This window comes from Pinus tabuliformis, chromosome J (genome assembly GCF_031772625.1).
Source record: "Pinus tabuliformis cultivar Carrire ecotype Pingquan chromosome J, CPIR1, whole genome shotgun sequence".
Lineage (NCBI taxonomy): Eukaryota > Viridiplantae > Streptophyta > Pinopsida > Pinales > Pinaceae > Pinus > Pinus tabuliformis.
The window spans coordinates 82,917,725-83,061,903 of record NC_142295.1 but is presented as its reverse complement, the minus strand read 5'-3'; the positions used below and the strand labels follow the sequence as shown (position 1 = coordinate 83,061,903).

The 144,179-nt window shown below is 38.9% G+C and overlaps 2 protein-coding genes and 2 long non-coding RNA genes across 4 annotated transcripts; 3 read left to right on the top strand and 1 right to left on the bottom strand.

Moving 5' to 3' along the window:
• Positions 1 to 34,669: 34,669 nt before the first annotated feature.
• LOC149225621 (uncharacterized) lies at positions 34,670 to 35,031 on the top strand. Its single transcript, XR_016247682.1, has 2 exons — positions 34,670 to 34,690; positions 34,813 to 35,031. It is a non-coding gene; the product is annotated as an uncharacterized LOC149225621 (long non-coding RNA).
• LOC149225618 (phytoene synthase 2, chloroplastic-like) lies at positions 34,893 to 133,917 on the top strand. The gene is made up of 6 exons (XM_089377206.1): positions 34,893 to 35,595; positions 85,197 to 85,247; positions 132,004 to 132,176; positions 132,482 to 132,717; positions 133,027 to 133,219; positions 133,309 to 133,917. The coding sequence occupies exons 1-6, from the start codon at positions 35,130 to 35,132 to the stop codon at positions 133,495 to 133,497; spliced, it is 1,308 nt and encodes a 435-aa protein (XP_089233332.1). The 5' UTR covers positions 34,893 to 35,129; the 3' UTR covers positions 133,498 to 133,917.
• LOC149225620 (uncharacterized) lies at positions 116,982 to 123,515 on the top strand. The gene is made up of 4 exons (XM_089376836.1): positions 116,982 to 117,045; positions 117,226 to 117,367; positions 117,463 to 117,700; positions 123,381 to 123,515. Exons 1-4 carry the CDS (start codon positions 116,982 to 116,984, stop codon positions 123,513 to 123,515), a joined length of 579 nt encoding a protein of 192 aa, XP_089232962.1.
• LOC149225619 (uncharacterized) lies at positions 128,156 to 130,288 on the bottom strand. Its single transcript, XR_016246977.1, has 2 exons — positions 129,665 to 130,288; positions 128,156 to 129,571 (listed from the first exon to the last, which is right to left on the bottom strand). It is a non-coding gene; the product is annotated as an uncharacterized LOC149225619 (long non-coding RNA).
• Positions 133,918 to 144,179: the final 10,262 nt, after the last annotated feature.

Sequence of the window (144,179 nt, the reverse complement as noted above, 5' to 3'; positions counted from 1 at the left end):
GCCCTTCCCTCAAAAAATGGGTGGGAAGGATGGTAGAACAACCAAAGAAGCCTTACTGAACAGGGAAGGGCTCTGCAAAACTAAATGGATCATCTGAAGGAGATATGCATGCTATGAATGCTACAAGCGGCAAGAACCGAACCCATCAAATCTACGGAACTGCATACGAGGCTGTAGTATAATAGGAAGGCATTTGGGCATGTGGGGGGCTACCTAAAGGGCCACACCCTCATGAGGTCTGAAACATCTCACACACACCTGGGAATCACTGGTACAATCTGTTGCATCACTAGACCATCAAGTGTATGAATCACAAGCATGAAACAATCAAGTCAAAGGGAAATGGTGATTCCCTTTGCTTGATCTAAGGCATCGAACGAGAATGGAAGCTGGAACCAAGATACATCGCACTCTAGGCTGTTATTTTGGAATAGATGTGTTGATGTCGACAGAATAGGGCCCGCCATGGGTGAGGCAATGAGGATCCAACTAAGGCTTGAGGGAAAATAGTAATGTGATTGATGGACTGACACCAGTGAAAATGGATAAAATGGGATTGAGGGACAAACAAATGAATTCCCTTGTAAGAGCATAAAGTGCATGGTTGACCTGGCAGTGACTAAGTCGACTCCAAAGGGGATGGTGAACAGTATTACTGAAGGAAAAAATGGGCAACACGGGATGATGAATGGTATGAAAATATGGATGGAATACTGTGACAAGATATAATGGGACACGAAACAGATTCCATGGATGCAAAGGCGACTCATCATGGATGCTCTGAATAAGGGTGGCTCGATGACACTGCCACATAGAATAGGCCCGGTGGCGACCATGAAAACATGAGAAAATGATGGTTGCTCACGACGAAAATTAACATGTGTGATGACAAGTGCCAAGGGAAGGTGGACTTCAAAGTACGAGTGTCTCTTATGAAGAAATTCGATTTTGAGAGGCGACGAAGTGACCCTTCTTGGAAAAATGACTTCCGGGTGAAGAGTCAAATCATCAAAAACAAAGAAAGACTCGTTATAATACTCAATGAGAGCTTTCCAATGGTTTTGATGGTTTGTCAAACTGAGCTACGGTTTGGTTGCAATGGGCGACAAAAAATTGTGGGTTTTTCTTTAAAAGGGTGTTTTTCCTCTAATTTGAGAGGAGGAGAAGGCCCTAAATCTTGTGGAGATCATAGTGGAGAAACCGACCATCAGAATCTGGATCTACGAATTTCAGGAAAGTGGCCTTAATGCTTCTTGGAACAGTGGTTCTTGGTGAAGAATTAAGGGAAGAGGAAAATGAGAATGAACTACAAGAGGAGGTCTAGAATCATCCTCACCCACTAAGTCAAACATGGGGACTAGGTGGTCTGACATAGAGAAGAATATTTGAAGATATGGTATTAAACATCTACTATATGTGATGTGAATATGGCTCGTCGGAGAGGCCGGTAGGACAAACTATCCAAGGAATGGGAGGATAATCGACCATACCTAGATTCGGTGGGATCTAGAGCAAGACTTATGTTAATCAATTGAGAAGAATGCCATGGGAAAACCATCATGCCCCCAAGCATGGGATACTTCTTGCAAGCCTATGTGATGGAGAGGGATGATATGGTATGCAAAGGTGGGTACGTTGCCCCGTATCAGGAAGGGTAGTCATGGCTTCCATGATGTCCTCATCATAATGGAAAATGGGTGGAAGAGAGGAAGATTGACTACATGATGTGTTGGCAGTACCTGGTGCATCATCCTGAGAAAGAAGGTTCACATACACATCTTCTGAGGTGGTAGACGATGAGTTAGTAGACGGAAGATATACCGAAGTTGAGACTTGGGTTTTCGACGAAGGAGGTTTGAACAGAAGTGCACACGTGAACCTCAGAGAGGTTTTTCTGTGAGGATCTCAAGTCTGACGACAGGTAAAGGATATGGACCATTGATTCCGTCATCTTGACATCAGGGGGATGGATCACGATGGTGGGACCAGAGTCCCCCTGTTCTGGTGTACTAGTGGTACCAAAATCCACAAGTAGAGGAGTAGGTGATCCACTGTGAGTGGCCTTGAACTTGCAAATTGCTTGAAGGCAATCACGAAATTCATCGAGACGAGGGAAACAATGGGAATAGTGACCATAATGATCGCACAAGGCACAAGGGTGATTTGTGCGCAACGTTTTAAGTTTCTTGGCTGGTCCCGGTAAGGTAATTTAGACCTCAAGGAATGTTTCATGAACTAAAGTTTTGAGATGAGGAAGCTCGGGACAATTATTGGTGGCATGCCCAACAACCTCACACACAATGCACAGAGGTGGCAGATTTGGAGCTTTTGGAGCTGGAGGTGCTTGGGGAGCCTTGTCCTTAGGTTCCTTCTTCTTGGCTTTGCCCCCCTGTCCAGATGCTTTCGCAACAGGAGTGGGTTCCTGTTGAGGTGGCAATGGAACTAGAGTAGTGACAAGGCTCGTAGGGACCGGTTGAACCGGGTTCAAAGCATGATATGGCCTTAGCTGACCAGGCGTAGTGTTCGCAGGGGGATTAATGTACTACATTGAGATCCCCAAAGTCATGTAAGGGAGGACCAATGAAGCCATGACAGGGACAGAAAATATTCAAGGAGGAGGAAACAAGAAAGGTATCTAGCCTACAGGGTAATGTCCCGGCGGAACAGCTCCTGGATGGTTGAGACCTGGAGGAATAGTTCCTGGTGGGAATAAAGGGGAGGCACCCACAAAAGGAGGAGGTCCTGGGGGGTGGATCTAGATGGCTTGGCTAAGATGGTAACCGCGGGGTGTTGAGGAGCTGGTTGTGGATAAGATGTACCAGACTGCTTGTGAGCATCTCGTGACGCTTGTAACATGCAAACACTCAAATATCTAGGCTTAGAGATAGGAGGGGGAGGACCGGGGAAAGCACCTAATAACGAGGAATATTTGTAGACTCTGGGTGAAACATCAGTGAGATGGGTAGAAAACTTCTTGTTAGACATCGACGATATAATGGACTCAGGGGAGGTCAAGGATGACAACTTGTAGTATGTCAACTGATCGATGGTGACGATCTTCCCTTCATGGGGGAAGAACATCTTGCAGAAAACCACAAACGCGATGACTGACATGGCATAAGTGTAACTACGACCCAAGAGAATGTTGTAATCTAGAGGGGCATCAATAACTTCAATGTCGGCATGAACATTCTTGCTCGCAAGAGTCATTGGACAATTGCGATACATGTCAAGAGGCTAGGAGGAGTGACCGTCCCAAGCATGCAAAGTGATGGTGGATGGGGACAGCTCAGATGACTTGATTTGCTTCCAAACAACAACGGACATCACACAGGTGGATGCGCCTTTGTCAATAATGCATCAGGAGATAATGGCATTACGAACTCAGACTAATATCTGGAAAGCAACAGATGGAGGTAATGGAGGATATTCTGATGTATTGACGGGGAAGACAATCAAACGATAGTATGAAGGATCTACTGCACCCAAAGCAGTTAGTAGAGCTTTCTTTTGAGATGGGCACGACTGGAGGACTTCCAGCGTCGACATGGAAATAGGTGATTATGCCAAGTCGTCTACTATATTGTATGTATGGTCAACTCGGTTAGAATCCACGTTACGACGTAATGATCCCTTGGGGATCTTGGGAATTGACTCAACTTTAGGTTGAGGGATTTGTAGTGGACCATTTGGTGTCTTAAGAGGCCCAGTAGATGCTTTGGTTTTTTACTCAGTGGCGGACGAAGTCGATCGCTTGTAATATTGACGTGATTGAGTTTGCAAGTTGACATCAGAGTTATTAACCTTGTCAAATTTCATTGTGAGGATCTAGTAGTCACCAGGACCAAAAGGTTGGGGAAGTTAAGCTGCTTGACCTGACTGAGGTTGAGCAACAACAAATCCTTACTGAGGGAAAGGATTTGTGAGCACGACCGGTTGAGATGGTGCAGAATTCTAAGGCGGTTGTTGTATGGGCGATTGACCTCTAGAAGTTGCTTGGGCTTCCCACATTTGGCACATCTGGGGTAACAGGGTACACTCACGAGTATAATGGCCATGTACACCACAACATGCACAAGTCTTGTTCGTTTGAATAACCTTGTTCTGCTTGGGCTGGTCGTCCTGTTGTTGGTTGTTGGTGTTAGGCTAGTTCCCTTGGGGTTCATTAGGTTGATTACCTTGGTTACCCTTGTTACCTTTCCCTTTATTCTTTTTCTTCAAATTTTGGGGATTGGTCGCACTCTACTATAAAAACACTTGAACCTGAGGGGGCAATGGCTACTGGGGCTAAGGATGCATGGGAGCCTGCAACGCTAATGCCTGAGGGGATGGAGTGCTCGGTGGTGCATAGGTATAAGATGGTGAAGGGGAAACGGTCTGGTAGATAGGTTGAGCACTAGCTGGCCCTGACATCTGCTGATGTGGATGGGTAAATGCATAAGAGGTGCTTTTTCTTGAATACACGTTGTTGGAAGGAGGGGCATAAGTGTTGGAGGAAATGGTGCCCCCTTGCGGATAGCCATAACTCTGCTGATTATATGGTGAAGGATGTGAAATAGCTCCAATGATACCATTGGCGGCATGAGATGCCCTCAATGCATTGGCACCACAAGGATGAGGGAGGTATGGTATAGCGGTGTAGACATAACCGGATTGAGCATAAATCAAGTCATATCTCAGAGCAGTCTAGAGAGCCTCTTCCTCTATCTGAGCAAAATGGGACGCAAAATCTTTGGTAATAGGTGATAAAAGAGTCCTAAGAAACCAATCAAGGTAGACACAGTCTTCAAAGGCCAAAGCACGACACATGATCCTTCTTCTACGTCATTCTTGGACATGATTGGAAAGATGGGTGGTAGAGGACTGACGAAATGTGGTCAAGAGCTCCGTATCAGTGTCGTATCAAAGAGGTAACTGAAAATATGAGATGAACACTTTAGCAAGCGTCGCAAAAGTGGAATGAGAGGCGGCGGGCTGGTCAACATACCACTTCGCAGCATCTCCAGTGAGTGTGCATTGGAACAACTGAAGACGAATGGAATCATCGGTGATGGAATTGGATGAACACCACATATGGAAGGAGCGGACATGATTGGTAGGGTCCTCTCCAGAATTACCCTCAAACTTGGGAATGTCGAAGGAAAGCTTAGTTGGCATAGCTAGCCAACCAGCATTGTGGTGTATAGCATCATTGATCAACTGGCTAAAATCTGGGAGGCTTAACCCAACCATGAAAGGTAGCATGGGAGTTGTCAGAATGGTTCCTGAGGCGGTTACACTAGATGTGACCATCGGAGTAGAGCCGGAGCCAACAACAGGTTGGGTTCCTTCACCTGCAGTGGGTCTTGACATGATGACGGTATGTAGTGAAGGAGGCTCAGAATCAGATGAGGAATAAGATGAACCAGAAGAGGAGTCGATATGGGGACACGGGGGACTACGAACTCGAATCTCGCGGGGAGGAGTAATATGCCCAAGCGGAAACTTGGAATGAAGGCCTAAGAGTCTCCGCGACAAACTCCTTGGTGGTGCAATGGTTGTAAGACATAAGTGACACGGAAATGGTGAAGGGAGATCAACAAGATGTTTTTTTCTTTGAGTGGGGAGATAAATTAATCAAGTTAAGTCTTGGCTTAGAGGTGTAAACCAAGCACCCTTCGCTTAAGGTGTGCTTGTGTGTTTATTAAGTAAGCCCAGAGCATGTTTGAAAAAAGAAAAATATTGTTGAAATAAATTGAAATTAAAAACATAAAATGAACAGCAAATCAACTTTCTAAACCCCACCCAAACTAGGTTTGCAAACATTGTGCTAGTTGGTGGTGAAATCAACTGAAAACACATGAAAAAGGCCAAGAGATCTAAGCATTGGTGTGACTAGGATCAAATGACACTATGCTGCTAGAAAGTGGTGAAGCAACAAACAAAAACCAGGGGGGGAAATTGTTGCAAAAAGATAGGGAGATGGGTGTGAAACCTAGGGCAACCAATGGGACCCTAAGGCAAATGACCAAACAAGGTTTGAGATGAAACTTTGGATGGAAAAAACCTATCTTTGAAGATCTGAAACAGAAAGATGCAGATTTGGAAAATATGGCTGAAAGCTCTGCAAAAACTCAAACTTCTTACTCAGCTAAACTCTTCCTATAAAGGCGGAAGCGTATTAGAAGCCTAAAGAGGCTAAATTCCACTTTGACGAGCAAAACAGAGTAGATCAAGGCCTAAGCGGGGTAAGACAGTGGTCAACCAACCCAGCACACAGCTCTCGACAAAACCCAGAAACCCTAAAAATCGAAGGCACTGACCTGATTCCTGGGATATCGTACTTTTTGGGCCAGAAAGTGCACTTTGGACCTCCAGATCACACTTTTTGGGCAAAAAAGTGTGATTTATGCTCCTTGATTCTTGGTTGGCAAGTCTCAGAAATATTTACCGTCTTTGTCGCAGTTGGTTCTTGTGACCTATGGAAAAGACCAGAAAACTTGCAGGAGTTAGAAATTTGATTGATCTAGGGTTAAAAAGATAGTAAACACCATTAAGAGACTGAAAAAGAAAAATCCTAAGCTGAAAATTGAAGGTCACCCAAGTTTTCGGATCAGAATTAAAAAAAAAAAAGAATTTGAGTTGCCAATTTGTTGGCGATAATAAAAAATTCCCTAGTTGAGTCGCCAATTCGTTATTATGTTTTCTTCTCGATTGTGTACGAAAAGAAACCACTTTAGGTTGTGGATGACAAACAAACCTAACAATGAAAATGACTGCTAAACATTGTAGATCTGCAACAAATGATAGAAACAAAACTCACCAAAGCCCTGATCTATGCCACAATCATAGTTAAACAAAAAAATGGAATAGTAAAATAAGCGCAAGTAACTCCAATAATCCAATGGAAACCAGATATATAAAGAATATATTTTATTAAACAATACCTGTGAAGGGAACACATAATGTTACCAGTCCCCCTCTATGGGATGGGTTCTTGGCTATCCTCAAATGTCTTCAGCTTTTGTAGAGTCTCTCTCCTCTATAATGTGTAAACCTAGCAAACAAAATTTTTGAGCTCAATGAGAACTCAAATGGAAAAGAAGATGGTGTGTGATAATGATAATAATCAGAGCTGCAACAGTGAGTGCAACTATGGAAATAATCGAAAGTGAAGAATGAATTGAAAACGTTTCTATTTATGAAATTTGAAAATTTCCAGACGAGAGGGAAGTTCTGGGGGGCGAGCGGAACGAGGGTTTTGAACAGGGAGCGACGGGTGTGAGTTGGTAACCATGGAGGGGCAAGGAGGAGGGAGTGAACTCCCTCCTACAGTTATGTAGTTGCGAACAGAGGCAAGGAGGTTGGTTCAAATCGATTCAAGAAACCAATGGAGGCAGAAACGGAGAAGATAAGCACAAAAAAGCTAGAAAGCATCAAATCTCATGAACAAGAAGAGAATCACGAGGAAGTCAGAAGAGAGAAGAGAACAGGAGACAACAGTCAGAGAACTGAGCACAAGACTGTGACAAGACTCTGTAAACCCAGATCAACCATTAAACCCCGGGTTGTTTTAAATGATCCAACGCTACAGGTGCACAGGGATCACATGGCGGCATACGTGGTTATATGCAACTTTATGGGAATATGGACAATGGAGAAGGCTTTGCACACATGGATAAGAAACCACTGGAAAGCAAAGGGAGATATAAAACTTCATCTTGGGTCCAAGGGATTCTTCACAGTGGTGTTCACAAACCTAGAGGATAAAGACAGAGTGTTCGCATATTTCTATGATGCTGCAGGCCTCTACATTCGACCATGGGTGATGAATTTTGTCCTGGAACGAGAAACATTCACATCGGTACCGGTATGGATAAGACTCTACTCCCTACCTTTAGATTATTGGCTGCCATAATCCTTAAAAGCCATATGCAATAAATTAGGTCATTTTTTAAAAATATCAGATGTGACTATACGAGGTAAATATACCTCCTTCACCCAAATATGTGTAGAAATGGACCTATCGGGAGCACTTCCGGACAAAATCATTCTAGAAGTATATGATGAAGAATGGGTGCAGGCGATGGACTATGAACATGTCCCATTCAGATGCCGTAAATGTCATGAACACGGGCACCTCTTCAAAGACTGCCCACTAAACAAACTGGAGGACAATATGAAAACAACATAGGAAAAGATCTTGAAGGCTTTACCAAGGTGGGAGGCAAAGGGAAAGGAGGAAAAAAGTACCAAAAGAAAACTAACGAGGATAAGCAACCAAGTCATAACAGTTTCAAGATTTTAGAAGAAGAAGGTGGGAACAATGAAACGAACCAGGCACTGAAGGATAATCCTGCAGAGAAGGAAAAAGATGCTAGCATGGAGGACACCTGTGAGAATAAAAAACTAAAGGAGGATCTGCCAATCACTATGGAACTTGGCAGGGACCATGAGATGACCCCAAGTGAAGTTGGTATGGAAGACCATGAACTACAGGAGATTCTTGAGAGGGAGAATCTCGATCTAGAAAAGTTCCTGGAGCAGGGAACCACCAAAGGTGTTGATTCTCTACCACAAGAGGAGTTTGACAGAGTGCAACAGCTCTTCCTCTGGAGATCTCAAGCAAAGGGTTCTGGAGTCAAAAGGAACCATGATAGCCAGGAAAATAGAGTGGTAAAACGATGGATGTAACATCAGGACACTCTTCCAAGAACCCAGGCCAGAAAAGAGGAAGGAAGAGATAGAATGAGCTGGTGACAGAGTGTGGGAAACTCATGATTAACTCAAGCAAGATGAAAGATCTTACTAGTTACTCATTTACAAACCTTTCATAATGAAGCTCACAACCTGGAATATTAGGGGTCTAGGAAGTAAAAGAAAACAAAGAAATCTCAGCAATAGAATAAAAGAATAAAAAATAGATATGGTGTTTATACAGGAAACAAAATGTTCAATAGACAAAATTAGAGAGATACGTAGCAAATGGCTCATTAAGTATGAGTATCTAGAAGTTAAAGAAAACAACACAACGGGAGGGATTCTCACTCTTTCGAATCCCAAGAAACTTGGAATCCTAGATGCTGAAGCATCCAGGAACTACCTTTCAATGGTTGTCCAACCTTTGGGTGACAAGGAACTCTATATGATCACAAATGTCTATGGTCCTCAAAAACTTGAAGACAAACTCAGGCTTCTCACCTCACTGGAGGAGCTGAGAGAGAGACATCCTGTTATGCCCTGGATTCTGGGAGGGGACTTTAATATGATTAGATCTCTTACAAAAAAAAAAAAAAAAAAAAAAAAAAAAAAAAAAAAATGCAGGACCGGAATACTAGGCAAAGACTCCATTTCCTTCCAGAACTTCCTAAACGACATGAAGTTGGTGGATACAGAAACAATAAATGGCACCTTCACCTGGAACAATAAGAGGGGAGGGGCTTCTCAAGTTGCCTCTAAACTAGACAGATTCATAATCTCAGAGGACCTCCTTCTCACTGGCCTTGACTTGACTGCTTTAATCCTTCCTTTCGGAGGCTCGGATCATTGGCCTATCCAACTTGAAGCTTCTTTTATAGGCACTCCGAGGAACAAACCTTTCAGGTTTGAAAATGTCTAGCTCACTCACCCTGACTTCATCACTAATATTGGAAAATGGTGGGTGGAAGACATGCCCGTTCAAGGCACGAAGATGTTCCTATTGCAACAGAGACTGAAACACATCAAACTCAGGCTTAAAGAATGGAACAAAAATGAGTTTGGCAATATTTTCAAAGCCAAAAGAGAAGTTGAACAGAAACTACAAGGAATTAACCAGATCCTCATCATAGATGGCTTTACCGAGGAAAGGAAAATGCAAGCTGACTCTCTTCAACAAGAATGGGAAAATAGATGCTAGCAAGAGGAGATCTTCTAGAGACAGAAATCGAGAGTGCAATGGATTAAAGAAGGGGAAAGAAATACAAATGTTTTTCACAAGTCAACCATGGATCACAGGGCACATAACAGGATTTCAAAACTTAGAGATACTCAAGGGAAAGAGCTAAGTACCCACAAAGAAATGGAATCTTCTATGGTACAACATTTCCAAAGCATAGCAGAGGAGCCTCTCTTAGACAGATCACAATTTATCAATAGCTTCACAAAGTACATTCCAAATCTTGTAACCTGGGAAGACAATTACAATCTTAACAGGCCAGTGACTGAAGAGGAGGTCAATGAAGTCATCAAAGAGATGCAAAATTGGAAAGCTCCAGGCTCGGATGGGTTCAATGTAGACTTCTTCAAAACATGTTGGGAAATAATCAAACAAGATATCCTTGATGTTGTGGAGGACTCGAGAAAATCTAAAACAATTTTGAGGGCGCTCAATGTATCTTTCATAGCCTTAATTCCAAAGCAGGAAAAAGCTATGACACCAGATAGATTCAGACCCATAGCTTTATGCAATGTGGTGTACAAAATTATTTCTAAAGTAATTGCAAACAAACTCAAGCCCCTTCTTCAAACTCTTGTGTCTGAGGAGCAAACTGGATATAGGGAAGGAAGAAAAATTCTAAATAACATCATTCAAGCTCACGAGGTGGTTCATTCTCTCAAGAGAAATAAGAAAGCGGGTATTATCATACAACTTGACCTAGTGAAAGCTTATGATAAGCTAAGTTGGTCGTACATGAGGGAAGTACTAAAAGCGTATGGCTTCGATCACAACTGGATAAGATTGGTAATGGCCCTTGTCACCACAGCTAGTTTTTCAATCCTACTTAATGGCTCTCCATCCAGAACATTTAGGCCTTCGAGAGGCCTCAGACAAGGAGATCCACTCTCCCCCTTCCTCTTTATTCTCATGATGGAAGGATTAGGCAAAGAGATCAAATCAGCCAATGCGGAAGGAAGAATCCAGGGACTTAAACTAACCCTGAATGGGGATACCTTGACTCATCAACAATTTGTGGATGACACTATGTTGCAGGGTACACCCACGGTCAAGGAAGCTAAAGCTTTCAAACAAATCCTGAACCATTTTGCTATGGCCGCTAGTACAAAGGTAAGCCTCACAAAATCAAAAATTTTCTTTTTTAACACTGACATTGCTATTCAGAAAAATCTCTCCAGAATTCTCGGCTTTCAAAGAGACAAACTACCCTCCAAATATTTGGGTATACCTCTCACTGAAAAACCTCTGAGTAAGGAAGTTTGGGAGCCAGTGACTAATAAACTGCAGGACAAAATCAGGAAATGGACAAGCAGATCTTTGAATTTAGCAGGACGGCTAGTGCTTACAAAGGCTGTCCTGCAAACCATCCCCATCTTCATGTTTTCATCTCTTCCTGCTCCGAAAGGAGTTTTACAACACATCAGGAACATCCAAAGATATTTTCTTTGGGGCAAAGGGGAAGAGAAAACGAAATGGGCTCTGGTAGCTTGGGAAAAGCTTTGCAAACCCAAGACCCATGGAGGTTTGGGACTTCATGACCCAGAAACCCTAAGAAAAGTTTTGGGGGCAAAACTTTGGTGGAGATGGCTAAAGGAAACGAGAACCCCTTGGGCCAAGCTCTGGAAACAGAAGTATGCAAATAACTGGCAAGAAACGGATCATATTCAAATGACAGGGCTCATCAAGGGCTCCCACATTTGGAACAATGCTTGGGAGAACAGAGCATTGTTCAGAAGCATAGTTTTTGGGAGATCAGAGATGGAAACCTAGCTTGGTTTTGGGAGGATAACTGGCAGCAAGAGCCTAACCTATGTAGAGAAGAACTAGCCATTCTCAAGAATGACACTGACAATAAAGGGCTACTTAGGGTAAGTGATTTTTGGGATTAGACAAGGGACGAGGGCAAATGGAGAACATGGAAGGACCTAGTATACAGTGAAGAGACCCCTTTGAAGGCCCAGGCAGAAGCTCTTGCAGTGATCCTGGAACAGAGAAAGATTTTGACTTCAACATCGTCTGACCAACTAAGATGGGGAAGAAACAGCGAAGGCAACTTCAACCTCAAAGAAGCCAAAAGAATTGCCACTGGGCTTGACTTTCCAAACCCTGATAAGATATGGAAGGACCTATGGCAGAACCCACACTAGATGAAAATCAAACTATTCATGTGGTTGGTGCAACATAAAAAAATTCTGACTTGGGAAAATCTTAGAAAAAGAGGTTTAGCTGGTCCATCTAGATGCCAGTTATGTGGTCTACAAGAAGAAACGATGGATCACCTACTCAACCTCTGCCCATTCACCTCTACCTTGTGGAATTGGGTAGCCTCAATCTTCAGGCAAACTGACAGGGACGAATTCAGCATCACTGGCACTTTGAAGAACTAGAGGAAAGACTTCTCAGAAAATGAAATAATCAACAAAGCTTGGACTCTGGTACCAGGTTTTTTGATCTGGGATGTATGGAAAGAACGCAACAATAATATTTTCAAGAATAGAATTGGCTCAACCCAGAGCATCATATCTCAAATTATAAGGCAACTCAAAGAAACTGTGAGCACCCTTCTAAAGCAACCCCCCAAGAACCCTCCTCTAAACCAGGATGCTCATATACTTTCGCATTTGGGTCTCCAGTTGCCTGTTGCCCAGGGCATAAGCAAGATCGTAAGACATACAATAACAGGGAAGGACTTCTTGCAACTGCCTCCTCATGGCTTTTTTGAAATTTAATATAAATGGAGCCTCTAAGGGAAACCCTGGGGTTGCTGGTTATGGAGGAGTCATAAGAGATGAGCAGGGAAACATAAAAGTCAACATTCACAGTCATCTGGGGGATGCCACTAATAATATGGCGAAACTCATGGCCTTAGAGCAATGCCTAGAAATCTTGATTAAATCCAATCTACACAATGCCATCATAGAAGCAGACTCTGAATTGACAATTAATTCGATAAAAAAGATAGGCAACGACACAGCACCAGAAAATGTATCAAATCACTGGCGGTTATTGCAGGTCTATCAACGTATACAATCCCACCTGAGAACCATAAGAACACTTAGATTTGTTCACGTGTGCAGAACAACCAACAGGTCAGCGGATTATCTGGCGAATGAAGGAGTGCTCTGTATAAGAGATAACAGAAGCTATGCTTGGGAGTCGACACCCTCAGGGAATTTGCGCGAGGACTGTCACAGATAGGCGATCGCAGACAAAGAGTATTTTCAATTTATTAAAGATAAGCAGTAAATAGACCAATGGAAACAGTCGAAAGTGAACCAATAATAGGGAAGAAACAAGGGGTTAACAGCGAGCAGTTTGACATGCAGCCGACCAAAGATAGTAGTGAACTCCAGCATCCTACGGATTTCGGGTGGATAGCTGCACGAAGGATATCCAGATCACTGGCCTATCTAGGGAAGAAGCACGGGATAAACAGTGGGCAGGTTGAAAGGTAGCCAACCAAAGATGGCAATGAACTCCAGCATCCTACGGATTTCGGGCGGATAGTTGCACGAAGGATATCCCATAAAACGGACCCGAAAAACTATAGAGCAACTATTTAGGCCACTCATAGGGTCCAAATGGAAAAATATAGAGTGGGCATGTTGCCGACCCGAAATCAACTCTGGACTATTGGATTGACGAGGGCCGGATCACACGGTAGTCGGGTCATAAAGCTAATCGAGGGCTAATCCACAAAATAGACCCGAAAAACTATAGAAAGATGGTTTTGGTTTCTCATCGGGTCCGAAAGGCAAATTAAGGAGAGGGTAAGTTGTTGACCCGAAATCAGTTAAAGACCGTCAAATCTTCGAGGGCTGGATCGCTCGGCCATTGGATTGACAAGTCAACGACATGTTAAGGCTTGTTTTATAATATGTGGGTCGTAGGATATGTGGACTGTAGGTTATGTGGGCCGTAAGATATTGTGGGCCGTAGGATATGTGGGCCCTTGTCATCAAATTTATCTTTCGGGTTAGGATGGAAGGCAAGTTTTCCAGAGTGTAGCTTTGAGGATGAGCAGTTCATTGGTGATTAAAGCATCAATCCTTTTGTAGTTTTGTTTGAGTCAGGTACAGGGTTGTGTCAACCCAGCTGTCTATTGAGTGTTCACAGAGATGGTGTTAAAAAAGTGTACATTATGTATCGATTAATGGAAGGCTCCACTCTTGCTGGATCCAAAAAAGAAAACCCTTCTATTTATAACAAAATATTAGGTTATCCTCGAATAATGAACAATAATAAAATATTATTAACCCCATTATAGAATTAACCATTTGGAATATTTTATTGTATTTGGTTAGAGGGAAAAAATATTTAAACTTTTATTTATAAATAATAAATAAATAAATGATTTATTTATCATCTCAAGAAATATGGTTAAGGAATAATAAACAAATAATAATTTATTTAATTATTCCTAAGGGATTTGGTTGAATTTGACAAGGAATAATAACTAATTATTGATTAATTAATTATTCCTATATAAAAATAAGATAATTAATGATTTGTCTATTTCTTTCTCATAATTGGATCAAATGTGACAAGGAATATTAATTAAACAATGGTTTAATTAATTATTCCTAGAAGATAATTAAATAAATAATGATTTATTTAATTACTCTTCATGGTTTTAATTATACATGACTTAACAAATGTGGCTTATTAAGTAATTTCTCACAATGAAAGCAATTTTACTATGGTAAAATTGGCCTTACATGGTGTACTTCAATCCACCTAGTAAATTATGGCTAGATGATCAATTTTTTGTGACAACAGTTTGCAACTGTCTATGTGGAACCTCTAAAGTATCTCGTTGGCATAGTTTCCCTGAGAGACAAACAGTTCCCCATCACCTTGCCATACTTCCAATCTAAGGAAGTAGTGCATGAGACCCATGTCCTTCATTTCAAACTCTCTTGCAAGGTCCTTCTTGCAAGATTTGATCAACTACTCATCACCAGTTAAAATCAAGTCATCAACATATAAGACAATAATCAATAATTTACCTTCTACCAAGATATGATAAAGGTTTGTATCTGCTTCACTTTTGGTGAAGCCCAAACCGGTGAGATAGTTATCGATCTTGGTGTACCAAGCACGAGGTGCTTGCTTGAGACCGTACATTGCTCGCTTGAGTTTTCACGAATGAAACTCCCGATCAAAAGTCTCGAAGCCTTCTGTTGCTCGATATACACCTCCTCCTCAATAACTCCATTGAGGAATGTTGTTTTCACATCCATCTGGTGGATCCTCCACCTCATCTGTGTAGCTAGAGCAAGAATTAGTATGATGGATGAGTACATTGTTATACGAGTAAAGGTCTCCACAAATATGGCCTTGTGCTTTTCTATGCTTTCGTCTGATGCATGCTTTACCTTGAAGATCCATCTCAAACCCATAACTAATTTATCTGTTGCTATTGGGACCACTTCCCAAACACTGTTTTGTACAATGGATTCATATTCCTCCACCATTGCATTAACTCATATAGGTTGCTCTACTGCTTCCTCAAAATAGGATGGCTCAGTCTCTACAAGCTCAGTCATTAGAGCCATGTAGCCAGTCTACCGATCCTGTGACCTTCTCTGCCTGCGCTGATTTGAAGGAGCATCCACATTCTCCCTCGTATCCTGCACAAGTCTCTTAGCTTCCCTGACCCTTTTCTTGCCTTCTCTGGATGGTTCTGTTTGAGTGGCTATCTCCACTCTTTGCTCCTCAATTTTTGGTTGATCCATAACTTGTTGAGGTTCCCCCTTTGGAGCTAAAATCTCCTCTTCTGGTGGGATCTAAAGCTCCCTCTCAAGAGAGAACTGCATCGCTTTGTCTTCATCAAATTTTATATCCCTTCACACAACTGTCATTTTGAGGGATGGAAAGTACACACGGTAGTTGTGGGGAGTTTTTGTGTAACCCACAAATACCCCCAATTCTATTGTCGACTCTAGTTTCTTCCTTGATTCTTTGGAGACATGGCAGTAAATAGAGGCTCCAAAAATCCTGAAGTGCGACACATCCGACTTTCTCCCCAAGAAAGCCTCCTCCGGTGTAATCATGCCAAGAATCTGAAGAGGACTCCAATTTTGAAAATAGACTGTTGTGTTGCATGCCTTGACCAACAGATACAAAGGTAGGCCTTAATAATGCAACATTGCCCTCGCTACTTCCACAATTCTACAATTATTTCTCTCAACCACCCCATTTTGTTGTGGGTTGTGGGGTGTTTTCAACTCTCGTTGAACGACTTCTTTTGCACAAAAAAAAATAAAAAAATCATTCGACACGTACTCACCTCCATTACCGCTCCTGAAAGCTTTGACCTTATTTTCCGTTTCTTTCTCAACCAGTGCCTTGAATTCTATGAACTTGGAGAATGTCTCATTCTTCTTCCACATGAAGAAGATCCAACACTTCTGTGAAAAGTCATCAATAAAAATGACAAAATATTTGTGCCTAGCAGTGGAGGTTGTCGAGAAAGGTCCACATACATCATAGTGGATCCTTTCAAGGAATGCATGTGCTTTGTTGTCCCGATCATGGAATGTGGATTTTGTGTACTTCCCCAAAGTACATCCTTTGCATACATCGTGGTGCTCAAGTTCTCCTTTAGTGAGGCCCGTGGTTATTTGTCGCATGATCTTCAAAGTGCCATGATGCAAATGACCAAGTCTTCTATGCCAAAGTTCACCGACGTCGTGGCTCTTCACCTTCTCCACCTTTGTGCTCAATGTAGCACAACCCTTCACATCTAGCTTGTACAGGTTCTTCACATGACCCTAATTTGCTTCACCTGTCCCGTGGCTATGTGTCTCAGGAATTCCTTTCCTTTGCTGAAGATCACATCATAACCACGATCTCCCAAAATTGCAACAGAGACGAGATTTTTCTTTGGGCCCGGAACAAACATGACATCCATGAGCCTGAGGGGGCAGCCAAACTCCCTCTGAAAGGCGACTATACCAATCCCAGTCGTGCTATACCTTCTGTCATCCCCCATCTCAATGTGCATCTACAAATATTTATCCCCCAGGTCACTGAAAAAATCTTTATTTCTCATCATGTGGAACAATGCACTTGAGTCCAAGTACCACACACTCCCCATCACTGTGCTGCCCATAAATGCAATGAGGTTAAAGTCAAGCTTGAATTGTGAAGCCAAAGCTTCACTTGCAACTCCACCTAAGGTATTCTTGCTTCCCTTCTTGTGTGGAAACTTCATGGCATAATGTCTGAATTCATGACAATGGAAGCATTTAATTTTTGACAAATCTTTCTTCTTTCCCCCTTGACTGGATTCTAGTTTGGATTGGGATTTATTCTGTTTTCCCTTCTTTGCCTTTCCAGCCAATGCAAAGTTTTCTTCATCCTCGCCCTTGGATGAAGTCCCATCTTTGGTATTCTACCTTATTTCCTCCTGTACAAAATCAGACCATAAGTTCTCCTAACTCAGTAGTTTCTCCCTCCCATTCAATGAATCTTGATAGCTATGCCATTCCTTGGGAAGGCCCAGAAGGGTTAGGGTTACCAACTCTTCTTCAGTGACATTAACACTGACCCTGCTAAGTTCATCATGACACTATGTAAACTTGCTAAGATATTATGGAATTGTGTCATTCTTCTGCATCTTAATACTTTGAAGTTTATCCTTGAGCGTCAAATTCTTGTGGTCACTACTATTTTCCAACAATTATGTTAGTGCTTTCCACATTGCGAACAAATTTTCTTTTCCGAGGATATTCAAGACAATATGATTCTGTACTTCCTTCAAGATTATTCTACTCGCCTTGGCTACATCTTTCTTCCACTGAGCAAGGTTCTGGGCATCAAATGCTTGAGGTTTTGCAACATAGCCTTGATGTATTCCAGCAATCCATTTTCATCCAAAACAACCTCCATGCGATCCTTCCATGCAACAAAATTAGAGGTGCCTTCCAAGGCAGACTCTAGCCTTAGTCCATTGAAGGCCATATTCTCAGCCTTGAAGAAATCCTGCTACACTCATCTTCAAATTCGAACCTCTGAGAGACAACTTCGAATTTCCTGCTCTAATGTGAATCCAGCTCTGATACCATGTAGAAATTAGGCTGTAGATTGCAACTGCTCATGAAGTTTTAATCAAAATCATAAGACACAAACCTACTCTACTGCTCTATGGCATTAATTCAAAATTTAGAACAAAAAACTTAGACATGCAAGAAGAAATAACACACATGCAACAAGTATTTTTATCTAGGGAAGGTAATCTTCTAAAAACCCCAATACCTGCTTGCATTAATCAAATGAATAGAGATGTATTACAATTGCTTTACTCAATTGATCACACCTTTCAAGTGCATAACCTATCTCTTTGTTCATTAAAGGCCTCTAACCCAGACTTAGTCAAATTTTGCCTCAGCTTCAGATCCTATTTACTTCATCTGTTCCTTGAGGAATTAACCTCTATTATTTTGGAAATTCCCTCAACTGAATTGCACAATTCCTTTTGGTTGATCATCTGACTACATGTAACACCTGTACACTCCAGACTAGTCTACAAATGATGTTACACGACATTGGAATCTCCACCTCAATTGGGTAACTTGAATTCCCTGCATGCACTAGCTATTTTGGGTTGATTGATCAATTCACTGGATGATCACTGAGTTTGACTAAAGTCCCATTGCTTAACCGACCTTCCACTAGTTCCTCCAAAAGTTGGAATTAGTTTAACTGAAAACAACATGATGTATACTAACCTTGATAGCTACAAATTAGCAATCACACATGCAGAACTGAACTCTAACTCCTCCAACTCAAATTTACAGAGTAAACTGGGTGACACAAGCCATGTCACACAAGTTAACATCATCCAAGTTGTCTGTTGATGTGGAAATTCAAAATTTCTCAATTTAATCAAGACAAAATCAAATTGAGAAACTTCTTGCTTCATTTTTCAACAATTAAAGAGGGGCCCATATATGGGGAAAACGAAGGTTGAGAACATAGAGGGGGTGAGAGGTTAAAATAAGATAATAAGTTAAGAAAATAGGAGAATGAGTAATTGGGGGAGTCCTCGAAGAATGGATAACAAGGATAATTGGTTAACGTAGAAAGGAGAGGTAGAGTCGCCTTAGGCTTAAATAAGATAGGTAGAAGATGATGTGTGTAGTAAAGGAAGAGATAAACAAACATAGTACTCACAGGGGGGACATTAAAAACAACCCTCATATAATTATCAACCTAAGGAAGGGGATGAAAAACCAAAAAACAATAAGCCCAAGTCTTGAGCCCAGTACTAAAAACAAGAAATTTAGAAGCGAGACACAATTCCAGATAGAGATAAAAATTATACCAAATCTGAGTTTCCTTAATAAGGCTCACAACAAACCAATGGCGACATTCCTTCCACTGGTTAATTTCCAATTGATGACCATTACTAACACCACATCCTTTGGAAGCTCCATTGCAGATCAAATATCAAGCTACTTTCATTTTTCCCATATGCTCTCCTAGAATAGCAACCCCAGAAAATCCCCGATAGGCCATAGAGAGTGATTGTTCATAATGCAAAAGGCAACAAAAAAGTTTTATATGACTTTCTCCCCCCATCATGTGTCATAATATGCAAGCAATTTTCTATTGACTCCCATGATAACCTTCGATATGCTGCTACAAGTTGGATACATGACAAATTATCCTTTGCCAAAACTCCCATGCGACCAAAACCATCACATCAACAACCTCCCACGAGTTGGCCAACATTCCGTTTTGATTACCTTCTACCTTGTCGCATGCAAGTGGCCATTTGGAGGGCGACTTGCCACCCTAATTTATTTGCTTGGCTCTCATATCGATCCTCGAAAGACGCTCCCCATGCAAGTTCCCATCGCGGGGATGACTAATAAATGCTTTATTCCAAATTTTGTAATGATTTAAAATCAACATTTATTTAATAATATATTTAAATTATTAAAGTTGATTAATTTACAATTTATTTTTTTAATTATTAACAATATTTGCAAGTCAAGTTTAATTTATCATCTAAATTTTCTTTTCAAATATGAAAAATGATTTAAAATAATATTTTTAAAATTAAAATTACTAAATAAATTACATATAAATTTAAATTGTCAATTGGGGTTATTTAAAGTGGTTGGGTGGAATGGTCGTTATCTTCCCCACCTAGGCACAAATCCTATAGTTTGTTTTTTAAATTATTAACAATATTTGGCTTGGTTGGGTGGAATGGTCATTATCTTCCCCACCTAGGCACAAATCCTATAATTTATTTGTTAAATTATTAACAATATTTGCAAGTCAAGTTTAATTTGTCATCTAATTTTCTTTTCAAATATGAAAAATGATTTAATATAATATTCTTAAAATCAAAAATTAGTAAACAAACTATACGTAAATTTATATTGTCAATTGGGGTCATCTGAGGTAGTTGGGTGGAATGGTCGTTATCTTCCCCACCTAGGCACAAATCCTTCATAGTGATATGGTGAATATTTTTTAGACTTATAATAATGTATTATAATACGAAATGTAAGGAGAATTATGAATAAAGAAATGTATTGGGGAAAGATATATATATATATATATATATATATATATATATATATATAATAATAAAAAACATATACTATTAGAGAATATTATTTAAATAATACAAAGAACCATATTTAACAAAAAAAGGAGGGAGGAAGAAGAAGACGAGAACCTAAGATATTCAAGAAGAAAGAGAAGGAATACAACTTCTGCTTAATTTCCAACCTCGTCCATGTTGAGATTATTTGCCTGCTTCTAAATTTCAATGGCCTCCCTTAACTTCCTATGGTGGAATTGATCAATCCTTGCAATGGCTCGAGAATCTTCAATGTAGACATGATGTTTAGTTTTCTCAGCATGCTCGCCTATGGCTAAGGAGTGGGATCGATTGTGTTTGATGCCTGTTGTGTGCTCTTGAATCCCCTAATTAATGGATCAGCTCGTCTCCCCAATGTAGGGGATCCCATAGTTGCAAGGGATTGAGTAAAGTCTTTTCATGTCTCTAGGGTTTACTAGGATTTTAACAAATCTAAGGGAGTTCGTTCTATGTGGTTAATCCAAAAGTTTGCCTTGAAGATCTAAGGGAGCTTCAAATGGTATTAAGGGGCTTGAAGGTGTCAAAGACTTTATTCTTCTTCTGAATACAAGCAATCTAAGGGAACATTTTTAATCTTAGTCCCTTTACTAGCTCTTCAAAAAGCACTGAGACTTTGATGTTTGCTATAGCCATTATTTTCAAAAAAATCCGAGATGGGATTTCTCATCTTCCAAGTGATCATCATCAGAAATCCTTAGAGCACGGGTAGCCAATGTGTTAAGAACTTTGAATTTTTGCGCTGGAAAATGATGAGAACTGGCATGAAGATATTATTATGTGTGAGTTTTTTTACTTAACACCTGATGCGACAAGGGACCATCTTCTATTCTATATAGGAGAACATCAAGGAAAGGAAGGCTACCATCTACTTCAACTTCCATCGTGAATTTGATGGAGTCAGGTTGAGAATTAAGATGTTGAAGGAACAAATTTAACTTCTCACGACCATGGGGCCAAATGACACATGTATCATCTACAAACTTCTTCCAAATCTTAGGGCGGGATTGAGCAGAAGCTAAAGCCTTTGTCTCAAATTCTTCTATGAACAAGTTGGCAACTCCAGGGGAGAGCAGAGAACCCATGACCACTCTACAAGTTTGTTCATAAAATTCACCGTGGAAGCTAAAAAAGGTAGAGGTTAGGAATATACCAACTAATTTGGTAGTGTCAAGATTAGTTATGTGATTGATAACATTTATAGCCTCATTAATAGGGATATTTGTATAAAGAGAGACAACGTCAAAACTTACTAAAATATCCCCAAGATGTAGCCTCAAATCATTTTACTCATTAACAAAGGTTTTAAAGTCCTTAATGAAGGACTCAATGCAACCAATGATAGACTTGAATTTCTAGGCTTAGAATTTAACTAGAAGATAGGTGGGTCCGCTTATTGTGTTGACAATGGGTCTTAAGGGGGCATCCTTATAAAATTTAGGAAGCCCATAGATTTTGGGGGTGATAGGGTTACTCTTAAAAAACTTTGAGCCTTATGAACTTGTAAAAAAGTATACTTGTGGGTTGTTTTAATAATCAATCAAAAAATATAGCTTGAAAAATAAAAAAATAAAAATTAAACTTAATATTCAATTAAAAAATATAACATGAAAAAATAAAAATAAAAATTAATAACTAAGCATATGTGAACTATCCATGCAAATGTATATTACTAATTCATTAATAAAGTGAGCGCCTCATATTTTTCTTTGTACATTGAGACAAATAGTGTGTACCTCATATTTTATCTTTCATTTGTATTTGCTTATAATATTTGTTGGAAATAATACTGAGAGGGGTGGGGGGGGGGGGGAACCGGGGAGGGGGGTGAATCAGTATTAGAAAATCAATAATTTTTTCATTTCCATAATCAGATTCATATATGCTACTTCAGTTAAGGGAACCCGTGTGTACACGCAACTGTGTCTAATGCAACTAGCGTATATCCAACAAACTTATGATTCAGTTAATTCATCATATGTCGATCTTTAATCAGTGCATCAGAACTTCATTAACCATATAAATAGTAACTAGGTGCAATAAAAACAGAACAGATCATCACACATAAGAAACACACATGAACACCATGATATAAGGTGGAAACCCAATGCGGGACAAAAACCACCTGCTGCTGTTTTCTTTAATATAAGAAAAACCTATTTACAATCTTGTACTGGTGCAGACTCATCCTAGTACGCAGGCATCCACCTACAAAAGGCTAAAACCTTCTCTCGTTCTCCAGCTTCTACTGGAAGGGAGCTACAACCCCCTAGCTCTTGTACTAGCCGATATATTTACTAGTACGTAGGCGCCGACCTACAGAAGGCTACGACCTTCTCTTTTCTTCTAGGGACCACATTTCATAAATTTTTAGACTGGATCCATCAATAACATCAAAGCAAAAAATCAATCACAACTGCAATACAACCATCAACTATATCCGCACATCAATCTTTGAATCACCCAACACTGAATCACTGAAACCTTGTTATCAAAGCACAGTCACCAGAACACAGAGTAGAACCCAGAACTCTGCAACAACCATTTGAACCAACAACAACCTCAAATATCAAATCTCATAATGTATACGCTACTTGGTTGTGTCAAAACACGCTCTTTCACCGAAGGGAACCAGCGTACAGATCTAAAAATAATTACTTATACCTTCGCTGCAATTTACTACTTCAGATATACCTAGATCATTAGATATAAAGGATAAGAAATGCATCAGTATTCAATCTGGACTAATCATGATCATACCATATAATGATAATGCATTTGAGTCTTCATGATCCCAGTCCATCAACCTTCATTCGCCACATAGGTGCATCCTTAGCAAAGCATCACATACCCATAAATTGCATACTAGATCTCACACTTCATCAGATATTCATCACTTGCACGCCTTGGCCTAATGATCTTCTCCTCCTTTTATAGTCTTAGGCCTTACTCAATACCATGGACCAATACCATGGATCAAATACTTCGGACCAAAATCTTAGTTTTCCAAGGTATATGCACTTTTCCTCTTGTGAAAGTGCGTGTGTACGTATATGCGACTTTGTATATAGTGAACCTGCGTGTATACGCGACTTGGTTAATGGTGAACCTGCGTATACTTTGTTCGTATACGTGACTTTGTATATAGTGAACCAACGTGTATATGCAGCTTGGTCAATGGTGAACCTGCGTGTATACGCGGCTTGGTCAATGGTGAACCTGCATATAACTTTCTTTTTTCATTCTTTGCTGTTTAATTGCTATACTGTGATCTTTCATCTGAGAGAGTTGCCATCAAGGACAACACCTGTGTCATAATGCCAATAATATTTTTATATAACCTCTCATGTAATGTAAGCATGTGTTGATGAGTGAGAGAAGTTTGGTAATTTTATTTTAATTTTATGCTGTATATTTTTATAATGTAAATATATCATAAACATTTTATTATAATAAATAATTTTTTTTGGTTAGTTTGTTTTTGATGTGTGAGATTATTTTGTGGTTGAGAAATTACAATCTATGTTTTTAAAATTATTTGGAGAAATCACAATTGAGGAGTATTTAAGTTTTCAAAATTATCCAAGGATTACACCTAGCCTCAGTTACACCAATCTTGACATAGTTGTATTCTTTAAAGGCATAGTCTAACTTGTAGACGAAATAACTTTTCTCACGATATTTTTACTGGTTAGTTTTAATCAAAATCCTAGAGAGATTTCTAAAAAGTTGAGTTTAAATTGTTTAATTTGCATAATTCCAATACCCCATGGGGTTTTCAAGGTGACATTCAAAAATGTATTTTGAACAATAAAAAATCTTGAAATTATATTGCCGAATTTTGATGAATACTGTGAAAAAGACTATTTTGACCTAACATAAATAATACCTTAACATAACACTCTATCACAAATTATTTTACATCTCATAAATTAATAAATAATATTAATTAATTACTAAAAATTTAATATCAACTTTATATTGAGAAAAAATATTTTTATAAAAAATGAATCTCTCTTTATATATATAGTATTCAATGAGTTCAAAATTAATGTCCATGGGTTTTTCAAGGTGACATTCAAAAATGTATTTTGAACAACAAAAAATCTTGAAATTATATTGTGGAATTTTGATGAATGCTGTGAAAAAGACTATTTTGACCTAACATAAATAATACCTTAACATAACACTCTTATCACCAATTATTTTACATCTCATAAATTAATAAATAATATTAATTAATTACTAAAAATTTAATATCAATTTAATATCGAGAAAAAATGTTTTTATAAAAAATAATTAATATATATATATATATATATATATATACTCTTTCAATATTTAGTATTCAATAAGGTCGTGGAGGCGGCGTAGTGGTAAAGTCGACCTTGTCATGATGGACCGGTCTTGTTTTCGATCCCGAGCAAGGTCGTAGCTCGTCGTGCGAGTAGTAACCGAACCAGGCCAAGCTCACTACATTTTGAAGGTCGTGGAGGTGGCGAAGTGGTAAAGTCGACCTCGCCATGACGGACTGGTCTTGTGTTCGATCCCGAGCAAGGTCGTAGCTTGTCGTGCGAGTAGTAACCTAACCGGGCCAATCCCACTACCTTTTGAAGGTTGTGGAGGCGGCATAGTGGTAAAGTCGACCTTGTCATGACTGACCGGTCTTGTGTTCGATCCCAAGCAAGGTCATAGCTCGTCGTGTGAGTAGTAACCGAAGCGGGCCAAGCCCACTATCTTTTACAATCACATCTCTTGGAGTGATCAAGACTCCGTAGGAGAGGTTATTCAACAATGGAGGAAAAATTACCCTTGGAAACAAAGAAAACACAACACAGTAAAAAGGGTCTAGGACGCCCTACCCCTCACTATTTTATGGTCTATCTGGCTCGCTAGAAACCGTAAAGTTTTTAAGGACAAGGACACAATCACTAGGAATCTATGCAACAAAGCAAGGAGTCTTGCTTTGGAAACTATTTCAGTCAAAAACTCCAGAAGCATAGACATCACCAATCTTAATGTGGAAGAGCGAATTTTCATTGGCTATATACTGAACATAAATAATAGTAATAAGGTTGAGGCTACCACCAGCAGCAGGCAAAGTAAAATGTATTACAGTTGGAAAATCCGTCTTAAGGAGGAAGAATTTGCTAAAACTACAACACTTATTATCTCTTTTTTGACGGTGCCTCGAAATCGAATCCTAGGATTGCTGGAGCAGGTGGAGTGATTTGCAATGCCAATGGAGATTGTATGGTCTCATATGAATGGGGGCTCGGGCACCTTTCTAACAACAGGGCTGAAGCTTTAGCCCTGTATCAAGGCCTCATTCAGCTTAGCAAGCTCGGTATAGACACAACTCACATCTTTGGAGATTTAGCAGTTGTTATTGGCCTCATGGCCCAAAACAAAGATTCGCCCAAAGTCCTTCTCCATCAGTCCATCAGCAGGTGCAAAAATTTGAGCCAGTCCTTCATCACTCTGACCTTCCATCACATCCTTCGTTCATTCAACAAGGATGTCGACCTTCTTGCCAACAGGGCATGCAATAGAGCACTGGGCAGCCTATGTTGCAATATGAGGAATCTCATCAATATCTGCCATGACACCGAACCTCCTCTGTTCTTTCCAAGCCCCCAAATCAGAAATCCCTCACACTTGGAACTGGTTCAAGATTCTCATGATCCATGTCCAAGACTCTATCTGCTCGATGATCCGCCTTCTTTCATAAAATACATTCCCCTCTTTTGCAAACATGAAACCCGTCGACTTATCTCATTTCATTACTCCTGTTCTGCACTCGCTATCTCCCTCCCGTGACTCCTCCTCCCTGCTTAATCCTCTGTGCCTCCCATCTTATTTATTCGCACTCCTCTCTTCCCCTTCTCAGTTTGTCCTCAGGTCTTCCAGAGCTTTCCTCCCATTGGTTTTTTCTTCTGTCGATCTAAAGGAATAGCACCTTTGGTTTCTGCTGCTCCTTTTCCCCGAAGGAACAACAGAGAAAACAGAACAATAGAAAAGGAACAACAGAAAAAAAACGGAACAGTAGAAAAGGAACAACAGAAAAGGAACAGCAGAAAAGAAAAACGCAGCTTCAACAAGTTCGTCAAGCTTGAAGCAAGTCGGCGCCGACGACAAACCTTAAGAGTCCACTGCTTGACACATCAACCACAGTAATATAGATTGATATGCTTTGTAAATGTTGTTATTTATTACTGCAGTTTGTTAGGATTTACCTTTGGTCTTTGGTTTTTAGAAGCCCAAAAGGTAGGATTAAGGAGAAATTTTGTTTAAGTTGTAACTCCTTCTTCCCTAGCTCTTCTTGGCACCTCAGCATGTATTTCAGGAGCTCAGTCTCCCTCTTTTTTTTTAGATTTATAATAGCAACCGAATTTGTCAAAAGAAAAAATTTAGTATTCAATGAGTTCAAAATTAATGTTTATGGGTTTTTCAGGGTGACATTCAAAAATGTATTTTGAATAACAAAGAATCTTGAACTTATATTGCCGAATTTTGATGAATGCTGTGAAAAAGACTATTTTGACCTAATATAAATAATACTTTAACATAAACTCTATCATGAATTATTTTACATCTCATAAATTAATAAATAATATTAATTAATTACTAAAAATTTAATATCAATTTTATATTGAGAAAAAAATATTTTTATAAAAAATGAATATATATATATATACTCTTTCAATATTTAGTATTCAATGAGTTCAAAATTAATGTTTTTAGCGCGGTTTTTTGGAAGTTTTTGCCGTGGGTTTTCTGGTCTAATTTCTCTAAAATCCGCCAGGAATTTATTGAAATCACAAGCTTTATGAGTAACCCCTGCATAATCGAAGTGCCCTATGGGTTTTTAAGGTGTTGAATGTTAGACCAAACAATGCGCAGCGGAAATAAAAATAAACATACATACACAGCGCATACAAAATCACAAAACCAGAACACAAAGATTTTAACGTGGTTCACCCAACCAATCTGGGCTACGTCCACCAGAACAGAGGCATCGGCAATCTTATTATTCAACATGAGATTACAATAATTTTAATTCTTCACACATACTCTCAACTCACCCTATTTTCTCTACACTCACACAATCCTCTACGGGATTACATTTCTTATAGCTGGAGTATAAAACTGAATCATAAATTCCATCACAACAAATATAGGATGCATTAACTCCTCAAAAAATACTGGAGCTAATATAGCAACTAATCCTATTGTTGTCACATACATGAGATTTTTTCCAAAATTAATAAAACAAAAAATCTCAACAATCTCCACCTTGACAACAATTAGCCTGATACCCTGTTCATTTATTATTTTTATCTTTTCTGCAAGCCAAGAGAAGCCAGACACCAACGTAGCTTCTCTAACAAAACTGGTTTCGTGAACATGTCTGCACAGTTTTCCTTCGTATGCACTTTTCAAGAGAAACACCCCTTTCAGTGATAACCTGTCTTACAAAATGGTACTTGATAGGTATATGCTTAGATTTACTATGATAGGCCGGATTCTTAGCCAAATGAATTGCACTTTGACTATCACAAAATAACTTGATGTTGTCTTATAACCTACCAAACTCACCAATCAAACCTTTCAACCAAACCGCTTCTTTGCAAGCATGCGAAGCAGCTATGCATTCTGCTTCAGTTGTGGATAAAGCAACAATATTCTGTAGCTTTGACATCTAGCTAATAGCTCCACCTGCAAGAGTAAAGACATACCCTGAAGTTGACCTTCTCTTATCCAAATCACCTGCAAAATTGGAATCAACATATCCGCAAACAAATTCACTACTTCTGTTATAAGTGATACAATAATCACTTGTGCCTCTCAAATACCGAAGCACCCATTTCACTGCTGACCAGTGTTCTTTTCCTGGATTTTCCATATACTTGCTGACAACCCCAACTGCATGTGAAATATCTGGTTGAGTACAAACCATCGCATACATTAAACAACCTACTACATTGGCATATGGAATTCGAGACATATATTCCTTTTCTTCATTTGTATTAGGACATAAAATTGAAGAAAGCTTAAAATGGGAAGCTAAAGGGACTGAAACAGGGTTCACATTGTTCATACCAAACCTCAAGAGTATTTTCTCAATATACTTCTGTTGTGATAGCCACAGCTTACCATTGCTCCTGTCTCTGAAAATCTCCATGCCCAAAATTTGTCTTGCTGCTCCTAGATCTTTCATATCAAATGTCTTAGCCATCTAAGCCTTTAACCTGTTGATCTCTGTTATGCTTTTGCTTGCTAAAAGCATATCGTCAACATATAACACTAAGATAATGAACATGCCATTACTTAATTTCTTAAAGTAAACACAATGATCATATTCACTTCTTATATAATTTTGACTCAACATGAAAGAATCAAATTTCTTGTACCATTGTCGAGGCGACTGCTTTAGACCATACAATGACTTCTTGAGCCTGCAGACAAATTTCTTGTTGCGATTTTGAACAAACCCTTCCGGTTGTTCCATGTAAATCTCCTCATCTAAATCTCCATGTAAAAATGCAGTTTTAACATCTAGTTGCTATAATTCTAAATCAAGTAAGGCAACTAATGCTAATACAATTCGAATTGAAACAATTTTTACAATTGGTGAAAATATCTCATGAAAAGTAATGCCTGCTTTCTGAGAAAAACCTTTCGCGACCAGCCGTACCTATCCTTTGAACCATCAACACCCCTTTTCAATTTGTACACCCATTTACATCCCACAGTTTTTCTGTCTTTAGGAAGTTCTACCAGCTCCCATGTGTCATTCTTGTCTAATGCCATCATCTCGTCCTTCATAGCTTCTTTCCACTTTTCACTTTTAGAACCTTCTACAGCTTCTTGATAGCACAAAGGTTCATCATTGTTGGCGGTTAAAGCAACTGAAGTAACATAATCATCATACCTTCTAGGAGGACGTTTAATTCTCGTGGACCTCCTTAAAGATGTTTCTGGTACTTCCACAATTTGCTGATTATTATCTATAGGAACTTCTTCATGATCTGCATCTGAAACATGTTCATGATCTACATCTGAAACTTGTTCATGATCAGAATCTGAAACTTGTTCATGACTAGCATCTGAACCATGTTCATTTTGATCATCATCAATATTTGAATTGGTTTCAAACTGAATGTGTTGAAGCTTAGATACATTATCCTGTTCCAATTTATCATCTACATCTGAACTTTCAAGTGAGGATTCATTAAATTTAACATCTCTGTTAATGATGATCTTGTGAGTAGTAGGATCCCACAATCTGTATCCCTTAGTCCCATCACCATATCCAACAAAGATATATCTTTTTGATTTAGGATCTAATTTAGAACGCTGATGTTTTGGAACTAGAGCATATGCATCACAACAAAAAACTTTCAGTTTAGAATAATCACAAGGATGACCTTTCCATACCTCTTGAGGAATTTTGCATCCTATTGCAGTTGATGGTGATCGATTTATCAAATAGCAAGCTGTAGCAACCGCTTCTGTCCACAATTCCTTCTGCAAATTGGCGTTACTCAGCGTACTTCTTACTCTCTCTAAAAGAGTCATGTTCATGCGTTCAACAACTCCATTTTGCTGAGGAGTATACACAGTGGTTTTATGTCTTTCGATCCTAGCTTCCTTGCAATAATTATCAAATTCCTTTGAAGTAAACTCACCACCATTGTCAGTTCTTAAACATTTAATAGTTCTTCCAGTGATGTTTTCAACTAATGCTCTAAACTGTTTGAAAACTGTAAATACATCAGACTTCTTTTTTAACATGTAGACCCACACTTTTCTAGAGAAATCATCAATAAAAGATACAAAATATGACGAACCTCCATATGAGGTTGTAGGAGACGGACCCCAAACATTAGAATGGATATAATCAAGGATTCCCTTACTAGTATGTTTTCCAGTTTTAAACTTCTGCTTGCTTTGTTTCCCAAACAGACAATGTTTGTAGAAATCTAACTTATCAGACTTTAAACTAGGAAGTAACTTACGATCAGATAAAATCTTTAAACCTCTTTCGCTCATATGGCCCAACCTTTGATGCCATAAACAAATAGAATTACTGTCGTTTTCAGACACTGTAGAAACATGATCTGACTCTGTTCTTCCTTCTAACTGAAAAAGATTTCCAACCTTCTTTGCTTTCATTACTAGTAAAATTCCTTTATAAACTTTCATTACTCCACCTTGAATAAAGGTTTTATATCCATTAGTGTCTAGTACTCCTAATGAAATGAGGTTTTTCCTTAGTTCAAGTACATGTCTTACATCAGTTAAAATTTTATTTGTCCCATCAAACATTTTAAGCTGAATGGTTCCAATTCCCACAATGTTACATGTGACATCATTTCCCATGTAAACTACTCCATCATTGATTGGTTTATAAGTTTTAAACCATTCCCTATGAATACACATGTGATTTGATGCACCAAAATCTAACAGCCAATCTTGATCATGACTAGACAAATCAACTGATAACACTTCATCACTCATACCTGTCTTGGATGCCGAACCTGTATTTGTCGTGTTTGCTTCTTTCTTCTTTGTTGAAGAGTCTTCTCTAGATGCTTGCTGTCTCTTCCAACAGTCCTTCTTCAATGTCCTGATTTGCCACAAAACGAACACTTTACCTTACTCTTCTTCCCTTTCGATTTTGAATGCGAGTCGTTGTGCTTACCGAAGCGTCTTTCTCTAGAACGACCTCCAGCCATCATTGCTTCTGATGTAGAGGTTTCAGAATTTGAACTCTTCCTTGTCTCTTCGGACAACAAAGCTCCAACAACATCATCAAATTCAAGGGTTTCTGATATACTTGGACTTATAGAAGTAACAAAATGATCCCATGACTCGGGCAACGAGCATAATAAAGTTATAGCTTTATCTTCTGATTCAAATTTTACTTCTATACTTTCTAATTGCACCAGAAGAGTATTAAAGACATTCAAATGATCAGTAATAGCTGTACCTTCCTTCATGCGCAGACTGTACAATTGTCGCTTCAGAAGAATCCTATTGGTTAAGGATTTTGTCATGTACAGCTTCTCAAGCTTTGTCCACAAACCAACAGCAGTTTTCTCTAACACGATGTTAAATAAAACATCATCCACCAAACACAGTCGAATACCGCTCAGAGCTCTTCCATCCAATTCATTCCATTCATCATCTGTCATGGTGTAAGGCTGTTTGGATTTTCCCAACAGCGCCTTCGCCACGCCTTGTTGCACAAGTAGATCATGCATCTTCACTTTCCAGATTTCGAAGTTATTTTTGCCATTGAACTTCTCGATCTCAAAACGAGCACTTTGAGTTTTTGCCATGTTGTAACAAACAGAATCTCCAATTCCAAATTAAAAAATGCCTTTATACTATAAAACGCCTCTGTCGTACCGTGTAATTACAATTTGAAAACAGAACAAAAAATTGCAGGTTTACCAGAAGGAAAAACTGCCTGGCGCTCCTCGACAGCGGAAAACCCGCGCCTGAAACAAAATAAACTGCCTGGCGCTCCTCGACGGCGGAAGACCCGCGCCTGAAACAAAATCCGTGCAAGGCAGGAAATTGGCGCGATTAACCCTTTCGTTTCCGCGCCAATAGCCCTTTCTGGCGCGTTGGCGCGACTGTTCCTGGAACTTCCGCGCCAATTGGCGCGACTGTTACTGAATAAACCGTGCCAGCCCCTTCTTTAGCTCAAAATTGGCGCTGTTGTTCCAGCCAAAACCGCGCCAACCAAAAAAGCTTCACTTTCCGCATCTCTGTCACACGTACCAGCTCCACAACCAGAGACCTGTAGGTTATGGGCCCTCCACGCTTCCGCTGCGCCGCTCTGATACCAATTGTTAGACCAAACAATGCGCAGCAGAAATAAAAATAAACATACATACACAGCACATACAAAATCACAAAACCATAACACAAAGATTTTAACATGGTTCACCCAACTAATCTGGGCTACGTCCACCAGAACAGAGGCATCGGTAATCTTATTATTCAACAGGAGATTACAATAATTTTAATTCTTCACACATACTCTCAGCTCACCCTATTTTCTCTACACTCACACAATCCTCTACGGGATTACATTTCTTATAGCTGGAGTATAAAACTGAATCATAAATTCCCTCACAACAAATATAGGATGCATTAACTCCTCCTCAAAAAATACTAGAGCTAATATAGCAACTAATCCTATTGTTGTCACATACATGAGATTTTTTCCAAAATTAATAAAACAGAAAATCTCAACATTGAATCCATATGTGCAATAAAAAAATCAGTTTAAATAACACAAATGAAGATTTCACCTCAATTTTTCTGCGAGATTCCGACATCGGAAAGTCCAAAAGGTCGCACTAAAGACAACTGTTGGGATCACGATTGCCATTACACCAAAACCCGCAGGTGTTAGTAAACGGACGCATCGCCAGAGTTAACGGATCCTCGAGAGGCGGTTAGTCCATGTCACGAAACACACGGGGAGCACTGGATTATCCAATGCCCAACAATCTCCCCCCCAGCGCGAGCCAGGTGTGATTCGAACTTGAGACCTTTGGCTCTGATACCACTTGTTGGGATCACAATTGCCATTACACCAAAACCCTCAGGTGTTAGTAAACGGACGCATCGCCAGAGTTAACGGATCCTCGAGAGGCGGTTAGTCCATGTCACGAAACACACGGGGAGCGCTAGATTATCTAATGCCCAACAACAACTCCGTAATAAAATATAGAATAAATTTATAAATATAATGATATTGTTATTGTTTTTTTTTAACTAAAAATTTTATTTATATAAAAAGTTGTGATAGATGTACAAGACCAGTTATAAGTAGATAATCCTTAGAATACGAGGGAGTCATATTAACTTGGTATTCATAATTTACAGTGTCAAAATCACCTAAAATACTCTTTCACATTTACTAAACACCAAAATATTGGGACACGAATTACTCTTTAATTAAAAACAATAATTTTTTCCTGATCATATAGCCAAATTAGCCAAATTGACTTGGGAAGAGTAAACTAATTGCCAAATTAGCCAAATTGACTTGGGAAGAGTAAACTAATTGCTTTTTATGTCATGGTACGTGAAACCTTTCAATCGTACTAAAAAAACAATACTATCATGAATATTATGATGAGATATTACAATAATCTTTAAGATTATAAAATCATAGGTCAATTGATTCATAATAATTTGTAATGTATATTATAATTTATATATATATATATATATTTATTTATTTATTTTGGATTATGATTTAATATTTATCGAAAAGATGGATTCATAATAGTTGAGTATAGTTTGAGTGAGTTCCATGATTAAAAATGTGTATTTCTTAACATATTTAAATTAAATATTTTGTAGAGTTTGTATATTCTCAGACTTTTAGAATCAAATTTTTCCATAAAAATCTGCAACACCAATTTAATATTTAATTTCATCATTGATTTAAAATAAATTATTTAAATCAGGTTCTTGTGAATTTCACCAAGTGAAATTGACTATTAAACCACACATCACTCTATAATTTAATAGAGTTAGGTTTTTTTTTAACCACATTGTGAATCGGTCACTACCACTAGATCCTATGGTTTTAGCAAAGCGAGACTCTAGAGTACATCCAACTACCTGCAAGTCGATATACGCGGTTTTAGCATACTAAGATCCTATGATTTTAGCAAAGCGAGACTCTCGTGCCTTGGCGTGGTTTTAGCAAAGGGAATCTGCTTCTCGAACATCCACCACAGCAGGCCAGTGTACTCAATAAGATTTGAACTACAGTGTCCCAAGCTTCGCCCAAATAAACTTACCATCAAACCACACATCACTATACAATTAAATAGAATTAAATAGAATTAGTTATTATTATTAAATTGATACGCGATTATTATTTATAAAAGTCAGTTATGAAGAATATTGTTTTTATAAATCGAAGTACTCCACTTAACATTCAGTTTATTCTGTCGGATATGCAAAATTATTCATGGTGACAATTCCCAAAATAGAAAAGTCCTTTTCTCAAGGAGAAACGGAACGTGGGTGCCTAACAAAAAAAATTGAGAAGGATCGTGCTCAACAAATTAATTGACTAAACAAATTAACTGAAACAATGCATGAAGGTGAGAATAGTAGTATGACGTTTTGGATTGTGATAAACAATGTGAAATCTGATTAAACAATTTGATTGCCTGTAGAAGATATTTGGATAAAAAGTGATCTCCTCATTCAGTGGTTGAAACAGGTCGAGACTCTGTTTTTGGAAGGTAGCGAGGCCGCTCAAATGGTGGGGAACTCTCCGCGCGGTGGGAAACCAAGTCTGCATTCACTGTGCATGCGGAAAAAGTATACAGAGTGTGCCACCCACAGGCAATTAGAGGAAGAATGGGAGGCTTCACATCATTCTACTGTTTTTGAATTCATGTTCGCTGTGTCAGAGTCTAAGTATTTAGATGCGGGCTGAGGCAAATTTTATGTGGATCAATACTTAACTCTGCATAATTGCAAAGCAACATTGTGTTTGCTGTGTTTTATAGAAATTTCCAGTTCAAGTCTTGAAAAATGCCAGTTGCATTGGCCTGGTTGAGTGTCAGTGCGAAGGACTTGAGCTCCTGTGAGCTTCATAACCATGGTGGGCACTTGGCATCCAGACTTGCAGGAAGAAACATAAACAGAAAATTCAGTTTAGCAAGGAAACCCATTGAGAGATTTTGTGCTAAAGCTGCCTTGGAGGTATCAAGTTCAAAACCCACATCGGAGAAAGTCAGCGGGCTTAATGGTTTTCAAGAACTGTGTAGTGTAAGAACAGATGGGGATTCAGAGAAACCAATGTTATCATCAGAGCGGAAGGTCTATGAGGTTGTGCTGAAGCAGGCTGCCATGGTGAACAGAGAAGCAAAGGTTGGTGATAATGGGTTGTTAGATGTGAAATCAGATTTGGTTCCTCCTGGGACTTTGCAAGTGCTTGAGGATGCCTATGAACGTTGTGGTGAAGTCTGTGCAGAATATGCAAAAACTTTTTACTTGGGTACTTTTTTCGTGCCCTTCTATATGATAGGATTTGCTTATTTTGAACGAAGGAATTTATTGTAAAAGACTTTTGCCATGCCTAGAAGCTTCAGGGATGCCCATGTTGGCCACTGTTCGGGATTGCATATTTCGAAGTTCTAGTATTGGATACATTGGCCGTTTGTGCCACCTTATGATATGCATCCGCGAGCTTGGCAACTTGTACATATTGATTTCTGATTAGTATAACAAACATTTTTCAAAAAATGCCTGGAGATGCCTGTCATACCCGGGTTGAGAAGGATTTGGATTAGGGTCCATATTTAATGCACTGTTACATGAAGAGTTGATGGATGACCCCTGCACTGATCCCCACCCCAATCCCCAACTATACCTGAAGAAGCAAATGAGGGATCCTTTCTTCATGAGCAAGCATAGGATGATTTTGATTTTTAGCTGTCATTGCTTACGGGTCAAATGTAACTCTGAGATTATTAATCACTCATGTTCTCACCATGGTTTGGGGGGTTTGCACGGACTAGTCAGGAATTTTCAATTGTCATTATTCACCCACTCACTATTTTTCTCATAGCTTTTTGGGTTACCCATGTTTATGGCCACTGTCCAAGTTACCTTCTCTTTTACATGCCTTATCTCTTGAAGAAAATGCAAGACTTAAATGGGCGTGGACTCATCTTGTCTAGGATAATGTTGCACCAGTTTGCAATCATTCTTTAGGTGGTTGCAACCGAACATTGACAGCTATAACCATGTTGGACCGTGTTATTCTATAAGTACATGAGGGATCCTTTCTTCCTGAGATAGGCATAATGGACTATTGCATTAAATTCAAGAGAACCGACTTGGCTCCTTGCTATGCTTATTCATTCACGGTCAAGATCTTGGAATGGGGAACCTATTTGCAAATTCAAGATCTATCAAGTCTTGTTTCTTCTTTCCCATCGACATGCTTCCTGTTCTTTGATTATATAGACCAAAATATACGAAGCGCATGAACACTATCATTCTCTTTGTTGAAGCTTGTTGCTTTGCATCTTCTTTCTTGCAATTACTAGTGTTATGATCAATAAGCTCGGTCCCAATGATATGGTCAATATGTCTTGTCCCAAGTTATATGATCCTAAAATTAATTTCCAAGTTTGGTATAGGGCATGCTTGAGCAACTCAGCATTGCTGGATGGAGTATGCATTTTTTGAATTGTTAAATGGATGGTATAGCAGAGTCTTGTTTTAGTTTTTCAGGTTGTTGAAATTCAGGGCTGAATCATAACTCCTTGCTTATTAGACACTCACATTTTTGCTATGGCTTGGGAGATTCACATGAGTAGCTTATTCTCACTGTGGTAAGAAGGTGTATCAGTCGCTTAGTAAAACATTGTCTTAAAACCCCCTTGGACGAAGCTTTTGAGGCTGAGAACTAAACCGTCAGGATAAATTCAGTTACTTTTGAGCCTTTAGGGAATAGAGCCTTGTTCTGTGGCATGGAAATTGCCACCACCTATCACTAGACCAAGCCCAATTGGAAGGACATAGCTTCCTATAGCCACTGGCCTCAAGATGGACTTCTACTTTGATCGTTCCTTAAAGTTGAGGAGCAACCTCATTGTTCATCCCAACTACCTTCTGCAACATTGGTCACATGACCTCCGAATTCCCCCTAGTCAATGAGGGCTGGCTTTTGCTAACTGTGTTTTGAGTTGGACTTATCATTGACCGAGCCCAATTGGAAGGACATAGCTTCCTATAACCATTGGCCCAAGAAGGGATTTTTTTTTGAGAATTTCTAACAATTGATTGACAACCTCATCTTCATCTTGTCTACCTTTTGTGGCATTGGTCACATGGCCTCCAGATTCCTCTTAGTTGAGGGTTTGTTCACTTCTTGACTTTGATTTTGTGCTAGCAAACCTTATGGTTCAAATTTAACTTTGAGTTAGGCATCCATTTTCTTACAGTGCCTTGGGAGGTTTGCATCAACTACTTACAATTTTTCAATTATCGTTATTCACCTGCTCTCAATTTTTCTCGTAGTTTTTTGGGTCACCATGGCCGAGGGCATTGTTCAAATCACCTTTTTCCCAAGGGGAATTAACAATAAATGCCCACTGGTTTGTCTCTACATGCCTTTTCTCTTGAAGAAAATGCAAGACTTACCTAAATGGGTGCTGAGTCGCTGACTCATCTTGGCTAGGATAATGTTGTAATAATTTAGAATAATACTTTAAGTGATTGGCACTAAACCTCAACAACTATACCTATGTGGGATCTTGTTACTCTCTAAGTATCGAGGGATCCTTTCTTCCTAAGGTAGGCATAGTAGATATTATTTCATAAAGTTCGAGACAATTGACTTGGCTCCTATCTATGCTTAAGCTTTCATGGTCAAAATTCAAATTCAAGATTTATCAAGTCTTTTTCCTTCTTTTTCATCAACATCCTTCCTATTCTTGGATTGTAGACGAAGATATACAAAACACACAAACAATATCATTCTCTTCTTTTAATCTTGTTGCTTTGCATATTCTCTCTTTTATTTGTCAACGATGTGATCAAGAAGCTTGGTCCCAATGATATGATCGAGATGCTTTGTCCCAAGCAACATGATCCAAAATTCATTTTTTGAGTTTGGTATAGGACATGTTTGAACATCCTACATTGTTGGATGGAGTGTGTACTTGTTTTTAAGTGTTTCCAAATGCATGTTATAATAGGGTTTTGTTCTAGTTTTTTGAGCTATTAAAACTAGGGGCTCAAACATAACTCCTTGCTTACTAGGCACTCATATTCTCAATGTGCCTTGGGAGGTTCACACGGCCTGCTTAATATCCTGCCATGGCTTGGAAGGTCCACGTTGACCTTTTAGTAAAACATTTTTTTTTGTAAAAACCCCTGAAGGGAGTTATCGAGGTTGAGAGCTAACCCATCAGATTAAACTTGGTTACTTTCGAGCAATAGGAAGTAGAACCTTGGTCTTTGTCATGGAAATCACTCCAACTTATCACTAGTTTGAGCCCAATTGGAAGGACATAGATTTCTATAGCCATTAGCCCCAAGATGGACTTTTACTCCAAGTGTTTATTGTAGTTGAAGGGAAGCCTCACTGGTTTTCTTGACTACTTTTTGTACCATTGGTCACATGGCCTATAGATTTTGCGTAGCCAGTTAAGTGTTTGTTGTCACTAGTTGCATGTTTAGTTTGATCACTACATCTTGTCGACGGGCATGATATGTCAACTATATCCTTTCTAGGAGCTCAAAATAGAGGCACACTTAATTTTTTCAATGTCTCATATTGTATGAGATTTGGTTAGACGTTTACATAGATATTTAGGAGGTTCACTTGCTACATTTTTTCGTTTCATAGACCAAAGTGTTAGAGTTGGTTTTTTCAAACGCTTTTTTTCCTCGATGCGCTGGTTATAGTGAGTTGTAAGCTCACATAGGGAATTGTATTTGCCTAGTTATCATAGTTATCTTTAACCAACACTAGGCCTCCTCCATTGTTATATAATGAAGGTCTTCTATGTACTTTTATAGTTGTGATTAATACCCTGATTAATTGATGCTCGTACATGGTATCAAAGCGGGTATTTCTTGCCTTGTTGAATCTCTTTTTAAAATCTGAATGAGGTTTCCATTTTAGTTGTGAATTTGCAGGGTCTCTCACCTTCATGTTGCAGTCTCTCTTGTAGATGGATCTCCTTTTTTGATTTTGCAGTAGTCTTTTATTAGTTGGCAAGGTATTGTTTTAATATTTTCATCGGATTAAAGAGAATTTTGTAAACCCCTTCTCATTTTTCATGAGAGATACTTGGAAGTTGTGTGATATTCTTAGATTAAAGTGGATCCAGGTGTTGTTTGTTTTGATCATGGCACTATTTTCTACCTACCATGTATTCCCTACACCACAGGGAGGGATAATCGGTGATTAGTGCTCAATGTTAAGCCGCCCCACCTCAAATGTAAAATATCTCATGATCCAACACAACATGTACCTTGGGTAGCCCCAAGGGTTAGCTCAGTTGGTCGAGTTCCCATTGCTAAGTACCTCGCCAGTTGGGAGGTCACGGGGTCAAATCTCCTTGATGCCGTTGGGGTTACATGCTTGTTTGGCCAACGGGTAGATCCCTTCGGATTGATCTGCCTGGATTTTTCTCGTGGATGTAGCGGCCACCCAGTGTCCGTGAACCACCCTTATAAAAAACATGTACCTTGGGTTTCGAGTAAGGTAATTGTGGCACCCTCATTTCAACTGTCATCATGCTTATGGTCATGACCATGGTGTATTTTCCTTTAAGCTAGCCACAATCAATTTGTAAAAAAAGGCATGGATGCTCATAAAATGCTGCTCAAAATAACAGTCATTCTTGTGAAAATTCCTTGAATGCAATTAACTGGAAATTATTCTCCTAATTGAAAGCAGTTTATTTGTCTTCTATTAATTATTAACAAAAAATAGTGAATAATTCACAATTGCATTCTTCACCATAAAAACGTTGCTGAAATAAAAATACAGAACTGAGAAATAGATGCCCACACACAATAAAATAAACACGGTTATTTTTGGACAATAGTCCTTGGAAAAACCCCAAAGGGAAAGCCCCAAAGGGAAAACCAGTGCAGCAGATGAGGGTTTTATTATTATGCAATGGTTTGAGAGAATTATTACAATTGGTTGCCTAACTGGCAAACCTCCGAAAATCTACTGATCTCAATTGGAAAAATATACTGGAGAATTCTTCTCCTTCTACAAATCGATTTGCCTCTCACCCAACAACTTGCACTCCTTGGCAATTCGCACTGCTAGACCGAGAATGTGCATTGTTGCTTGCGTGGAATTCGTACAATCCCGGAAATGACCTCCTTCAAGTCATACTGCCTCTAGAGATCACTCGCTCTGCCTTTCGGAAATAGATCCAGCCTCTAACAATTGAACTGTGACTCTTTCGACAACTTGCACTGGGGTTTCTGTCTAACTTGCACTAGCTGTAGCGACCCTCTTTGTAAATAATTGAGTCTCCCTTTTCCTATCTCTCTAACCCTGGAAAATCACTGGGAATCTCTCTGAAATCCTGCTACTCCCAAACATTTGTTGCTCCCTCTCTTTGATGCTTCCCCTAGCTTCAACTGCGCCCTTGTTGAACGCTGCAAACTGGGTATGACGAATTGTTGTGCTCACAACTGATGCCTCTCTCCAAGCCCTCAACTTGCTCTTATAATCTTCTATTGGGCAACCAACGATCAAGATCTAATCCTGATCAATGGCTTAGATCACTCTGACTCCATCAACAGAAGTCTCTTGTTAGGAAACCAACTCACAAAAAGATAGAAAAGATAGATCAACGCCTTAGAATTCAGCGTCTTCGAGGGGGCAACCTCCTTTACATTACACAAATGAACAATTCTTGGATGATACAAATGATTAAACCTCCCTTCTATATATAGGAGTATAAGGGGTCACAATATAATCAAGCCGACATAACAGTAATAACATAAGGGCGCAAAAATAACAATAGTGGGTTTCTATGGGGCATACTAATAACAATATGGGGACAATGGGGGCACATTAATAATAATAAGAGATACAATGACAATAGTAATGGGGGAATCACTGGTATTATAGGGGCCTAACATGCCTCTCTCCTTCCGAAAAGCATTATCCTCAACGCTTGAGTAGTTCTGGATGTTTCTGTATAAAATTCTCATCCTCCCATGTGGAATCTTCAGCGGATAAGTTCTTCCACTTAATGAGATACTCTGAAATTGATCGATTTCGTAGCTGTTGAGTTTTTGTTTTTGTGACTGCTTCCGGTTCCAATATGATTTTTCCTTCTTCGTCAAGTTCTGGCAATATTGTTTGAACTGCGAGCTTGTCACCTATAACCTTCTTTAAACATGAAACATGGAAAACTGGGTGCACTCGGGAAGCTGCAGGAAGCTCCAATTTGTATGCCATAGTACCAATCTTTTGCAACACCTTGTACGGACCATAATACTTTGGTGATAATTTATTATCCTTCTTAGCTTGCTTGAGGGACATTTTTTTATATGGTTGTAGCCATAAGAATACGCAGTCACCTACATCAAAACTTCTTTCGCCGCGATGTTGATCTGCCTGTTGTTTCATTCTATTCTGCGCCAATGTGAGATTATCCTTTAAGAGTTGGAGCACTTGTTGTTGATGCTCGATGTGATGTTCCACTGCTTGAATCCTAGAATTTTCTCTTAAATATGATGTGATGGATGGTGGATGATATCCATAAAGTGCCATAAATGGGGTCATTTTTGCTGCAGTATGGAAGGAAGTGTTATACCACCATTCAGCCAAACCATTTGACCCATTGTGTCTGTTTATCAGATACAAAGCAACGAAGATATCCTTCCAAACATTTGTTTACTATCTCAGTTTGCCCATTAGATTGAGGATGATAAGATGAGCTATGAGCTAATTGAGTTTCGAGACAAGAAAATAATTCTGTCCAAAAATTTCCAGTGAAAATGGGATCTCTGTCGCTTACAATAATCTTTGGGTTTCCATGTATCTTTTGAATTGTTTCCATAAATGCAGTAGAAATTGTACTGGCTTTAAATGTATGTGATAATGCACAAAAGTGTGCATACTTGGTAAGTCTGTCAACTACCACCATGATGACAGTCTTTCCTTCGGACTTGGGTAAACCTGTGATAAAATCCATTGAAACCTCCTCCCAATGTTTCCTTGGAATGGATAAAGGTTGTAATAGACCTGGGGTCTTAATTGTTTCAACTTTATTTTGTTGGCAAACCAAACATTCCGCCACAAACTTTTGAATATTCGATTTAAGGTCATCCCAAAAAAAATTCTTCTTAACCCTGTGGTAAGTTTTTAAAAATCCTGAGTGCCCTCCTAAGCGAGAAGTGTGCAATTCCATAAGAATATTTTGTTTGAGTTGGGAATTCTTACATATGTATAAATGATCTTTGTACCACAACGAATCATTTTTCCAACTAAATGTATAAGATGTACTGGGATCTTGTTGTATCTTTCGAATGAGTGCCCACACTTCTTCGTCATTCTTCCATTCCTCCCCTGCTTCGTTTATCCAATCTGGTTGGATAATAGAAATGGCGCACAACAATGCTTCCACATCCTCATCCTTTCTTGAGAGTGCATCTGCCACAACATTTTGCTTCCCTTTTTTGTAGATGATTTCAAAATCATAACCCAACATCTTTGTGACCCATTTTTGTTGCTCTTCAGAGGATAATCTTTGTTCTAAAAAGTATTTAAGACTATCATGATCCGTTTTTACCTTGAAGTGTCTTCCCATTAGGTAGGGTTGCCAGTTCTTAAGTGCATGTAGTATTGCCATCATTTCCTTCTCATAAATAGCTTTGTGTAAATACTTTCCCTTGATTGGATGACTTTCGAAAGCAATGGGTCTTTCATCTTGCATTAAAACAACACCAATTCCATTTCCTGAAGCATCACATTCCACAATAAAGGTTTTCGTGAAGTCCGGCGTAGCTAAGACCGGTGCTTGGCACATTGCCTGTTTAAGATGTTCGAAGGCCTTTGTTGTTTATGGAGTCCATGAAAATGCATCTTTCTTCAATAATGTTGTTAGAGGTGCTGCTATACTCCCATAATTCTTAACAAACTTGCGATAATACCCTGTCAACCCGAGAAATCCTCACAGATGCTTTATGGATGTGGGGATTTTCCATTCCTTAATGGCTTTAATTTTGTTAGGGTCTACCTTAACACCTTCATGAGATACAATATGACCCAAATATTCCACCTCTTGTACTCCAAAGAAACATTTGGAGCTTTTTGCATATAATTGTTTCTCCTCCAATAGTTTGAGCACCCTGTCAACATGTTCAACATGATATTTCCAAGACTTGCTGTAGATTAGTATATCATCAAAAAATAGTAACACAAATTTTCTAAGGAAGGGTTTGAAAATGGAATTCATCAAACCTTGAAATGTAGAAGGTGCATTGGTAAGGCCAAAAGACATGACCAAAAATTCATAATGACCCTCATGAGTTCTAAATGTTGTTTTCGGAATGTCTTCAGTTTTCATTTTGCTTTGATGATATCCTGAACGAAGATCCAACTTGGTGAAGTAAATTGATCCATGCAATTCATCCAATAATTCATCAATGACGGGAATGAGAAATTTATCTTTAATAGTGAGCTTGTTGAGCTCCCTATAATCCGGACACATGCGCCATGATCCATCCTTCTTGTGCACCAATACTACTAGAGCAGAGAAAGAACTTTGACTAGGTTGAATTATACCAACCTCTAGCATTTCTGCAACCATATGTTCAATTTCACTCTTTTGGGCATAGGGATATCTGTATGGCCTGATGTTTGGAGGAACACTTCTTGGAATCAAATGAATAGCAAGATCATGATCACGAATAGGTGGGAGACCTTTGGGAGTCTCAAATACCTTGGAATGATTGTCGAAGACTTTTTGGAGATCTGAAGAAATAGATGAGTTCGACGTGGGAACCTCTAGCGAACATAATTGTGCAATTACACCTCGTTGTTCCTTCTTTAGAAGCTTTGTCATACCGTTAGAGCTGACTATCTTTCTCGGTTTCCCTGCAATACCCCTTAATTCAACTTCCTTACCTTCCGCACAAAATTTCATGAAAAGTTCTTGAAAGTTAAAAGTTATTGTACCCAAGGATTGTAGGCATTGGACTCCTAGTACAACATCAGCACCACCCATTGGAATGGAAATCATTGGGCTATTCAATACATATTCTCCATGGATAGCTTGATATTATGGCACTTTCATGAGCAATTTATGGTTCCTCCACTTGCAACCATCACTTGACACTCTGGTGCTGGATATAGGAAGCAATTCAATTCCTTTGCTATCTTACAATGAATAAAACTATGGGTACTTCCCGAATCAATCAACACTATTATCTTTTTCTTTTTGATATGTCTTTCTATCTTGATAGTTTGAGGAGTGGTAATTCCAGCCAATGCATTACAAGATATGGTCGGATTCATTTCTTCTTTATCTAGGGTTTGTTCTTGGAGTATATCCTCTTCTTTTGACATTTCTTGTGCCTTTTCTTCCTCCTCTTCACAATTCATGTAGAATAATTTCTTCTCAGCACACTTATGACCTTTAGTGTATTTGCTATCACAACTGTAACAAAGCCCTTTTGCTCTTTTTTCTTCCAATTGTTGTGGTGTCAACCTTGTAGGTTGTGGAAGGCTAGGGGCAACAACACTTCCATCTTTATAGTTGTGAGTGGTAGTCTTCCTGGTTGCCATAATTTTGCTTTCCATTTTTCTTGCTAACCTGAATGCCTTCTCCAATGAATCAGGTTCCCAAAGGCGAACCTCATGTTGGATATTATCCTTTAAAATCCCTATGAACACATCAATCCTATGCTCCTCTGGAATATCTTTTACCCTTATGTTCAATTTTTGGAAGTCCTCAATGTGCTCCATCATTGAACCCTTTTGTTTGAGATTTATCAATTGGCTAAAAAAGGTGTTGCTTTTTGTATCCTCATAATGTGCTATCATTTCTTCCGTAAAAATTGCCCAAGTGACAATTTGTTTACGAGAGCAAAGCCATCGATACCATACAAACTGATTTGGTTCCAAATATAAAGTTGCAATACGTACCTTTTGTGTGTTTTGCACATTATGGAGATCGAAAAATTGCTCCATCTGTAGTATCCATGTTCCGGGATCCTTGCCATCAAACTTCCTCATATTGATTTTTGGAACATGGTGGGTCTTCAATCCAACATTAGAGTCTATGAAATCATGATTAACATTTCTTTTGTTCTCATCATGAGTTTCCTTTACTACCCTTTCACCATTAGTGACCATTTCTTGTAGCAACTTATTCAAATTTATCTTCAATTATTCCATCTTATTGTCCATGCCATTCATCTTAGCTTCCACACCATCCATCTTAACTTGCATGCCATTTATATTAGCTTTCACGCCATTCATCTTGGCTTCATTTACCTTTAGTGAGTGGAATTTGTGGTACTTGGTCTTGTAATTTTGATAGATCATGTTGCATTTCTTCTTCTTCTTCATGAGTCATGCTAGAGCTTTCAGGTTGCTTACTAGGTGTTTCCATTTTCTTTCTTCGGGGCATTAATTAATGCTAATAATTCTTCACTATTCCCTTTGAATTCCTTCAAATTAATTTTTCAAACCAATCTTATGCAAAATTTAAAAAAAAAACTACACACCTTTTTTTCACTTTGTAAGAGCTCGATATTGAATCTGTTGTATCTCTGTAACTGCGGATCTCGAATATCTGAAATTGCGTCCTGCGGTAGCCCTTTGAGTCCTCTTTCTAACCCCGCAAGTCTGATCAAGATTGGATTCTCCAAGGAAGAGTTATGCCAAATCTCCCACAGTGACCTGATTATAGACTAGTTTAGTAGAGCGAAATTGTACGACGTGCCACGTGTCATTGTTTTGACCTTAGTACCTGAAACTGATACACAAAAAACTATAGGCCATCCTCTTTCTGAAACTTCTTACAAAATTTCAATCTGATGCTCAAAACAAAAGTTATGACGATTTTCCCCAGGTCACTTGTTTGGAATGTAATTCAGGAGTCTGCAAAAACCCTAACTTCCTCAGATCATATCTCTGCAAATATAGCGAGACAAGCTCTGAAATTTGGACCCGAAGTTCAGAACAATTTCGGCTCAAATGGGTTTTTTTTTGTAGCTTCTGAAACGTCGCAGAAAAAAAGTTATAGCGAAAATGCCACGATGACCTGTTTGGAGCAGCGAAACCCTAGAATCCAAAGCTCTGATACCAAATGTTAGGAAACCAGCTCACAAAAAGATAGAAAAGATAGATCAACGCCTTAGAATTCAGCCTCTTTGAGGGGGCAACCTCCTTTACATTACACAAATGAACAATTCTTGGATGATGCAAATGACTAAACCTCCCTTCTATATATAGAAGTCTAAGGGGTCACAATCAAGCCGACATAACAGTAATAACATAAGGGCACAAAAATAACAATAGTGGGTTTGTATGGGGCATACTAATAACAATATGGGGACAATGGGGGCACAATAATAAAAATAAGGGATACAATGACAATAGTAATGGGGGAATCACTAGTATTATAGGGGCCTAACATCTCTAGAGAAAAACCGAATTACCTTAATTAATTAACTTTAATTTACCACTTTTCCTAAGTTAGACTTATGAAATATTTTAATTATGACAAATTAATTTAATTTAGGTGTCTCCCAAGCTTATCTCACAAAAAATTTGTTGGGTTTTGGAGATCTCATGTTCCGTAGCCTCTTAGCATCATCTGAGACTAGAACACCTGTCCGCTGCTACCAAATCCATCAAAAACCAACAATTTTGTCTGATTGCAGATTTTTATTCTAAGTGAAATAATCTGGAAGGTATGTAATGCGATTTAGAATAGAATTGTTAGTTTTTGAGTTTGGGGTAGTAGCGGACAAGTGTTCTAGTCTCTTTGATGTCTAAGAGGCTAAGGAACACGAGATTTCCAAAACCCAAAAAAGGTTTCACAAGAAAAGACTTGGAAACACCTTAATTAAATTAATTAGCCAATAATTAAAAAGTTCCTAAGTCTAACTTAGGAAAATTGGTTAGTTAAAGTGAATTAATTAGGGAAGTTCGATTTTGCTCTAGAGACTTCTATTGATGAAGTCAAATTGATCTTAGCCATTGGTTGATAAGTAATCGTGGCTGTTGAGACTCCAGCGAGAGATTATAAGAGCAGGTCGAAGGGCTTGGAGAAGGCATCGAATATTTTGTGAGCAGTTCGACTACCCAATTGTAGGTATTCAACAAGGGCATAGTTGAAGCTAGGGAAGCATCAAAGGTAAGGGTTTTAGTAGAGATTTGGGAGCAAGAGTCCAGAGTAAATTTCCTTAGTGTTTTCCAGTGTCTAGGAGACAAGAAGAGGAGGTCGAATTCATCTACAGAGGAGGCTGCTATAGCTAGTGCGAGTGGCCAGATTTCCCAGTGCGAGTTGTCGGAGGAGCCATGTTTCAGCTGCCAGTTGTCGGACCAGTATTCCGGAGGCAGAGCGAGTGCGTTTCAAAGGCAGAGGGAGGCAAGACGACTTGTAAGAAGGTGATTCCAGGGCTGTACGAATTTCTGGAAAGCAATAATGCGCATTTCCAACCAAGCAGTGCGAATAGCTAGGAAGTGCAAGTTGTTGGGAGAGGGCCAAATCGAGTAGTAGAAGGAGATAGTTCACCTCCAGATTATTTTGCCAGTTGAGATCAGTATTTGTCAGAGGTTTGCCTGTGAAAGGAAACCAGTTCATTGTACTCTCAAATTGCTGAAGATTAATAATAATAAAAGCCTCATCTACTACACTAGTTTTCCCTTCGAGGTTTTTCCAGGGGCAATTGTCCAAAAATAACTCTGTCAAATTTTTATGTGTGCACATATTTCTCAGTTTTGTATTTTATATTTCGTAGCATTTTATATGTGAAGATTGCAATTGTGAATTATTCGTTGTTTGTCGTAAAATTAATTTACAAATTACAAATAAACAACACAAGTTAGGAGAATAATATCCAGTAATTGTAATCATGGAAATTTGACATGGTATTAGAGTGAAGATCGGAGCAGGGAGGCTCTAGAAGTGAAGGAAGCGAGAGTTGTGCAGTTTAGAGGGAGATCTGAAGCACAAAGAACCATATCACCGCAGGGTAGCGAGGCAGTTGGAATTGCAGAGAGGCAACAGTTTGGTTTCCAGTCTAGTCTGGAGGAAAAGTCCGAATTGTCTCGGAGCAGTAGCAGCAGGTAGTGAGGTTGTCGGGAAGGGTTTTCAGTGAGCAGATCAGAAATTCGCAGAGCAGATCCAACACAGAGATTTGCAGCACAAGGTTTCGCAGTAGCAGATCAACGCAAGGCAAGGAAGAGAAAGCACATAGAGGGAATTTCCAGAAATTCACAGAAGGTTTCTAGCATCCCAGTGACAAGGAAGGAGGTTGAAATTTCCAGCAGAAGAAAGCCGTAATAGGAAAAGTGATTTGCTAGTGCGAGCTTGCCAGTCCGAGTGAGTGTTTCAAGGTTAGCAATGTGTATGCCAGTGTCAGAAGAGGTTCTGGAGGTAGAGTTACCCAGGAGTGAAGCATCAAGCAGTGTGAATTTCTAGGAAGAGATTCTGGACGCAAGTGCGAAATACCCACAGAGTAGATCTACGCAGTCCAGAGGGGAGTGTGAGTTGCCAGAAGGGAGGCCGAGTTAATTTGCCTGAAGGAGAAGGAATTTCCTCGTTTATTAATTCTCCAATTTTAGAGTTTCGCAGTTTTCAGAGAAGATGGCCGCAACAGGACTAAGAGATAAGGACAGGTTGGATGGAACCTCTAACTTTGGCATCTGGAAGGCCAAGATGTTGTTCCTATTGGATGAGCACGGTCTGAAGGAGTTTGTGACAATAGTTGTTGCTATACTAGCAGATCCTATCTTGTGACATGATTTTAGGAAGGACATGGCCAAGGCTAAGAGGTTCATCCTAAACAGAGTACGGGATCTGATCGTCCTGCATATTGCAGAGAAGGGAATTGCAAAGGAGATGTGGGATGCCATTGTCAAGTTGTACTAGGATCCTTCTGAGAGTCGGAAGATGATACTCAAGGAGAAGCTCAGGACAATCAAGATGCAAAAGGGCGAGAACGTAACACAGGATTCAAGGTGTCAGAGATGAACATGCAGCAGTTGGAGAGAAGCTAATAGAGGACAAACTGGTGCGTACATCTCTAAACGGGTTTACCAAGGAATGGTGAACGTTCATTTAGGTAATTACTGGACGAGACAAGCTACTAGATTAGGAATGCCCGTGGTGTGACTTCATTGAAGAGGAGCTGAGGCTCAGTCTTGTTGATGTTACTACCAACAACAGTGTCAAGGGACCGAAGGTAGAGAAGGAGGAGGAGAACGTCGCTCTTGTAGGTAAGGGAAAAGCAAAGAAGGGTCCTAGCTAGGGACAAGACTCTAAAGGAGAGAAGAAGGACTTACTGAAGCTCAAGTTCTTCAAATATGGTGAACGTGGTTACTACGTCAGCTAGTGCCCGAAAAGGAAGAAGGACAAGAAGGGGAAGTAGACAACAACTTCGACAGAGATTGAGGATTTGTCCATCAGGATGGAGGATGAATTCGCTATGTTTGCAGCATTATCCTTAGGAGGAGTATGACACTTCAGTATGCCAGATCGGGTAGGATCCGAGGGAGGGGCAACAAGGAGATCTAGATCTAGACAAGGAGGGTTTGATTAGTAGATTAGATCCAACGGCTGTGTGTTCCTCAGTTGGACCATTACCTTTGATACGAGAGCCCAATATTTAAAGTAGCAAGAGGATTAAAAAGGTCAACATTGCACAGTCAAATACTCAAGAGACAGTTGTATAGCTAGTTGTGGGGCACAATCAGATACTCGAGAGACAAATGCAGGGCTAGTTGCAGTGACATAGTAGATTTGAGAGATCGATTTTCCAGTTGTAAGTGCGAATTGTAGGAAATTTGTATGAATGGGGTGGCAATGTGAATTGGCCAGTTGCATAGTGTAGGGGTGGTTCCAGCTAGAGAGAGAATCCAGGAAGGGGTTTCTAGCTAGAGCAGGTTTCCAACATTCCAGTCAGGAAGGGAGACTGAGATTGCCAATAAAAGAGGCAAGGACGAGTTCTCCAGTGGCAATGCTATGCAATCCATTTAACTAGTGCATGTTGCAGGTAGGAGTGCGAGTAGTCGGGAGGTTCCGAAGATAGAACGAGTTTCTCATTAGTAGTACTACACAATCCAGTTAGGCGGGAGTGCAAGTAGCAGAGAGGAGGCCGAGTTGATTTGCTGGAAGAGATTTTCTAGTTCTTATTCAGAGGGAGATCGAGACTCACTATTGCAGTGATAGCAACAACATAGAGGTAGGAGGAAGGCAAGGTGAATTAACAAGTTGCAAAGAGCAAGGTACAATTCTAGCCAGAGAGACTCCAACGCAGAGGCATCAATAGTGTGAGATAAGAGTATGCGCAATAGCATGGTGGACAGTGATTGCTAGAGTGTTTTCTTCACAATGATTTCAAGTGATAGGGAGTCAGGTCAGCGAGAAGATGTGAAGAGAGGAGGTATCACAAATGTTAGACATCAACAACGTGGATCTATTCGGCTATAGCATATTCCCATAGATCGACAGTTAGCTGATATACTCACAAAGGACTTGGGGCGGGCAAAGTTTGTTTACTTGAGAGAGCAAATGGGTATAGTGGAGAACGCCTTCCTCGCTAAGAGGGAGTGTTAGTTTTTGAGTTTGGGGTGGTAGTGGATAGGTGTTCTAGTCTCTATGATGCAGGCCCAATTCAGACTTGTTTAAAATCCTGGTTTCCTCAACCCACAGTGTCCAAACCTCTATCAATTTGGCGCTTCCTTCATCCCTGTTTACAATCATCTTACAAGACAATAATCCCTTTTATAAACAAATCATAGTGGGAGGATATGCAAGGGTGATATAAAACCACTGAGTTCAAGAGTTGTTCAAATATAGCCCCCGAAGCCTAACATTGCTTACAAAAGTGTGGCCTAACTATATGCATTGCCCAACCAGTAATAGAACCACCATGGTCGATTCTTGTTAGACAACCATTATATAATCGACAGGAGGAGGGCTTACCAATAAGCGTTATCTTATGCTTTCAGAGCTTTTTAAATTTCCTCTGTAATACGACCAACTCTTGTAACCACAACCCCGCTCTCTTGTTTGTCTACTTGTACGCGTCAGCCCAAACCTTTACATTGATACACAATCCTTTCCACGTGAGCCCAGAGCCTCGTCAGACCGATCTTCCTTGACTTCGTGCTTAGGTGTTACTTCTGGGTTTTCCTTTTCAGGATGATGTAAACAATTGTGCAGGCCCTACTCCATAGCCTTTCTCTTATTGCTTCCCACTTGGCCCACACGCCATATTTGTCCGGTCCTCGTCCACCCGATATTCTCGTTAAGCACTCTCCTTATCCTTCTGGGATAAGGCCTTCGTCTCGGCGCTCGTCGGTTGTTGTTCCTGGTCCTTTATCAAATGCACATAAGCCTTATAAAGCCTCTGACATGAAGTCAACATTCCCTTGTGGTCCCACTTGCGCTCCACACAATCCTGACTTTTTCTGATTGGTTGGCTTCCTTTATATGTAAAAAAGCAAAGGATTGCTATCAATCCATTCCGTTACTCATTCGCTGTTTCAACCAACTTGATTGATTTTTACCGTCTATTCTTCTGTTTGTATAGATATTGATCTCCAATCAATGGACCTGCATCTGAATCTGCTTGGCCTACAACTGGCCCTGATTCTCTCTCATTGCCATAGTCCAACTCAACCGACGTCCACTCAGCTCGGTTGCTCCTTATGCCCTTCTCCTTTGTATTTTTGGGATGAAAACTCAGACCCGACTCTTGTCAAATGATGACTTTTTCCTGACAGAACTCAAGTTCTATTACCCGACATTGTTAATTAACAAACTGTTGATGGTGTTGGAAATCCGTCAACCAAGAGGGTCTCCCCGTTGTGAAGTCCCAATTAGACCTCACACTGTTTGGAGTAGGAGACCCATCCGGAGTATCGGCCCAACTGCCATGTATTCTTGTAGATTTGCCTTGGCTACAAAGTTCAACACAAGAGAGTAATACACAGGTATTTTCGAATCAACAAGTGAGTATGCCTTGTGAAATGTTTAGCTGCAGAAAGTGGGCCCTTTAAAGACAAGTAATAATACTAATCTAGAAAAGGCACAAGAGCATTACATATGAATGAATTGTTGATCAATCAGCGAAATAGTTCGCAAGGAAGCAACAATTGTTAAAGCAAATACAACACACCTTCAACAAGATAAGTCTTAAAGCCACCAAAATAGTTCAATTTCCTTAGTACAGATGAAAACAACATACATCTCAAACATTCAAAGAATAGTCTTATAATATTCATGACATATGCATGAAAGCGTGCTGGCTCAACGAGCTTCTGAATTAAGTAAAAGTTCAAAGATACATCAAGAGAGTGAACGCCACTAGCCCCAATAGTGGAGCATTAAAGCAGTGACTCGCTCCTCCAAAACAACTATCTTCCTCTCCATTGATTGGTAAGAGGAGCCAAGGTGAAAAGTGTCCTTTAAATGAGCAATGAGGGTGTATATATAAAAAATGGGGTGATCATTCACCTCCCTTGTGACTCTTAGACTACTTTGATGACTGTTCGACTTCTTAATGACTTTTCAACTTCCTACATGACTTTTCACATTACATGGATGACTCTTGGACTTCCACTTTACATTACATTTCTCCAATATTGAATTTACATAATCCACGAAATGATGTGGCACATGATGACTCATGACATGACATTAATGCCATGGCAATGTCAAGCCACTCTTTGTTGCCGCTTTCTTTTTTCCTTCTTGAAATATGGAACATGCTCTTCCTCTTCCTCCTCATGGCTGGAAGATAAGGAGTCTTCGGTGTGATCTTGATCTTCAGTATTCTGTTGTACTCTAGTGTTCTTTCGTCTTCTCGCCTGATGATCATCTTATCTCTTCAACTCCATAGGTGTCTTCTCGTATGATCTCCTTCTCCTTTTCCTCCATCATTATCCTGTCATGATAAGATGGAGTACTTGAAACTGAAAGCTACTCATGACAAGACGACATCAGTCCGAAAACTGTCAATCTAACATGTTTCATGAAATCACTTGTTAGGACTGGAACTGGTGACTGGTTGAGTGACTGACTCAGGGATTGCGCAGTTCCAGAGGCCAAGGTCCGAGATTGAGGCTTGAGACTGTGCAATGTGCAGTTCAAGATGTCCAAGGTCAAAAGATTGTGCAGTTGAGGGGGTTAAGAGCTCAAGGCTGGGGCTTGAGGCTTGAGACTGTGCAGTGCGCAGTTTTGAGGCCCTGGGCTAAGTGACTACACAGTTGAGAGACTCAGGAGGTCAAGCTTGAGGCTTGAAGTTGCCCAATGCGCAGTTTAGGCAGGAGAACAAGTTGGGGGATTATGCAGTTGAGGGGTTTAAGGGCTTAAGCTTGAGGCTTGAAGTTTCCCAATGCGCAATTCTAGAGGGACAAAGACCAAGTGATTGCGTAGTTCAAGAGCTCAAGGCTGAGGCTTGATGCTTGAGACTGTGCAGTGAGTAGAGAAGGCTGATTGGAGGCAAGAATTGCGCAGTTCTGGAGCTCAAGGACTGGGACTGGGCACTGAGACTGCGCAATGCATAGTTCCAAGAGGCGAGGTCAGGGCTTGATGGTTGAGACTGCGCAGTGCATAGTTCCAAGAGGCGAGGTTAGGGCTTGATGGTTGAGACTGCGCAGTGCGTAGTTCCAAGAGGCGAGGTCAGGGCTTGATGGTTGAGATTGCGCAGTGGGCAGTTCAAGAAGGCCGAGTAAGGTCAAGTTGCTCGGAAGTGAAATTTTTCGGATAAGGTTAAGTGTGGGATCAATGAATCTCAGGTGAACTAGATCATGATCACACACTCAAAACAGTCGATAATACAACATTGATCACTCAGAAGACAAGAACAACATGATGCCCTCAATGCAACGGTGATACAACATACCTCTCCAAGTGCGACACAAAAGATACACTTTGCGACGAAAGTGACGACACTTGTGCGACAGTGCATAAATCTTTGGGAATGAGTGTAAAACATGTCTATATGACTAGAAAGACTCATCAACACCAAAGTTACCCTTTAAAACAAGCCATAACTCCACTTTGCACGATAAGCGACACTTCCCATGCTAAAAGACGACACTTGCGATACGAAAAGAAAAGTGCGAATGACGCTTGCAATATGCGAACGCCGGTGAAAGCAACACATGCCAAAGGAAGGATAACATGAAAATGACACTCGTTAAAGTGAAAGCAAGTGAAAGGACAATAGTAAACGTGAAAAGGACACTTGCGATGATGAAAGTGCGCCAAAAACGATCGTTGGAGAAACTCCTCAAAATAGAAATACGATCACAAACAAAAGTGAGACACTGTCAATTGAAAGTGCGCACTGATTGTCGACATTGCTTGAACATTGCACAAGCACTGTCTTGATGGACTGTGCTGGGCTTGTTCAAGCTTGCTTAAAATAATGTGCTCATGAACTTGTTGTGGACTGAGCATGTGTGAGCAAGTGACTTCGACACTTACAATTCAAGAAGGGAGCCTAAAGACTTAACCAAGCATCAATCAACCAAGAAGTGACTACGGAATGACCGATCACAAGATCCACAGTAAGCTCCAAAATTCAAGTGTAGGCAAAATTTTGGAGGGTTTTTGTTGCAGCAACAACACGGACTGTCGATGAAGGTTTAATAAAACTAAGTTATTATCCTTCTCTGTTATACTCCAACTCAACTTCTCTTTATACTTGTATTTTGTGCTCGACCCTTCCTACTACAAGATTACACTCACACTCCTCCTCTAATCCTTCATCTTCTGGATTCCACAGTTTCTGCTGCACCGCTTTGATCTCTCTCTAAACAACTCTGTTACTGGTTATTATTTCTGCAATCTCTCTCTTTGCAATAGGCCTACTCTCCTCTTTGGTTCTTTATCTGCTTTGGATCATTGATCACTTTGTTGATCAATGATTACAGTCTTAATCGTCCTGACTGCAGAAAGAAATGTTTTCCCCCTATTTCAAAAAGGGTCCTGGTCTCTTCCGTATTATTTCTAGCATATGTTCTCAAACACTCTCCCTCCTAATCTTTAATAGATCCGTTCGCTATCTCTATTAATTTGCTACACATCACTGTACACGGTCTCTCCTGAGCTTAATCATGCCATCCTGCAATACTTAAGATATATTTTGTGCTCCTATCCTGCAATCATTCAAATGTAATCCCTCTTGGGTTTTTGTTACAATTCTATGTTATAACAGTATTCCAAACAATAGACAAAGACTCGAATTCAAGCATTCAACAAACCATTATTACTGTTGCAAACAAACATATATACATACAATTCAAAAAGGCCTCCTGTTGTGGCTAAATCTTGCACCTACAACACAAGTGCATCAGGAGACAAGGAAGCTCCCTAGAGACAACCTATGGGTTGATTGTAGACTAGTGCCTAGGACATCTTAAATAGAGCAGTGCTTGTAAGGTTATATGTGAGGGGGTTGCAACACTCCAATTGTCACGTAAAAAGTAATAGGAGGGGGCTTGGTTCAATTATCCTTCAAAGAGGTAGATTCAAGCCAACTCATGGATCCAAATGTTGGGGGTATATGGGGCAATCTCAAAGAGAAATGGTTTCTTCTTCTGGTGGCTGACACACAGAAATGAGACAGCTTAAAACTGAAGTCGTAGTGATGGTGGAGAGGAGGAAAGTAACGAGGGAAATAGATCCATAGGGCTGTAACAAATAGAGTCCTAGGCAACAATTTTCCAACAGAAAGTGGAATTCGATGGATAGGGCTGTAAGCAACACAGAATCCTAAACCATGGTTTTCCGATGAAATGATAGAAATAGAGGAGTGCAAAAGAAGGTTTCAGGCTAAACATGACATGGGTATCATTCTCTGCCAACAACTAAAGTAAATCTAAGCTACCCCAAGTACTGTTCTCTATTTAGCAGCCAAGATAAATCCACAAATCAGCAAGAAACCAACAACCTCATTACACTATTTCAGGAATGGGAAAACACAAATGAAGTGAGATTTACCAAGAGGAAACGCGCTGCACATTAATCATGCTTGGAATCAACAGGGAAACACCATTTAACTCAAAGGGTCCAATAACCAGTCCATACACTCAACAATGATATCAGTGAAACCCCCATGAACAAACAAATTAGAACCAAAATGGCATCACAGAGTTCAACCCTCGCGGGTCAGAAATTCCGGAACCTCTGTATAATATTGCTTCCCCCTATTTATAAGAGGAGGGGGAGCTAGAATTACAGTCTACAAAATATCTAAGCTCGAGCCCCAACTGTCATGCTAGACTAGCTGTCTCGGTCAATGTTAGGCTTTGTTGCCCCAAAAAGATTACAATCGGGATTGAATCCCTTTCTTGGAAATAAACAGAGATAAATGCATAAAGAAAGAAAACGGAAAGGGGAAGGAGGAGGTGTCCCCTTGCTGTTTCAGTGGAAGCCCCTGATTTAGCCACGTCCCTACTGTCATCATGCTTCTCACTGCTATTGAGGTGGTTCACTATTGCTTGGCTGGTTTCTGTCCATTCTGCCTTAACTGCCTGAGTGAGCTGTTCAGTGGAGAAGTGATGGAGTGTGAAAGTCGTGCGCCCAAATGGTCATTTTCTGCATGATGGAGTGGAGCACCATGCCGTGCCATTAAGACTTCCTGAATCCTCCCCATACCGATCTGCAGCCGCGCCATGCCTTATTTAATATCACGTTGCCGACCCATCCACCCGTTTAATCTTTGTCCTGTACAACTAGTGCCTTGACGTGGTAGGTGAGATGTATTCCATGGAAACAACACAGTCACGTAGGCGCAGGCTTTTTCCTTTAAAACAGGTGACAACAGGCATTTTCGATTTCCCCTTAGCCCACTTTATCATAGCCCCTCGTGTGGCTTTCCGTATATGACTGAGGGCAGGAATAGGGGCTGAGCCCTTAGGCGCTAAGGCCTTCTGTTAAATTATGGTATGTTCTATGCTTAGAGCAGTTTACTTATTTTTCTTCTTATTACCCACAGATTAGCAATCACATATACATTAAGTAAAATGCAGATAGAACATTAAATGATCAACGGAAAACAAGCCAAGACAAGAGACACAAGATGTGGCAGCTAGCCAGGGACAAACCCCAATGCAGGGAAACCCTTTGATCAAATCTTCTTTTATCTTCAATAGTTCAGTAGAGAGAAATAGTACAAAAACTGAATTCTGTAATTTTATATCAGCAGCAGCAAACCCTAGATCAGCTAAGTCAAACTTGGTCAATCTAGCTGAAATTGACCTCTAAAATACTTGGTCAATTTCCGGTCAACTTGTCCTCGAACAGCCTGAAGAAACAGCCCTAGAACAGCCCCAAAAGTTCAGTCAATTTGCATATTTCTGAAGTCAACTTGCAGCCCTAAACTAGGGCAGTCAATACCGGTCAAATCAGAGGTTAGATCACCTCGGTTTTTGTGCCAAAAATTGCGGCCTGCCTAGGAGAGGCAACCACACCCAATCCACACTTCTGGATGGTTAATGCTTGGTCAACGCTGGTAAAAGAGATGACCTGCTACCCTAGCGTCCTTCTTTCTGCATCTTCTTTGCCCTAGGACGTCTTCCTTTCAGCCACACATGTGAGAGAGAGAGAGGCTCCTTTTATGCATAGGAGAGAGAGAGAGAAGATGAGTGAATGAATTGTCCAAATGAGGAGAATGCTCCTTGTATTTATATGCAAACGTTGAGGATGAATAGACGTGATTGTTGGGCTTCTGAGCCTACATAAGTTCGCTGGCCGACCTTGTCAATTTGTTCATAATCAAAATAAATTCATATCTCCATAAATACTTATCGGAATCGGATGATCTTTAGATCAATCCTACACCTATCGATGAGAGGAATCTAGGAAAAATATCAGAAGCCATAAATAAGGTGATCCACATGGAGTTTGGCCCTAGTTGCCAGTTTTAACACTCCCTCTCAACTAGGGAGAACTTCATCTGTAATCTGTCAGACCGTTGCTGCTATCCATCCATCAAATGCACTGTCCTGTACAACTTGACCCCACTCTGCTCTGCTTTGCTCGAACTATGAAGAAGAAGAAATGATCGAGGATGTATCATACGGTATACCATCCTCCACTGACCCGAAATTAGTCTCAGAGTGTGAATCACTCTCACTGATCCTAGATCAATGGAGGTCATCATAGCATAGGGAGTACGATATATACAACGATGCGTCCATCGATAGTACTACTATGGTCCCTATCCTCATTTCCCTGATAAGATGAGAGGTACTTCCCATGAGTCCCAGAGTACATGGGTAGGATGCCTCGATAGGAGAACTAATCATCCTGTCCACAGGAGAACGAATCATCCTGTCCAGTAGATGCCATGGAGAACTAATCATCTTGGCCTACAGGAGAACTAATCATCCTGTTCCATAGTTGCCACGGAGAACGAATCATTCTGGCCCACCGGAGAACTAATCATCCTGTTCTACAGTCGCCACGGGTGTCACAGGGGAAGGTTGAACCTTTACCCTGTAAATAGTGCACCACTAGGGGATTTTGAGTCGCCCTGTGGTCACATGTCGCTCCAAGAAGTACCCCGCGCCCCCTGGAGCTCCTAGAGCTCAATACATTATATTCGACCCTCATAAGAGGGTCTCTGAATGACACCAAGTCGTTCTCGGAAAGTCAGAATTTGACCTTTCTTAGGGGCTTTGTCAAAATGTCGGCTACCTGTTCATCTGTACCGATATGTTGGAGCCTTATTGATCTTCGCTGCACCATATCTCGAATATAGTGGTACCTGATATCGATATGCTTGGAGCAATCATGAAATACGAGATTCTCTGATAAACGGATCCCGCTCTGGTTGTCACATAGGATCACGGTGGTATCCAATGTAAATCCAAATAGCGCATTGAAGAGCTTTCGCAACCAGACTGCCTCACAGGAGGCCATGCTAGCAGCAATGTACTCTGCCTCGGCGGTGCTTAAAGCCACCGGCTTTTGCTTCCTGCTCATTCAGGATATCGAGGCAGATCCCAAAGAGAAACAACACCCGAAAGTGCTCTTTCGGTCCACCACACTGCCTGCCCAATCAACATTAGTATACCCAAGTAGTCTCACATCTTCGGCAGTGTATCTCAACCCATGAGTGATTATGCCACGAAGATATCTCAACAGATTCTTGGCACCAATCCAATGTGAGTGGTGAGGCTCAACCATATGTTGACTCAATGTGTTGACTGCAAAGCATATATCTGGACGGGAGTTCACCAAGAACATTAATGCTTTGACGAGTTGACGATACTCGGTAGCATTTCGTAAAACAGGTTCGGCAACACTACCGCTTAACTTCTTGAAGTCAAGCTCCATCGGGGTAGTTACGGGCTTGCAGTCCACCATGCCGAATCTCTCCAATATCTTCACCACATATTTTCCTTGAGATAGGAAAATCTCCCCTGGTTTTTGCCAGACTTCCAGTCCTAGGAAATAGTGCATAAGTCCTAGGTCTTTCATCTCGAACTTAGAAGCCAACTCCCTCTTACATTCGTGAATGAGAGGGTCTGCACCTGTTAGAAAGAGGTCGTCAACATATAGCACCAGTATGAGAGGCTTGTCATCTATAACCTTAAAGTAAAGGTTAGGGTCGGCTTCACTCCTAGTGAATCCCAGCTTCATCAAGTAGCTATCGATCCTCTCATACCATGCTCAAGGTGCTTGCTTTAGCCCATAGAGGGCCTTCTTCAACCTGCACATGAGATTCTCGATCATAAATCTCAAATCCTTCGGGTTGCTCCACATAGACCTCCTCTTTGATTGAAACATGTAAGAACGCAGTCTTGACATCCATCTGATGTAGGTTCCATCATTGCGAAGCAGTAAGGGCTATGATCGAGCGGATAGTGATATATCGGGCAACAGGTGCAAATATCTCATCATAGTCTATACCTTCCTTCTGGGAGAAGCCACGAGCGACAAAACGAGCCTTATACTTTTCCGCACTTCCATCAACTGCATGCTTTATCTTGTAAAGCCATTTTGAAGTGACAACTGCTTTGTCCTGGGGTCTGGGGACCACATCCTAGACATCGTTTTTCATAATGGACTCATATTCCTTGGTCATATCATCCTTCCATACTTGATGCTTGACAGCATCTGTGAATGACGAAGGCTCATTTTGGATGATCGTGCTCATGATGGTCAGGTATCCCTGATACCTGTTCGGCTTCTTACTTTCACGGAAGGTTCCTCTGGGTGCAATGTGTCCTTCAGCATCATCAAGTGTCCCCCTAAGCCATGAAGGCCTCTTCCTAGAATAGGAAGGCTCTTGCAGAGGAGGATCAATAGGATCCATAGGTTCTTCCACATCGGGCATCGTCTCATCTTCCTTTTCCTTCGGTTCCCCGGTGTCAGCTTCTTTAGATCCCCTTAAAGTAGGAAGATTGTTTACTTTGCTAAGAGCCATATCTTCGTCAAAGGTGACATCATGACTAATTTCGACTTCCCTTTGACCAGCTACATAGATTCTATAGCCCTTAGTATTTTCGCTATAGCCCACGAAGATTCCTTTCTTTCCAGATGCACCCAATTTATTCCTTTTCTCTTTAGGCACATGAAAATATACAGGGCTTCCAAAAATTCTAAAATGAGATACGTCAGGTTTCTTACCGGTGAACATTTCTTCGGGAGTCTTGGAACCCAATGCTTGATGAGGGCATCGGTTTTGTACATATACGGTGGTATTTGCAGCTTCGGCCCATAGAAACTTCAGAAGTCTTTGATCATGGAGCATAGCATGGACAACTTCCACAATTGTACGATTCTTCTTTTCCTCCACACCATTCTGCTTAGGAGTATATGGTGTAGTAGTCTCCCTCTTAATGTTAGCCTCCTTGCAAAAGTCATGAAACTCATTGGATTCATATTTAGTCCCATTATCAGTCCTTAAGGTCTTGATCTTCTTTTCGGTTTGATTCTCGATCAAGGCTTTGAAGTGCCGAAACCAAGAGAACACTTCATCCTTCTTTTTCAAGAAGTATATCCAAGTCTTGCGAGAATAATCAGCTGTAAAAGTGAGGGAATATAAATATCCTCCCAAGGAGTTCACAAGCATCATACCGGGTATGTCTGAGTGAACCAACTGCAATATATCAGAGGTCTTGCTTTGGCTTGAGGGGAATGGTCCCCTTTTGAGCTTTCCTTCGGCACATCCTGGACATACACCTTCTTGCTCTAATTTGAACTCGAGCATCCTGGTCATCATTTTTCTTACATCGGGTAGAGCTTTATAATGAAGGTGAGCAAACCTTTGATGCCATAGTTCGGACTGAAGAGATGTGTCACAAGACATGACACCCAACAGACTTCCTCTGATATGATATAATGAATCAACTTGAAACCCAAGAGTAAAAGCGTCTTTAAAGTTCTTTTTCCATACACGTACCTTGCCATCGCTGAAGGCCACCTTGTAGCCTTTGTCTTCCATTGCCGAAATGGACACCAGGTTCTTTTTGAGATTAGGTACATATAATACATCTTGTAAGTGGATGGTATTACCCTGATTTAATTGAAGAGTGACATTTCCTACGCCTTTCACGGGATATTTTGAATTATTTCCAAGAACAATTTCCAGGTTGGTTTCCTTCTCTATCAGATTATAGAGAGCCTCTTTGTATTATAGAGAGCCTCTTTGTAACTAGTGAAGTGCCTAGAGGCACCACTATCAATAAGCCAATTTCCCAACGAGTTCGTGGGAGCAGTAGTAGATAGAGTTGTTGGTAGATAATGTTCATCTTGCTTATTATTAACAATGTTAGATTCATACCCAGAATTTCTTGCCTTCTTAAATGGTTGTCCTCTTCCTTGATTTCCGACACTTCTTTTACCTCTGCCATTTGACCTGCCATTCCTTTGATTGCCTTGAGAGGGATTTTGATCATCGTCCCGGTGTGAGTCCCTTTTATCAGGGCACTGCCTTGCATAGTGACCCGTTTTATTGCAATTGTAACACCGTCCTTATCTTCCACCCTTTGGTCCAACGTTTCCTTTGAATTTAGCCCCGGAATTGTTTCTTCTTTTAGTATGAGAAGAAAAGGTAGAGGGATGACCTTTAAGTATGGGCATTTCTTGCTCTTCCATCCTTGTTTCTTCTTGAATGCATCTAGCCATTAATTCCTCAAATCCAGGAATTACATTATTGTTGAGAAGAGTAGTCCTGAATATATACCTTTCAGATGGCAGTCCTCCAAGAGTTGTGAGTGTCATTTCCCTGTCAGTGATTACTTCCCTAGTAGATAGGAGATCGTTCTTGATCTCGGTGATCCTTAAGAAATATGCTTGCATACTCTCATCTTTGCCCTTCTTAATTTCCTTCAGCTTATTTCTAAGAAACAAGACTTGATTTGCATCATTAACTTTAAATAAACTCACCAGTCTATCGTAGATTTCCTTGGAGGTGTTCAGCGTGGAAACATAGGCCACCAAGCGCTTGTCGATGGAGTCTCGAATGATCTTCCTTGCTTTGACTTCTCCCTTGGTCCATTTTTTCCTAGCAACAACGGATGCATTTGATGGAGGCACAACAATCCCGCCTCTCACATGGTCCAACACTTCCTGCTCTTCTAATGTTAGATCGAGAGACATCTTCTATCCGTGATAGTCAGACTTCTCACGGAGTTTTTCTTCAACAGGGAAGTGTGTTGAGGACCCCATGATTTCTTTAAGATAGCCTTGCCAACCTTCTCTTCGGTGATTGCTATTGCTCTTGCTCTTGCTTGGGCTTTGTCTTTACCTCAGCTCTGATACCATGTTAAATTATGGTATGTTCTATGCTTCGAGCAGTTTACTTATTTTTCTTCTTATTACCCACAGATTGGCAATCACATAGACATGAAGTAAAATGCAGATAGAACATTAAATGATCAACAGAAAACAATGCAAGACAAGAGACACAAGATGTGGCGGCTAGCTAGGGACAAACCCCAATGCGGGGAAACCCTTTGATTAAATCTTCTTTTATCTTCAATAGTTCAGCGGAGAGAAATAGTACAAAATCTGAATTCTGTGATTTTATATCAGCAGTAGCAAACCCTAGATCAGCAAAGTCAAACTTGGTCAATCTAGCTGAAATTGACCTCTAAAATACTTGGGTCAATTTCCGGTCAACTTGTCCTCGAACAGCCTGAAGAAACAACCCTAGAACAGCCCCAAAAGTTCAGTCAATTTGTAGATTTCTAAAGTCAATTTGCAGCCCTAAACTAGGGCAATGAATACCGGTCAAATCAGAGGTTAGATCACCTCGGTTTTCGTGCCAAAAATTGCGGCCTGCCTAGGAGAGGCAACCACACCCAATCCACACTTCTGGATGGTCAAAGCTGGTCAAAGAGATGACATGCTACCCTAGTGTCCTTCTTTCTACGTCTTCTTTGCCCTAGGACGTCTTCCTTTCAGCCACACGTGTGTGAGAGAGAGAGAGGCTCCTTTTATGCATAGGAGAGAGAGAGAGAAGATGAGTGAATGAATTGTCCAAATGAGGAGAATACTCCTTGTATTTTTATGCAAACGTTGAGGATGAATAGACGTGACTGTTGGGCTTCTGAGCCTACATAAGTTTGCTGGCCGACCTTGTCAATTTTTCCATAATCAAAATAAATTCATATCTCCATAAATACTTATCGGAATTGGATGATCTTTAGATCAATCCTACACCTCTCGATGAGAGGAATCTAGGAAAAATATCAGAAGCCATAAATAAGGTGATCCACATGGAGTTTGGCCCTAGTTGCCAATTTTAACACCTTCGGACCCGTGTTTGGAGGCCTTTTCCTTTGTTATTGCAAATCCCGCATATCGGCGCTTCAACTTTTTTTTACCCCGCTCTATGTTTTTTCCTTGGCGCGGGTCAACAGTCCAGACGCGAGGTCCCTATAGACCTTGCCATAATATTTTATCGCATCCGGGGGGGGGGGGAATGCCTGCATATCGCAATTGCCTGCTAGAGGAGAATACTCTTTAACCTTTTCTTTGGAGCGAGCCAACAGTCTGGATGTGAGGTCCTTATAGAGCTTGCCATAATACTTTATCGCATCCGGCAGGGAAGTCCCGTATATCGCAATTGCTCTGCACCAATGTCTTTAGCTTTTTCCCCTTAACCGCTGTGATCGCCGGTTTGAGGGGTGACGTCATTACTGCCAGATGTCACCTTGTGAGTGGTGACACGTGGCACCCGGGAATGGCCCCACGTCACCCCTGAAAACACTGAAACTAGGTGACACGTGTCCTCTGCCACGTCACTGATGATGTTGACTGCCCTGTCAGCTCAGAGGACCAATCAGAGGCAGCAACGTGGTCCCCTGGAGGAGAGAGAAAGAGGCATTCCCGGCCTTGTTTTGTCAAGCATTTCTTTGTTAGCGAATTTTGGCCCTTCCCGGGACTTTCGCACTAAATTGAAATATCGGCCCCCGTGCATGGTCTTTCAAGTTTGGAAACCCGCTGATACTCCTATATTGCGGGATGCGGGTTCGCTGGGATGCGGGAACCCGCCATGTGGAGGAGAGAGAAGGGGGGTCGCCCACCCCTGTTTTGTAAGCCTTTCATGTGTTGAACTTTTCAGCCCTCCCCCCTGGCGATGTTACTTTATATAGCAGATCGCCCCCCCACCGATAACAGTATAGCTATGACCCCAAGGATCCTGTCGATGGCCAATTGCGCTATATGCTCTGGTCGGACCCATCGACAGCCGATCACCGATATGTTCTGTTCCCAGACCCGCTGACTGCTGATATGCGATATCGACGATCGACAGATCGTTGTTCTCGCACCCCGCTAGTATTCCTTGCCCGCTAGAAAGCCTGATTAGCGATTGCGATTTGTCCCCGGGTCCTGATTGCGATTTACCCTCCATACTTAGCCATTTTCTTGGTTTGCTGGGCTTTTCCAAGGTAGACCTTCCAAATGCTTTATCTTCTGCTCTAGGAGTCCATTTTTGGACTTCTATATACCACTGGAAAGCTCTTTCCGAGCACGATGCAATGGAGAGGGTATGATAGCTTATGTGGCCCAAAAATTAGCATCAAACTTCATTGCTATTGGGCATTTAGGGAAACTAGTGACTAAAAAGCAGTGAGTGACAACACTTCCTCTGGCCAAATTTACATCGAATGGCTCTATTGGCCCTGTGGCCCTAATTGGTTTTCAATGCCTCTCGATTCCTCTCTATCACACCCTTCTCTATCTGACCACTTTTTACATGTAATTTGTTACATTTATGCAAAATAGGATTCTGAACTAATTTAGGTTCAGATCCACAATTTCCTCAACAAAATCCTATCTCTAGCTTTGTTAGATCCACTAAATTTTGAGGGGATCTAACGAACCCTTAGATCTCTCTAACTCTCCCAAATAATCTTGAGATCTCTCTTTTAAATCAATTATATACAATTATTTTAGAAACTTAGGAAAATACATTAAATTAAACAACTCATCACAATTAGGGAACCAACTCCCTTCGTAAATGAAAAGACCCCTATTCTGGTCAAAATGAATTTCTACTTGGAAGTGGGATGTTCTTGCATCAGACTCCCAAGGTGAAAAAGATTCATGATCTCCTGACCATGTGCTTTTATATACTGATGAAGTCCTCCCAGGTCAAAAACTTTACTTTGTAGTTGATCTATTGCCCTTTCATGCTGCTGCTTTGATGTTAGTTCCTTCATTCTTCGAGGTTTCTAGACTTTGTGCTGTAGTTTTCCTCTTTCCATGCTGATGTAAACTTGCTCAGTCAGATGCAATCTGCTATTAACCTTCCTCCTTTTTGCAATATGCCTCTTCTAAGACATTTTATCATCAACTTCCTCATTTCCTCGATCTCTATGTCCAGTTGATCCTCTGGCTAGTACATATTTTGCAAATTTTTGCTATTCTCTTGCTAGTCATTGTTGCTAATATTCCTCACTAGCTGCTGCTGCACCTTCATTTCATCCTCCTTCAAACTGTCAGAACTTGTCATGTTTGCACTTTCTTCATTAATAGGCTTGGGATTGTCCAACCAATCTTCTAGAAATCTAAGCTCTGCTGCAAAATCACCAACATTTTCCATGCTAGTTTTCAATTCTGCCCTCTTTATCATAGGACTATTCTTCCTTACTCCATCTCCCATAGCTTTATCTTCTTGAAGAAATTATGTACCATCATCATTGTCCATGGAAGCTTCCATTAATTGTCCATCTTTGACATCTGCAAACACATACTTAAGCAAAAATTTCTTGATTTCAACCTTCTCCTCCAATAGCTTCATTTCTTCATCAACCTGTAAAAATATGTCATTTGAATGTTGTTCATTACCTGCATTCACACACAAATCATTAGTTTAAAAAACATAAGGCTCCTTAGCCTCATTTGATGCCTTTGTTAGCACATCCTCATGTTGGTCTGAACTAATCTAGTAGTTCATCAGACTGTCAATAAACCTCTTCTCCACATCTTTGGCTTCTTCTTCAACAATGTACAAGCCTTGTTCATAAACAACCAAATTATACTCAGCTACTCTGAGTTCTTCTCTCACTTTAACATACATTCTTTTCCTCAACTCTCTTTGTAATAAAGGCCATTTCACTTCCTTCTGCCTCATCATCCAACCATATCTCTGGTTTTCCTGTAACATTTGTTTATAGAAATTAAACTCTAATTTCAACTCAGCCATCTCTCTCTCGAATTCTTCACCATTCATCCTCTTTATATCAATTTCCCTGGTATTCCTTTCTCTTTTACTGCGACTCTTTCCTAAACCCATCATATGACCATCAATAGTCATTTTGCCTTTCTGCTTCTTCTTCTTGTGAACTCTCCTTGTTCACCTGTGAGCTGCAACAACCTTCTTCTCCTTGTAACAAGTCTGTTACTTGCTACAGTACCAAGTTCTCCTTCTTGGTATCCTTTCTCTTTCTCTCTCCCTCTAGGCAATTATTCCCACACTCATTGTGGAATTACCCTTTGGAAACTTCTACCCAACATCTGCTTGTTGGAAGTTGTCCTCTTTTGGTTCTCTGCAGTAGAACCTCTTCTCCTTCTCCAGAGCACATTTGCTCCTCAACTTTCAAGTTGTCAGGCTGCTGCAATTTCCTCTGCTCACTTCTCTCTTCTGAGCTCAGTGTTTTGGCATCTTCCTGGTTCTTTCCTTTGGAATCATTTGAGCACTCCTTGCTCTAGGTTGCTGCAAATCTTTTCACTATTATCATCCTTTTACCGTTGCAGACATTCTTTGTTCATAACATCCTTCTTTTTTGGCCACTTCTCTAACCAAATCTGTTCTACTTTCTCACAAAGTAGACATCCTCCATATTCTCCAAGGATTCTGTCTGCACAGGGCTTCACTCCACAATCATCAACCCTTTATTTAATATAAATCGAAAACAAAAAGATTTTACCTCAATCTAATTTAATCGTGCTGCGGACTCTGTTTTTCTCCAAAAGCTTATGTATCCTCCACTAAGAGCTTTCTAGCTCTGATACCAAATGATGTAGGCCCAATTCAGACCTTCTTAAAATCCTGGTTTCTTCAACCCACAGTGTCCAAACCTCTATCAATTTGGCGCTTCCTTCATCCTTGTTTACAATAATCTTACGGGATAATAATCCCTTTTATAAACAAATCATAGTGGGAGGACCAACAAGGGTGATACAAAAACACCAAGTTCAAGAGTTGTTCAAATATAGCCCTCGAAGCCTAACATTGCATACAAAAGTGCGGCCCAACTATATGCATTGCCCAACCAATAATAGAACCACTGTGGCCGATTCTTGTTAGACAACCAACAAGGCCTAGTTATATTATATAATCAACAAGAGGAGGGCTTACTAATAAGCATTAGCTTATGCTCTCGACGCTTTTTAAATTTCCTCTGCAATACGACCAACTCTTGTAACCATGGCCCCGCTCTCTTGTTTATCCACTTGTACACGTCAGCCCGAACCTTTACATTGATACACAGTCCTTTACCCACCTTTCCACGTGACCCTGGAGCGTCGTCAACCCAATCTTCCTTGACTTCGTGCTTAAGCATTACTTCCGGGTTTTCCTTTCCGAGATGATGTAAACAATTGTACGGGCCCTACTCCAACTGCCTTTCTCTTATTGCTGCTCACCTGGCCCATACGCCATGTTTGCCCCGGTCCTCGTCAGCCCAATATTCTCGTTAAGCGCACCCCTTATTCTTCTGAGATAAGGCCTTTGGCCCAACGCCCGTCGATTGTCGTTCCTGGTCCTTTATCAAATGCGCGCAAGCCTATAAAGCCTCCGGAATGAGGTCAACATTCCCTCGTGGTCCCACTTGTGCTCCATGCAATCCCGACTCTTTTTGATTTGTTGGCTTCTTTTATATGTAAGCCCGACGTCCACTCAACTCGGTTGCTCCTTATGTCCTTCTCCTTTGTATTTCTGGGATGAAAACTCTGGCTCGATTGTTGTCAAATTATGAAATTTTCCTGACAGAACTCAAGTTCTGTTATCTGTTGCTGTTAATTAATGGACTTTCGATGAAGGCTTAATAAAAATAAGTTATTATCCTTCTTTGCTATACTCCGACTCAACTTCTCTTTATACTTGTATTCATGTTCGACCCTTCCTACTACAAGCTTACACTCACGACACTCCTCTAATCCTCCATCTTCTGGATTCCATAGCTTCCGTTGCGCCACTCTGATCTCTTTCTAAACGACTATGTTATCGGTTATTATTTCTGCAATCTCTCTCTTTGCAATAGGCCTACTCTCCTCTTTTGTTCTTTATCTTCTCTGGATCATTGATCACTCTGTTGATCAATAATTACAGTGGTAATCGTCCTGACTGTAGAAAGAAATGGTTTGTCCCTATTTTAGAAAGGGTCCTGACCTTTTCCGTATTAATTCCAACATATGTTCTCAAACGTTCTCCCTCATGAGATTTAATAGATCCCTTTGCTATTTCTGTTAATCTGCTATAGGTCACTATGCACGGTCTCTCCTGCGCTTAATCATGACATCCTGCAATACTTAAGCTATAGTTCTGTGCTCCTATCCTACAACCATCCAAATGTAATCCATCTTGGGTTTCTGTTACAATTCCATGTTAGAATAGTACTTCCAAACAATAGACAAAGACTAAAACAAACCATTATTACTGTTGCAAACAGACATATATACATACAATTCAAAAAGGCCTCCTCTAGCCAGATTTACATCGAATGGCCCTCTTGGCCTTATGGCCCTCTTGGCCTTGTGGCCCTAATCGGTCTTCAATTCCTCTCGAATCCTCTCTATTTGGCCATTATTCACATGAAATTGGTTACATTTATACAAAATAGGATTTTGAACTAATTTAGGTTCAGATCCACAATTTCCTCAACAAAATCCTATCTCTAGCTTTCCTAGATTCGCTAAATTCTCAAGGGATCTAAGTAACCCTAAGTTACTATGATTTAGATACGGATATGGATTCGGATCCAGATCCTCTAGATTTTTGAAAATCCAGGATCCAGATACGGCAAGTACAAAAAATATAATAATACTTTTTAAATTAAAAAAATAGTTTTAGAGTTCAAAAATCAAATCCATTTATAAATCACAACATTTAGAACTGAAATCATTAGATATATTATAAATATGAAGATTGAAACACTGAAATGATACATGCTCTGTCATACAAAAAGGATAATATCATAAATGATAATAGTAAGTACAAAAATGAGTGTCTCATCCATGATCACTGTACTAATTGTTGGATCCTCCTCGGCGAATCGCTGTCTGTTGCTATCTGCAATGTCACATGATTTGGGTTTGATAACAAAAAAATCCAATTCAAGTTCGAAATTTTCCATGAGGTTCAAATAAGTTCGAAACCCTATATATAAAAATAGAAAATTATAATTTATTAAAATATATATATATATATATATATTTATATATTTATTTATTTATTAATTTATTAAATCTCTCTAACTCCCCCAAATACTCTTGAGATCGCTCTTTTAAATCAATTATATACAATTATTCTAGAAACTTAGGAAAATACATTAAATTAAACAACTCCTCACAATTAGGAAACCAACTCCCTTGGTAAATGAAAAGACCCCTATTCTAGTCAAAATGAATTTCGACTTGGAAGTGGGATGCAAAGTTTGTTTACTTCAGAGAGCAGATGGGTATAGTGGAGAACACCTTCCTCGTTTAGAGGGAGTGTTAGCTTTTGAGTTTGGGGTAGCAGTGGACAGGTGTTCTAGTCTCTATGATGTTTAAGAAGCTAAGGAACACGAGATCTCCAAAACCTAGAAAATGTTTCGCAAGAGAAGATTTGGAAACACCTTAATTAAATTAATTAGCCAATAATTAAAAAGTTCCTGAGTCTAACATCGAAAAATTGGTTAATTAAAGTGAATTAATTAAGGAAGTTCGATTTTGCTCTAGAGACTTCTATTGATGAAGTCAAATTGATCTTAGCCATCGGTTGAGATGTAATTGTGGCCGTTGAGACTCCAACGAGAGATTATAAGAGCAGGTCAAAGGGCTTGGAGAAGGCATCGAGTATTTTGTGAGTAGTTCGACTAGCCAGTTGCAGGTATTCAGCAAGGGCGTAGTTGAAGCTAGGGAAGCATTAGAGGCAAGGGTTTCAACAGATATTTGGGAGCAAGAGTCTGGAGGAAATTTCCTCAGTATTTTCTAGTGTCCTGGAGACAGGAAGAGGATTCCTAATTCATCTGTAGAGGAGGCTGCTACAACTAGTGACAGTAGCTAGATTTCCTAATGCGAGTTGCCGAAGGAGCCACATTTTAGTTTCCAGTTGCTGGAACATAATCCCGAAGGTCGAGTGAGTAGGTTTCAGAGGCAGAGGGAGGCATGACAACTTGCAGGAAGATGATTCCAGGGATGTACGGATTTCCGAAAAACAACAACGTGCATTTCCAGCTAGGCAGTGCGAATAGCCAGGAAGTGCGAATGGCTAGGAAGTGTGAGTTGCCTGAAGAGGGCTAGATCGAGTAGCAGAAGGAGACAATTCGTCTCCAAATTATTTTTCTAGTTGACATCAATATTTGCTGGAGGTTTGCCAATGAAAGGAAACCAATTCATTGTACTTTCAAATTGTTGAAGGTTAATAATAATAAAACCCTCTTCTGCTGCATTGGTTTTTCCTTTGGGGTTTTTCTAGGGACAATTGTCCAAAAATAATTGTGTCAAATTTTTATGTGTGTGTGCATATTTCATAGTTCCATATTTTATATTTCGTAACTTTTTATTTGTGAAGATTGTAATTGTGAATTATTCGCTGTTTGTCGTAAAATTAATTACAAAAGACAAATAAACTGCACAAATTAAGAGAATAATATCCAGTAATTGCAATCTTGGAAATTTCACAAGAATCACTTCTTGATATGTGGATTCAATTGAGTAGAGACCAAGCATAAGTGATCCGTAAATAAAAATAGAATCTTGTAGATGAGTTTCAGGAAAAGATCCACCTCCTGGATGATTTGAAGGAGGAAGTTTAGTCCTTGTCTAACTCAGAAAATGAATTTTTGAAGAAGCAAATTTGCAAGCTAGAGAAGCAAAATAATCGACGAGTTCTGGAGGTTTGCTATTTAAAAGCCTCAATGAAATTGCTTCGTGAAGAAGCAGACCCTCTTCAAGTAGAGAGCAATAAATTGTTGGATCAATATCAAACTCTGAAACAAGATTATGATGCCTTGTCACAACAATTGATTTAGAAGGATGAGGTCATTTAGGATTTGCAAGAGTGCAAGCAAGACTTTGAATTGGAAGCCAGTCACCTTTAGAATGCTTAGAAGGAGAATGTTGTTGTTGAGCTGTCAAGCTCACCTATTGATGTTGATAATGTTGCTTTTGTTTCACCTAGCTTTGAAAAATACACCATCAGTATTGAGTCTTGATTGCTAAGAAAAATGGGATATACCGAAGGAGGACTTGGTAAGAATGGATAGGGCATCGTTCTTCCTATTAACCCTGCAATGCAAACATCAAGAGCAAGTCTTGGATATGATCCCGCTGTTGCCTCATGACCTACATCTAGCTCTGCTGAGACTGTTGGACACCTAATCCTCTAAGGGTTGGTGTGGAACGTGAATAGTCACCAGAGTCCAAGAGACCACTTGGTATGTGAAGACCAAAGGTCACAAGGAAATGTATAAATGTACATTATTGTGAATAATAAATGCAATGAATGTTTATCCTATTTGACTGTCTATTCCATGTATGTGTTTAACATGGGACCAGAGCTAGCGAATTCTGGCCTTGCTACAATTTGAGCCACTGGTTCTGTGGGCAATTATGCTATTAGTCTTGCCTCCCTAGACTCTGTCCCTTTGAGACTGCCATTCTTTTTCACCTAGGTTTGCAAATCCTCTCTTAGCTAAATTCACGCTGTATTCTCTGGCAATCTGTTTGGTTCTGTCTACTGGGACCTGCTCCTCTGGTTTTTTTACTATCTTGAGCTGGTCAGGTGATAGGTCTGACTCTATGCACACTAGCCTGACATGCTTTCAGTGGTAATGCATGCATACCTGTGGTTTTTTTGGTGAATGAAAGATCTGTTTTCATAGAAATCGCCAGTCAAACGGGACCATTTGAATGTATCATATTGCATATTGAATTTCCTATTCTGTTGGTTAGGAATGATTGCTAGTACAGTAGATTTGTCAGCCATTCGCGCTCACTTCTGTACCACATAGAGTTATCTCATTTGCCCTATTGTAATCCATTACGTGTTTTGTCCTAGAGAGCAATCAAAAGGCCACGAGAAACATTGTCGCACCTTCGATTTTTATGATGTTTAACAACAAGGAGAAGTACAAGCCCTCTTTTTTTTAATCATGTGGTAACTCTTTGCGCTAGAATTTTGCACTAGTTCTTTGGCTTTCGATATATTGTTTGTAGTTATCTCTATTGCTCTACCCTACGTGATTGGCATAACTGTCAACGATTCTGGGTTTTCTTGGTTGATGGTGCTAGTGCCAACGTGGAAGATGAATTCAACGTTAATGATCAGGTGTCTCCGTGTGTCGGTTCGCTATCGAATCTGACTTTGAAGAATATTCAACAATAATTTCTGGCTACGTTGGTGGGGGCGTGAGGACCCTTCTCATGGGGCTCGACAGACTAAGGTTTTGTCTCTCCTTTCGAAACAACATCTGCATCATTTAAAAAATAAAAAAAATATGGTATAGTCAGTTAAAAAGAAGCTAAAGCTCCATGGCTGCTTGGGAAAGGAAAGAAATCCCATTTGCATGCTTGGTTGAGTGTGAGAGGAAAGTTGTGATGACTACGAAGGACAATAGCACTGTGAAGGGAATGCATAGCGACCTTTCAGTGTAGCGTGGCAGTCTGAAAAAGCCTATGCGACACATGGAAACATATGCGACACATTGTTTGTATGTTGTTGAAGACCATATATAAGTATTAAACGAACATATAAAACTCACCACAGACCAGTGAATGATGCAATTGAAGAATGCATTGAGCTCCATTCTTTTATCATAGTGTATTATGTGCTTTTATCATAGTATGCGTTGATTTCATTTCTTCAAGACTGTGCCCTTTCTTGAAGCTCGCGCTAAGTGGTGTAGGTGTGATATATGATATTCAAGGCACGTATATGGTGGAGAGATTTGGGACCTGTTGCGTGGGTCTCCATTGGTCATGAATGCGCATTAGAGTTACATGAAAGAGAGGAACATTGTGCATACTTAGTCGAAAGGTGTGATATATGATATTCATTGCCGTGAAACATATTCAATACATATGGTGTGTCGAATTATATGGCACATGTTGGTTCGTGCGAGCTGTTGCTTATAATTACGTGCAATGGTTCATATGTGAGACATGCGTTGGTCCATAATCTCTCATACTGCTCCCTACATTGAGTCAGTTGCGTCGGTATATGAGAGTCATATGCGTTGAATGTAATGCATTATAGCTTATGTGGTTTCCTTTTTACATGTACGTTGTTAGTTTGAATGTCCTTTTAAAGGTCGTCTATGGTGGATGACTATGTGTTGATTCCTTGTTATATCGACTGCGACGTAAGTGCTTATGGTTCATGAAAGCAGTGTTTAAATGAGCATAAAGTGAGTTTCTTATATAACGGTATATGTTGAAAGTTGGTGAGCGTTGAATTGAATATATATTGTATGTTTCTCTTCATTTATATGCACAATGGTCTTGATGGTTGTCATATAGAAGGCAGTGATTGTTTTGGAAATTAAAAGTAGTTTTTTGTGGAGGAGGGTTTAGCCTTTTGGATGCCTTAAGAACTATTGCACGTTGATTGTTGATTGTAACGGCTCTAATTGGTGAAGTATTAGAGTTCCTTAATACTCAATACTTTCATACATTCTGCTACTGATAACACCATCCAAATCAACAAAGACTCTCTCTCTGAAATTCAGACCTGCCTACAATATGCACAAGAAAACATTGACGTTTTGCAGCTTGAGTCATAACTTCAGCAAGATGAATTACAACAACATAAGCATCATTCTGAACTTGTTTTTGCTCAGAACAATCCTTTATTTCAGGTTGAAACAAACTCCCATCAATAGGAAGAAAGTGGTCAAATAGTAAAGTTAAGGTTGACTTACATTCAGAGCCGAGTGTAAGAGAAAATTTGCATGAAGATGTAGATGTTCAGTTTGTGCTTCCCAAGCCCATAATCAGACCTTGGGAAGAACTTGTCGACAACAAGCATAAAACAGGGCTTGGATATGAAAAGTAGGTGTCCTTTCATATTCCAGACTATTCCAAGCCCATTCAATTTCAAAGTGTTGAGTTTCTTCATGATGGTTCATCTTCACTTGTTCTTGCTCCTCCTCCACAACAACAAATTGTTAAATGCCAACATTGTGACAGAGTTGACCATGTGAAAGATCATTGTTTTGATCTTTATCCGTGCAAACATTGTGGTCAACACACTCATTCTTCAAACATATGCTTCGGAAAGAAGCCTCTTGCAAGAATGAAGATTCACCTTGGATGGATCGCTTCTTGGTAATAGGCTTCAACAACTAATAAGATATTTCGGTCATATGTCAGAATTTCTTCTAGAGTATTAAAAAGTCTTACAATTGAGTTTTTTTCATCTTCTCACCTTGCATCTGACAGGGGGGAATCGATGGTCATATACAAGCTTCAAAGCGACATCAAACAACCCTGAGCCACAACCTGAACTTGCTGCCTGAGCCTACAGCCAGAGACAACCATATTCAAATTCAGAGTTGTAGCCAGAGAAAAAGAAGCCCATAATGCATTTGGTTGGTGGCCTTCCTTAAACCACTGCAGGTTGAAGACTTCCCTTTTTCTAGGTTGAAGGTTTCCCTTTTCAAAGCATTAAGGAACAAGTGCAAAAGACTTCAGCTTCTTGCAAATTTGGAAGAGTTCCAGGAATCACACTAAGCGGTCCAGGTTGAGACCCAAAGGTCTCCCTTTTCACAAAAAATTGGGAGCACTTCCTCTAGTAGAAGACTTCAGCTTCTTGCCAGATTTGGAAGAGTTTTGGGAACTGCACTAAGCGTTCCAGTGTTGGTGGTCATCCTTAAACCATCGCCGGTTGAGACCTCGAGTTCTCCCACCTTATGCCATCATCTCAGAGAGCACATTCAACTTATTGTTGTCATGCATTGTTGTATTTTTGTATTAGAGCTCTCTTCTTGGACTCGTATATACCCCTTCAGATTAAGGGGGGGAATGTTGGACACCTAATCCGCTAAGGGTTGGTGTGGAATGTGAACAGTCACCAGAGTCCAAGAGACCACTTGGTATGTGAAGACCAAGGGTCACAAGGAAATGTATAAATGTACATTATTGTGAATAATAAATGCAATGACTGTTTATTCTATTTGACTCTCTATTCCATGTATGTGTTTAACAGAGACTAGAGAGGTGTCTTTTGTTATCGGAGGAATTCAGATTGAGGTGTTGGAAGAACATGCTCTTGCTAATTGTGATAAACAGATTGACGACATCGCTGCTAATGTCATTCCAGATGACAACGTTGTTGAAGCCAGGTTTGAGTCTGTATAACCAAAAATTGAGCCATATCAACATCCTCATAAGGATCAAAGGAAATCACCTCAACATTCTTGAACATATTATAGCCCTCCATTCATCTCATTGCAGAAGAGACGTGAAAGGATGAATTGTGGACCAATGTCGACCATCGGGATCAATTGTGGTTGGATTGATCGATGGTCATGGAGTCATTTGAAAAGATGTTTGTGGACTTCGTACAGTTGTAACTTGTGTTTCATTAGTTGTACAATCATACAAAGTTCTTGTTGTTAGCAGTTGATTGTCGCTACTCCCTCAGTTGTATTTCAAGGGGGAATTTGTTGATGTTGATTCTTGCTCCCCCCACCACTGTGTTTTAGGGAGGGGGGGTTTGATGATGACATATATTGTTGTTGTTGTTGCTGTGTTGACTATTCCTAGTATTTTCTTCTTTGTGTTGGTGATGGTGTTCATATATCTTCATGAGTTTTGTTGTACCGTATTTGAACTGAGTTTGCCATATTTACAAGTCTCATTGCTCATTTGTTGGTTGATGGTGTTGCTTCTGTTTGAAGCCTTTGTCTTGGTTCTTTACTAGTGTCTATTTTCTCTGAACCATTTCGAGGGAAGTTGACAGTGTTTTATGCTCTTATGCTTCTGCAACATTTTCTACTTCAAAGATCAACCAACCTCATTGAGGTTTTATGGATCTCATCTTCACAAATTTGGTATTTTAGCTTTTTGTACTTCCTGATTGGAGTGGGCCTCTATTCTTGCCATTCAATGGATTATTGTGGGTTCTACAGTTTCAACTCTATACTTATCTGAGCACTGGCATATTGTTAGGATATTCCGACACATAGGAAATAGTTAAGTATAACTTGTTCTAGTGTATAGTTAGGTAAAGTGTGTTTCTTTACTATGTACATTTGTAACTTACAATCCGACGGTCACGATATGTTCTAGACATAAAGTGATCCGACGGTTCATTCTCTCCTCGGTATTACTGACACTTGATCTGTGGCTTAACACCCAATTGGTCCATGATCTCTATTTAAAGAGCATGGAGGGTCATTTGTAGGGTGACCGTTCATGAGAGAAGCTTATGTACATTTTTTTTCTTTTATTAATAAATTGCCTGAAGTGGTCGTGTTGGCTCAGGCTATGGACTGTTTCCCTCTTTGAGGGTTTTAACCACATCAAAAAATACTAGTGTATTGATCTGTGATCTGTTTGTGAGCAGTGTCTTTTGGTGTTCTATCTGAGGAACTTACCCTGTAAATTCCTACATGGTATCAAAGCTATTTGAGGGTCACATCCATTGGTGATCCAAATCCGAAGTCGGTACAACTGCATCCGACTGTCGTTTCCTAGATCTATTGTTTTTCACTGTTTTCGGGCCGAGAGAACTGCTCTATTGTGTTAGGAGCATCTGTTCCAGTGAGGAACTCCTTTCGTTTCACACGAAAAGGTTTTTGGTAGCCCTAGCTACATCATTTTTAAGATCTTGAGGTATACAGTCTGTATTTGCGGTTTTAGTTATTCATCTCTCCGTTTTTTCAGTTTATTTAGCTCTCTATTTTTAATTACCGGATCTAACCTTTCATTTCTGCGTATGCCCTTTGCTCTTTGCCCCACGACTTGTGTGATTTGGGCAAATCAGAAACATAAAGGAAGGATTTTTCTCATGCGTATGCTCTTTTCCGCCGCGCCTTAGTGTGATCTTGGAAAATCAGAAACATTGAGGAAAATATTTAGTTTCCGGTGAAAGCTAACTTCAAGCCATAAGGTTTGGTTTTTTTTGCATGTCCGTGTTGGGTTGTGTGGTTTTTTGTTTTGTAGGCAAAAATAGCTTTTTCAAGTAAGCACGCACCCCAAAGCTTCAGTGACTAAAAAAAAAACCCTTCCTCTTTTCCAAAAATTACTAACCTTTTAAACTAGCTCACTTGGTCCAAAGTTACTTTATGAGAATAGAGGTCTTGGGTTCAAGTCTTTCTTTTTGTTGAGTTACTTTTTCAAAAAGCACATGTAACTTATGTTTTAAAGTTACTTTATGTAAAAGTGTTCTCACCCATTATAAAAAGTCACTTATAATTATAAAGTCTCTTTATCTTTTATTTAAGTTACAATTTAGTGAGTAGATCATAAATTACCATTGTAAAAGTGACTTTCACTTATTTATAAAAGTGGGTCACATAATTTTTTTTTTAAAGTGAGCTAATTAGATTAAGTTTGGAGGGGGGGGGGGATTTTTTTTTTAAATATAGCATTATCATTCACTTCCGCACATTCACGCACTTCGTCGTTATTTTCAACAACTTTTCTTCAAAAAGCCATAACTTTTTCATTCGAAAGCGTTTTTAGAGCCGTTTTTTTTGAATCGGCCTAATTTTTCGAGATCTTTCTATTGGAACACTTAGTTTCAGCATCTACAGCTTCAGTCTCTATTAAAATGGAAAGTCCATGCCAAGTTATTCTTGACAGCACCAACTACTTCCAATGGTGGTCCTACATTGTGGATTTACTTAGAAGTAAAAGTCTTTACAGAATAGCCTCAGGTCAAGAAACTAAACCTAAAGATGAAGATAAGGCAGCCAAATGGGAAAATAGGCAAGATCAAGCACGTGGGTTAATAGGGATGTCTATTTCTCCAGACCTTAGATTCCATATTGCAGAACTTGATACCCCTAATGAAGCAATGAAACAACTCACTAAAGTTTTTGAAATTAAAAATGAAATTAGAGCCCATCAACTCGAAAATGAGTTGCTTACGTTGGACCCCAATAATTTTTCTTCCATTGAAGATTTTTTGTCCAAGTTCAAGACCCTTAGACTTCTCTTGGAAGGTGTTAAGGTTAAGAAAGAAAATGGTAGCCTTATTTATTCCATTCTTACTAAGTTGGGACCAACCCACTCTGTGTTTGTTTCCACCTTCCATTCTACTAGAGAAGCTTTCATTTCTCAAGGACAAGACTATAAGTCCCCCTCTTTTGATGCCTTTTGTGATTCTTTAATAAGAGAACAAGAAAAACTCTTACATCTTGGTCTTCTTAATCTTGGAAACTCTTCTGAGAAAGACTTAGCAGCCCGACAACAACCAAATTCAAATAATCCTAAGAAGCAGTGTCCTAAAAAGAATGGTCCTAAACCAAACAAGGGTCCTAAGCAATTTCAGTCTCAAAATGAAAAATCAATTCAACAAAATGATAAGGCAAATAAAAACAAAGGGAAGAAGACTGATAGACATTGCAACTTTTGTAATCAAGATGGCCACTTAGAATCCAAATGCTTGAAGAAGACGGAAGCCTTGGAAGCAACAATGAAGAAGCATAACATCCATTTGGAGCATTCTTCAACTTCAACTTCATCTTCAGGAATAACACTTTCTGCATGTGGTTGTCAAGCATCTCGGTTTGGTTATGCACTAAATGTATCTTCTTCTTCTCATTCTCATGAGTGGCTCATTGATTCTGGAGCTTCTTATCACATGGCCAAAAACAAAGCCATGTTTTCTTCTTTAAATGATTGTAACACCAAAAATATATATGTTGGTGATGATAGATCTCTTAGTGTTGTAGGGAATGGAACTATTCATCTAGACAATTGTCAATTTAATGATGTATTATGTGTTCCAACCTTATCCTGCAACCTTCTACCTGTATATCAGATAACTCATTTAGGTGAAGGTAAAATCGTTGAATTTTCACCTCATGATGTTGTAATTAAGGACCTAAGATATCCCAGACAGATTTTAGCTACTGGCATCGCTGATGATTCTACAAGGTTGTATAAGTTTAACAACTTTGGGTCATCAACTCTTCCCTCCGTATTTGTTGCTCATAATGATGAAGTGAACAAACTTTGGCATGAACGATTTGGTCACTTAAACTATCGCTCCCTTCAAAATCTATGTAAAGAAAATATGGTGATAGGTCTTCCTATGGTATCTCGCAGAGATGGTGTTTGTTCCGGATGTGTACTCAGAAAACATCATCGTGATAGTTTTGAAAAACGTGCCTTTTGGCACGCCTCAACCCCTTTACAACTTGTGCATAGTGATTTATGTGGTCCACTTCCAGTTGTTTCCTTCTTTGGCTACAACTATTTCTTAACTTTCATTGATGATTTCTCCAGACACACTTGGGTATACTTCTTAAAACTCAAGAGTGAAGTATTAACATGTTTTTGGCCTTTAAGGCCTTTGTTGAGAAACAATCTGGACATCAAATTCTTAAGCTAAGATCTGATAATGGCAGAGAATATGTTAACAACAAATTCATCAACTTTTGCACTGAGCATGGAATTCAAATGCAATATATTGTTCCATATACTCCACAACAAAATGGTGTAGCTGAAAGGAAGAATTGCACCTTAAAGGAAATGGCTAATTGTATGCTTCAATCTAAAGGACTTAGTTTTAATTTTTGGGCAGAAGCAATTAACTGTGCAAATTAAATAGTAAATCGCACTCCTACTAAGGTTTTAAGAATATCACTCCAAAAGAAGCATGGAGCTCAATTAAACCAGATGTAAGTCACTTTTGTGTTTTTGGAAGTGAAGCATGGGCCCATATTCCCAATGAGAAACATAAAGCATTAGAACCTAAGAGTGAAAAATGTATTTTTGTCGGATATTCTGAAGATGTCAAAGGATATAGACTTATTCCACTTAAGTCCAAAAATGTTATCATTAGAAGAGATGTAAAGTTTGCTAAAACTATATTGGCCTACGAGCCTAGTTCGGCGGATGTGCCACCTCTCTCTATCACTTCTACTTCTGAAAATATTTCTTCTTCAGCTGATGACAGTGAGGATGACAATCCTCCCCCACCTTCTCAGGATTCTCCTTCAGCTCCTCAGCTTCCAAAATGGGTTCGTGCTACTCGGGATGCAACAAGACCCAGGTGCTCTTGCAGGTGATCCTACAGATCAACGATGTACACATTCTCAGTTCGATAGAGCCTCTTCTTTACTGGCTCAAGCTTCAGCGAATTATGATCCCGACACCTTTGCAGAAGCTTCAAGCCATCCAGATTGGGACATAGCTATGAATAAAGAATATCGTTCATTATTGGCAAATGATACATGGGATCTTGTTCCTCTTCCAAAGGGACAAAAATTGCTAGATGCAAATGGGTTTACAGAACCAAGTATGGACCGGATGGAAAAGTTGATAAACATAAAGCTCGTCTTGTTGCTAAAGGTTTTTCACAAGTTGAAGGCATTGACTATACTGAAACCTTCTCCCTTGTTGCCAAAATGAACTCTATCCACCTTGTTCTTTCCCTTGCTGCCTCTTTCAAATGGAAAGTCCATCAGATGGATGTTAAATATGCCTTTTTGCATGGGGAATTGCATGAAGAAATCTATATGGAACAACCTTTTGGCTTTATACAAACAAACTCTAGCCTTGTATGTCGGCTAAAAAATCCCTTTATGGTCTCAAGCAAGCCCCTAGGGCTTGGTATGCCAAAATGGATAGCTTTCTTTTAGATATTGGCTTTTCTAGGTGTCATTCTGACAATACTGTCTACACCAAGAAAATGGGTAAGTCTCTTATCATTCTTGTTCTTGATGTTGATGATCTTATCCTTATTGGTAGTGATCCCAACCTTATAAACCATGTGAAGTCCAGCCTTAAAAAGTAGTTTGAAATGACAGACTTAGGACACTTGCATTATTTTCTTGGTCTTCAAGTCTTGCAATCCAAGGAAGGTATTTCCCTTTCCTAGTCCAAGTATGCCTGTGATCTTCTACGCCACTTTCACATGGAAGACTGTAAGCCAACCCCTTCTCCCTTTCAATCTAGAGCCAAACTTTTAGTCACTTGTACTTCCCCTGAAGTTGATGCTACCTTATACCGTCAGCTTGTAGGAAAACTTTGTATCTGACCCATACCCGTCCCGACCTTTCCTTTGCTGTTGGCCTTATTGCTCGGTTTATGCAAAACCCACATGAAAGTCATTGGAAAGCAGCTAAAAGAATACTTTGTTATGTTCGAGGTACAATTCAGTTTGGGATTCATTACAGTGCAGAAGCATCTCCTCTATTGGTTGGTTTCACTGATTTTGATTGGGCTGGTGACCCTGATGATCGGAAGTCTACTGCAGGTTATGTCTTCACTCTTGGTTTTGGACCTATTACATGGGCTTGCAAGAAACAAAGTGCCATTTCTCTTTCTTCAGCAGAAGCAGAGTATCATGGCGCTGTAGAAGCTAGTAAGGAAGCCCTGTGGCTTCGTCAGATCCTGTCAGAGTTTGGCTTTCAGCAGCAACATCCGACTACACTTTGGTGTGATAATCAAAGTGCCATTCAACTATGCAAAGATCCAGTCCAACATCAGCGCAACAAACACATTGAACTACACATGCACTTCATCAGAAAGCTCATTCATGATCATGTTCTTGAAGTTCAATATTGTTCAACCGATGATCAAGTTGTAGACATCTTTACAAAGGCTCTCACAGAGGTGAAGTTTACTAAACTTTGATTTATGGTTGGAGTTCAGGAAGTTGTCACTAAGGGGGGATAGGTTCTAATGCCTCCTTCCTTCTCCTATTGTGTCATATTTGTACATCCGCCAATCCTATCCCAAGTTGTTCTTAAGGGGGGATATTAGGATATTCCGACACATAGGAAATAGTTAAGTATAACTTGGTCTAGTGTAGAGTTAGGTAAGGTGTGTTTCTTTACTATGTACATTTGTAACTTACAATCCGATCGTCACGATATGTTCTAGACATGAAGTGATCCGACATTTCATTCTCTTCTCGGTATTATCGACACTTGATCCGTGGCTTAACACCCGATTGGTCCATGATCTCTATTTAAAGAGCATGGAGGGTCATTTATAGGGTGACCGTTCATGAGAGAAGCTTATGTAAATTTTCTTTCTTTTATTAATAAATTGCCTAAAGTGGCTGCGTTGGCTCAGGTCGTGGACTGTTTTCCTCTTTGAGGGTTTTAACCACGTCAAGAATATTGGTGTATTGATCTGTGATCTGTTTGTGAGCGGTGTCCTTTGGTGTTCTATTTGAAGAACTTACCCTGTAAGTTCCTACACATATTTCTCTCTTTTGGAGAGGAGTTTTTTTTTTGGTACAGGTTTTTCTTCTTTTCTCCGCTTATGAGAGTTTGTATTTGAGTACCTTATTACTAATTAGGGCTTGTTGTTATGACCCAATTTTTTCTTTATGTTTATTTTGCACTCCCTATGTTTCACTTAGGGGGGGGGGGTGTTAGAGTTGGTATTTTCAAACGCTTCTCTTCTAGATGAGCTAGTTATAGTGAGTTGTAAGGTCACATAGGGATTTGTATCTGCCCATTTGTCATAGCTATCTTTAACCAACACTGGGCCTCCTCCATTGTTATATAATGAAGGTCTTCTATGTACTTTTATAGTTGTGATAAATACTAGTGTTGAAAATATCGGTATCGGCAAACATAAAAAATCAAAAAAATTTATTTATTTATTTTTATTTTTCAGATTTTTAAACATTGCCGATATTTTCAGATATTTTCAAAACGTAAAATATCGCGATATTTACTCGGCGATATATCGTTTTTCCAAAAATATCGTGATATTTTCAAATATCGCCGATATTATGAACACTGATAAATACCATGAGTAATTGATACCCTTACAGAAATGTGCTTGGCTTTGTATCTCCAAAGGGCAATTACTCTCATATGACAGGTCCTACAAGACTTATAGAGAGCCACTTCCCCTAGATTGATCAATTCTTTCTCCCAAACTATTTTGGCAAATTGGAAATCTCAAATTCCTTGTAGATACTTCAACCATGGACATAGAGAGCAATGGGTTGGCGATATAGTGTCCCCTCTTTTCTTCTATCAAGAAATCATTCACATTTGTTGCAAGATCTCAGAGATATACGTATTCTAGCACTCAGCTATGATGCAATGAAATGTCCATCACTAAGTTCCTCTCATTTGCTTTAAATGTTAGGAGAGTTCAAGTGGGTAGCACTCAACTTCTCCCTTGGACTATCTAGCATTGTCCACTCACTCTGGGCAATTCCCCAAAGAACCTTAGGCTTTGTATTGGTCCCTTCACAATGGTTGATAATGGTGGTCCTAGCTCCTCTTCTGGGTCTGGTGTAGTACTAAGTGTATTAATTAGCTTCTTACCCAGGGAAGTACATTTTTATATTTGTTTCCTACCCTCTAACTCTTGCGTTTACCCTTTACTCTTTATCTCTATTTGTACTTATTTTTGCGCCTAAGAGTTGCCTCTGGTACTCACACAATTGCCATTATGACTTCCTCTACTGTCTAGTTCTATTGGCTTATTTTGGTCACTTGTGTACATCAATATAATTTCCTTCTCTCTTTCTTTCCACCTGCATGGACCAAATAACAGGGTCTGTATGAAAAAACATCAAAGATTTGACTCAGGTAGGAGGGCATAGTTGAGTGCAACACTGCAAAGAGTAAGCAGAGTGAAAAGCTGAATGAAATTTCAATGTTTTACTCATTTAGTCTTATATGACCATATTTAGTCATGATAAGATAAGATAATTTTATTAATATCTAACAAATGATGAAAAAGGTAGGTCAATAGGACTGGAAAAGTACATCCAGCAAAGAAAAGTACAATGTGAGTGTGCAAAATGCTTCTTCTTTGACAAAAGCAGAAAGAACTACATAGGTATAAATATATGTTAAGTTTTTCTGATATCACGAACAATGTCCATTCTGTTAAGAGCTTCTTCTATGTCAGGCACTATTTGAGCATAGGAAAAATAGAACAAAAGAAATTAAATATGGTCAATCAGAAAGGTTAAAATTTTGTTTTTATTGCCAAGAGGCTTTATTGTTCTGTGAAGTTCCAGGCAGCTCAACTTGATTTTAGAAGAATAATCCATTTGATGTCTTTTTCTTTTCAGGAACACTACTTATGACACCAGAGAGGCGAAGGGCTATCTGGGCAATTTATGGTAAGTTTCTAGAACTTAAAATTGTAATTGTAAATGAAAAATAGTCAATTCTATATGTTATTATAAATGATTAGGAATCTTTATTAAAAAGGGCATACGATCCTTATGTTTTATGAACTAATTAAGGATTTCCTAACTTCTAGTTGATATATATGATACAGCAGTGCACAGCAAAGCACTCAGTTCTTTTTTAGAGAAGTGCAAGCAAGATTTTATTGGTACCACAAGATGTTTAGAATCACAATTCCCCATTGCTAGGTACATAACATCTAGTCATATTGCAATTGCTTGTAACCATCCTGCTCAACATCCAAAAATGTTTTGGCATGAAGGGCCATTAACATTTTAATCTGGATTATGTCTTTTTGGCAATAAACCTTTTGGATATAACTTATAAGTTCCTTTGTGAGAGAGTTTGTCCATTTTCCTGAGAACATCCCAAATAATTGTCATGCAGAGCTGCACAACTAGAAAATTGGACAACCTTTCTGTTCATTAATGTGCAAATTACATACATCTTGACCTTTTTGCAATATATTATGCTAGTTTAATAGAGCGGTATCTGATAAACATTTTTTGACAATCAGATGTTTCCTCTATGTTGATGTTCATTATTCACTTGAAACTCATACTAGCAGTTCTGATACCTTGATACTATAGAGTACCATGATCATTTAGGATACATTATCTTAATGGCAGCTGTGGTGTCAGCTACCACCAGCGGTGGACCTTGGGCATGTGGTAGGCCATTTGAAGTTTAAACAACTTTGCTATTTGTCAGCATATCCATGTCCAATAAGAGGATATTAATAGATAAAACATTACTTCTAATCAAGCTTTACAACTATTGGAGAGTGCTTGTCCTTAAACTTGCTCTGAGTAAAATATGCACACTTTTTTCCTCCTATGATACTCCAAGAATTTACAGAATCTGCTTCAGATTTATGTTATTTTATCACAAGAAAGCTATTTCAAAATATCCCAGGCTACATGGTATGACATGGAGGGATATGTCCCATGTAAAGTACATTCAAAGACGCAATTCTGTATATAATTTTCAAGCCCGACTGCCATCCTATGTTTTTGTAAATTAAATAAATCAGATCTGAACTTTCTTTTTTTATAAGATATATTTTTATATTCTATATGAGGAATATACATGTTTAAGTCCTCGTGGGACTCTTCGACAACAAGGCTTGAAACAATTACAAGGATATACTCATTATGACCTCAAAATGTCACATGCAGGGATTGAACCCAGGTGGGAAAGATAACAACATTTCTCCCAACCACCTGAGCTACATCCAACTGACTAATCAGATCTGAACTTATTTAACCATAGAGATAAATATTTTTGGACTTGCAACAATCACACATATAGCTGGAAAATGTACAGTGAAAACATAAACACTATACACAGGTAGTAAACTTTCAAATCAGCTTTTCATTTAAATATTCCAAACATACGTGAAAACCTCTACAAGCTATCAAACTAACAGTTGTACATTATATATAAAAAATCAGATCTGCACTCACTGAGATAAATCAGCTTCTTGGACAATTGAAAATTTGCTTGCTTGAACGGCTGTACAACACTGTTCAACTCTATCCATGCAACTGTACATATCTGTCCTTTGGCTTTCTTCTTGACCTTGGCTCCTCTTTTGTGCTCTGAATCTGCTCAACTAATATCACTCAGATCTCCTGAGTCTTCTTGATGTACAAAATGTGTGCATTCAACTTCTTCCATCTTGTCCTATTTATGATTTGAGAGAGATAATTAATTTCCTCAATCCTAGCAACTAATTTGCCAAATCTTAACAACTAATCTCCTTTATCCTAACAACCACCTTATTTCAACGATGAGGTGTATGACCAGTATTAGGTCAAACTTAACTCGCTAATATTCTAGAATCTCTAGATTACTTCCTTCAGATTTCTGAGACTTATTTGGTTTAGATTTCTAAGACTTGGAGACCATAGGAAATTTGACTTTCAATTTTGTTTATTGAAGTGAAATTACAATATGGTATTATTTCTCATGTTCAAATCTAACTTGTGCAAGAAGCTCCTACTCGATTTATATTTCTCAACACTCCATGTTAGCGATGAAAGAATTTTGCACCAATCCAAGTTTGTCTCTGAAAACATCCCTTTTGCTAAGGGCTTGGTCAGAATATCAACTACTTACCAATCTGTGGATACATATTGGAGATTTATTCCTCCATTGTATCCAATTTTTATGTGCTTGGATCAATCATGAAATTTGTGATTCTCGAGTTTGATACAACTCTGATTATCATAGAAAATCATTGTGTCATCCAACTCATAATAAAATAAACTTGCACTTGTGAAGCCAAATGGCCTCACAACTTGCTATGCTAGCTGCCATATACTCCGCCTTCACTGAGCTAAGTGCCATAGAGGTCTGCTTCCTACTAAATCAGGATATCATTGTTGATCCCAAACTAAAGCAACACCTTGAAGTGCTCTTTCTGTCTATTGCACAGCCTTACCGCCTAACTCCACACCTAGGATTATCGTGGAGAAAATATTTAACTCCACTTGGTGTGGCTTTGCGGGCAAGTTTCGAGTTGAGTTGTTGTTACTCAAATCTCAACTCCTCCATCTAGGCTAACTCCTAGCGAAGCCAAGGGGGGTTGACCCTACAAAAACAACTAAGACTCAACTATTCTAAAGCTAGATAAGTTAAGTTCTAGGAGTTAAAATTTAATGATCAAAGATACAATGAAATAAAATTAATATATATTTTGCAATAGATGAAATCAAAACATCATAATAACAATGACCATCTATAAGTAAAGATATTGCAATAACTAGACTAGTGCCAAATATCAAGTACTTACAAGTAAATATTCCAAGTGAAGAAGATGGTTTGAAAGTAATGCTTGGAAGTAAATACTCGATAAGTAAATGCCCAAAAGTGAATGTTTGGAAAGTAAATGTGGCAATAAAGGTAGACAAGTACAACAATTGCTCAATATGAAATACTCAGAAAAGTAAATACTTGGAACAAGATGCTTTGCCAAACAAAATGTATGTACTTGAAATAATGGAAATTGCCTAAAAAAGATAGACAAGCTTTATAAATTTAGAAAGCAAATGAGATGAAACTCCAAGTACCAATGCCGCAAGATGAATTGTACTGGAATGCAATCTTGGTTTATTTTAAATTTAAGTTAGTGCCAATTAGTTAGTTGCAAATTAAACAAGTTTCAATTGAACTCTTTCCCCAAATCTTATCTTTGCAGGGGCCTCGATCTCAAAATAGAAAGTCTTAGAGGGAAGAGGGTCCTTAAGTTATTACTTCAACCAATGAAGATGGAGGTAGATTTGTTATTGCGAAGACAAATTTGAAAGATTAAGACTAGGCTAGAGAAATGCTTGTAAAGTGACTAACTAGGCAACAAATAAATAAAAGATAGATCTGCAAGAAACAAGTGAATTACAAGTTAGAGTAGAATGTATGAAATGACAATTAGCCCAACTACTCTAATGATGATTATGCTACACTACTTAGTTCAGAAAAAAATGAAAAGCATTCAAGCATCACAAGAGAAGCTTCCCCAAATGAGGCAGGGGGGATGCATAGGGGGAAAAGTCCCCTAACTCCCAAGAAAAAATGATTTCTTTATTAGCTCCCTCTAATAGAAATGAGGGATAGAGAGAGGAAGAGTTTACAATATGTCCCTTTTGGAAAAGGGACTTGAAGAAATGATTTGGAGAAAGATACAATAAGATTCCTTCAAAGCGATCAAATACTCTTCTCCAAGAAGTTGCAAGCTAAGAGAAAATCTGATTTGTTACAATAGATCTTTTGGTAAAACCAAAGGAGAAACTTCTTTTACAAAATTACAATGTTTTCCTTGGATAATCCTTGGGTGAATAAAACAATTTAAAGGGGTTTTCAAGGTACAAATTATGGTTTTAAAATCAGTTGTCCAACAGTGGTGTTTTTGGTGCTCGAATCTGCAAAAATTTAGCACAATCCATTAAAATCCTCCTTTTGGATTGCCACAAGTCTACAAGAGATCAACAAGATAGTTAGTTTAGAAAGTGCTAAAAAATGACTAAACTAATTAAGAATTCTATCATATAGAAGGGAAAAAAATGCAGGTTTAGCAGATTAGCTTCCTATGATGTTTTCCTAAGGAATGACCAATTAAACTTGGTTTTTCTTAGCAAAATGGATGGCCGTAAAGACAACAATTCAACTAGAGGCTTGTTGCACACATTTCGTCAAAGTTCCAAGGAAGGAGTGGTAGCATATTTTTCTTCAAAGGATCAAGATCAACAACCATTAGCTCTCGAGTCGTTGTAAATCCTTTCTGCAAATTTATAATGTAAATGATGCTAGTAAGACTGTGTATGTATGTAACAACCTAGGTAAGCCTATTGTTTTGGCGACGAATTTCATTCGAGGAGGTTTTTCGTCTGATTGATCCAATTGTGTTTCTAAACACGGTCGATCAGCAAAGTTTTTCCCTCCAACCTCATCCAAAGCTATGGTGGAATTTATCGTCAAAATCTTAGGTGAGTCCTAGTGTTTTAGTCGAGTCTTCTGTAAAAGTGATTTGGGAATACTTTAAGTTAATTGGCTAAATTATTTTATTACAAGTCACATGGTTTACTAGATCATATTGTGTTGCAGAATTGGGTAAATTATTTGAGGGTCTATATTGAACAGGTATTCCCCCTTTGAGGGTTGAATTTTGTAAAATCTTATGTAAAAAATATTTTAGTGTAAGGTCCCTCATACGTAGACACCATGGCTAAAATATTTGAGGGTGGAAAAATAATAAATCCCCTCAGCTGTCAATTAATTAATTTTTTTGGCCAGAAAATTAATTAATTAGAGTAAAAAAATTAAAATGTTAGAGAAATTAAATTCTCCAAGTGGAAAAATTCGTGGGTGTTGAAAAAATTAATTTTTAGAGGTCTCCCACCAAGGGAATATTGGAAATTTCAAGAAAAATTGGACCCTTGGGCCTTGGTGGTCAAGTCAAAGTCAAATTTTTGAGCTAATACAAAATGGTTTTAATGAGAAATTCGAAAATTCTTCAAAAAAATTTATTTCAACGGCAGAGATTAAAAGATTGTCAAATATTTATCAACAACCAAGATTAGTTTGATGGGGATCGAGCCAACTAGCCGTTATTTTCCACTTGGAGGATTTATCTATAAATTAAAGGTCATTTGTGTCTCAAACCATCTAATATAACTTTGTAAAAATTGATGTAAAATTACTATTCCGCTGGGAACATATTGATAATCATAATAAAAAACTTTGGGGTGCAGTTCATGGTGTCTTTGTTCCACGGATTTGTGGTATGTGTTGGGTACGGACATTCCTATATTGTGCTTTAAAATTTTAGTAAATCATTATTTTATTGTAGATGATAGGAACATTCTATTGGTAGGTTTTGGGCTTATCTAAGGTGATCTGACTCATTGTTATTCTAATGGTTTATTTTTGAGAAAATATATAGTGTTTGCAGGTTTCCCAACCCTTGGGCTCCAAGTTCACAAATTATGGGCACAAGCTGACTATGTTTGAACCTTGAATATTTTATATGGTTTTCTAAATTCGCTAAGGCTGTGGTTTGACATTTATTTTTCGAAATACATTTAGCCATTGTCAAAATCTACAAAGAAATTATTCTCAAAATTTTTTGTAAGCATTGTACACTTGTATATTTTGTAAATATATTTTTGTGTAATAGATCTGATCGTAAATTATTTTATTTTCTAACCCTTGTTTTGCAGCTGGGATTTTCTAGGGTTTTGGGATTTTTTGAATTTTTGTATATATTGGGGTTTTGGGTAAGTGTAAATTTATTTGTGCAGGTTAGATGAAAAGAAGATTGATGGATTAGAGCTAGATCTAGGACCTTGAAGGTAATATCTAGCCTCAATTTTTTTTTTTGCAGGGCCAGCTACTGAAGAATTTTGTAGTAAAACTGAAGATCTAAGGAAAATTTGATTTTTGGTGAGGGTTTGCAATTTTTTTAGGGCCTCTAGGCCCAACGTCCTCCTCCAGGCTAGCCATCTAGCTTCCTTGGCCCTAGGGTCACCCTTTTTTGACCCTCTCAGGCTTGGCCATGGCCTCTAGGCCACTCAGCCTCCTCTCTTACCCTTGCCGCATGCCCCTTGAGGCCTTTCCTCCTCTTGCTGTGGGCTTCTAGCCCTTCCTTTGCCTCCGTCCCTCTTGCACTAGCCTTCTCCTCTCGGCTGCCCTCCATCCTCCCTTTTCTCCCCTCCTTCCTCCGCTCCCTCCTCTTTCTCCTCCTTATCCTCCCTTCTCCTAGCTGCAACCTCTTTTGAGGCCTTGCGTGCCCCTCTCCCCCTCTTTCCTTTAGGCCACAACCCTCTTAGGGCTTGTGGTTTGCCTTTAAGGCCTTGGAACTCTAGGCTGTATGCCTTAGGGCTTCTTTTGGCCCTGTTGACCTTGCCGCCTACACCTACCTACAAGTCAGTGAGAAAAGCCTTCAACCCCACAAGGTGTGGTTGGTGGCAGGGAACTCAGAGAAGGGGCTATCACACTAATCCCGATTCTCTTCGCTTGAGCTATCTGCTAGGTTAACTAAGGGGGGTGGTTCCTAATGAAAAGTTAAGTTAAAAGATGTGAGTTTCTAGGAGAGTGTAATAGTGGAAATGGATTACTTTTAAGGATTTATGGGCAAATATGAAGTGAGCAACTTGAAATAACAATGCCAATCATTAATATGATTAAAAACCATAAAACCAGTGCTTTATAAGGAATTTGCTCAAAGTAAAATGCAATGCTCTCAAAAGAGAAAACAAAGTAACCCTGAAATGTAAATAAGAATTGTTAGCACAAGATATGTAAGATACAAAATATTTTTGAGATAATCAACTTTATAAATCAAAACATGTGAAACATATCTTGCCAAAACCCAAAAGTTAGTAATTAACTTGGAAATGTAAAAGAGAGGAAGTGTTAAACCAAGACATCAATATGCAATTAGACTTGAAACATGAAAAGAAAACACTTGTTTGAAATGATTACAATACTTGCTTTTAGAATAGACTTTGCATATGAAAACTCCAACCATCAAGAGACAAGTAAAGTAAATGCAATGGAAAGTGCTCTTGGTTGTTAGATGATCCAAAATAAATATTATCATAGGTTATAAAGTTAGAATAAAATAATTATTAATTTAAGATATTAAATTAATAATTATTAATCTAGAATATTTAATTATTTAATGGAGACATTTAGAATTAGTATATTGTTGTAAAAAGATATGACTCTACAAATGTGTCGTATCTTAGGCTCTAATTTAGGAGAATTGTTAGTAAGTTGTTTGAATAGCTTTTATTGTAAGTGGACACTTGTTATTTTATAAGTGATCCATAATTAGAGGTAGTTAGGACATTGAGCTTATAAATAGCTCATTGCAAGAGTGTTTTGTTGTTCGGGTGTAAACTCTTGCAAAATTCCAGATGTAATTGCTTTTCTTATTAATAAAATTACGTGTCTGAGGACACTTCTGCCATTATTGTGGTATCAGAGCTCCAATAATGCAGTTGATGTGAGGAGGAGATTCCAACTCTACAAGTTTTTGGAAAACTCCATTGAATTGATCAGCAAATGATTGGTATGAAAATTGTCCAGTTTTTTGTTCAAAAGAAAAGAAATTTTATTATTTTATTGATTTTAGATTTTTAAATCTGAAAATCAATTTTTGTATTATTATAAAAAATTGTTGTGTCTTGAATTTCTATTATTTTCTCCGCTTCAACTTCTGCCCAACTTCTGCTATTCTTTGTTCAATCGTGTTGGTATCTGATACGGATGTAGAAGGCCCGGCGTGTCATACAATTGCGCCTTGTCAGGCAGAATCCCTTCGATCCTAATAATCCCCAGTGTAGTGCCTGGAACTGGAGCTTCAGTGAGTTGAGTAACCTTTCCTCCAACGTGCTTCCCAATCACATTAATCAAAGTTGATTTGCCCACATTCTGCGCACCGATTACCCACACATTTCCTCGAGGACTAGCCAGCGGCTTGATATGCTCGACCAAGTTCTTAATTGCCGAGCTTTAGCCTTTTTTTATTTTTTTTCGGAACTCTTTCTTCAGAAATGATCTATGGATAGAATCTGCAAGCCTGTTCAGCTTCTTTGTCTTTGTTGTTGCAAGCACAACTCCCAGATCGTCCCATGAATGAATGAATTCAACTTTTGGTTATTTTGGTTTTTTTTGTTTGGAATGTTAGTATTGTTCAGGCTCGCACTGGTACGCCGCAATTCCTATAGGTATCACAGGGTCAGATCAGACTGTTTGTTTGTGCGCATCGTTGTGGAGTAAGATTTAATGGGGAGGAAAGCATCGGTCAATTCACTTTAGAAAATGGAGAAAAACATGACTTCGACTTCGGATCATTCACGAGAACCTTGGCGCTGCTTTTGTCGTTCTGTCTCATGAGGAAATCATTGTTCTTCTTCATGATCTCCCATAACAGCTGCCCTGTTATCCAACGTGAAACTAGCTGAAGCCAGCAGAAGCCAGCCAGGAGAAGCCAGTGTGAAGCCAGCCAGGGGAAGCCAGTGTGAAGCCAACTAGAAGAGGATCTGGATGAACTCATGTACCTTCGTGAAAAATGTTTTGTGCGGATAATCAGAGACAACCCTGATTTTCGCGGATGGTTGAAATACAGATGCAATAAAAACTCCATTGCAGCGAACAAATCCAAGCCCAAGGTGACTGGTTCACATACTGAAAATCCAAACTCGTATAACTCCCTTCAACATTTTCTGATTCCACTAAGGCCTGCGACATCATGTGTGATTTTTCGTTGCAGGAATGATTGAATTCATTTGTTTTTAAGTATAATTCTCGTCAAGTGCCAATAACATCTCATAATCATTCTCATTAAAGTGTCGTCGGATTCCAGCAAGATGCCCATTAGCTATATGGCCTTTAGTAGCGCGAGTGCTTCCAGCAAATCTATCCGCATATCCAAATTCATGTGAGATGGGAAATGAAATCTTATTTGTAAATGCTTGGGCCAGTAAATTTTGGAGTAATAAGGAGATTTTATTTGTAGTTTTTATTTGGAGAGATAAGTGTGACATTGTAACTCAAAGTAATTTTACTTTTGGGGGGGGGGGGTAACATTTTTTTTTTACCAGGATTTGCAAGAGCATTGTAGAAGTCACATTTCGAAAGTTACCTTGTAAATTTTTGAGAAATTGACTAGAGCCAAGTGCAAAGCTCAGTCATTTTTCTCCTGTTTCAATGACTATATGAGGGTCAAGGCCAAGCCCCGATAGATCGTTTTTGCGTAGTGTGTTGCCCATCTTGATATGTTTTTTTAGCCTGAATCTTGGTGTGAAGCTTCAACACTACAATGTCAAAGTTGATTAATTTGTTTTCTGATTTCGACAAACTTGAAGGCACAAAATCTTACAAAACATGGCAATTCCTCATCGAAAACACTCTCATTTATAATGAACTGTGGCATGATATATTTGATGGTGATATTAAGCCAAATAAACCCACAAATGCAGCTGCACTAGCAAAATGGGAAGTTAAGAATGCCAAAGCATTAGCGCTCATTAAATCTTCTGTTAATGATGAAATGTATGTCCATATAGCAAATGCTACAGATGCACGGTCTGGCTTGCGAATTTTTAAAGACTTCTTTGATACTCAGCCTGAATCAAAGAAAGTTGATCTACAATTAAAATTGTTGCAACAAAAATTGACTTAAGGAGGTGATATACTTGAATACATCTCCAGACTTAAGAATATTAAGCAAGAAATCATCAATGCTGGTTTTCAAGCAGTAGATGATAGTTTTATGGTCACATTTTTAATTGTTGGACTTCTTTCTTCCTACACACATTTTTTGGAAACTCTACAATTAACTGGAAAGTTAGAGACGCTAAAGTTTGATGAGCTCTGCGAAATGTTGACCCAACATGATAAAACCTTTGGGAAGAAAAAGAAAGTTGGTGAAGATGTTTTTTTCACAGAGGCCAGCATTAGTAAATCATCAACTGACAGTTCTAGAAGTAGAAGCAGAGAGAATTACAATCAGAATCAAGCAACACATAATGTACAAAGTCAAGGTCGAAGCCAAAGCAGAGGAAACAACTTTAACAGTGGCAACAGTTCAGGCAGGAGTAATTTTCAAGGCAGAGGAAACAATCAAGGAAGAGGCTATTTTCAAGGAAGAGGAAATAATAATCAAGGTAGAGGACAACCTCAAAACAAAAGTCAAAGCAGAGGCAGAGGACAGTCTCCAAGAAGAGGAAGAGACTTAAGTCAAATTGTGTGTCGAAGATGTAACAAAGTTGGACATTATGCTGAAGATTGTCGAACTTCTATTAATAAAATTCCCAAGTTTCATCAACACTCAACACAATTTGCAAATGATCAAGATGATAATGACTCAGAATATGTCTTTACTTCTTCGCCGACATTACAACTTTCCTCCTATCTTAAAAGTGATTATGAAGATGCTTGGATCTTGGATTCAGGAGCAACTCAGCACATGACTTGTCGACGAGACTTCTTTTGGAATTTTCAAGATTGCCATCTTAATTCCATCTTTCTTGCAGATGATACAAAACATACTCCTTATGGAAAAGGTGCAGTTAAAGTTTTTCTCCTTGGCATTGGAGAAAAAATGATTTCAAATGTATGGTATGTACCAACCTTTAAGAAAAATTTGTTATCTTTAGTCACGATTCGACAAGCAGGACATCAGATAATTATGGAAGATGGCTTAGTTAAGATTAATTCAGTCAAACAGAGCTTGCAAACAATGATGACAGGTTATGAAGATGGAAAATTGTTAAGGATGAAAGGGACAGTTATTCCAAGGCATTCTGACTTTGCAGGGGCAGTGACTATAGGAATTTCACCTATAAGATTGTGGCATGTAAGATATGGACATTTAAATTTTGATAGTCTTTCTCAATTGCAAAAACAAGGGATGGTTAAGGGACTTCCAACTTTCAAAAAGGAAAATGCAAAATGTGAAGCTTGCATTTATGGAAAACAAAGTCGAGAAAGTTTTCCAACAAGTTCATGGCGTGCAAATAGGTTGCTACAACTAGTTCACAGTGATGTTTGTGGACCACTACAAACTTCATTCGGTGGTTGCAAATATTTCTTACTATTCATTGATGATTTCAGTAGAATGACTTGGGTTTATTTCTTGAAGCAAAAGTCAGAAGCATTTGAAAAGTTTAAAATTTTTCGCCAACTTGTTGAAAATGAAGTCAAAGAAAAGATAGGCACTCTCAGGACAGATAATGGGGGAGAATTCACTTCAAATGAATTCAAAACTTATTGTAGCGATAATGGCATAAGAAGACATCTTACAAATGTTTACACTCCACAACAAAATGGAGTAGTAGAAAGAATGAATCGCACCTTGTTAGGAATGGCGAGATCTATGTTAACTTTCAAAAGGTTAAGTCCAACATATTGGGCAGAAGCAATTCATACAACTGTCTACTTAAGAAACAAATCTCCAACTGCTTCTTTAGACGGAATCACACCTTATGAAGCTTGGTTTGGTTTCAAACCTCGAGTTAAACATCTTAGAGTTTTTGGATCAGTATGTTATGCCTTAGTTCCGAAAGAAAAAAGAACTAAGCTTGACTCAAGAAGTTTGAAATGCACAATGATTGGATATTTTGATGAGAAGAAAGGGTACCATCTTTTGACCAATGGAAAATTTATTGTGAGCAGGGATGTAATTTTTGATGAAACAGAGAGTAAGAGTGCTGAAGAAATAGAAAGTCTTCTTCAAAAGTTAGAAACTAAAGGCAGTCAAAGAAAAGGAAATACACAAAGTCAACCAAATTCACCAAATTGGTATGAACTTGATTTTCCTTCATCTGAAGATGATTCATCCAGTCCTTATACTTCAACAACACCATCTGGATCTTCCAGCAGTTCATCCGCATCTCCAAGCAACAACAGTTCTTCTGACAGTGATTCTCCAGAATCTTCAACTGATCGACGAACATCAGTTTACATTAATCCTCTTTACAATGATGGTGACTTTTCAGAATCTCAAACAAGTGAGCATCAACTACCAAAATGGGCAGTTCAACTTTTGAAAGATGTAAGGCTTGATGAGCAGAATAAAACAGGAACAAGGAAGTCACACAGAAGTGAAGGAAATTTTGCATTGATAGCAAATGATTTTACTGAACCTTCCACATACAACGAAGCAGTAAAACATAAAGAATGGCAACAGGCTATGATTGAAGAATATCAAGCAGTAATTGATAACAACACTTGGAAACTTGTTGATTGTCCTCAAAATGTTAAACCCATAGGATGCAAATGGGTTTACAGAATTAAGTACAACCAAAAGGGAGAACTTGAAAAGTATAAAGCAAGACTTGTCGCTAAAGGTTTTGCGTAGCAGGAAGGCATTGATTATGAGGAAACTTTTTCTCCTACAGCTAAATGGAACACCATCCGATTAACACTTGCATTGGCCGCTCAGAAAGGGTGGAAAGTTCATCAAATGGATGTAAAAAGTGCTTTTCTCAACGGGGATTTACAGGAAGAAGTGTATATGACACAACCACCAGGTTTTGAAATTAAAGGGCAGGAACATAAAGTCTGCAAATTGATCAAGGCTTTATATGGGTTAAAACAAGCTCCTCGAGCTTGGTATGCAAAAATGGATGAATACCTTAGAAAAGTTGGTTTTCAACACAGTGAATCTGATGATACTTTGTATGTGCGACAACAGGGTAAATATCTGGTGATTCTTGTTATGTATGTAGATGATTTGATCATTACTGGAAACAATGATGATCATATTGCACAGGTGAAAACGGAGTTACATGCAGGTTTTAAGATGACAGATTTGGGATTACTTCACTACTATCTTGGAGTTGAAGTCTTCCAATGTCCACATCATATTTTCATTTCTCAGAGTAAGTATGCAACAGAGGTTCTTCAGCAATTTGGAATGAAGGATTGCAAGCCCGTTCTTATCCCCATGGAGCAAAACTTGAAACTTTCAAAATTTGAAGGGGGGGACATGGTGGATAGCACTACTTATAGACAGTTGATTGGTAGCTTGATTTATTTGACAAATACTCGCCCTGATCTATATTATGCAGTCAGTATTCTTTCACATTTTATGCAGGAACCCCGAGACAACCACTGGAATGCCGCCAAAAGAGTTCTTTGATATATCCAAGGAATAAAAGATTTTGGTCTTCTTTACACAAAGACTAAAAACTTTGTACTTGGTGGATTTTCAGATGCCGACTTTGCTGGAAGTATTGATGATCGAGCATCAACATCAGGTTATTTAATGAACATGGGGTCAGCAGTAGTGTCTTGGAGTTGTAAGAAACAAGCTACAATGGCCACTTCTTCAGCATAAGCAGAGTACATTCAGCATGGGAAGCAGCATGTGAAATTGTTTGGTTATGCAGAATTTTGCAGGACTTGGGCATTTCTCAGGCAGAAGCTACGTCATTATTCATTGACAGCTAGTCAGCCATCAAGCTTGCCAAGAACTCAGTTTTTCATTCAAAGACAAAGCATGTGGACACCAAGTATCATCATATTAGATCTCTCATTGCCAAAGATGTCCTCAAGCCAATTTATTGTCCTTCAGAAGGTCAGATCTCCGACATTTTCACGAAACCTCTTGGCAAAATAAAATTTACTAATTTCAGGGGTGAACTTGGTATCTATTGTAATGTATCTTTGGATCATAGGGGAATGTTAGATGATCCAAAATAAATATTATCATAGGTTATAAAGTTAGAATAAAATAATTATTAATTTAAGATATTAAATTAATAATTATTAATCTAGAATATTTAATTATTTAATGGAAACATTTAGAATTAGTATATTGTTGTAAAAAGACATGACTCTACAAATGTGTCGTATCTTAGGCTCTAATTTAGGAGAATTGTTAGTAAGTTGTCTGAATAGCTTTTATTGTAAGTGGACACTTGTTATTTGATAAGTGATCCATAATTAGAGGTAGTTAGAACATTGAGCTTATAAATAGCTCATTGCAAAAGTGTTTTGTTGTTCGGGTGTAAACTCTTGTAAAAATCCAGATGTAATTGCTTTTCTTATTAATAAAATTACGTGTCTGAGGACACTTCTGCCATTATTGGTTAATTTTATCAATAAGCTCTACAACAAGATTACAATTTAACTCTTCAATCCTCAGACTTCACTCTCGCCCAATGATATGGATCTCACAGTGAGGAGTCAATAGAGGAGTAGAGGATCCCTGAGATGTCTACTTCAACCAACTTATGTTGGAGGTAAAATTTTAATGAGGCTTGGGGCTTTCCTACACTAAAATGCCTAGATAAAATGCAAGTTGTGTTAATTCCCCAAATTAAAATAATGATACATGTAAATGCTTCAAAGAGATTGATTTGCAATGCTTGAAAATGAAATAGTGTTCAACATAAGTTGCAATTATAACTTCAATTGGAGGAATAAAATTAGCTTACAAGTGTTGCATGTGTTTCATCAATGAATTAAAATGATACAAGTAAATTTTTTTGAAAGTAAAATTTGTTTCAAATAGACGATGACAATAAATTGCTCCAATATTCAAGATAACAATGTAGCATAAAATTGAAGCATGTATTACAGTGCTCATGAAACAATTTACCAAGGTAAATGGAAACGAATCAAAGTTTGTTACGAATATAAAATGCTTGCATGTAAAGGATGAATTGCCCAAAGTAAAGTGTAAGCTTGTAGCTCCAAGCAACAATGAGAAAGAAAATGCAAAGCTCAAATGAAACTGTAACAAGCTTTAACCAATGTTTTTAAAACCGGAACCGGTGACCAAACCGGTCCACCTAATGAATCGGTTTACCGACCGGAACCGGTCTAACCGGGACTGGTTTGGTCTAAACGAACCGGTTTTAAAAAAATACATTAAATAATTAATTTTTAATGAAACAAACTATTTTTAAGATGTAAAACCATGATTCCAAGCCAACAGAGACAAAATATGCAAAGTTTGCTCATTTATATACCATGTAAAGGTGAATATATCAAAATGGCACCGAGTGCAATACATATCATCGACAAAATAGCAAAATACATAAGAAATGAGGCTCTAAATGGCCTATAAAGTCCAAAAACAATGCTGCAAGCTATGAGGCCATTGGCGTACTACAAGTCTTCAGTGTACACATGATCAATTATCAAGTTCATCACCACTACTAGATATAAGATCATCATCAGGAGCTACATAGACATCATCTGGTTCAGAGTCTGAGGATGCCTCAGCCTGATCTGCAACCTCAGTATCAAAGCCACCAATGACAATAGAAGTGGACCTAATGGAAGCACAAGTTTGTCGACCTGCATGACTAGAGCCTTCCATTGGTTCTTTGCCTTTCCTTGATGCCGCTACTGATCCTGGTTCTGATGCCACCACATAATCTGCTTCATCCCCTGCTAAAGCCATGTTGATATCAAAATCAGCCTCAAACACAGGTTCTTCAGTCTCCTCCACCCATTCTGATGTTGGATCAATATCATCCAACACAATGGGATCTAGATCAGGAGTTTTGCTCATCATTTGGAGCTCCGATTGCATTCATTGTTTAGCCCCAAACCATGAAATCCTAAAAACCATTAAGTCTGTTGAATTTTGAGTGAAATCTAAAATTCTAGTTTCTCCATATGAAATCCAATGAGGTCGAAACCATTCTCAAACATCCTGAGTCATTTCATGGTAATGTTAAAAATTTAAGTAAAAGGATGAAAATGAAAATTAAAGGATGTGTCACTTTTACTTTAAGAATTTAACATTACCATTAATTTCCAACATTGTTAGGGTTGAAACACCCTTAGTTTCCCCCCAAAACCCCTAAAACACAGTCAAAAATATGCTTTTATAACTTTATAGTGGGCATGCCTAAAACCGGCCGGTTTAGGATAGAACCGGCCGGTTTGATACAAACCGACCGGTTCTGTCCTAAACCGGCTGGTTTTCACCGGTTAGGACAAAAAAATGGCGAAATGGCCTTTCCAACCGGGTTTTTTGGCCGGTTTAGACCAGCGGCCTTGCTAACCGGCCGGTTAGACCGGTAACCGGTTTTTAAAAACGGTTTTTAAAACATTGGCTTTAACTTAATGAAATGTGATAGTGAGGTTGCGTTAATATCCAATTAAAGCATGCATGTAAGTGAATGAAGTATGAAAGCTTAAACCATGCAAATGTCAATCCACCCAAGAGAAGCCTCCCTCTAAATGGGGAGATAGGATACCATGGGAGAAATCCCAAGCTCCCACAAGCAAGTTAGATCTTTTATTAATATTACAATGAGAAGAGGGCCCTTCAAAGTTCTCAAGTATACTTCAAGGAGAGTCCTCACAATAATTTCTTGAAAACTTGGACACTAGACCTCCTTTCTTGACAAAGTAGTGACAAGATCTCACAAAACTTATGCAAGGGGAACAAGGTGTGAGTTTCCTCCAAATGCCCACGGCTTAAAGAGGAAAATGGGCAGCCCTCTAGTGAATTCGACTTGGCCAAAATAAGCGTCAAAAGGGCTCACGACATCCTTGGAAAACGAACCCCCAACACTTGCCAAAGATCCTGCAAACACTTGTTAGATGTTGCGAGAATTTGCTCTTCAAAATCTACCACACAAGAGGTAGCAAACAATCCCAACAATGGTTGCAAAATAAGTTAAAGTATTAATGGAAAAATGAACAAGATAAAATATATATGTACAATTATAATTTACAAAAGGCTAAGCTAAAGAGTGAGAGTAAACTTTCGTCTTTTCTTAGCCATCTTCAAGCTCATAGATAGAAAATGAAAGAAATGAAGAACAATGTTTTTTTAAAAGAGATTTAAATTTAGAAGTTCTTGGCTTGTGCACAAGCTATGTGCCGAAATCCCTGCAAAACCACTTTGTAAGATAAGACTATGAAGGTTCAAAGAACAAATGAGAGCTCATTTAAGAATGTATCAAGAGTGGGTTGGTCTCTCCAAAGACTTCTCTTCACGCTTGATTTTGTAATCCCAACAAGATGTTCCCTCTACAAAACTTCAATCAAGAATTAGTTCCATATAGATTTAGTAATAAACAATGATAAGAAACTCTAGAGATTTATTTAAAACCAACTAGAGCATTCTATACCTAGAGCATACTTCTAAATCAAATGTCAATGCAAGATAGCTCTACATTAACAAATCTACAAGAGCATATGGAAGCAAATTAGATCAAAGCATGAGTAAAAGGAATTATACCAATGCTCAACAATTCATCACACTCGAAAAGGAGGAACACCTCATGAATGAAACCCCAAAGTCTTTATTGATATTTCTGAAAGTGTACAAGGCAGCAGCGCTTCTGCAAGCACAATAGCTAGTAACAATCTTTTGCAATGTGAGAGCCCATGGCTCTATTATATAAAGAGTTGGGAGCAAATCCCAATGAAGAATGACAATGACAAATGGCATTGGAGTCAATCCCAATGTAGAAGTGATTAAACAAGTGGCATGAGGTGACAATCTCAAAGAGAAATTCGAATTTGTTGAATGGAGCTCAAATGCCAATTGTAAAAATCAAATTCTGGCAAGTGGACATCATTTTCTTCTTCCTTTATGTGCCAAATTCGAATTTTATGGTGGAATGGCAAGTGTATATGGGTGGTAACCCATGTGGGGACAATTTCCCACAAAAATCTCCACCAAATATTCTCCCAAGTCCTCCCAAATGTGCATTAACTTCACAAATTCAAATTTCCAAGCAGCTTTTTCATTTAATGCCAGAAATTCGATTTTATTTGAGCACATGTCCTTTCCTTGATTTTAGGAGTCCATATCACCTTGAGACTTCACTTTAACTCCCCTATAATTTTCCACCTCATTTCCACAACATTTAGCATGTGTGGATGTTTATTTTTCTCCATTTATTTAATTTCTGGCTTAATTAATTGCCAAATTTCCCACTAAACTTAGGAAAAGTGAGTTTTGAGGGTCCAAAACACATTATTAACCCCTCAATGTGTGTCATAGTAGAAAGTTGAGAGTGAGAGGTGTAATTTTGATTACTCATACCCCATACAACTTCTCTAGACTACACTTATTACAATTTAAATACAATTATTTGCAATTTTTGACTCGCGGGAAATCTAAAAAATTAAAAAATGACTACTGAGACCTAACCAAATTCAATTTTTTTTTTTGTGTGATATAGTATGGTAATATACATCGACTCTAGACACTAAGATGTGTCAGGGGCTTAACCTTCAAACCATCACCCTGACTTTGGGGTAAAACGTGAGTGAAAAAACCTAGAAAATTATCCACCTCTGAAAAAGAAGGGATAATTAACCAGATAAAAAAAAAACACTCCAAGGTGTACTCGTTTGCTGATCGAGTCCCAACATCCTAGGCTTGTTACAGACTCAAAACTCATCATTACTAGTATCACTTATTACAATTCCCCATAGGGTGTGGAATTTGGGTACAAGAAAGATGATGAGAAGATAGAAGTAGAGTTAAAAAACTTTGTTGACTGACGATATCTGATGGTACAAGTGTCCTATGGATCATCCTTGGGCATGGAGTCTTCATATAATCATCAGGTGCCACTCTAGTGGTCAATAGACCCCTTGGCCCCTTTATCTCCTAGGCTGTAGCCCTTGTGGGGTCCACGACAGCCCTTTGGGGCTCCTTTCCTTGTGCCACAGGCCTCTAAGGCCTTTCTTCTCTTGGTCGCAGGCCTATTAGGCCTCTTCCCTTCTCCTTTGGCCCCCATCTTGACCCTCATTTGGCTTCATCTCATCTCTGTGGGTGCACTTTGATTTTTGGACTGAATATTGGTGGGTTTTGCAGGGATATCTTGACTCAAATTTTGTGTTTTCAGGTACCAAGTCACTGAGAAAAAAATTGGCAAGTTGGACAAGCAATCTTCAAGGCCCTAGGCCTAGGGTTTGATCTCTAAACCCTTGTCTTTTCACTGTTTCGCTACAACTGTCATATCTATCTCCTAACAATGACATAACATTCATAAGAGTGCCCTAAAATCAACTCATAATTTGTCTAACACATTAAGGAGTTAATTGCTTGAGTTGGACATTCATCATTAGGCTTGTTCTATGTTTATTTGTTGACTTTTATAAGTGAAATTAGATCTGATATATCTCTGATAAACTCATTTAAGAGGCATAAGATTGATTGGTAAGATATCTAGCACATTGTCACATCATCTAAGCATCTTAGGCATTAGTTGTTTGCCATAAATTTTCAAATTTTCATGACTGATATCTTTGCATAAAAGTGTGATCAGATCTGATATCAAATTAAAAAATTCATCATAAGAAGGTTGTTTAACTTGTATTTTCACTTGGGAAGTCATTAGGTGTCTCATTGCTCATATTTGGTTCATACATGCTTGTCATTTTGAAGCAAAAGTGATTTTATTTACTGTTGTCCTAAATCTATCTTAACATTGGACTACAAGTTGCATAAGTGGTTTTCATTGTTTCATGCTCTAATAAGTTCATCGTGGAAAGGATTTGTTATATTGTGCTGTTGCGAAGAAGGTTGCTTAAACATTTGAATCTAACATTTGCTTGTCTTGTGTTAGCTCTAAGAATCATTTACTTTGCACTAAACTCACTCACATAAGCACTAAATTAAGAATCGAACTTCATTGGTGAACGATAATCTCATTTTGATAGTAAGATCTAAATGCTCTTTACTTGAAGTCTTTGGATTAGCATTGAAGTATCCTGTTTCTCTTAAGTGGCAATCTAATTGGTGTTTTTTGCTTAAGGACTTCTAATTTAATTGAGCATCTTGTGATTGTTGGCATTGAGTAATATTGGCATAAGACCATTAATAATATTATTGTAGAATCATCATTGGCATTTACTTTGTTGAAATATCCTGGAAGATTTCAAATTGTCTCATTGAAGTGGATAAGTGCTCTATATTGCTATCATTGATATTGGTTAAGCATCTTGTGGAAGATAATTTTGTCTTAAGTTGAATTGATCTATTGTTGAGTATTGACACTTGATAATTTGACACATTCTTGGTGATAAGATTGTCTCTCCATTTATTATTAGGTACTCTTGTCATAAAGGCTAATCATAATTAAATTACTTATTAAGCAATCTTAGCATAAGAAATCACTCATACATATTGCACAAGCATCCTAAGTCTAGTTGCATTAATAACATACCTCCAAGCATAAGCTTGGTTGATAGACATTTAGGGCCACCCTTTCTCAATTTAGCTTGAGGGATTCAACACTTTTCTAGTGGTTAACACAGTTATTTTGTAGTCGTGAGAGCCACAGTCTCTGTAGTGCCGGAGGCAAGGGGTGGTTGGAACACAGGGGGAGGTATCGTTAATCAAGCCTTTGCTTTCTTCCCGTTGGCTTCCATCCCACAAACTAGTCTAAAGACTAGTTCCAAAACAGTTAAGAGGAAGGTTATGCTTAGAATAGGCATATAATTAAAAGTAACCAAGACTCTTGCATCACACCTAGGTCTTAGGATTTGCATATCATATAAGTTAGTGAAGCATTTAAGCAACGACTGTCCATCTGGTTACTTGGTCTTTAATTGATAATAAGCAAGAGGTTGACTTCATAAGGCACTGGTCTCACAATTCAATTTAATATAATCTTTAAATCTTGTTAAAATTAACCAAGTAGCTAGGCCACTCAATTGTGTCTCCCGAACTCGTTGGTTGCCAGTTTATCCTTCGTCTTCACATTTCCATAGGACTACCCCCCATACCCTGTTGTTGGGAGACATCTAGAACAAAGAAGTTCGGGATCATAGTGACAACCCTTGACCGGAGTCATCGTCGCAGTGCTTGTACAAGCTGATCGACAACAAGGCCTAAATGCCTGATTTCCAATGAAGAACAAGGTGAAAAGTGAATAAGTTTAAAGTTGTAAGTGAAAGAAAGAAAAACAAGTCTTGGTGGGTCTACTATTGAAAGGTTTGTCACAATCCATCAACACTCCTTGCACTTTATGGGCCTGCAAAACAGATCAACAAAATTGCAAGGTGACAGATGCCAAGACTAATCCTTGGACATCTGCAATATTAGTACAAAATCTCAATAAAAAATCTCTAAACAAATTCTAAGTAAATCAGATGAAATTCTTATTCTAAAACAACCAAGAAGAGTTGAGTTTAGTCAACTCTTTTTGTTGATTTGGGGCTGTTATGACAGCCAACAATTCAAGCCTTTAGATTGCTAAATTTGACAACATAGCACTTGGGAATGGAACCAAGAGTGATAGTATATTTTGTGAGAAAGAAGTGAGAGATAATGGGTTCTTTGGAAGCACCTTTGAATCCTTTGAAAGTTCTTGATTTGGGTGGGAATGATGCCTCGAAAAGGATGCTTTGAAATGGCTGGTCCAATCGAGGACTTCCCCAACGCCAAGCTTGAGGAACCTGTATCACACTTGAGATCTTGCTCAAACAATTAGTAAGATAGGTGTAACTTGCACAATGAACAAAGTAATCATGCTATTCAATCGAGAAATACATGCAATATTAGATCCTAAAATGCCAAATAACAAGAAGATATCAAGCAATTGCTATCTTTTCCTTTGGGCAACAATGCCCCTATCAAGGCCTAAGTTACAAATTTTGAACAATTTAATTTGAAAACACAACAAGTTACCTCCATAGGTGAGCCAAGCAAACCACACAATATGCTAGATCATGGAACTCCAAAGTCTTGTTTTATTATCAAAAGTTTGTAGCAAAATTACGTCAAATTTACCCAAGCTCTCGAGCTTCCTTCATGTGAAAATGAGAGCAAATGACTACAATATATAGAGTTTGAGAGAGAGAGGGAGACCCTAATGAATTTCTCCAAGAATTGCTCAATTTCTGGTGCATATCCCTTCAAATTAGGCCTGCATACTTGCTGCTATGACAGGGCTGCATATCAGTCCTAAATTCTGGGCATTTGACAGCCCCTAATCTGCTGCGTGGATGTCACTTGGGGCCTGCGCGCTCCTCCAAATTTTCTGTTAAGTAGGCCTGCGTACTGCCCCTTAATTTGTGTCTGCGTGGATGTCCTAATTTGCTGTCAATGGGCAGTGTATCACCCCTTTTTGTGGCTTCGTGTCAGGTGAGGAGACAGGGGAGGAAAGAGGGAGTCAAACTCCCTCTTTTACTTCCACCAACTGTTGTCAGATCTGTCTCCAAAATCAGGAAAACGTGTGGGCCTGTTATGACTGAATTCAACCCCCTTTTTTAGCTGCAAATGGTCCTCATTTAGTGGGATTTGGGCCCCTCTTTTGGCATTTGAAAGAAGCAATTCGTCCCTTCTATGTGGCTGCCAAATCAGCCTTAAAACTTTGCCTTTGATTTCAACTTCCACACCATGTCACTTGACATAGGCCCTTTGACTTAGAAAATGATTTTAATGTGTCCCGACTCCCCACATATTAATTTTTTGCAATTTCTTTGCCCTTTTATCCTCACCTTAGGAAAAAGTGGGTTTTCATGGGGGGAAATCATTTTTTGACCCCTAAAGTGGACACTAGGAGAATTTTGGTGTTGTGAGCATGATTTTTGAGCACCCACATGCCACCAACATCTCGTAAGGCCACTTATTTACATCATTACATAGAAAATTAATTAAAAATCTTGTCTCGCGAGAAATTTTAATTATTTAAAAAATCCTAAAAAGACTTAGTCAAATTCCGTAAGACTCTGGATATGATCTAGCATGGTAATATACATCGAGCCTAGACATTAGGACACACTCAAGGCCTAATTATTAAGCCGCATTCCAGCTTTGGAGGTATATGGGTGTAAAAACTTGATTATTTATTTATCGCTAAAAAAAAAAATTAGTCCAGTGAAAAAAACACCCTAGAGTGGACTCACTTAGTAACCAGGTCCCAAATGGCCTAAGCCTGTTACATAAGTTCATCATGTTAGCATTCATTTATTACAATTTCCTCATAGGGGTACGAAAATTGACTAGAAAAAAGTAGAAGAGGAGAGAAAAGAAAGGGCAGAAATGCCCTGCTGGACTTCTGATCTTCAAAAAACTTTCTAAGTGCCTTGTGCAATTAGCCCATGTGGTCTTCACATCCTGCTAGGCAGAACTTAGTAGGTAACACAATGCATATCATGATCTATCAATGTAAAACGAACTTAAAAGAACATCCCAATCCCTAAGAGCAATTAACTACTTATACTAAAAGGGGTATTCAAAGAAAAATCAATGAAGCTTGCAAAACAAGCTAATCAAAGCAAAATTAAAGGCTAATTAAGGGATGAAAAAGCAGTGCCGAGGAAAGGGTAGCTCAAGTACTACACACTCTTCCTCTACTAAAGCACTCATGGATGAAGGTCTTGCATGACCTATGTATAAGACTATGACACAACTTATGAAATCTATCTTTAACCATATAACTTATCACATTCACATACCAATTGAGCAGTCAGCCTAGGAACTATTCCTTCCCCTGAGGCCTTTTTCTTTTGTTGTCTTTGGGAGTACCTAATAGGGGTAGTTGATGACCCTCCCATACCTAAATCTGGCAACATGTATAAGGTGTTAAGCTAGTGGGAAGTTTGAAGAAGATACCTAATGTGATATACTTAAATGGCTTTAACATTAAATATGGTCAACTTTTAATGCTTCAATAACTGTTATATGCATGTTAATTGATCTTACTTGATTCCTTGAGCCTATGCTTGATGATGATTTGAATATGGCCATGGTCCTTTGGAGGATGTTGATGATGCTTCTCCCACACTTTATGGATGATGCTACACACCATTTGGAGGGTATTGCACTTGGCCATGGATGTTGGAGCCTTGACGATGGGCAGTGGGCATTATGATGACTTTATACACCTATAAAGACACCTCATCACTCCTTGGACATTGGACATTGCCTCTTGGAGCTGGGATGTCACACACATGAGCTTGACTTGATGATTAGCATGGCACTCTATGTATGATGTTGTGGCTTGGATGGATGATGGGGCATGATTTTTTGGGTGAGGAGGTACACTTTGATGATACATTGAACCTTTTGAGAGATATATCCTTTGGAGCATTGGCACCCGTTATTGGGAATGGTGTCACCTTCAATCACATGTGTGACCTTTTTGGAGGGTGTTTTTCATGTTTTAGCCTTGTATTTTCATTTTAGAGGCATACTTGGGGGTCGGCTTGAGACCTATCCACTTTGTATCACGGATTATTATGTTCTAGGGGATTTTAGGCTTAATTAAGGTAAAGCATTTGGTTTCCCTAATATAAATAGGGGAGTTGTTGCCTTCTTTTGGATCATTGCACATTGGAGAGAGATCACTTCTCTTGGATACTTGACTTTTTCTCTAATTCACTATGGGGCACTAGTTGAGCAACTTCTCTTGGAAGACTTTGTGATGTGGATGGTTCTCTTTTCATGGATGACTATGGTGAACTTTGATGATACATGCTATTCAATGTGAGTTATCTTTGTCCATCCTTTTTATTGGTGATGTATAAGGGTTATTGAGTATTCACCATAGTTTTGTGTATTTTTATCTCTTGATTCTTCTTAGGCAAGGTTTTTTGTCAAGTTCTTTGAGGTGACCTAAGTTAAATTCCCTCCCTTATCTATCTTTGAAAATAGGACACTAGACTTAGAGGTCTAGGGGACACTAGTTAGTCTCCCTTAGTTCTTTGAACCTACATCCATCTCTTTTATTCCAAATTCTTACTCCCAGACTTCATCAGCCCTAGATTGAGAAAGACACTTGTCCTATCTCTTGTGTCAATCATTTATTTCTTTGAAATTCTTTTTTATTGTTTGTTTTTGGGTGAATTAGGGTTTAATTAGAGGGAAATCATATATATTCAGCATTTATTGACTTAGATGTTATTTTCCTAGGGTTAGATTTTTTTTGGAATATATTGGAAAAATAGAAGTTTCATTTTTAGTGTATTTTCCAGCCATAAATTAGGGCTGACAACTAGGATTATTGCTGTTGTATGCCTTTTAACCACAGAAAATTGTTGTAATTAATTCTATTGTTTACTTTTTATTTTTAGCCGTAATTTTTCACTTTATTATCATATTTTCCAGGGCTAACTTTACTGCTGTTATAAATTAGTCTATTGCAGCAATTTTCTGATTTTACATACTAGTGCACTTTAACAATGTGTAATTTCTTGATTATGTATGTTTGGGGGCCTTCTTTGAGCTTTTATTGGTTGACATAAGCCTCTAGAAGAGCCATAGGACCCTTTGAACTCAAATCTGGAAATTACTTTTAAAATCCACCATAAATGCTAATTGCACGATCTTTGAGATTGGTGGTAATTAAAGTAGAAGCCTTAGGGCGCTCTTGATTTAGTTCAAATGGGCCATTTGATCCCTAAGTTCTACTAGGAAGTCTCCCTTGTGTTGGATATCCATCCTTCACTAAAATAAGGGGAGTAGTTGTTAAGGTGATAATTATGACACTCCCATTTTTGCACATTGTCTTAGTCACCTAGTGAGGCTTTGCACTAAGGTGCTAGATTTTGTTGTAACAAGGCTCACATTACACCAGTGGATATTCCACCATTTCAACCCTCTTCAATAAGCATTGCCTTCAATGTTTGTACCTATGATCTGCATCCATAAGCTAGGGTCCCATGTACAGGTGTTAGCCTTCATGCCCAAGTCTCAAGTACTGGTGTTGCCCTCAATATTGGGAGTGGAATCGTCCAAGTGTGTCCATAAGCCCAGGTCCCATGTATGTATGCACACGCTGGCCCCCCATTGATGACACATGAAATTGGCGAATGGTTGAGTGCTTTGCTCAAGATACTCACCAAGGTCATATGGATCCTTCCACCTGTATATTTAAACCATCTAGAATAAAAATATGAAATTTATAGTTGCAATAGCATGGTTGTGGATCTCCAGGGAATAATGCCATTGGAGAAGATTCAAACTAAAAATTGGTAGTCATAACTTGCTCATGACTTCCCTTAATGATGTTCACTTCATATAGAGTATGTGCATCAAATAGAAGTTGAAAGTAATTGCCTTCACATAAGTGAAAATTGTCCATATATCATTCTTCACAAGCTTCTTGTAAATCGTACCATGCAAATATTTCTTTGTAATTTTCATTGATATAATTACATAACCCATTCTACCTTTGTCTACATCCTGTGGTTCCAATAGGATTTAGAGGCCACAATGTTGTAACTTTTATGATACTTCTCAAATCACTAAGAAATAACATAGTTACTTTGCTTCCAATGTCACTACTTTGGCTGCATTTTTTTCACATAAATAAAAAGAAAAATGTGCCACAAGAATTTCTCAGCTAGGTTTTTGAGTCATAAATTAAAATAGCTAAGTTACCAGGATTCCGATTCGGATCCGGATCCGGATCCGGATTCGGATACGGATCCGCCAGTTTTTTGAAAACCCAGGATCCGGAAACGGCAAAGAAACGGCAAGTACAAGCAAATATAAAATATTTTGTAATTTTTAAAATTAAAATTTATATAAATATAAAAATAAAAACTAAATTTATACAAATATTAAAAATAAAAACATATACTAATTTTTTAATATATAATTTTTACATATAATAAATAATTATTATATAAATAATTCTTAATGTATCATTTATAAATATTAATTAAACATTAATTAAATTTATATAAAAAGAAAAAAGCATATGTGATTTTTTAAATATATAACTCCAATTTAATACTTTAAAAATAATTATTAAATTAATCATAATATAATTAATGCATCATAAACACTAAGTTATAATTATTTATATTAAGCAAATTATTAAACTTATAGTTATTTTAGAAAAGTTACTTTTAAACTTGAAAAGGAACTTTAAAATTGATTAAAATATAAACTTACTTTCTGAACTTTAAAATATCTTCTAAATAAATAAGAGTTCACGTCACATGTATTAAAGTTTATAATGTCTTTAATACTATTAAAGTTTAATAAATATGAGTTCACGTCAGTCACGTGTATTAAAGTTTATAATAAAGTTTATAATCTCTTTAATACTATTAAAGTTTATAACATGGTCAACATAGAAATGACGAACTTGCATTAAAGTTTATAGCGTCTTGTATGTCGCCACGAACTTGCATTAAAGTTTATAGCGTCTTGTATTAAAATTTATAATATGTTCAACATAAAAATAATAAATTTTATGTCGCCCAGCAATTCCTTAGTTTATTTCCGCTAACAGATTCATTAATCTATTTCTTACCATTCCATTGACTTGCATTGAATTTCTCGTTTTGGAATTTTGTGCTCCCGTATGTTGATGATTTTTTACCCACGAAAAGAAGATAGGCGGATCTCTGCGGATCCGGATCCGAATCCGTCTCCGATCCGGGGATCCGCAGATCCAGCCATTAGGCCCGACGGATCCGGTAACTTAGTAAAATAGTTGTAACTTTCATGATATTTTTTAGAATTGATATTATGACCCCAATTCTGAAATGTCATGATCACTTTTCTTCTGATGGCATTGATGGGGAAACAATCCAGTTCTTGGACAGAGAAAAATTACTGTTGTGATACTGCAACTAAAATTGGGTATAACTCCTGTGACATATTTTAGAATCGCTATTATAATCTCAATCTGAAAATAGCACCATCACTTTGCTTCAAATGATATTGATGCAAATGCAATTTGGTATAGAGGTTTATAGAATAATTTGCCACAAGAAAATTTGGAAAAGAAAAGAAACTCTTGCTTCCCACAGGCCCAATAAAGTGCCATGATACCGCTTGCCATGTTCCTTAATTCCAAGATGAATAGAAAACAACATATCGTAGAAAATGGTAGTAATGCTCCTCACTTTACCAAACTAGAAAACCGTTAATGCAGGGCAACACCACACAATAATCCTTTTATGGAAGAATAAAGTCCTATTCACTTGCCTCTTTGAGGGGGCAACCTCCAGATGAGCCATGCTCCAATACAATGGTAACTCTTCACATACTCTATAAGGAGGACTCCATTCTTATTTATAGCTACCTAGGAAACCAAACCCCTAATCCCTAGCGGCCCTTACATCAATGACTTAGGGTTTGTTAAATTCATTGAATGCTACCTACCTAGTGAGCCTTATTTCATAATAACTAACATAGTGGACTTAGTCTAGACTCCATAGTGCATTAAATGGTCACCATACCTATCCTATTATTAAAACTAATGGGCCTTTAGGCCCACATTACATCACTATCGGGGATTTTTCCATTGACAGATTAATTGCATAGAGCTCATTGCCTACAATCTTGATGAGCATGGTTTGATACACTTCTAGCGGCTGGTTTATAAGACAGGTTTTGATTTCTTAGCTAGAGACTTGGCCATTCGACAAAGGACCAAAAGCCTTTTAAATCTTAATCTTAATGAACGATACACAATTTTAAATAAATGAACATAGTTATATTTTGAATTTTAAAATCTAAAACTTATAATTTTTACATCTTATTGCAGCTTATTGGTGACATTCATTTGGAAACCATTGCTTGGAATTGCAAAGAAAATTGTGAACTAAACATGTAATGCTTCTAGGCATGAACACAATTGGAATGTCTTTGAAGTTTGAGTGCATTGGCATTGTTACCCACCAAAGTGGGTAACCCTCTACGAGAAAACGTTTTCTCCTATTTTGGACAGCCAACAACCCTACACATTTGCTTATTGATGATGATATGCCAGTTCCTCCACCATCTGCGCTAGTCATACACCTCTCACCATCTGACATTCCTTTTGGATGAAGGTGGGCTACCACTCAATAGGTATTGTTGACCACTAAATTTGCATTTGGAGATTTTTTGAAGATTCTATGCCCAAAGTACATTTCAGAGCATTCCTGCACTTTCAAATCATTTAGAGTTCTAAATTTCATCAGGGCTTTTAAAGCCCCTTCCTTCTCTCTCTCTTCATTTTGTATTCATTTTCCGCAGCCCATGCGGGGATATTGTAGACATGATGCGAACATGATGAATAAAATTATAAATCCATGTAACAAGCCTATGTAGCTTGGGACTTTACTATCGAGTGAGTTCACTCTAGGGACTTTTTTTCACTTAACTAATTATTTATGTTTTTCAACACTAAATAACTAGTTGAGTTGTTTTCCTAGATATACCCCAAAGTTGGAGTGTGGCTTGATGATAGAGTCTTGGGTGAGTTCTAGTGTCTAGAGTCAATGTATATTACCATGCTAGATCATTTGTAAAATTTCGTGGAATTTAATTGGGTCTAGGGGTCATTTTTTAATTATTAAAATTTTTTTGTTGGATGAGATTTTTAATAATTTTTTTATGTAAATTGTAATAAGTGATGTCTAGAGAAGTTGTAGGGGTATGAGTAATCAAAATCAGTGATGCTTTTATCGCGATTTCCAGATTTTAACGATAAAATCGCATGATTATTAAACGAAATTTTTATTTTTTTCTTCTTTGGGTGATTTTTACGAAAAAATCGTGATTTTTTGAACTAACTGCGATAACTTCCAAAAAATCGTGATTCAATGTGTAATTATCGCGGGGTCGGCGGACAATGCTTTTATAAGCCCAAAAAAATGATTTTTTGAAAATCATTTGGACAGACAGCAGCAGCGATGCGGTTTTGGAGTGACCTAGCAAAGAAAGCTTGGTCGTTTGGGAGCTGAATCAGCTGATTGGAGGAGAAAAACAGATTGAGAGCTAAGGAGGAGATGAATTTTCTCCATCAAACCGGTATGGGCACCAAAATTTTGTGTTTTGTAACTTTGTTTTGGTTTTTTTTTATGTTTTTGGTTGGGTTTGGAATCTGGATAACCCATTGTTTATCAAAAGAATTCAATGGGTTATCAAATATTTTTGAATTGATTTGATGGGGTTTTTCATTTTGTTTGTTAAAAACTTAAATTGTCAAAAATTCCATGTGTTTTGTCATGTTACTCATGTATGTAATTTTTTTTAGTTTTTGTAAATTGTAAGTTTGTAACTTGTAAATTGTAATCCTTATTTTGCCATAGGTTCACCATTCAACTTCAAAGTTCAAAGTTCAAAGTCAAACTTCAAACTTCATCTTACAAATTTAAAACTCAAGAGTCTAGAGTTCAACCAAGTTACAAACATGCCAAGGAAATTGGACTCTCTGTGAGAATTTGGTGAACCTGATGGAGGGTTTGATAGAATAAACTTGTCTTGCAAGTTGTGTGGGCAGCATATGTCAGGGGGGGTTTATAGATTGAAGTATCACCTTGCACAAATCCTTGGATTTGATGTAGGGCCTTGCAAAAATACAAATCCTAAAATCATCCGAAAAGCCATGAGATCATTGGAAAATTTAGAGCACAATAGAGAGGCCAAAGCAGAAATGAAGAAGCAACTAACAAAGGCTGTGTTAGGCTCAGGTGAACAAGGAAGTGGTACTGGTTCTACTTCAGAATCAATATATACAACCAACCCGGTAGCTGCCTCATCATTTTTTGTTCCTAGAACCACGCCTGGTTCACAACCATCTATCACTTCAATGCTTAAAAAAACTGAGAAAGAACAAGCTGACAAGTTGTTGGCCAAATTTTTCCTTTGGAGTGATATTCCTTTCAGCGTTGCAAGGAATAATCCATTTTTCCAGCTTGCTATTGATGCTATTGCAACTATTGGCCCAGGGTACAAAATCCCTTCTTATGATGACTTTAGAGGCCAGATTCTTCAAAATGAAAAGGTTGACTGCACCAAAAGATTGGAGGAGTTTAGGGCATCATGGGCACAAACAGGATGCATTGTGATGTCAGATGGTTGGACCGACCAAAAAGGGAGAACCCTTATAAACTTCTTGGTTAGTTGTCCTAAGGGGACAATGTTTATGAAATCTGTTGATGCGTCTTCACATATCAAAGATGCAAAAACTTTATGTGATTTGCTGGATGTGTTTATTTTGGAGGTGGGTGCAAAACATGTTGTCCAAGTCATAACGGACAATGCTGCAAATTATGTTGCTGCTGGCAGGATGCTTATGGAGAGGCATCCTACTTTATTTTGGACACCTTGTGTTGCACATTGTATTGATTTGATGTTGGAGGACACAGGGAAAATTTCCTTTGTCAAAGATATTGTTGAGTCATCAAAAAGCATTACAAAATTTATATATAATCATACATCCGTGCTTAGCTTGATAAGAAAATTCACCGACAATAAAGAGTTGGTGCGCCCCGCCATTACACGGTTTGCCACTAGTTTCATATCTCTTCAATCCCTCTTGAATTCTATGTGGGATGTGAAGGGAATATTTCTTTCAGAGGAGTGGCGTGCTTTGACAATGAGCCGCAAACTAGAGGGAGAGGTCATATGCAGATTAGTTTCATACCAGGAAGAATTTTGGGCAGGAGTGCAGGAGGTGTGCACCGTTATTGAACCTTTGGTAAAGGTTCTTCGATTAGTTGATGGTGAGAAGCTCTCAATGGGCTATTTGTATAAGGCCATGGACATGGCGAAAGAATCCATTCGGGCCTACTATGATGATAAGGGAGATGAGGGGTTTCAGAGACAACTCCTCCTATGGGAAGTGATTGATGAATGATGGAACAACACACTCCATCTTTCCATTCATGCTGTAGGGATCTACTTAAACCCCACATTTTCTTACCCACGTGGGTTCGTATTTGATGCTGAGATCATGGATAGATTCTTAACCTGTGTTCAAAGGATGGTGCAATCTCCAGCAGAATGTGCAAAAATCGCCAAAGAAATTGAGACATACAGGATGACAGGTGGCACATTTGACTTTGACATGGCTGTGACTGATAGGATGACTAAAATGCCAGGGATTTTTTAGTTTGTTTCAAATTTCATTGTCTCTTCAAGTTCATAACTTCATACTTTGCTTCAACTTTCAAATTTCATTTTTTCCTTATGTTTATTTAATTTTTTTTTTTGTAATTTTGTTGTAGATGCATGGTGGAGAATGTATGGTGCCAGGGTACCCCTTCAGCAAAAGCTTTCCATTCGAATCCTCAACCAAACATGTAGCTCCTCAGGATGCGAGCGCAACTGGAGTGTATTTGAAAAAATACACAAGAAGAAGCGCAACAGGTTAACACTTAAAATATTGCAAATTTCCAAATAATTTTTTGAATTCATTAAACAATATTTTTTTTTATAATTATTATTTCATGATCTTTGTACAGGTTGGAGTCCCAGCGACTTAATGACATGGTCTACGTCTACTACAATCTTCGATTGTGGGTGAGGCAACTTGAGAGGATACCTGATATGGAGGCCATCTCATTGGATGGGATTGACACCACTGCTGCATGGAGGGTTGAGGCCGAGAGGCCTCTCATGGAGTCTGCCGATGATTGGTTAGAGCAGGAGGTAGTGGAGGAGGAGGAGGAGGAGGAGGAGGAGGAGGCGGAGCAAGAGGAGGTGACACCACCTACCCGGGCTACCCCTGCCACCAGTAGAGGACGTGGTCTACCTCCTATAGCTCCTAGTTCTTCAGCTTCTAGAGCACAGCAGAGTCCACTGCCAACTCCACCGACATCTACATCTAGAGGGAAAGGGAAAGATATTGCATTTTCTTGCAAGAGGGGCAGAGGAAATTAGTAGTATTAGACTTTAGTTATTTGGTTCATTTCATTGTATATGACATTATGCCTCATGAGATACATTATTATATTTTTTGTTGATATTTTGAGGCTGAGTTGGGAGTCATGAGTCAGGGCTTACTATTCAGGACATGATTCACTGTTATGTGTGATGTAGCACTAGAAATGATATTAAACATCTTATATATTAGTTCTTTTATCATATTTATGTGTCAATGTATTTATTTTATGTTGTAGATGCTTTAGATATTAAAAAAATTGAAAAAATAATGAATATTTTTGTATGTTACGATTTTTTCTGATTTTTTCCCCTCACCAATAATATCCCGATAACGATTACTGCAACATTGATCAAAATTAGACCTATACACCTCAACTTTCTATTAAGACACACTTTGGGGGTCATAAAATGTGTTTTTACCCCTCAAAACTCACTTTTCCTAAGTGCAAAGGAAAATGTGGCAATAAAATAGCCCAAAAAATAAAAAATGGAGAAATAATAAAAATTTCCACATGCTAGAATGAGGTGGAAATGAATTTGAAAATAAAGTCAAGTTAAAAGACAAGTCAAAGGGTAAGTGGGCACCCACATAATCACAAGAAATATGGCACATGGGAAAATTGAGTTAGTGGGCCAGATTGGGGTACGATTTGCTATGTGGTAAGTTGAATCTCTTGGAGGAGATTAACGCATGGTATGGAGAGATACTTAAGGATTTGATAAAATATTTGACGGAGATTATTATGGGAAATGTCTCCACCAAACTTTACATAGTTCCCCACTTGTACGCATAGCCACTCATTCCAGCACCTATGCACAAGCTCACAACTAAACGCAACATCTACAACAACTCTACGCATCCATTTGTAGAGGCATCGTTCCTTTGATGTGTTGGTTGAGAAGTTTGTGGGAGATGGTTCCCATCTCACTCACCCTTCTTCACGCTTGGCAACCAAATTAATGAAATTCGAATTTGGCACATGGGTATGCTGTCCAACCTCAAGGAAAACTCTGCCACATCTCAGAAATCAACTTCTACACTTAGCATTGGAGCTCCACACATCAAGTTCGATTTTTTCTTGAGATTTTCTCCATTTCTCCACTTATCATTGGGGTTTCAGATTGGGATTTTCTCCCATTTCTTTATTTAAATGAGCCTTGGGCTCCTCGTTGTATCAATTCTTAGACGAGCTATTGGGCTAGCAAAACTCTGGTAGTATTTGTACTCACTTCTTTCATTGATCAATAAAGCTAGACTTTGGGGGTCACTTTGGTTTGTTGTTGTTCTTCCCTTTTGAGGTAATATTGTTCAATTATGTGCTTCATGTTCTATGCTTGTTAAATTTGGATTTGTTGTTTCATTTGACAAGCTTTTGGATTAATTGGTGTAAGTTATCTTGCATTGGTTTTTGGCCTAGAGGACCACTCTAGATTGAAGAGCACTGAAAGATTTTTGGTTGAACCTCTAGCCTCTTTTTTCATTGTGTAATCTAGTCCCTTGTGAAGCTACTCTTTCAAGTTGTTGGAATCATGATTGCCATTACACCAAAACCCGCAGGTGTTAGTAAACGTACGCATTGCCAGAGTTAATGTATCCACGAGAGGCGGTTGAACACGTCGTGAAACACACGAGGAGCGCTGGTTTATCCAATGTCCAACAATCTCCCCCCTAGTGTGAGCCGGGTGTGATTCGAACTCGAGACCTTTGGCTCTGATACCACTTGTTGGAATCACGATTGCCGTTACACCAAAACCCATAGGTGTTAGTAAACGGATGCATCGCTAGAGTTAATGGATCCACGAGAGGCGGTTAAGCACATGTCGCGAAACACACGAGGAGTGCTGGTTTATCCAATGTCCAACACAAGTGTGTAGAAAATCTTGTGTTTGAGCAAAGCTTGAACATGGGGTAAATATTTGGTTGGATGAACCCACTCTTAAGGCAAAAGGTGTAAGAACTCACATCAAATCAATTTCTCAGAAAGGCTGATCCAATGAGTTTGAGAAGGGAGTTTTCCTACCATAGCTCTCTAATACTATAAATTTCAATCTTACTTGTCAAATCTCATGCGCTTTTGTTGATATGATCTAGTTGTGAGAGCTTGGTTGAAGGGCTTAGCCTTTCTTTGCTTGCACAAGGGGGGGAATCTACTTCTTCTCTTGTGACTTGTGCTTGTGTTATAATGTATATTACCATTTTGTAACTATTTATATTGCACATAATCTAAGTTTCTTTTCTCTTGTGTTTTCATAGTCCTCTTGAAGGCTTGGAGCGTGGCTGGAAGGCATCCTTTGAAGGAGCTTCTAGGTGGAAGATTGAGGAACCATTTACTTGGAGCCCTTCACCATACCTAAGTTCGTGATCTTAAACTATCCTTCTCTCCATTTCTCATACGCAATAGTTCCTCTTGAAGACCGAGAAGTTGAGCCATCAAGATCACATTTCCTTGAAGAAAAGTGAGTTACCTCATTAAAAGACTCCTCATTTTATTACTATAATAGGCATTGTACCCTTTTCTTATTTCATTTAGTTTCTCTTGAGGAAGAGTATTTGCTCTCTTGAGCTTCTTGTAAACTCTCCTCAAGCCTTAAAGTCCCTCATCTCTCTATAAGAGGGCTTCTTCTTTAATAATAAAAGCAAACTTTTCTTTTGAGGGAGCTTGGGGATTTCCCCTTGGCATCCCTATCTCCTCATTTAGTAGGAGGTAGCATTGGTGAGTGGTTTCTTGCTTTGCTCTTTCAAGTTCTCTTTTCACTCTTGCAAGTAGCCTAGATTCATTTTTATTTCACTCATTTACTTGCTCAAGTTCCTCACTCTATTGGGCTAATTTTAGACTTGCAATTTGTGCTTTACATTGCTCATTTAATCATTGCAAATCTGATTTACTTTCAGCTGATATAATTCATTTAATTGCTGATTATAGTGTTTCTTCATTGCTCATTTCATAGCTATCATTTGAAGTTCATTTTTCATGCAAGTATAGTATTTCTTTGAATGTGAATGAACATCTTTGTTTAAGTTATTTTGAAGCATTTCACATTTTGGAGCACTACTTTTACTTGCAATTAACCTTTGATCCTTTACATCTCACTTACACTTGCAAATTTTTGCATTTCTAAAATTTACCTCCAAGCATAAGCTTGGTTGATAGACTTTAGGAAATCTTCTTTGATTTTCCCAAAATCTGAGTTTGGAGAAAAGGTTAAACACGTGACCACACAGTTCTCTTGTGTGGCCGAGTCCCTTGTAGGAATGATGGCACGTGGGTTGGCTTGAAGGACTAGGTGGATACTCATTAATGAAGCTAAGATTCTCTACATGAGGCCTCTTGTAACCACCTCAGTCCTTACTAGGTTGAAGGATTTGAGCAAGAACACCATCACATACAACGACCTTACAACTTTGAATGGTTTTGCATGCATTTGAAGCTTGGATCTTGTTGAACATTTCATCATTTTAGCTCTTTCTCAAATACATGCAAGATACTTTGAAAACACCTATACACCTATATGTCTTTCATTGCAAATACTTTAGTTTTATTCTTGTATCTTGCTCATGCTCATTGGATTAGCTTAAAGTTCCATTGATGTCATATCATTGTTTAAAACACCTATATCTCTTTCACTGCAAGTACTTTAGTTTTATTCTTGTATCTTGTTCATGCTCATTGGATTAGCTTAAAGTTCCATTGATGTCATATCATTGTTTATATTTCATGTGAGCATATTTCCTTTTTCAAGTACAAGCAATATCTTACTTGCAAGCATTCAATTCCATTTAGTGCTTTTCTTTCAAAGTTGTACCTCATATTGTAGATTTGTTATTGGTTGTTCTAACACTTATTTTGCAGCTTCTCTATTCTATTGAACTTGTTGTATCTTGAAAGCATTATTTTATTGCAAGTATTGTTACTACCTTTGAGCATATTGTATTTCTTGCAAGATTATATTATTTGGCATTGGTCTACTTACATCAATTTGCCTTGCAAGATATATTGTTGAATTATTTTCATTTATTTACATGTTGATGTTGATTACATGCTTATGACCATTTTTACTTTTTAAGTCTTTATTTCTTGCTTCAAGTTACAAATCTTTGAATGATTGATGCTTTACTTGGTCTACTAATTATCTCCTAGAACTTGTTGAGTATAACAAGTCTTCCTTAGAATCTTCCATAGGGTCTACCCCACTTGACTTTAGCTAGGAGAGAGCCGAAACAGAGAGAGTCAGGATTAGGTAACAACCCCTTCTCTAAGTTTTGTCATCGAGGCCACACCTAGTGGGGTTGAGGATTTTTCCCACATTAACATAAGTGTGTAAGCAAGCCGGCAACATGCATTGTGATCATTTTGCAATCGAGTGCTTTTACTTAATGTTTTGGGCATTTAGTATGGATAGGGGGATGATCTGGATGATTGACCGATTTTGATTGTAAACTTGTCCTCTCACCTTACTAGTGTTGGAAATGTAACTAGGTTCCTTCTTCATAATTATCATTGTACTTGTATCATTACTATTTCATGAGAAAAAAATAAGAAGAAAAAGAAAAAATATTATTATTATTATTTTCTAGTCCAAGCATGTTCTTCATGGTTCTAGGGTTTATTGAAGTTAAAATAATTTTTTTCATGAGCCAAAATCCCATTTGGACTATTTTGTATAAGAAATAAAATTTTATTTTGAGTCAAAAAGAGTATTTTTCCCCACAAGACCAAGTCGGCTTGGGAGACCCATTCAACCTCCTGGATGTGTATATAGACAATGCAACTTGACCTCATTTACTCACTCACTCACAAATTCGATTTCTATGCTAAGAAGAGAAAGAAAACCAGTGAAAAGTCAAGAAAGAAGAGCAAAAGTCAAAGGAGATAGAGTGAAGGTCAAAGGAGGGAGAATTCTGCCACATGTGCGAGATTTTTGCCCTAATTTTTGTCACGTGCGAAATGTCTCTTCGGAGGCTAGAAGAGGCATTTTCCTAGACAATAACAGACTAGATGACTTGAGGAGAAGCTGGTTCGAACTGAGTACAGAAGGGATTGCGCTAGGTTGACGCAGTAGCTGCGCAGAGCCAATTTGGACAGCTCAATTTGAGCTAAGCTCAAAGCCCAGATTTGCTTGTGGAGTGAGGAGATTTCCTCACTAGATTTTTCTTGCCAGTATTTCTCTGTAGGATTGCCAGTTTTTGCATCTAGTTGTACTCAAATTATTTCACTGTTGCTTAATATTAAAACCCTCAGCTGCTGCATCGGTTTTCCCAAGTTGGGTTTTTTTGGGAACATTTGTCCAAAAATAACTGTGTTATTTTATGTGTGTGCTAACATTTCTTCCTGTGTTTATTTTTCTACAGTTTTATTTGTGTAGGTTGCAGTGTGAGTTATTCAGTATTTGCTGTAGGAAACAATAAATAAATTGTTAAACAGAGTTAACAATTAGGAGAATAATTTCCAGTTGCTGCAATACGATTCCGGTTTTCGGAATTTGCACATGGTATCAGAGCGCAGTTGATCAGCTTGAGAGCTCAGTAGCAAATACAGAAGGAGTTTCGTTGTTCAGTGTGGACAATAGATCGAAACTCCCAGGGTCAACGCAGTCACTTTGCCAAGAGGCCGAGTTACTTGAGGAGATTTGATTTTTCTGAGTGAGGGACATAAAAATTTGATCTCTCTAGATCGAGTGATTCCAGAGGCAGAGGGAGCAACTCAGTATTTTCGTGGAGTAGATCTCTTCCTGGACGCAGTAGTTTTGCAGCAGTTTGCTAGAGCAAAGCTAGCATCAAGTGGAAGGAAGAAGAGCACACACTGAGGGAAAATTTTTCCTCAAGGAACTTCTAGTCTCAAGAAGTTCGATTTTCCTTGCAAATCAACAATTGTTGCGAGCATATTTTCTCACTCCAGAAGGGAGTGCGGATAGCTGAGCAGAAGGGAAGAGGAGATTTTCGACATTTTTTGAGATGGCCACTGTTGGGCTTCGTGATTAGGACAGGTTGGATGGGCTTCCAACTATGTCATCTGGAAGCAAAGGATGTCCTTCCTTTTAGATGAATATGGCCTAAAGCCATATATTGATGCAAGTGATAACAGTTCCCTAGGATGCAGATCAGATGAAGGAGTACAAAAAGAAAATAGCGTGGGTGAAGAAGTTGATCCTAGACGACGTTCGAGATCACATTGTTTCACACATAGCGGCCAAGGGAATGACCAAAGAGACGTGGGAGACTCTCTCCATGGTATACCAGGGCACTTCCGAGCAACGGAAGATGTACTTAGAGGAGAAGCTGAGATGCATCAGGATGCAGAAGGGGCAAGGCATAGACCCCTTCCTCACCAGGATTCAGGAGGTCCGAGATTAGATGTCAGCTGTTGGGGCAATGCCTCAACCCACAGAGCTTGTGAGGTTGACACTAAACAGTGTCTCCGAGGAGTGGCAGGTATTCGTCCAAAGTATCTTGGGTAGAGATACCTTGCCAAGGTGGGACAGGATGTGGGCCGATTTGCAATAGGAGGAATTGAGGCGAGCTCTTTTAAAGAGCTCCATCAATGGCAACAACAGCGGATCGAAGTAGGTGAAGGAGGAGGAGAATGTGGCCCTCGCATCGAAGGGTCCCAATTAGGGACAGGGGGAGTAGAGGAGGAAGAAGGACTTGTCGAAGGTCAAGTGCTTCAGATGTGGTGAGCTTGGTCACTACAGTACCTAGTGTCCTCTCAGGAAGAAGGACAAGGAGGAGAAGCAGGACCAGTAGGCAGCATCAACAGAGATTGATAGGCTTTCCTCCAGGCTAGAGGAAGACTTCGCCATGTTTGTTGACATACCCCCAGGAGTGAAGTGGGGTGACTTGGTGCTGTAGCCCCAAAGTGCTACAGATGGGCAGGATCCTTGAGGAGGTCCACCTCTTGGATCAGTACCTTGCTACAGGAGCCCACAATATTTAGTAGCAGGATGGATTAGTGGTAGTAGATGCAGTGAGATGCTAGAGTGATAGATGCAGAGTCTAGTAGCAATGAAATGCTGGGGAGTGCAGTGCAGAGTTGGCAACAGTGCAGGTGGCACAGTGCAGAGTCAACAGCAGTGCAGATTCCTCAGTGACAACGTAGATACTAGCAACAGTCAGAGACTTGGGTGACAGATGCATCATACTGATCACAGTTGATTTAGTCTTTATGATGCTTTTCAGTTGTAGATGTTGCAGTTGCAACAACAACATATGAAGAGGGAGTTGCAGTGCAGATGCAGTGTTGGCAGCGGTTTAGCAGCAACACAGATGCAACATATATTAGAGTTGCGCAGTAGTTAGTGGGTAGTAGCATCCAAACATCAGCAACATGATAGGAGATGATGCAGAGACAGGGTGCTGCTACAGGATGAGCAGTAGAGCACTAGAACGCATTCCTCGCTAAGAGGGAGTGTTAGTTTTTGTAGCATCGGATGTGTTCTACCCACGAAATTTTGTGGAGAGGCTAGAATACATGAGATCTCCAAAACCCATAAATCGTTTCTGGAAATTCCACCTAGAAATGACTTAATTAGATTATTAGTCAGTTTTTTAATATTTCCTAAGTCTAAACTTAGGGAATATGACTAATTAATCATAATTAATTAAGTCAAGGTGTGAATGTTCTAGAAATTCACACAAATCGACTTCAAGTTAATCCTACCCATTGATTAAGATCTAATCTTGGTCGTTGAAGTCTCAATAGAGGATTATAAGAAGAAGTAGATGGGGCTTGGAGAAGACAATTCAGTAGTTCGATTTCATGAGCAGATCAATTTCCAGAGTAGCAGCAGTCAGTTGCCACATAGAGAGCTAGTGAGATCGAAGCAGTGAGAGAGGGGCAGAGACAGTGAAGCTGGAGGAAGGATTCCAGATCCAGTGAGTGCATTTACGGAGAGGCAAAAGAGCCACAGAGAGGTTGACACTGGGGCAATGCACTAGCCTCTAGAGGCAGTTTCGATTACGCTGGGGAAAGACGAGTTTCAGTGCCAGAAGCTGGAGAGAGGTTTCGGAGGCCAGGAGAGACATTTCCCAGACAACAACAGACCAAATGGCTTGAGGAGAAGCTGGTTCGAATTGAGTGCAGAAGGGATTGCGCTAGGGTGACATAGTAACTGCGCAGAGCCAGTTTGGATGACTCACTTTGAGCTGAGGTCAGAGCCCGAATTTGCCTGTGGAGTGAGGAGATTTCCTCACTAGATTTTTCTTGCTAGTATTTCTCTGTAGGATTGCCAGTTTTGGCATCCAATTGTACTCAGACTATTTCACTGCTGCTTAATATTAAAACCCTCAATTGCTGCACCGGTTTTCCCAAGTTGGGATTTTTTCCGGGGACATTTGTACAAAAATAACTATGTTAGTTTATGTGTGTGCTAGCATTTCTTCCAAGTTCCAGCGTTTATTCTTCTGTAGTTTTATTTGTGTAGGTTGCAGTGTGAGTTATTCAGTATTTGCTGTAGGAAAAAGTAAATAAATTGTTAAATAAAATTAACAATTAGGAGAATAATTTCCAGTTTCTGCAAAGGGATTCTGGTTTTCGGAATTTTCACAATGCATAATTTATTGCAACATATTATTTTTGTCAATTCTTCATGACTAGATTTGAAACTTAAATTGTGGATACAAGATCTCCGAGATTTCTATTTCCAAATACACTGAAAGTTAAGCTAGAAATACTAATAGCAACTTCTTTCCAAGAAATTAATTGGCACTCAATTTGGGTCTAAGGTGTAGGTCTGACAATTGCATCTCTGTTTCTGTTTGTTATGCTCCAAATGGCACAAAATGGAGATTATAGAAGAATATATCCAAAATAACAGAAATATCATGAAATATACATAAAATATCTTTAATATTTATAACTAGCTCAAATATCATCAGTTATGTGCAAGATACAAAACATAAGGGGAACCACACTGCTTCCAAAAGTGATGGGCTGCACATTGCCTACTTTAGAAAGGTGTACAGGGGACCCAAAATAGGTATACCATGCCTTACACCTGAAATTTCATGAAACATGATAAGGTTATTGCAAAATAATTGTGAACAACGTCTTGCAATGACGTAGAAATTATCTATTTATAGATATAATGACTGACACACCCAGGCATATCTATTATGGTCATCTAATAACATGTATGACCATATAAAATGACATTATTGGCCCACTACATTGACTATATGGCTCAACTATCCCCTAAGGATTCATAGAACCCCATGGAAGGTTCATTTTATATGCTATACATAATACATATATTATGTTGTGCTAGAGGCACAACATGGGACGCTTATGGGAGGCCTAGGATTGTCATAATTTGTTTCCTTATAGTATGGTGGAGGGATTTACAGTACAAAGCTTAAGGGTAAAAACAATCTCTAGGTTTGACTTGAGATGCATTGCATACTAATCCTTTCTTTAACAATTTGCTTTATTCCACTTCTTTCCCTAAGAGTGTGGTGGAAGTGATTCACAGTACATAGCTCAAGGGTCAAGACTCGAAACATCCCCAAGGTTTGAGTGGGGCTGCACTCCACACTAACCCTTTCTTTAACAGTTTGCTTTCTTATAATGCATTCTCCAAGTATGAAATGCCAGTCCTTTTAACACATCATGCCTTTCAGAACATCTGCTGTAAGGTGAAATTTTGGGATTGAAATACTATAAGAATCCTATTAGTATTCAAGATTCTAATCAAATATGTTCTTTATGAGTGTAAAGGCTGGGCAAGTACAATGCCGACACTTACTGGGAGCAATATGTGAAAGGTGAAAAAGGTGCTGATCACAAGGCTTTTCAAAATGACGAAGAGATCCTACGAATTTCCCTTTGTAGAATCAAATATATGGAATAAAGAGTTGAGTCAAAGTTTGAGAAAAAGGGTGATCATTATGGCTAACAATAGGTTACAAAGAAGTCCTTTATGGAGAATCTTGAAGAAGAATAGGAACATGTGAAAATAAATAATGGAAAAATGCATAATAGAGGTGGCATGTGAAGAAGAAAGGCTAAAGGCATATTTGGGAGAGAAGTTTGTTGGAAGCATGGACAACACTGAGATGGGGGGGAGGTGTTGAATCAGTATTGTGCTCTATGGTCAGCTTATACTAGTTTTTGCCTTTCTTTCACAATTAACTGAATCATTCATTAAATAATCAACAACACATTAAACATTAGCAGATCATAACATGTGAATTATATGAACAAGAACATACTAATAATCAAACAACCATAAGAGCAGCAATGCATAACATATCAATCATACACATGAGGACGCCGGATGTTAGGCAGACAACCCAACGGGGAAAAACCACCATTGCTTTATTATTAAAAATCTTCTTCGTACATCATATGCACTGGCCACTACCAGTGTGCAAGCCACAACTTCCTAATCACGTGAGCAACCCTTGCTTTAGGCTAGAACTTGTCGGAAGTCACCACTTCCTCAACTTTGTAGGCCACCACCTACTAGAAGTCACCACTCCCATGACTTTGCAAGCCACCACTTGCTGGAAGCCACCACTCCCACGACTTTTCAAGCCACCACCTGCTGGATGCCCTAACACCCAATAGTCTATCTAGCCAATACTGGACGGAGGCCACCACTCCCAAGTTCTCAGGCCTCTACCTAAAGGATGCCGCTACACCTTCAATTCGCAAACCACCACTTGCCCACTGAACGCCCCAACCTTCAAGCTCCTCTTGTGGACCTCATTTCACAATGTTTCATACTAGATCCACTGCTATCTACAATCAAATGTTTGTGAGCCACATTTGTGCATTTTCATACTGGACTCACAACATCCTCTATGCTCATACAACTGAATACAAACTCACTGCAACATATGTCTCTCTGCAGCTCAAACAATACATCGGCTCACACAATCAAATATGCTCATCAAACTCAAACTCAAACAGCAACATCATACTCTTGAGTCTTGACAAGACAACACACTCATACAACCCAACAACAACAATAAAATCCACAATCTCAATGACAATACAATAGCAACAATATATGTAGCGTTTGATTGCTACAAAAATACATGGTATCCTCAGCTAAACATTCCTGCAACACACCGTTAGCAATCTGATCTCTGATCTGTAACTCCAACAGCTACAACAATACTTTGTTCTCCATATCAGCAGCTACATAACACTAGCATCTGCATACAAATTCTGATCATCTATTCTCCATAGGCACTCTCAACATGTTTGCAATATTGCTCCAAATCTGACCTTTGATTTGCACTTTATCTGCAATACATTAGCTCACATTCTTTCACTGTGTAACCCTTTCTATTGCACACTCCGACATTTTTTCAGAGATGAAAGATGCGATCAATACAAAGCACTAATCCTCATTATATTTGATTTGTTCACCTTTTATAATGTAGACCAACTCAATTCGACTCTAAACCATCAAAAACCTTGGGCAAATACCTTGGGAAATGCTCATGGTAAATTATGTCTGCACACAAATTGGAATTTTTCACCTACGAGCATCACTGGGAGGATTGAACTGGTTCCTAGAGACAATCATCATGGGGATAGTGTGGGCTCCCGGCAAAGATGCTGCTATCTTCGCTTTGTGCATAACTGTATTCAGAGAAGATGCCCTAACTCATGGAAAATCACCTCCTCTTTGCCCAGAACTTTCCCATTCGTCCTCAATGCTTCTCAAACACTTGTAGAGCCTCTGCAAACATCAGACACACCTTAGTAACATATCATCGAGCCTCTGATCATCATGACAAATCCTCCAAACTGCCTCTGCAAACATCAGACACACCTTAGTAACACATCATCGAGCCTCTGATCATCATGACAAATCCTCCAAACTTCTTGTCATCAATGCCAATACAATTGATTCCTTAGGTAGACATCCTAAGTTGACATCAATGCCAACACCATGAGACCAACAAAGTTTCAGTCAATTTGTGGGATAAAATCATCATCAACAAGGAACAGATTTGTACCAAAAATTTCAACTGAAAAAGTATAAAATACAAGCACATTTGAAAGGGAATATCTCATGATGAGGAAAGCAGCTCATGAACTTTGTCATAATGTTGAAAGTATATGGCAAGATTTGAATATGAATATGTTTTGGTACAGAAAAAAATACCCAGCAAGAAAATCCAGCACAGCTCTAATATGACAGTATCTCAATACAAAAATATGCATTTTGCTCTACTTTTTAGAAGAATTTCAGCCTTAGAAATGCTCAATGAATCAGAGAAAATAGTTATTTCTGCTAAAATTTGATGACTTAATTCATATTTGTTGGGATCTTTAGGAACTTTTAAACTTTTTAAAGGTTTTTGGGGTGTCTTTTGAGGGGTCTTTATGATTTAGGTTTCTGGGATGTTTGCTTCTTTTTTTTTGGTGTGTCTGGGGGGAAAGGGTGTTGTTATGGGACCATGTGTATCATATACATGAGGTATTCTTTTTTTGGTGTGTTGGGGGGGAAGGGTGTTGTTATGGGACCATGTGTGGGGGGGAAGGGTGTTGTTATGGGACCATGTGTATCATATACATGAGGTATTCTTTTTTTGGTGTGTTGGGGGGGAAGGGTTTTGTTATGGGACCATGTGTATCAAATACATGAGGTATATTAACAAAGTCTCTCAAAAGTTAGTTGACCGTACCATATACATACTTGTACCAAAAACTCACCAACTTTTGTACTGCTGCCAAATTTCCATACAGCGAAGACCAGTACAACTGAATTTTGCTACTATGGTTGAAAGATTAAAATACTGAGAGTAATTGGGGGTAAGAATCTGTCAAATCTGGAACTTGGGTGAGATAGAAATTGAAAAGTATTACTTTTAGATCTATTGCCTAATACCATATAAGAAAAAGAGATGGGGATTACTTCCATGAAAGTTCTTGTGGCATGGGTGGATGAGGGAGGAGAATCTATTTTGCCATTGTAAGAAATTTCTTTTTGCAAGCACATATCATATGGTTATGGTTCTTGTCCTCGCGGAGGCAGTTGTTTCAGCATACTTGCAGTAACAAAATTAAAAAATGTGCAAAAGATTTTCATTTTTGTTGCAGAATAACTTATTGACAAGTATGGCAGGTATTGACTTAGTATTCTCCGCATATTCTGCGAGTACTTGCCAACACTTGCAAGTATAGGGAGTATTGACTCTTGAGCTAAATACTGATCCCAGGTTCACACTTGCCTTGCGAGCACTTGTGAGCCATACTCATGAATATGGCAACCGAGATACATCCTAAGGAGGAAAAACTACAGAATTTTCAAGTTGTGGGATGAGTACATTACTATAAATAATTTTATTACCTCCTTTTTCCTTTAATATAGGTGGGAACTTTCTTCAATATCGTCTGAATTATTAGCAAACACGTTATGGGTCCTATTTACCGTTTTGTGTGTTTCTAGATACATTTTATGTGTCTAACGTGTTTTGGTTTCATGGATGTTAATATAAGTTCGAAGTTTGTCATGGAGCAAGATCTCTGCTGATGTTTTATAAGAACCTTTACTAACCATTTTCCTGTCTGTGGGGGTAGCTTTACTGCATCTCTACCTGGTTATAGTTGAGGGGCTTGTATTTAATCCAATTTATTAATAACCCCCAGGTTGTTTGAAGTTAAGAACTGATTGCTTGATCTAGAAATTCTGGTTTGTCACACCCTTATATATGTACTTTTGGGCACTATTTCTTATTTTTTATCGCTACTACTATTATTATTATAGTTCTGGGGCCTGGATTTAATCCAATTTATTAATGCCCCCAGGTTGTTTGAAGTCAAGAACTGATTGCTTGATTTCTAAATTCTTGATCGTCACACCCTTAAATATCTAGTTCTGGGCACCATATCTTATTATCATTGTTACTACTACTATTATTATTATTTTAAAGTGCCGACTGTGCAGATTCGTATTTATCTTAGCTGTGATATGACGAACTTGTTTCTGATCAGGTTATGCCATTACTGTATTTTGCAAAATGGATCTGTCCACCTCTTTGCTTCAGTTGTTCAAGAACCATTTCTTGGTGGTGTTTCGGGCCTAATTTTGTGATTTCTTCTGGAATTGAGAAAGTCTTATAATGATCTATATCCTAATTTGACATGTTTTCTTTTGATATACAGTGTGGTGTAGGAGGACTGATGAACTTGTTGACGGTCCTAATGCTTCGCACATAACACCAATGGCTCTAGATCGATGGGAAGAGAGGCTAGAGGACCTCTTTAATGGTCATCCATATGATATGCTGGATGCAGCTTTATCAGATACAGTTTCAAAGTTTCCTGTTGATATCCAGGTTATGATTCTCAGACCTATACTCAAAGTGTTGTAGAACATGCCAAAGCACTGAACAGATTTTGCCTGGTGGTTTGTCTTTCATCGTGTGAGATAGTCAAAGGTTATCTTAGTGGAGTAGAATAGAGCTGAACCTTAGTGCTGCTGGCACCCATTCATATTTCTTGTTCTGCAATGAAAACGAATGCCTCTATCTTCCTATTTATTCCAACAATATGATCTCATCAGTAATTTCCTCTTGATGGAGAAAATTTATTGCTTGCCTTCTGTGGGCCTGTCTGATACATTGCCTGCTGTCTGTTTCAGCCATTTAGAGATATGATTGAGGGGATGCGTATGGACTTGAGGAAGTCACATTACAAGAACTTTGATGAGCTTTATCTTTACTGCTATTATGTGGCTGGAACAGTTGGGTTGATGAGTGTTCCTATAATGGGTATTTCACAAGACTCACATGCGACAACAGAAGATGTTTATAGTGCTGCATTAGCTTTGGGAATCGCAAATCAACTTACGAACATACTGCGGGATGTTGGAGAAGAGTTAGTGTTCTATCCTTGTCATACATGTTTCCTATTAATAAAATATCATGTACAAATCATATAGCAAAAGGCCTGGCTGCAGATAGGCCATCACCATGGGGCAAAAATCAGGATAATTTAATATACCCCTTTTACCTAGATCCTCAATTACTTCTGACATCAAACAAAATCAGCCTAAGGCGATCAATCAATCAATCAGGCCTTATCATATTTTAAAAAGCATGTCTTAACAGGTCAGCTTTATTTCCAATTATTATTATTTATACTCTGTTCGGCCGATTGACATATATATGCCTTCTTGTTATTCAGTGCTCGTCGTGGCAGGATATACCTTCCTCAAGATGAGCTTGCACGGAGCGGCCTATCAGATGAAGATATATTTTCTGGGAAGGTCACAGACAAATGGAGGTCATTCATGAAAGATCAGATAAGAAGGGCCAGGAAGTTTTTTGACGAAGCAGAAAAAGGTGTTACAGAGCTCGATAAAGCCAGTAGATGGCCGGTAATAATTGCCATTTCATGGGGAAAGCTAATTTCTTTATGCTGGGACTTTACATTGGCAAAAAAATCACGTGTTTTCTTTGCTTGCAGGTGTGGGCTTCACTGATCCTTTATCGCCAGATATTAGATGCAATTGAAGCAAATGACTATGATAACTTTACAAAGCGTGCATATGTTGGGAAAGTGAAAAAACTCCTGACGTTACCTGTGGCTTACCAACGAGCCCTTGTTTATTCACCATCAACTTCAAAGCTGCCTCAAATAGAACAAATATACTGATTCAGGGCGCCTGAACAGATCATGGGCTGGTATTAATTTATGTATATTGTACCCGTAGTTAAGAGGGGAAGCACCGCAGTCTGATTTAAGGCTCCCAGAAAATTTTCCTGGACAAATGCCCTTCCTCGTTGTAAAACTTATGCATTTTCTTTTCCTCGTTATTCAATAATTTTTTTGTAAGTTTATGTATATCCCAGTGCTGTCCACGTTTACCCCTCTATTCTTTCTATGTCAGTAGTTTCCTATCTTCTGCTGATATGCAGAACCGATGATCAAACAGGCAAACAAAAGATCAGATTTCAGTGTATGCTGAACATTCAACCCACTGCCTATGATGGAATTGGTTAGTCTATAAACTCAATATAAACGACTGTCTCCATTGCTCCTTGACAAGTTTTAATTTTAAAGCGTTCAGGTGCCTCCTCAGTTGTTAAGAGCGCAGAAGCCTCTCCTTGAACATAAATTCCTATGTTATTTGCCTTTATTGAATTAATGTTGCATATGATTCCCGTCAAAAAAGGCTAATCTATAGGCAAGAGAGGGTTCTATGTCCATGGAGGTTTGAATTTGAGTTAGTATCCTTTTACATGTTTTCTTGTAAATTGTCCATTAGTGAGTTGGATGTGTTTAAAATTGTGAATCTTGTAAGTTTTACTGTACCATGATCCTTATTTCAATAGAGAAATCACAAGGAAATGGTATATATTCTAGTATACTATGTTCTTTATGTCAATAGGAGTGGTCATAAAAGTATGGCGGATTTTTAGTATCATAATGATTATTTGGTTGATTATTTAGTTGCAGTGTGAATATGTTTGTTGATTGGCTTTCCCCACTCTTTTTGTGTCAAATTATAAAAACTTATCTCTTTTACATGTTTTTCCCTTTTTGATACACTTAAATTCTTTGCCTCTTGTAATTGTTTATATGACATACATACATCTCTATTCAACGGAGATTTAATATAATATTTTGGTGGAAATTTGACCAATATAAGGAAAATACACTTCTTTTTATTATCTTATTTGGTTTATTTATTGTTTTTTATTTGGGTTCAAATGTAATCTCATTTTTACTAGGCATATGTCCTATTAATGTGACTTAAAAGGTTTACACAAGTTAACAAATTTTCAATCATCACGGTCTCACCATATAGTTGTGCCAATGACATGAGGCACTCTACAAATCTTTTTCTTTGTTTGCTAGTTTGTCTGTGATTTGCAGGACTAGCTTTTAACTAAGAAACCATGACCTAGTGGAATCTAAGCTGTCAAAATCACCTAAAGACTGCACTTGGTCTGAGCTACACCAATCCATAACATGGTTGTTTTTTATTTATTTTACCCATGGCGTTTTGAATTGACATGTTGGAGAAATTAATTGTTATTGATGTCAAACGCTGTTCAAATGAAGATAAAATTCACATAGGCTTAAAGAGGACTTTAAGCCCTTTCCACTGAGTATTTAATTGCCTCCCAATCCCTCCTCGTTGAAGAGTAATTGAATTTACATGTTAGAAAATACTTATCTTTTATCTTTGTCAAGTCAGCCTACATAAACATAAGTCACCCCCCTCTCCTAAACAGTTGTGATGGTTTAATGATTAAACTCGTATAAATACGAGTCTTTTTGCCTCCAAATTTGGTGATCAACTCAGTCATGGAGCAATAAAAGATTCAAAACCGAGGAAGTGAACTAGGAGGTTCATATCTCATGAACCTAGGAGTTGTTTGAAGGAGCAAGATTTGGTTTTTTATCTCTGTTTTGATTAAGGCTTCTTGGAGTATTATTTTAATAAGTTTTGAAAGCTATCTTCTATTGGAATTCATCCTTTTTGGCAGCATCTTCTGGAGCAAAATTAGGATTGTCCTTAAGGTACTACTTCTACCTCCTTGTGGCACAAAATTCAATCTAAAACTTAGCTTATTTCAGGCCTGTGATAGACTATGGAAACTCAGACCATGGCTAACTATGGAAACTCGGATCGTGGCTAATTGTGGATTATGGAAGATTGTGGAAACTCGAATTGTGGAAGACAACAGTATCTCAACAGACTTGATCATGGGAGACCCAAATCCTTGACTGTTGTAGACTCAGACATATGACTGTGTCTTGTGACATAACATTTTGACAAAAAATTTGACCTTGTAGAGTGTCGACGTATCCTCATTTTTGGAGTAGGCTTGAAACTATTTTGAAGACATGATTATAGTAGACCTTGATCAGTCTATGAGGTGACTTTGGATTAGTTTATGAGCAAAGTTTGCACTAGGTTGAGAGCAAACTTGTATTAGTGTTTGAAGTCTTTAAATTAGTTAAAGGTTGACGCCTTGTTAAAATTTAGTTCAAGGTTGGAGCCTTGTGAGAGACCAGGTTGGAGCTTGGATCATTGAGAGGATTGGAGTCTTCATTCAAGGTTGGAGCCTTGAGAAAGCCTAGGTTGGAGCCTTGAAGAAGTTAGAGATTCTATTGTATAGGTTGGAGCATGAATTTTTTTAAGAGGATTCGAGTCCTCACTTCATTCATTAATAAAATTATTTTCTTGTTATATTTCTTATGTTCTGGTTTAATTAGTGATAAAATCTTAATTGGTATGATATAACGATTGAAAGAAACACTGATTCACCCCCCCAATATTTCCAACAATTGGTATCAGAGCTAGGTTCTTCAAAATCAGCCTAACAACTGGAAGAAGGATTTTTGAATCACAATGGTTAAGTAAAGATGCTAAGGTTCCCTAATTTGATGGAACAAATTTTGTCTTCTGGAAGGTTAGAATGGAGTACTACTTAATGTCTCTTGGAGTCGAAGTTTGGCAATCTGTCATAGATGGATACAAGATCCCATCTCCTCTTCCAACAGATCTGGACAGGAAGAAAGCATACATGGCAAATGCAAAGGATTTGAATTCTATAGGAAGTGGCCTATCAGATTCAGAATTCGCCAAAGCTATGGGTATTAAAATAGCCAAAGATATGTGGGATAATCTCATCCAGATTTACGAAGGAGATGGAAAGGTAAAAAAGGCAAAGCTTTAAACGTACAAAAGGCAGTTTGAAAGTATTAGGATGAATGATGAAGAAGATATTACTGCTTATTTTCTTCGAGTAGATGAGGTAGTTGACTGTCTCAAAGGCCTAGGTGAAGATGTCAAAGAAAAGATGATTGTCCAAAAGGTCTTGAGATATCTTCCATATTGTTTTAATGCCAATGTTTGTGCCATAGAAGAACTAAAAGATTTGGACTCTCTATCAATGGATGAACTTCATGGAATTCTCACAACATACGAGATGAGGTCAGGAAATTCAACTCATAAGGAAACTGCATTCAAGGCATCTAAGACATCAAGAAATGGGAAGAATTGTGATTGCGACGACGATGATTCTGATACTGAAATGGCACAATTTGTCAAGAAGCTGAAGAAATGATCCAAACTCAAAGGTAAGTTACCTATCATTTGCTTTAGATGTGGTAAAATAGGACATTATGCAACAAAGTGTCATTTTAAAGATAACACTGACGATGACGATGAACCCAAGAGAAGAACCTTTAAGAGGAAAGGCTCAAGCAAAAATAATTTCTTCTCCAAACAAGATAATGATGATTGTGATGAAGAAGAAGAATATGGTGGAAGCAGTGAAGTATTTTTGATGGCCTTCATAGATGAAACACATTATCCAGAAAAAGAAGAAAGTAAAGAAGTAGAAGGAAATGTGAAAGAACTATTGATTAGTGCCATAGAAGAAAATGAGAGACTTAGGAAAATAATGGAAAATCATCTCTCTCAAAACCAAAAAGGAATAAGCTAAAAGAATAGAAGAAGTGTTGAACAATAAGCTGAAGGAAAAGGAAGAGACTTGTAAAAAATTGGAAGCTAAAGTTGTATCCCTAAAAGGAGAGTTGGACAAAGCCAACAAGAATTTGAAAAGTTCCCATTCCTTGGATGTCATTCTCAGCTCTCAAAGGCCACTACATGACAAATCTAGACTTGGCTATATAGGCAAATCTTCTAAGGAAGAAACCAATGATCATCATGAAGAAAAGCCTAGAAGTTTTATTGATGTCCTTAAAAGATCTTATAATTCTAACCTTACAGGAAACAAAGTTCATCCAAGAAATGAGAAGCAATCCCTTTTGGAAAGGAATAACTCATCAACACAAGCTTATCCTAACATGTATCAAACTCTTTTTCTGGTCATTGTTTCTTTTGCAAAAAATTTGGTCATCAATCAAAACACTGCAAGATGTCAAGGTCTAATTATCAAAATAAGATTATTGATATTAAGAAACAAGACCAAATCAGGATTTATAACTCCTTTGCTCCTCTTTCAAAGTATAGTCTAGAATGTTACAAATGCAACAATCTAGGCCATATAGCACAAAACCATCTTTAGAGCAAAGAGAGAAAGTTTCGAGAAAGGAAAGTTGGAGAATCTACCTTTGAGAATTGCAGTCTAGCTTTATGTGCTCAGAAAAAGGAAAATCAATGGTTTGTATATAGTGGATGTTCTAGGCACATGACAGGTGACTAGAAAATGTTCATCTCAATAAGCAAAGAAAATGATGGAAATGTGACCTTTGGAGACAATGGATCTGCTAAAATTGCTGGTAAAGGCACAATGAGTCTCATCAATGGCAAGGGAAAAGCACAAAATGCACTATATGTTGAAGGACTCAAGCATAATATTCTAAGTGTCAGCCAAATATGCGATCAAGGACATGATCTCATCTTCCGTTCCAAGGATTATGAGATAAGGAGATCATCTTCAGGAAAACTGGTAGGAAGAGGAGTAAGAACAACAAATAATGTATACATTCTTAGTGAAATTCAAGAAGAGAGATGTTACATAAGTCAAGCAAATGAAAGTTGGCTATGGCACAAGCATTTGGGACACCTAAGCTTTGACAACTTGGTGAAGATTAACAAAACTCAAGCAGTAAGAGACATCCCCAAAATCTCAAAGACAAAAAATGTTATTTGTGCAACATGTCAACATGGAAAGCAAACCAGGACCAACTTCAAATCAAAGCCTATGTTCAACATCAAAGCCTCTGGAAATCATTCATGCAGATCTACGTAGTCCAACTAGAACTCTGACTCTACAAGGAGAAGGGTACTTTATTTTATTTATAGAAGATTATATTAGAATGATGTGGGTATTTTTCACAATATATAAGTAAAAAGGGCTAGATTGTTTTAAAACTTTCAAAGCGACATTTGAAAATGAAAGTGAGTTGAAGATAAAATTCTTAAGAATGGATAGAGGTGGAGAATTCAATGAATTTTGTGAAAAATATGGAATCAAATGGGAACTCTCTGTTGCTAGGACTGTAACATCACTTGACCCCTTAGGTTACCATTAGAGGAATGGGGTAATTATATATATTATCATTATTTGACCCACCCGAAAGGCGTTTGGCTAATATGGGGAACAAAGACCCTTGGGTTTTCGGTGGGCATGGTGATATATATATATATATATATATACCATCACCATGCCCACCGAAAACCCAAGGGTCTTTGTTCCCCATATTAGCCAAACGCCTTTCGGGTGGGTCCCACTGGACATGTCACCCCACTTGCTCTCTCTCGACGATTCCCAAACTATGCATTTGGTTATCCACTAAGCTCTATATTCTAGGATTACATGGACAATGGGCCCCTCTATGTTGTCTCATCATTGGTCTGCCATCCTATCTGCCAATTACCGTTGCTGCTACCGGCTCATGTAATCTCAGTCATCATAACGCGACACTTTTTTTCTTACAACACCGCTTTATCTCTTTGGGCTTACAACGTCAGGCTGACCTAGCTGTGGGTCCACCTCCCATCAATTATAACATCACCGGGCTTGCGTGGATGGTGGGACCGTATGGTCCCTTCTCCCATTAGTTTGCTGCGACAACCCTCAGTTGCCACTGCAACTTATACCACTTCAACTCACTTCCTTTACCCCAGAGCCTCCTTTGTGGTTCCTCTTTATTTTTCTGGGGTCATATTGTCGGCCTGACTTGGCTGGCGAGACCCTTCTCTACCAACTGTACCTGCGCATATTGTTGCATGGTATGACTTACGTCATCCTGCTAGTTCCCCCCTGACGCCTTTCCATTAACTCCCATTTTTAATCTTTCGGGGTGAACTCGTCGGGCTAACTCGACATGTGGGCCAATCCACGACCAATAGCACCACAACAACGGTGCGGGCCTGACCACGTACCCCTTTTACGTCATCTCACTAGGCTTTGCCCGACATTTTCCATTGCGCCCGCTTTTCCTTCTTTCGAGCTAGGCATCTAGGCTTATGTGGGCTGTGGGCCAACCCTCTAGCCAATGGAAACATTGCCGGACACACATCATCTTGCCGTGTCATCCTTGTGCTCAATCCCGACTCTCCCTTGCTTGCACCTTTAGAGATATTTTGAGGTAAAACCTTTGGGCTCCCACCTCTGGGCCATGTTGGTTCCCTCACGAACAATTGCGTTAGAGGGGAATCGAGTTGTGCCAATGGAAAACCTCCACGGCTAGGGCTTGATCTACGAAAGGTTAAGGTTGCCTGCTCTTTTCCTATAAGTTCATGGCTTAATCCCTTTGCGCCGCAACAATTTTTCCTTCTCATTCTTTGCCATGGCTCAGAGGGTGTTCAACCCCGCCTCATGCGACATCTCATATGGGGATCTCCGTGAACGCCCCAAGAACAAGCTCTGCTACTGCACAGACTTCCTGGAGCTAGTCTTTTCAACCATGGCTCTGCCTCAGAGGTACGAATGACTTCCAAATCAACATAAAGGCTTCATGTCGACGCCAATGGTTTACTAAGGCGTTCCATGGTGCTACTCCTCCTGAACTTAGGCAAAAGACTCTCCAAAGAGTTCCTGGCCGGCCTGCATTCCACGTTCTCAGACAGGGAATCCCACGCATGCTGGCGTAGGCACTCCAATGACCATTACCTACCACGGTATTGGCTTGGACTCCTAAGAGGCTTCCACCTCGCCCGTCACACGCCATAGTGCCAGAATCCATGTCAAGCACGTAAGCAGCTCCATGGCACTACAAAGATCCTTCTAGTGCCTCACAAGCAACACTAGGATGCCAATGAAAGATGGAGCCTGCTTAGAATGCAAGGTTGAAAGCCAATTAGGTGAAGCTGATGGGTTCATTTGGCCCCAAGGAAAACAACCCTCAACATTAATGCAATGCCTTTCGCGCGGAAAAACATCTTGTAACACAAGCAGATAAATAGATGTAAGCGAATGCAAACCCAACTAAGCAGACAATCTTCCATGTAGCTGTTTCAAATTAATAAAAAGGGTCTTTGAGCCCACTGTTTCAAGTTTTAATTCAAGCTCTTATGGATTTTTTTGTGGCTTGCAACATGGCCTTATGTTCCTCTATTATTCACTTATGTGTTGTTTTCAATGCACTTAAGAATTTCATTCAGATTAAGGTTCAGTTCAACATTATAGCTTAGTCCTTAGTATCATATAGTTTATTACACATTTTGTGCACTTGTTGTTATATGTTTGATCCAGGTGGATCTCTAAAAAAGTACCAGTGGCATGGTAAGAAGGCTCAAAACTCAGAGTGGCAGAATCTGGGTAAACTTAGCATTGGATCGAAGTGCTCGTCATCTTGATTCCAATGGTGCTAACGACACTCAAATCCGAGTTCATATGAAGAAGTTAGAGCAAGTCAAAGATCAATTTTGACTTGGATAGGTGGTAGGAGGAAGTGACGTGGAAAAACTCTTAGCGAATGGGGAAGCGCCAAGTGGCAGGCCGCTATTGGTCTCACATATCATAGATCGCAGAAGGAAGAGGTCGCCGCTTAAGAAAATCGGCCCCAACACTACTGAGTAGTGACTTGTGATATCACAATCGCGGATCAGAGGCGGTTGGAGTTAAAGAATCGGCCCCAGAGCAACCTAGGTTGCGATACATCGCAATCACAGATGCAAGGAGGGAAGAGTTGAGGAATCGGCCCCAACAGAGTCAGGTTGCGATACGATATATCACAATCGTAGTTCACAAAGGGGAGTAGTCGTATGGAGTACCAACCTCGGTTCCTGCCGATTGTGATTTGCGATGAGGCTTCGGGACCTAATATATTATGTATTGTGTTAGTAGCTAGTGGGGTCCGCTGTTATTGTAGGGTGCTTGTTGTAAAGGCTTGGGTCTGTACGTTGATGGGAAACGCCGATATTAAAATTTGCCGGGTTAAATGTGCGGTTAAAGAAGTTTTTGCCATGTTTGAAAGGTTTGTTGCCGCGTACTATGTAGGACCCGAGATTCTCTACCCGAAATAAACATGCGTGCTAATACTTGTCATTTGTTTGGAACTACCCAAGAATTGAGGGGTTAGCCACCAAGTATATATATTGGACTATCAGCACAAGAAAATGAGGAGACTAGCATGATAGTCCAGAACACATTGCGTGTAGCAGTAACCCGACCTGGCAGCAGGCTGGATCCTCGCCTTGAGCCACAGGGAGGTTCCAGAGGGTGTAAAAGCTTCATTTCTTCGAATTAGATGTTTGGATAAGCGATTTTGCACAATTTTTCGCCAGGATTTCAGCGGTACTGTTTGTTTCTGAAACTGGGCTCTCCATTCTTCATCCATCTTCCAGCGTGGAGGTATAAGGATTGTAAATGAATGTTGCTTGTATTTTATCTCGTTTTATGCCACTTAATGAAAGAAGACCTCCCCACTATTGAGTAGGCCCAGATGTAGTCCAAATTGGATGAATTCCGTAATCAAATCTTTGTGTCATGGTTTCATGCTTGTTATTTCTGCATTGTTTTATGTGCTTTTAATTTCCATGGTTAATAAGCCTTGTTTCATGTAATTCTGATGCATATATAAGTAAAAGATCTTGGATCAAGTTTGGTATCAGAGCAGGTCTTTGTTGATGCGAATTGCATGAGTATATGCTAACCCGGAACAAGCTGCGAAAAGGCGAAGGAAAACTTGAGTCCTTTGATCCCGAAGTAGGATGTGCACAACGAAGAAGAAACATGGCAAATGAAGAAGCTCGTTGGGAAGAGGAACAAAATTTTTGCAAGGTATTCTACAATATGGCAGAGAAAGTGGACAAGCTGTTTTCAGAGTATGAGAAGGCACTTGGGCACGAGAAGCAAGATGCCAATGACAATAGATCAGCAAATCATGAAGGTGGTGGAGAAGAGCCTCCTCCCTCTCCTTCTTCAAGTGATAGTTCTCATCACTCTAATCACGATTCCAAACATACATCTAAGAAACCATTCTTCAAGCTAGATGTAAAGTTTGACCTGCCCATGTATAATGGAGAGTGTAGTGTAAAAAAACTTAATAATTGGATAAGACAAATAGAGGTCTACTATCGAATTCAGCGGATCAAAGAAGATGAGGCAAAGGTCCAGTTAGCATCTCTTTGGCTGAGTGGCACTTCTCTTGTTTGGTGGGAGAGCAAGTTGCAGAAGGGCAGCAAAAAGTCAGGTAACCTTCTTTCCTCTTGGTACAATTTTATTTCTGCGTTGAAAGACCAATTTTACCCTTTGGGTTATAAACAAAATGCACTAATAGAATGGCAATATCTAAGGCAAGGTGAAGGCCAAAATGTGAAAAACTTCACTGAAGAATTTCGGAAACAAGCATTGAATTTGGGAATCTCATTAGATTCGCCCGAGAATCTTAACTAAGTATGTTGGTGCGCTACATAGTTGCATAAGACACTCACTGTTATTGTTCGAGCCTAATACAATTGATGTGGCCAGCGTAAAGACCATTCATCTTGAAAGCCGAGGCAAGGATGACAGAGATGATCAAGCCAAGAAAATACCGTTCAAACCTCAGCATGGCAAATTCTAGAAGAAAGGCAAAGGGAAGGATAAAAAGACCATCGCAACCAAGAAAGGGGACAGAGCAACGCCATCTTGCACTCATTGCAAGAGAGAAGGTCACGACGAGGACCACTGTTGGAAGCTACATCCAGAGATGAGACCAAAGAGATTCAACGGAAAGGGCAAGCAGAAGATAGTGGCAACAACACAACGAGACCTTGGATTAGATTCCAACGACGAGACATTGATCACAACCGTGGGCGCAAGAGGTACTCTTTCTGTTAGTAATAATTCTGATTCAATTGCAAGTACTAGTTATTTGAATGAGCCTGTAAGTAATGAGTGAAAGAGAATTGAATTATTCCACATTAGGGTTATTATAAAACACACAAAGGTGGAAACTCTGTTCGATTCAGGTTCCCAAGAAAATTTAATCTCAGAGTCCTTAGTGAAAAAGTTAGGCCTCGAAACTAAGCCTCATCTGAGTCCATACCCGCTTGGTTGGGTAAGCGATAAAGCAAAATTACAAGTAACCAAGCAGTGTAGGGCCATATTTGTTATTGCTTCCAAATTAGTTGATGAGGTAGAGTTAGATGTTGTGCCTTTGGATATCTGTGGAATTATCTTGGGAAGTCCGTATCTATATGACAAAAAGGCAGTTTTCTTTCGGCATGAAAATAAATACCACCTCACGAAGGACGGGGTAGAATATATAGTCAGAGCTCATCATACGAAAGTTAGTGCTAGCCTTGTAAGTGCAAGATAGATTAAATGACTAGTTAATTCCAGTAAAGGGTGCCTGCTCATGGTGGTGAGAGTGAAAGAGGTCGAGACAGTTAACACTTTCAAAGGTTGTGATCCTGATAA

What these genes read in the sequence shown, in the direction of transcription:
- LOC149225618 (XM_089377206.1), top strand. Translation starts at nt 35,130, where the DNA reads ATGCCAGTTGCATTGGCCTGGTTGAGTGTCAGTGCGAAGGACTTGAGC. An exon ending in GGCTATCTGGGCAATTTATG is followed by an intron (nt 85,248 to 132,003) that starts GTAAGTTTCTAG and finishes TTTGATATACAG; the next exon opens with TGTGGTGTAGGAGGACTGAT. An exon ending in CTGCGGGATGTTGGAGAAGA is followed by an intron (nt 132,718 to 133,026) that starts GTTAGTGTTCTA and finishes CTTGTTATTCAG; the next exon opens with TGCTCGTCGTGGCAGGATAT.
- LOC149225620 (XM_089376836.1), top strand. Translation starts at nt 116,982, where the DNA reads ATGGTGCAATCTCCAGCAGAATGTGCAAAAATCGCCAAAGAAATTGAG. An exon ending in TGAGACATACAGGATGACAG is followed by an intron (nt 117,046 to 117,225) that starts GTGGCACATTTG and finishes ATTTTGTTGTAG; the next exon opens with ATGCATGGTGGAGAATGTAT. An exon ending in CACAAGAAGAAGCGCAACAG is followed by an intron (nt 117,368 to 117,462) that starts GTTAACACTTAA and finishes ATCTTTGTACAG; the next exon opens with GTTGGAGTCCCAGCGACTTA.